At 37.3% G+C, this 135271-nt stretch overlaps 2 protein-coding genes across 2 annotated transcripts; both read left to right on the forward strand.

Moving 5' to 3' along the window:
- Positions 1-3745: 3745 nt before the first annotated feature.
- On the forward strand, positions 3746-116814 carry LOC114120178 (zinc finger homeobox protein 3). Its single transcript, XM_050203710.1, is given in 6 exon segments — positions 3746-4698; positions 48935-52089; positions 53478-56006; positions 56009-56328; positions 57642-60825; positions 111704-116814. Coding segments are annotated over 5 exon segments (10104 nt in total). The 5' UTR covers positions 3746-4698; positions 48935-49001; the 3' UTR covers positions 112687-116814.
- On the forward strand, positions 17042-20764 carry LOC126550961 (uncharacterized). The gene is made up of 6 exons (XM_050203712.1): positions 17042-17175; positions 17251-17690; positions 17755-17920; positions 18266-18456; positions 18552-18714; positions 19787-20764. The coding sequence occupies exons 1-6, from the start codon at positions 17112-17114 to the stop codon at positions 20248-20250; spliced, it is 1488 nt and encodes a 495-aa protein (XP_050059669.1). The 5' UTR covers positions 17042-17111; the 3' UTR covers positions 20251-20764.
- Positions 116815-135271: the final 18457 nt, after the last annotated feature.

Raw genomic sequence — 135271 nt, forward strand, 5'->3', positions numbered from 1 at the left:
GATCGATTAGCTTGTACTTATTGTTTCCGAGTGTCCGGTTTTGTGTGCATGTGCATTATTTTTTTTCTATTATACAATAGAGACACCTGTCTAGTATGTCTATAATATAGTACACCAATATATAGCCTATACCTACCTGCATATACATAAATCTGTTTGAAGCGCAGTTCCGGGCTCTGCAGGCAAATGACGATAATAATCCTCAGAGAAAAAAAGGTTTAACAATTATAACTATATAATATATCATATTATACAAATCATTTTCCAATTGTAAAATGGATTTAAATTTTAAGATTGTCCGTTCATAATAATCACCGTTAATCTTCTCAAAAAAATTTAACCCTTATTAAGAACCATCATATCTATAGTGTTTAGGTAACCTAATAAAAATTCATAATGTATAGCCTAAATTAAACCACCCAATATAGCCTCATCTGAACCCACTGATTTATTTAATAATAACAATAATAAAATTAAAATCGACCTAATTAGAATTATTTGGGTGAATATTATAGAAACGTATTTTTAGATAGTTTTATTTTTCATTCGGACATTTTTCTTATAAAATTATATACCTATATATTACCTATATATTTATACATATAATTAAATTTGCGAAAATCAATAATATTTTAAACAAAACTCCCTATTTCCATCATCATAACCTGTATACGAAGTTTACAGGAAATGGGTTAATAAAAAAAAAACATTTGTTAAAATGACTTGTATCTATTTGTTTTTGATTGATTTAATGAAAATAAATGAACTAATTCTCATTATACGAAATATTTAATTTATCATAAATTATAATAATATGTAGGTAGGTAAAAATGTAATGATAAAAAAAATTAATTCGTGTTCTAATTATAGGTATATATACTCGTTATAAGTACCTATATTGTAGAAATGTAGACTATTGACGTGCCGAAATGTGTAAGAGTAACTATATATTATACCTGCTTGTATATATAGTTTAATTATTTTATTTTAATATCTGTATGAAAATGATATATCACAGTATCATTTGAAATTAAACTTCACTGAATTAAAACTCACAACACAAACAGTCTCATCTACGGTGAAATCACGGCTTGTTCATTATATAGTTATATAATATATATAGTTAGGCAGTGGTACACGGCAAGTAATAATAATTGGCTTTTGGGGCGTGCATATTGTAAATTTGCATAGATTATTTATTTGAAGAACTGTACTCACAGTTATATACAGCTGCACGATATTGTAATTTAACTTTTCGGAAACGCGAAACTGTTAATTTTTGTATTTTAATAAAATCGTTGTCATCGTTGCAAATAAATCAAAATATTATACAATTGTTTTCAAACAAAACCTGCAGAAGTCTGACGAATCACAGGGGACTTTTGATTTTTATGCATTTAAATCACGTTCAATTCGCGTTGACTAAATTCGGTTTGAATACGTTTGTGTGCGTGTATGTGAACTCGACTGCGATGTTTAATCTCGGCCTGGGATGTACTCTGTGTTCAAACTTATGGTACGCCTGTTGAATATGTAATGCGCAGTCCTGAAAAGAAAATGATAATGTCATCTACTTTTTTTCTTTCGAATGCACATAATTAATGATTGCCCTGTTATAATATGTCTTCGGTATATATTGTCATACTTTACTCTGTTTTTCGAATTTAACAACATAGTCAATTCTCGCAATTGCCTAGTTCAGAAATAATATATGTATGTATAAATATAATATGCCGCACTATGATAATTTATAACAGGTACGCGTTGCTCGATTATCGACTAGCTAATTCCAAGTAAAAGAAATTCCTCTAGTTGTTTTGAAATATTGACATAAAAATATAATGAAACGTAAAACATGCATAGGTATATATCGATTTTTCTAACTTTTCTCGGAATCTCGGCTGAATTTCGAGAAAAATGAACTGATAATAATTTGCATACCTATATACAGATATGATGGTTTTTCGACGAATAATTCAAGACTTTAAATGTTTTATACTTTTAGCACGATTCAATCACGAACAAATATTGTTGGGGCTAATAAGACTATTAATTTTATTAGCAGTTAGGTACCTATATAGTATACATCGCTACTTACGGGAGCAGTCGTCTAGATTATTATTGCAGTCTGCAGAAGAATATATACAATTAAATTAAACTTGCTAGACAAAATGAAAATCAATATACGGTTTGGTAATTCAAAACACGGCCTAGCTACACAATTTCCAATTAATGTATTAAAATAAAACCAATGTTTTTTTTTTTTTTTTTAATCTCGGCAATTGTTTAGTTCAAATTTAACACGAGCGTGTTATACGTTTGTATACCTATGTATGCCTTGATAATATCGAATGTGTCCAATTGGATTTCTCCGTTTTGAGAATTAAATCGAAATAAAAAGGAATTGTGTTTTTAAACGCATTGTCGAACGTTGTACACGTGGAGACCTTTTCTCTCTATTATTATTATAAAGTTAATTGACTGTTACAGTTGAACACAATTTATTTATGTTTTGGAAGACTCAGTCGGTCGGTAAATGTTACGTTTTACGAGCGAGTTTTTGTATACCAAGTCGTTATTTTTTTTTAATCGTCTCGTGCGCAGTATATATACAAAGCACAATATATAATTTCCATTTTCGGGACGTTTTGTCAAAGTGCATATCCTACTACCAACTGCACGCGCTGTAGCCCCGCGTATAGGTACTCGACGCGTATAATACTATAACGTAAACGTCTTGTGGACGTAATAATAATGTTATTTACTATGCCCGCGGGCTTAAGTGGTCTTAATACGTCTGCAACCTCTTCGCGCGGGCCTTCTCGCAAAGTCCGCGGAGGTGATATCCTCGTGTCGCGTATTAAGTCGAGGAGCGGTTAAAATAAAAAAACAGAGAAACTCGAAAAATTATCATATACGATAATATCATCGAACGACTTTTTTTTTAATTATTGTGATTTCACGTAGTTTTCACACACTCGGCGGCGGCGGCGGCGGCGGCCCGGAGCTGCAGGTACGATGACGCGCGCACGGCCGCGCTACGGCGGCGAGGCGAACCGTCCGGCGAAAACGGGCCAGCGAATGGTGGCGACCGCGAGCACGCGGACCTCCCGCCAATTATTGTTTTATTCTAATGAAACGGCGAAGAAGTCGCCTGGGCGGACGGGGGGGCCGTACCGTTTGCGCGCGGCCATTGGTCGCCCCGTCGTCGTCCCCGTCACGGTCGCGGTCGTCGTCATCGCCGCCGTCGCCGCCGCCGCCGCATCCGAAGCCGCCGCGGCCGTGTATAGCTACGTAGCCGGCGACGGTGGACGCGGCGACGGCGGGAACACGGGCGACGGGTGTGGTGGGGCGACGGCCCAGGTGTGCGTTGGTCCGCCGCGGCTCTCGTCCGTCCGCTCCGACGGCATTGTTTCGCGTTTCCCCCCCGTCCCCCCCCCCCTGAAACGACGCGGCGCGCGGGCCAGCGCCACGGGATCGGCGTGTAATTAATATATGCGCGCGGCCGTTACACCGGGCCCCCATCGCCCACCCCCCCCTCAAAAAAGCGATGTGTACACGCGAGCGCGCGCTCGACTCGCTCGGGCGGCGGCGATGCGACGACCGTCCGACCGTCGTCGTCGTCGTCGTCGCCGCCACCGCCACCCCGCCCCCGGTCCGACCGTCGGTGGCGCGGCGCGCGCGGTGCGCCGGACGGGGCCCGCCGAGTCGCCGGCAGCCGAAACGACTACCAGTTGTACGATGACCGCCGGCGCCCGTGTCCACAGGACGTGCCGAGTACCGCTCCCGTCGCCGAACACGTGCCGCCGCCGCCGCCGTTGCTATCAGTGCGATCGTTGTTGTTAACACACACGCGTGCGACCCGCCGACTATTCGTACAACGTTTTTTTTTTATTTTTTATTTCGTTTTACAATATATAATATAATACGAGTATATATATATATGAAATTATAATATTGGTGTTTTCATGCCTCCGTTCGATTATAATATTGTAATATGTTTATAGTATAATATATTATAATATTAATGATATATATATAGTAAAATATTAACGTCGTTGATCGTCGTCATCTGTACAAAATTCATTTTTTAATTTTTTTTCTGTGATTATTTTCATCATTATCATTGTTATTGTAATTTTGTATGAAAAAAAATAATAATACGATATCAACACGCAGAAGAGGTACATAAGCACCTCACACACACACACACACACACCTACACATATACATAAATACATACATACACACACACTCACACATATTACACTGCTCTGCGAACGACTGGACATTGACGGACATAATATTATTGTGTAATATAATTATTATTTTACGATGATAAACAATAATAATAATATTTAAATATTATTGTTAAAAAAAGTTTTCGTCGCCATCGCGGGCGCGTGCAGTGCGTTTGCGACACAGTGCGCCGTGTGTGAATATATAGGTACTATATTTAGACTGGGAATAATAATATAATTGTTGGACGGACACATTGTGTTTTTTTTAATAATTCCGATCCCGTGGATCGTTTGTGAAGATAATAAATCGCAACCGTTTTTCTCAGTTATCGTCGCCCGACCGAGTGCGTTAGATTACGCGCGGCTTCGTCCATCCGACCAGCCCGACACATCCGACGGAATAGTCGGTCTTGACGAGCAACGAGAGAACTTCGACGTCCACGCTATACCACCCCAGGTGAGTGTCAACAATTCTTATACGATATTATTGTTAGGTTCGCGCGGTAGTATACGAAAGTATTTTTTTTGTATATTTAATCATTATTTATTTTTTCGCAAAGTTGCATTGTTGCATTCGATAGACAATAATATATACACTTCGTCGGACGAAAAACGACCCGCGGAGTCGTGTTTGATCGGCGAATAACAATAATGATAATAATAAATAATAACGTGTGAGCCGTGAGGGGACTGCGTTGGTTGGAAAAATAAAATCGATTCTTCTTCTTATTCGAGGGTTGTTACGATAATTAGGTTTTGAGACCATCGCCGCACGGCCGACGAGGGGTTCGGAGTTTTCCATACGCGCGCGGCCCCGCGGGGACGATCGGTCGACGAACGTTGCATAATGCCGAATTGACAGTATAGATGTTATTATATACATTTTTTTTCTCGTTTCTCGATATAATATAGCAAATAAGAGTACGGTTCCCGAAATATCTTGCTAAAGGCATTATTCCGTTCGGTCTTTTATTAAAAGCGTCTTATGTGCGTATACGGTTTTAATTGACTTGATAACGCGATCGATGTGTATGACCAATTAGGCACTTAGCGGAAATGTGTTCTGTTCGTATTTATTTTTAAATGAAAAATTAAACTTGTGTCGAAAGTTATCAAACCTAATGGTTTGATGTTCGTTTTCAACTATATATATTTTATATTGTACTAAAGCTTACATGCTATTATCTACAAAACTAGCACTGCTGCAGTATTTATTTTAATTACCATTAATAATAGGTTTTTTTCCTAATCCAACCTTATTCAGTAATTTATTACAATTCTACGTTTTCTAAAGGCTTACGTTTAATTTTAAAATAAATTATTCTCGGAATAAAATATGTTTTATAATTATTCTCGTAAGTCGTTACTCCTTTCGTTACTCATTAGTTTAAATATTTACAAAATTAAAAATAATTTTACTGTTTTTTCGATTTAAAAAGTAAAGATTTGTGTTAACATTTGAAATTGTATAAATTTACAATTTAAAATAGGTAATCAAATCGGTGTCTTTCAATGATTTGTTTTGTCTTGAGTGATTTTAAAAATGATATGATAAGATTATTATGGGATCAAAGTTCTATATTTTAGATATTATACTGATTTGTCTGATATTTATATAATTTTCGAAGTACAGCGTAACATACAGTATATAGTATTAAAAATAACCATAAAACCATTAAAATAACTAGAAAAAAGTTTGTAATATACTTTTATAAAAATAACTCTCGTACTTAGGTCAATAACCCAATAATAGTATATATTTTCATTGCATAGTATTTATTGGGAAATTGACCTACAACCTTTGGAGGCCAATCTCATTAAATATCGGTGCAATATTAGTGCTTTCTTTTTTTTTTATGTACATAGTTTATAATTTTTAATAAGAAATGTTGATGATGATTAATAATATAACGTTGAAAAATGGACATAATTTTAAATAATTATATAGACACTACATTGTTTTGTCGTTTCACGTTTCGTCTACCTCCCTCCCCCGCGACATTAACGGTATCGTGTGTGTGTGCGCGCCGAATGGACATCGGGGAGTTGGAACGAAACGTCGTAAATCTCGTAAAGTTGACTCGGACGACGACCTCCCTTCGCTCGCCGTCTGAGACGCGAAACCCATCCTTCCCCGCTACAGACGGCGCATCGTCTCTCTCTCACTATAAAACGTATATAAATATCGCACGTATGCAGGTAGGTATATGCATCGCAATTCGTGCCGAGTTTGTTTTTCTCCGTTTCAAAAAATCTGTCGTACTTTCGATCATAATGATTTTCGTGTGTTTAAATAATAATAGGAAATAATCGTTACGGGTCTGTAAAGTGCGTGCAAAAAATACTTAAAAAAAAAAAACCAGCCGACTACGATGTGATAATATTATTGTAATCGTAATCCGCGGAAAACCGGTCTCTGCTGCAGTTGACCGGAAAGCGCATCGTCGCGTGCTGAAGTATGCTGTGGCGGGCGCGTTAATGAGCGGCGGGCGAAAAGCTCCGGCGGCGGCGGCGGCCGACCAATTAAAACGCCGCCGCCGATGATTATGTATGCGCGCGTCCCGGCGGAGGCGTGTCTGATAAAACGGAATAGATAACGAGACACCAACCCTGTGCATATATTAATTAAAAAGGTCCCCCTCCCGCCCCGCGACACCGGTGCCGACCGGCCGCCCAAAAGCTCCGGCGCGCCGCTTCGGCCGAGACCGTTTCGCGTGCGTGCGCGACCAGTGTGCGTTCGGCGTGCATAATAATGTATGTAAGTATAGACGGGGAGGCGACACGGTGTGTGTGCTGTGTGTGTGTGTGCGGTAAAGCGCCCGGGCGGGGGCTTTTTTGAATATGCGCGCGCGGCGGTGACGACTACGGCGACGGCGACGACGACGACGACGACGACGACGACGACGGCGGCCGAGGCGGTGGCGGGGCGCACGTCGTTCCCCGGCATTAGCATATATACCACCCCTCCGCGAGCGCGACGAACGGCGCGCCTCCACCCTCCGTGTCCACGACCCCGCGGGCCAACGGTTTGTCGGGTTCTAGTGCGCGTGCACGGCCGCCTCCTCCTCCGCGCCACTTACTACTACTACTCCTCCTTCTACTACTACTACTACTACTTATGCCATACGACTCGGCGACGACGACGACGACGACATTATATATATACGCGTGTTCGGAGGAGGAGGAGGCGGCGGGGCCTGCACCGTCACCCTTATATCACCTCGTCGCCATCCCCACCACATGAAGACGCTTAATTATACGAAGCGGGTGCGGGGGCGAACAACCACCGCCGCTGCTACCCCTACGGAAGACGGCGCGCGCGAGGGGGTTCGGGCGCGCGGAAAGCGTGCGTGGCGGCGGCGGCGGTGGCGGCCCCTTTTCCCGCATGCAAAACAGAAGCGTCCCGGCGCTGCCGCAGGCTCACGCGCGCTCTCCAGCAAAAAAATAATCGCGCGGCCCCGACAGTTCCAAATAACCATTCGCTCTGTGATAATATACGGTCTGTGTAGTTCCTCAAATTATTATTATTATTATTACTATTATTATTATTATTATTATTATTATTATTAAATATAATTCTTATTATAATTTTTTTTCGCGATCGCTATTTTTTTTTTTTCATCATCATTCCATTATACATAAATTATTATTATTTCGTCGCGTTTTTCTCGTCTCTATTATTTTTTTTTTGCAAACAATCTTATTGTATAATATTTATGATAAATTAAAAAATTTTCTTTTTAATGATCGCGCTCGGTGACACGGCCACGACGGCCGCCGTCGGTGATGGACAGTGTTTGATTTTTCGTACGCGACACGCCGCCGCCGGTAATAACGACGGAACGAAATAAAAAAAAAAAATAATTAAAACATTTTTCGCGAGTGAACATCGCGAATATTTCCCGTCGGGCCGACGTCGTTCGCGGTCCCGTCGCAGCCGGACACTACTGACTATTATATCGTGAGTACTATATATAACGCACTAATACTTTTCACGCTCGTCGCACATTTTATTTTATTTTTTTTATGGTTTTTCTCCTTTTACTTTTGGCCACAAACTGTTGTCAGTGCGGCTAAAAAATGTCCGTTTCTAAAAAACCAGTGTTTTTTTTCGATTGTCGACTGATATTCACTTTCGCGAACGATAAAAATTATACAGACATAATCTGCAAGGGAATTTAAATTTTTGAATTCTTTCATTTTTTTTTTTTTTTCAATGGTATAATATTGTAATATTACCAAAGCCTATTAAGCATAATTTTTTATGACTGTATATAGTGTATATTAGGTATATATTTCGTTTAAATATTTTTTTTAATTTTAATTTTAATGGTTACCTATTTAAAAATAAAATTTATTTATCAATTATCGTTTGTCCATATAGACATTTATTAATATAACCATTCTACACCGGTGGGTCGTTCGCCCGGTTTTTGCTTAATCCTATATTTGTAAGACCAGTAAACCAGTGTCGTTACCGTAAATGTCTGTTATTATGCAATGACTATACAGTTTCAATTAACGAGCCATATTATTTTATATAATTAAAGCCGTTCCTACATAATTATTATTGCTCGATCTCGTGGTAAATTGACTTTTAAGTTCTCCTTGAAATTACATATGTATAGTGTCTGCTATATACGTTGTTGGTTGTTCTCAACATCCGATGTTACAAAACCAGATTTTTTTTTTAATACAAGATTTCTATTTATTATTATGATTGGTGTTCCATTTTTCGGAAATTACAGCAGCAACAGTATAATGTAATAATTATCTACAAAACTTAATAATTATTAGACAACGTGAAAATATGAAATCCTAGTCATAGCGTGCGTGGTTCGGTGTTGGCACCCTTGTGTTCTCTCGTCTAAGCACGTTTCCACCCTCGTATATTTAGACACCACCGCTGTTGCCTCCACCTCCTCCGCTATGGGTCTCCGGGGTTTTTCTTAGTTAGTTCGCGCTAATCCTATTAACCGATATCGATTTTTTCCCCGCACATTACATAATGACGCGCTTGAGTATATATATATATATATACATGTATGCGTTTGAGAGTGTGTTGTGCCAGAGTGAATTTGGCAACGAGGCAGTTGGTTTTTAAAAAGGGGAAAAATATATAATATCATATTATCTAAAACTCATCGGTTTTGCAGTAACTCAACTAATGTGTGTATATATTATATAACATTGTGCTGTGTACGCATCGAGTCAAAAAGTGCAGTCGGGGTGCGAGTGTTTGTGTCTAGTGTATATCAGTAGTCACGCGGATATAAAATCCCACAGCTAGGTAAGACTTTAAGATGAATCCATTACTAACGCGCAAGGCATAAAATATATCTGGCAAACTTATTTAATATAAACGGTTAGAAGAGCGTAGGAAATGAAAAAAAAAATAAATAAATAAAAGGAAAAGCTGTTGTAAAACTATTGATTATTCACCGCTCCCTAGCCCGTCTCCCTCCGTTTCCCTATCGCGAGCGCGTATATATATACTTATGTGTGTGTGTATATTTGTGCGTGTGTATGTGTATGTGTGTGCATGTGGCTGATGAACCGCGTGTTTGGTAGACGCATTCTTTTTTTCCTTTTCTTGTTTCTTTTCCACCCCCGTACACACACACACTATATACGTACATACGCTGCAAACCGTAACCTCCTCCGCCATCACCACTGCAGCCCGCTCGCATTGTCGCCCGATGTTATTATCCGTTTTCGCCTCGGCTACTCATGAAACTTTAAGTCCGGTGTTATTACAAATGATACACACACGCGCTGATTAGCTTTTTCTCTCTATCCGATTTATTATATATCACGTTATGTGTATGTGTGTGTACGTTGTATATGTGGGATTTTCGCCCCAAAAGGGTGTATCACACATATATACGCACATCATTAATCATATATATGTATATATATAGATATAAGACGCGTGGTGGTGGTGGTTAGGCATGCTCGCGGTTCGCGCAGAAAAAGATAATGTTTCTTTTGGATAAATTAATATTTATATATAATATATATATAGGTATATCATCGTTAGGGCGATGAGGCGCGGTGGCAAAACACTCGCGGTTTTCCTCGAGGCTATTCAATTGGTGGGTGCTTAATACTAACCACGGCCGTTGTAAGGATTTCGGGGGTAAAATCAAAAGCGCTTCGCTGTTGTAAAAACCACTATTTCGTATAAAAACCTAATCCGCACCCTATCTGGGTTTTTCGTCCTCAATTCTTGCATCGTAAAATCGTTTATGTCTCTCGGCGCGTACGTAACGGATTTACATGACCAAGACTTTTATAAATCACGACTTTTGAAAATCGAGTCGCGTAGAAAGCGAGAGAGGGAGAGAAAAAAATTTCTTAGAGCGTTTAGGATTTTTACTGTTGGCGACCGGCTGACGGCGCTCTAAAAACTACCATCCTCGTCTGCTAGTCATATATGCGTACACTACATAATAATATGCGGGCGTTTGTGCGTCTCAAAACATTATTCTTCTCTTAGTATTATTATTATTATATTTTTCCAGGCCGAAATAAACATTGGTGAGCGCATGGTTAACGACCGCAATGACCTTTTCGGAAGTATCGAAATCATGTCACGATGTATAATAATATAATAATGTAATATAGTGTTTATATATGTAGGATATACATAATGATATATTATTATAACGTACGCTGTTTGCTGGATGACAAATTTATCGTTTTGCAACCGCTGCGCTAGTGACACTATACACAATAATATAAATATAGTCGGGTTATATAATCATAATTTTATTTATTATATATTTATATCATCAAGTCGATTAGTACTTTTTTTTAGAAATCTGTTTTACGGATATTATACGATAGTGACACGCGTTTAAACATGTGTATACTACGTATATAGAGGTGTGTATTTTTTGTTTCCTGGTCAATTCTTCAACCGTGAAATTAAAGACTATAAATGGCTTTCGGTGCGCTCCCGGGATGGTCTGTGCGTTTGTCCCTCCCTCGGCCGCTCATTTTTCGTACTTTTTTACACGAAAATGACCGGAAAACACGCGTGCTGGTTGTGACGATTTTACACACGTTAGTGTAGGTATATAATACGTTCTGCCTACGTACCAAACATACGGTAGGTGTATCGTTTGTGTGCTGTATAGATATAGATTGGTGGGCTCGTGATTTTCGGTTTGAATTTATTTTTACACACAATTCGATATCCAAGTATTATGGCAAATGAGTTATTATTAATAAATCGTCGGCAACAAAAAATTACGAATTTCACGTATTTTAGTTTATTTCGTTATTTCGTGATATTTACACAAAAAAAAAATGTAATCTTTAACTGTAGTACCTACATACATTCGTATTAACACTGATCGCGCATTAGTAATAATCACATTAAAAAAAACTTCTTTATGATGTAGGTACTATAGTAATGTATGTGCGCGTATTCCCGCAGCGCTGGCAATATAGTAGTAGTACAGAAGTAGTATAGTAGTAATAGTAGTAGTAGCACAAACGTACCTATAAATCAATAGGTAGTTGTTACTGTAAAAATATATAATATATTATTAGTGTACCGACTACTAAGTATTCGATTCTCCATAGGTGGTTCATTTAAACTCGAAATGATTACTTGATCGATGCTAATAAAAATAACTTTACCGAGGTCGAAAGTAGAAAGTTAATAACACGTTTCGTCCGTTTCTACCCCATTGCCGCTGAGCGTGGTGGTGTATACACAACCCGGCTACAGGGGTAGTCGTATATATTTATATGCGTATAAACTCAGTCAGTCATGCAATCGTTTGGTTGTCAAAAACAACGGTGCAATTACAGTGGATAAGTCGCACTTTAGACCGTTTTAAGGGAAGGCGCGGGGGAAGGCGTTTCGCTATTATCTCAATCTCTTTCGGATTTTACCTCGACCGGAACTCTACTACAACAAGTGTCGTCTAGCGAATGATATGATGAAAAATAAAACTCGTCCAAATTTGTCGTCGTTAACAGACTAAACGGAAACGGATCCTATACGTTTACGATGGAACGACGGACGTCGCGTTGCTTTTTTGTCTCTCGGGGTGTGGCGCATATATCATTATCATAAACATATACACACAACACTGCGACGAGCAACGGGTTAACGCGTGTAATCGAATCCGATAAAAACGATTGTAATTTATGCGTTCTCGGGGAATGATGACGACGACCTCTAGTAAAACGGAGCGAGCGAGGACCCACTATTCGCGCGTTTGGCTTGTGTCCAGCGCTGTGCCATATGGACGGACGCCGGCCGTGTTTGTAATATGTAAAATGCAAAAATTGAAAGAGAAAAAAAAATCGATTTGCAATTTGTTTCGAGTTTTATTTATTTTTACCGCTACCGCCGTCGTCGCGGGGGTGTCAAGGTCGGCGGCGGTATCGTCGTCGTCGTCGTCGTCGGGAAGATGATGCGGTCGGTGAACCGTGAAATCAGCTGTTTGGTCACCCCTTCGTCCATACCCCTCTCTAGCCCGTTGTCCGGTGCAGTCAGGGGTGGCGGCGCTGGTGGAGAAGTGTGTTGTTGCGTTCCCACGTAGTACACGATATACTTGTATATACACACATACACATAAACATCGGATGCACCTCATGCACTGACCTACATAATACTATAAATTGATTGCTAGTTTTTTATTTTCAAAATGTGCCGTAATGCTGAAAAACAATACGTTTTTAAGATTAAGAAACATTTTATCGTTGTATTTCCATACCTTTACTGTGTTCGCCGTATAAAAGGCCCACCGTAGTCGAATATCACAAAAAATATCAAAGCGATAGTAAAAAAAAAAAAACACATGCATAATATAATAATAGTCATTTTATTCGTTTTATCGTTCACCCCCGGAAAAACAAATGTCCTCAAGTGCCGTGGCGGCCGCGTTTGTTTGGTCGTATGTGTCAGCGCCGTGCGCCCGCGGGACCTTTGCGACGACCTGCCGAATGCCGTGCTCCGCCGCGCCCCGTTCAAATGCCGTTTACGCAAAAACGCGACACTCGTGCGAGTCGTGCTGCGGTCCCGAAAGGGAGCGCGACCCCTCTCCGATCACCGTCGCCGGCGACTAATTATTTCGACGACGTGTGTTCTGGCCCGCCCGTTAATTATAATTATTACCGCGGCGTACAACGATTCTTCGTCTTAAAAATAGCAATTCAAACAACATGCCTTCTGTTATAATTATTTTTTATTTTTTCTTAGAATCTAATTTTAAAACACTTAGGTCGCTTTCCGTCGCCCAGAGAGCTTATATAGTTTTAGTGTGTATCGTCGTCCTCCGCAAATCGCGCATATACTCGCACCGAATTATTTCGATAACGTGTGTATTGTTCTTTTGATCCGTAGTATTATCAGTTTTCGTTAGTGAACGATTAATTTCTAACTCGGCATCCATTATAAAAAATTAATAAGTAACAAATATTTCATTATGCATATTTTAAACACCCAAAGAAAAATCATTAGTAATATTGATCATGCAAAATTGTTGACTGCCAACAAAGCAAACACTGTGAATTTGACAAAATCTTTTTTAAATTAACTTAGATAATTGTTGAATTAATTATATTTTTGTCACTTCGATAAAAATGTATTATCAAGAAAAGAATAATGTATAATATTATTATTGAATCGACAATACTATTTATAGATTATTATATTATATTTATAAACAGTATACACACAGTATATACAACCAATATGAAAGGGACAACAATATTTTTTTTAGATTGAAAAGATTATTGTTATATTAATAATATGACTTATCAATCAACCGCGATTATTATATTGTTCTATTCATCAGCTACACATGCTTTATTTAACCGTTTAAAGTGCTTTAAGTGTTTAAACACAATTATTTTGAAGTTGCGAGAATTCTTTTTTGTTATTTGAAAATCGATCATCGGGATCAGGCGAAAGGTAAGTATAACTTAATTTAAACAATAAGTATGATTTGTTATATTTGTAAGTCATCTATTAAAGGCTGGTTACCAGCATTAGTGGCTCACTATAAAGTGTTCCACATGCTTAAGCCTGACAGTAATTACACTTGTTGTGAAGACTCGTGCAATCAATCGTTCGGTAACTTGTCATCTTTTAAAAGGCACGTGAATAAAAAACATATGGAAATGGTACCTCCTAGCAATATCTCAATTGTGCCAGAAAATCAAAAAAATGTTACAAATAATGCAATTTTAAGTAGTGATATGATGATTTCTGAGGACCACGGTGTTAATGTTTTCAATAGTGTTACTATAATTAATGAATTTAATTTCGAAAATTCTGTCAAACAACTTTATGAATCTACCGTGCAGTTTATTTTGAGTCTTTACAATAATAATAATTTTAATAATAGTGATGTCATTAATATACAGACTGGAATAAAGGATAATATTTTAAAACCAATGGCATCAATTTTAAATAATGTAGTAAAAATTGAAATCCAAGATCCTATTAAACTTTCTAAATTTAATAACCTTGAATCAGTAATTAAAGACCCTTTTCTGTATTGTAGCACTGAGTATTGCTTGATACGTTGGTTAAATGCAGAAAAAAAACTGCTCACAAGTATACAACAATTTACAATTAATAATGAGATGTGTGCTGTTAATATTGGGGGTACTCTTAATTATAGTGAACATTCAACTAAAGGTGTTCTAATGCCTTTAAAATTTCAATTTAAAAATTTTTTTGAACATGGTGACAATTTTAAAAATATGAAAAATAGAGTAGAGAGTCTCAGAACAGATAATAGTACTATTTCTAATTTTGTACAAGGTAAATTATGGCAAAGTAAAATAAGGCAGTTTGAAGGAAGGTTAGTTTTTCCATACTTCTTATATATTGATGATGTAGAAATTAACAATCCACTATCATCACATGCTGGTTTTCAATCAATCTCTGCTATTTATTATAGCTTTCCCCTTGTTGAAAATAACTCTAAACTATCAAACATTTTTTTAGCAGCATTAATTAAAGCAACTGATATAAAAGAGTTTGGTAATGATGCTTGTTTACTAGAGTTAATAAATGAGATGAACAGTATAGAAAAAGAAGGTGTTAGTATTTCTACTGAATTTGGTAATATACAAATTCATTTTGTGCTTGGTTTAGTATTAGGAGATAACTTGGGCCTAAATAGTTTACTAGAGTTTAGTAAATCATTTTCTGCTAATTACTATTGTAGGTTTTGCAAATCACACAAGTTAGTTTCCCATAATCTATGTGAAGAAAATAGTGCATCTATGCGTACTATAGAAAATTATGCAGAAGATGTAGCTTTAAATAATTTTAGCGAAACTGGTATTTATAAAGAATCAATACTAAATAAGTTAAATAGTTTTCATGTGACACAAAATTATGTTGTTGATATCATGCATGACATTTTTGAGGGTGTTTGTCATTATAATTTGTGTCATATAATTAAGTACTATATTGACTTACAGATATTCTCTTTGGAAACATTAAACCTAAGAAAAAAAAATTTCAACTATGGACCACTTGAAAGTGGAAATTTGTCTCCCGAAATCACAGAGCTACATTTAAGTAAATTTCGTTTAAAAATGACAGCAAGGGAGATGATGACATTTGTTCATTATTTTTCACTTATGATAGGGGATTTAATACCCATATATGATGAAGTTTGGAATTTTTACTTGGTTTTTATTAAAATAATTGATATTCTTTTATCATACAAGTATACTGAAAGTACAATATCATATTTAAAACAATTAATAAGCCAACATAATTCTATGTATACACATTTTTTTAATGATACGTTAAAACCAAAACATCATTTTCTAATTCACTATCCTTCTATTATTGAACAATCTGGACCACCTAGGCATTACTGGTGTTTTAGATTTGAGGGTAAACATAAAGAATTGAAGATGTATGCTCGTACAACATCTTCTAGAAAAAATATAACTTTAACTCTTGCAAAAAAATTTCAATTTAAGTTTGCTCACATTATTTTACAGCCCCCTACTCCAAATGTTTCATTAAAACACAAACATTTGACAAATAGCATACCTATAGATAGACAAATGATTTATAATAGTTATTTTTCTGGTAATTCCCAATTTTCATGCTACAATCAAATAGAATATATTGGAACTTTGTACAAAAAAGGATATTATCTTACCAAGTTTACAGACCAGGTCTGTTTATTTGAAATTGATGAAATTATAGTTGTGCATGAATCTATTGATAAAGTATATTTATGTACTAAACAAATTGAATTAGAAGGTTTTAATTCACACCTTGAGGCATTTGAGGTTAATATAAACAAAAATATATTAAATAACTGCTTGATCTTAGGTATCGATGAATTTAGTGGCCCTCCTATAAATATTAATGAAGTATCATCAGGCAAATTGATGATTCGCCTTAAAGAATTTTATTAAACTTAAATTATTATACCTAATTTAGTAATTTGTACATATGTATATATATATATTTTTTTTTATTTATTAAGAAACAAAATGAATGATAATACTGCAATTGGTAATGATTCGGATTTAGTCTTAGTTAACGATTTTTGGAACTGCAGTAATTCAAATGTAAGTATATGTTTACTTTTTGTATGTAAATTTTAACAAACTTACATGATTATGTACCATTAAAGGAATTTTAAATATTACTACTGTAATATTATTATTATAATTTTTCTGTTTTAATATTTTATGTTCATAATATAATTATATTATTTATATATACAAATATCAAATACTAATATAAAATTGATGGTGCATGTGTAGGATAGTTTTAGGGACGAAAATGTTCAGGAATCGACCAATCCTCAATTTTTAAATGTACCTACACTGGAGGGATATCAATATCCAGTTGATGACATGGTACCCCTTCATGATTTACTCACTAATTGGGGCTTAGGGTTTCTTTTTCAAACTTTACTAGGTGAATACCTGTTACATTTTTATTTATTACATGATTAAACTAAAAAATATAAAATTAAAATATCTTTTTGTTTAGATGAACTTATCTGTATGAAAGGTATAATAATTATGGAAGCTGATCAAGCTTATGAACTTCTAAAACATTTTCCATTAGGGATAAGACTGTTGTTTGTATATAATTTAAAAAAATGGCAAAAAACTCAAGAAAATGATATGAAGTCTACCAACACACCACAGTTGAATTTAAAAGCCTCTACTAATCAACCTATTCAATATCATCATCAAAATAATATTAATAATATAAGTATAAATTTAGGAGAAGTATTAAATTCATCAAACACTGGTTTAATGATACTTCAATATTATAAGTCAAACCAAAAATTGAATGACGGTATAAGATCAATGTTAGTAGATACTGTAATTAACTGGGTCATCACTAAAAAGATAAACATGTCTGTGAACCTGGCAGAACAGTTGGCAAATCAATTAGTGTCTATATTTCCTACAGAAGTGAAAGTAAATAACTATTATTTAATATTACCTAAAATTTTTAAGTACAATCTGTTTTGGCTATTTACAGGATTTGTATTTTATGAAGCACGATTCAAATAAAAACCCTAAGGGAAAATTATACGCTAAATATTATAATTCTATAAGGCTTCTTAAGACAACAGGTTTAGTGGCAACAAAGTTGACTTCTAGAAATCAAGAAAAACATAGTGGTCGTAAGCATTGCACAGAGTTTGGTAAGATTATATAGAACATTTTAAATTGTTAGTTGAATTGGTATTACAAATATGTTGCAAAAGTATATATAATTATTCAAAAACACTACCTTTATTAATTTAACTACAAAATCAAACCTCTACAGTTAGTCGCTCAAAAATGTTTCTTTAGCTTATTTAAGTGCAGTGCCTTTTCAATTTTGTACCTAATTTGATGCATTTGTATTACACTTTTCAACTTACTGATTTATTATATTTTGCAATAATATTATAAACTACTCTAATGTAAAGAAACTAGAAACCTTATTCTTGACCTTACCCTAAGTTTTAAATACTGATTTTTTTTTTTTCTTTTACTGTTATTAGAGCCGGAACAGAGTGTTCAATATGCAGTAGATGAAATAAAAAACAATAATAATTTTTCAAATTTTAATGATTTGGAAAAGTTGTGGAAGGAAACTGTAAATTATCGACTCAATTCCATTCAAAACACTAATTCTACAAAAGAAATAATGGGAATGTGGAAGCCTTACACATTGCCTTATGGGTTTAGATTAGTAAGTTCAATCAAATTTTTTACCAATTTCACTTATATAATATATACAAACCAATTAATTACAAATAAAAATGTTATATGATATACTTATTATAGGTTGACATTGATTTTAAAAAATTGTATCCAGAATGCCCAGACTTTATTAATTCTTATGAACAAAAACACATCAAGGTTAAGGAACTCTTCGAAATAAAAATAAAAGATAGTTCTAGTAGAAAATTATTTGAAGAATACAAAAATTCTTCCTGCATCACAGAAAGTAATTATATTTATTGTTACTACCATAATACAAAATTACTACACTATTTACATCAAATTATAAGTTAATCGTGAATTACTATAATTAATCCCATAGGCGGAGATTCTATATGAAATATTGAAGGGGGCTCAAATATTAGATGCCAAACAGACCTGTAGGGACAATTTTTACATTAAATCACTCATCAAAATCGTGGAAGATTTTCGTTATCACAATATCTTAAATGCTTACAAACAAAAAAAATAGCTTCATTACTTAAAACTTTAGTCTTACCTTTTTCAATACATAATACTGAAAGTTCTTTAAATTCTTTTTGTTGTATATAGATGTTCTTAGCCATGTTTTTATTTTCCTCATACTAGAAAAACCTTGATTTAAATTTAAATATTTCAAACATATTTGAACTAAATTATTTATTAAAAATCTAAATCACAATCTCAAAAGAAATGTATTCCCAATAACATCAAACAATAAGTAAAATAAAATTAAGTACAAAATAGTCAATACGGTTACGCACAAGGTTACGGAATTACCGTACGAATACGAATGAACGATACCCATCAGAATGTACGAATAGGTATTAGGTACATTTCATTCAATCATGATAAACGTTACAACGGGTCTAATACAGGTATAGCGTTTTTCCTAAAATAGCCCCCTATCTGTTGGGTTATTAATTATTATCGCTTCTCGAGAAATAACAAATATTAGAAATGAAATGATATTTCCCCCATCTATAAATAGAACAGTACCTGTAATAATAATATGTTATTATATATTAATGGCCAATTGATACAAAATATGTACAATATAAACACAATATAATTAATGATTATTTATTATTACAATAATTACATTAATATTATTATTACAATATTTTATGTTGTGAATTGTAACTTAATTGTTCGGTATATTACCGTAAAAAATAAATTGGTATTGGGTCTTACCCCCCTGATCTCCGCCTATGATTAATCCTAATTCCATTGGACCCTATCCACGCTTACCTCTAAAGATAATTGTTATTATTGATTTAAATTATATAAAATTCTACAAATTACATTTTTGTTTATAGGTGGAAAAAATACAGTTTTTTTTTATTTACTACATTCCATATTTGTACCTACTTCTAAGAAAGTAACAAGGGATGGTAATGGGAAAAAAAATCAAATTAAATACTCAATTAGAGATTCCCAAGATACATTTTTTGTATTCAAAAATACAATTGGCGAAATTGAAGAATATATTTTGCATCTTGGAAATGAAAATATGCCTATTCAACCATTCATTCTTCTCGTTGGTACTCCATTAAACCATAAAGAAATTATTGTTTATTTTGATTCCATAAAGTATAGAATGTTTAATATTTTATCTGCAATTGACATATGTTTTAAGATTTTTCATCTTTTTAACTTGGAATATCCACCTGCCAGTAGTATTGTATGGACATTTATACAAAAATATTTTTACTGTTTTAATACAAAATATGACAAACCTTACCATACTTTGAGCCAATTTTTGTCAGATATAAACAATTAAATTAAATACTTTTATTTTCTTTCTTTTATTCGACCATTAAAATCATACTGGCATACATAGGTAATTCTTGCCACTATTCTCTATATATTGACAAAATATGCCAACCAGGATCTAACTAGATTCTTTCTACATTATTATAAATTATCATATTATCCTTATTAACTATTACTCTTAGAGTTATATTTTAAGCTGTATGTATTTTTTTTAAATATAGATTTATAGATTACACATACGTTTTATTGCTTAAATATAATAATATATACAAATGTTGTTACTTCGTTAGCTAAAAATTTGCGTTACTTTTATATTACAATTTGAATTTTTTTTCAATTATTAATTTATACAACATAAGTGATTTGATGATATTGTTTTGATTTAATTAAGTTTCATATGTTACACATGCATTTTTTTATTTGAATTAAATACCTAATATAAATGTTAGTTAAAAATTTGTTACTTTTATATTATTATTTGAATTTTTTTTTAATTACTTTTATTTTAGCAGTACATTTTTACATCATAAATTATTTAAAAATATTGTTTTGAATTAATTTTATACATTAATTTTTTTGTTTGAACTATAAATATTGTGTTACTTTTATACTACAATTTGAATTTTTTTTAATTACTTTTATTTCAGATGTAAATTTTTACATTATAAATTATTTAAAGATATTGTTTTGAATTAATTTTATACATTATACATTAATTTTTTTGTTTGAACTATAAATATTTTGTTACTTTTATACTACAATTTGATATTTTTTTTTTTTAATTACTTTTATTTTAACTGTAAATTTTTACAACACAAATTATATAATTATATTGTTTTGTTTTTTAGTTATGTTTTTAATTAAGTGATTCAATGAGATTGTTTTGTATTAATTTATATGAATTTAATAAAATACATTTTACATTAACTTAAGTCTAATCATTTTGAAAATTTACAAATAAATAAATTGAAGATTAACAATTAAAATTATTGAAACAATAATAATTTTGTTGATTCAACAATGATATTTGTGGTATTAAAAAAGGTTTTTGTCTTGACAAGAATATATATAATTTTTATTATAAGATGTGTATGTTAAATTAACAATTAAAATTGCTAGAAAAATTATAATTTTGTTGGTTCAACAATGTTATTTGTAGTATTTAAAAACGTTATTGTATTGGCAACAAAACATAATTGTCACTATGACTATCATTATGATTATGATAAGAAATATATTATTATTTCAACCATAAATATTGTTGAATTGACAATTTGACTCATTGGTATTATAAATTCAAGACTGTTATTTTCAACAACATGGTTTATTAATTTCACAATAAAACTTTGTTGGCTCTATACTGACAATGTTATTATCAAATCTACGTACATTATTATCAATATGATTCCAGTTTTTTTTTCAGTGAACGATATGCACTCAAATAGGTAATATCGATTCGGTGAAAAGTTTTACCGAAATCTATTCGTTTCAATTTTATGAAAATAATTTATAACTGCATAGTTAACAACTATAATAAAGTCAGCGAGTTGTGTTAATAGTGCGCATTATTAGCTACGAATTATTTTTTTGTTCGGTCAGTATATATTACGATACGGAACGTTTTCGCATTAATTAAATGTCGGTAAATACGCCCAACTCTAAAACGTCCTCAAGTTATTTCAAAATTAAATATTATATGCGTAAACTGCCTACTTCCGGGGCCCCAGCTATCGGCAGTTCGACTAATTGCCTTTGAAACCTACGCTTAGTATATTTTCGCAAACACGTGCTGAGCCATATGCCCATTTTGCGTCGTGTTGCACAATTGTGACGTCCGAACTTACGTAAGTTGTTTACAATACTCACATATAATACGACGTAGACCTCTCTTAAGGTTTTCTCCAAATCATAATAAGGCACGACTATATATGTATGTATTATAATAGTATACACATGCGTACCTACTGTATATCTAGTGCGATTTGCATATTATAAAAATATTCATATCGTACCTACACGGGAGAGGCTGCAGTGTAATCGGAGAAATGCACAACGGCGGTTGCGGTATGGGGGAGAAGAGGAGATATCTACTCCCTCGACGTGCCCTCACAACATAATTCCCTATGGCGTGCGCATTAGATTTGCATACACTTATAAAGCCTTTGGCACGTTCTGTTTTTTTTTCATAAATATTTTGCAGTCCATAATAATGATATGATCGTGTGCCCCGTACCACCTCGTGGGGTAGTGTAGTCATGTGGTGTACGGGCACACACCGAGCCGTGCGTACACCTTATTAACATCACGCTGAACATTGTATTTGAATGGGCCACATTGCGGCGGCCCCCCCGCACGCGTTTATGCAAAACGCTATTTTTTCGAACGAATTTGAATTTCAAATGTCACGCGCACAATCCTTCCATAATACGCGCGTGTGCTTACCTATATACACACGCGCGCAAACCTAAGCGGATAGGGATCCGGTGCGGCGGTGACACACGATTCGAAAATCTGCGTGCTTGCGACGGTAATAATTACTGTTACGTCGCAGATTATCGTTTAGACGAGAATAATTTTTATCTATATATATGTATATATATATATGATGCTATTAAATTATAATACAAATGTATTATTATTATTATATATTATAAACGCGCAAACTGGTTTCAAAGTTCTTTGTGAGCAACACATAAATCATCATCATCGTCGTCGTCATCGTCGCGTACATAGAGAATTGTGGCGGCGGCGGCGGCGGCGGCTGTGACGGTATAGGTGTGCGCGGCGGAGGTGGTCCATTAATGGTCAGCGAAGACGAAACGATAATATTTTTTGTCATTTCAATAAATCGGTTTGCCCCCACTCCGTGATAATGTATCGAAAGAAAAAAATAATAATAACCGGTTATACCGATTTCCTTCGCCTCCTCCTACGCGTCGCGGCGACTTATTCGCGGTAGTTTTGATTTTAATCAAATATCCTCAGACTACTATATTATTACAATAATACATTATGAATATATACTCATAATCTCACGCGCGTATAGCAGCAGCCGTGTTACAGATTTTTATATTACTATATATACTGCAGATGTCCCTATATGTGCGCATTACACTCGAAGTCGGACAGTATTATAATCGTATTACGTAACGGAAACGGAATCGGAGAATAATATAATAGTAATAATTTTATCGACAATATAACGCGGATAACTTATTATAATAGAACGAAAAAACGGTTATGCTCGCGATTTCGCGAATTCGATAGTTGTCATTCTCTCCCCCTCTCCTCTCGCCGTAGACGGCACCTCCTAGCACATACACACAGTACTGCACATCGAGTGAGAAAATTATTATGCAAATTATGCACGGGGGAAATATTGTCATATTGTTTATTGTTAATGGGACCTGCGGGTTGGTTTCACCGTCACCGTGTATGTGTGAGCGAGTGTGTGCTGCAATATCATTTCGCGGTGGTTGTGGCCACGGCGGCAACGACGTCTCGACGACAATTTTAAGAGGAGGGTGCGCACGGGTCCCCTTCGGCGAGCTGCAGGTCTGAAGTGATGCGCGACGATTTCGCAAATTCTACGGCTTCCGACCGCCACCACCCCATACCCCGTCGCCGCGTTCCCTAAGCGCGGTGTGCGTGTCATGTACACGGCTGCGAAAAATTTATGGTTGACAATTAACCGTTTATTAAAAAATAAAGAAAAGAAAATCTCCTCGTATACGTATAAATCGCGCGTAGGTCTATATAATATAATGTAATAATAATATGAGAATATAATGGGTAAAAGATATTGACGCGAGCGCGCGCACACACGCGCATCCCCTCGAGTCGTAAATAATACACACGTAACCCGTCCAGTTGCAGTATTGCCGTGTAAAAAGGGTTACATCGTGTTAAACGATTCACAATTGGAACGGTTATTATTCGCCCCAGAAACGACGATATATACCTGTGTCCCACATACTATACGTATGTATATAATGTGTATGGCTGACGGCCCCGCGACGACGTGCCTTTTAATATTATTATATTACACACTCGTCCCTACCCATCTACCTGCAGTGCACATAATATTATTATTTTATATGTATATCGTTATACGGATGTCTATAATAATAACCGACGACGGTGGATGGCGGCGACTGCACCGTGGTGATCGTTTGAGATCCGAGTCGTCGGACGGCAAAAATGTGCGCTCGTCGATATAGTATTTTACAGATTTCGGTTATAGCAGCCGATGTTACATAATAATAATAATAATACGTTGTAGCGTTGTTCGCCCCTCTTCGGATGACGGTACGCGTGTAATTTGCATCGAAGCGTAGGTTGCAATTATATTATTATCAACTAGTTTTTTATTTTTTTTATTTTATTATTTGTCATTTAAATTTCTCTGTTCGATGGCCATCAGCTGTTTTTTTTCTGATACTAATTAAATTGCATTACTTTCATTGCGTTTAATATACTAAACACACTCGTTAGCACAGTGCGTTGTGATTTACACGTTTTTTCCCAACTTCTCTTTATTATACACACACTTAACTGTAATATAATATTATTAAAAAGGTCATTATTTCCATAATCGTGTACGACGACCGCTCTCTCCTTTTCCCATTTTTTATACGATTTCGGTGATTGTACACAATGTTTTTCTTAACGAAAACAATTGGCAAAATACTCGGTTTTCTATGAGCGAACAAAAAACGTGTTCCGCCGTCACAACCATATATTATAATTATTTCGTTTTGGTCGACTTTATAATAATGACTATATTTAAGTATAATATGATAATATGATAATGGATTACTGTTTCTTCTTCGCAACGTAGGTACGTATATATTATGTTTATTAATTACCGTTTCTTCAAAATATTTAAATTCACCCTGACTGCAACGTTATTCGATTACAATAATTATTATTGCTCGCAGCTGCATATTATCTTTAACCGATTTTTGAATAGAAACACAAAAGTGCGGTAATGCGCATAGGATCCGCTTTGAAAAATACATAATAATATTATAAGCTATATTATATGCTTTGCTTACGTTTTCGAATATTGTTGGTAATTTGCGGTCGATACGTGAACACACATAAATAAGTATCACTATATATATAATACTGCAGCAGTACCTATATTATAGTTATCGGTCCGTGCTGCAGGACGAACGGGCGGCGTTCTCACGATAACGACTGTTTGAATTGTAGGTACGTGCACAGGGTCATTGTGGATGGAAAAAAATGCATTTGGATATTATTATATTATATTATGTATCATTATTTTATTGTGTGTGCCGAGCATGGGTCGTCCGGTGTGTTGTTGTTGTGTGTCCGAAAACCGCGGGACGTACCTATATAGATAAATGCGTTAAACATTCCGACCGGTGGTGTCGTCTCACGCGGCATAAATCCCTAATGAATCGACCCTGACGGTCAGGTGAACCCCTGTAGAAGCCTCGGGCATGTATATATATTTACGTGTGTGCACTGCAGTATATACAGAGTGATGACGACGGGGTTCGTCGCCGGTGTCGTACATTTAATTTTTCCGATGTAAACCTATAAAACCGAGTTTATTACGATCTGAGAAAAAAAAATCAACCTAATGAATATCATTGGTATGTGTATATATAGCGTTTTTACTTCTGCCCTACACGCGTACATAAGCGCGTGCACTCTGTCAATATAATATTATATGTTACTACATTTACATATACTTATTATATATACAACGTTAGGCGAGAAAAGTTTACGAGCGTTTTTCTGAACATCCTACAATAATCGTGTATATTAAACATTTGTAATGGTGTAAAAATGTTAATGAATAACGTTTTATCGGTTTTATTGTAATTAACAACGCGTATATTCCAGCGATGACGATATATATTATAATATCTATTAATATATATTATATTATATATACGTGCTGCGTGTTGGTATCCATTTCGTTTTTGATTTTCCAATACCGTTCTAGTTTAGGAATTAATATTAATTATCCGATCTCTTCGTTATTTTTATCGTCCGTGATGGCATTCGAATAGTTGGCAAACGTTGACATTTATTACGCACACACAACTTATACGAACATACCTAAATTACACGCGTGCATATACAATATAATATTGTCGTGCGCTCGCACGCATATTATATATTAATATTATTTAAAAAAATTTAATGACCCGGACGATTGAATAAAAATTAAAAATCATCTCGCCGAGCGTCCTTTGTGCGTTGCGAGACTACATCACGCGGAATCGTAAACCGTCCGGATGAACTCGCAGCGTGTCGTGCGGCCGGCGGACCGATTATCGTCGTTACAATAATATCATTTATATAAGTATAGGTATTACTCGTATAAATTATATTATTAGTCTGCGGCCTCGCGATTTTTCTGCCATCAGCTTCGCTACTCGAAACGCTCTGTATATAACGTTTTACTGGCGTATCCCATAATATACATCACTATAATATAACTGGATGACGTGTTTCGATGCGGTCGCCGAGCCGCCGGTTTTACCTGTACGGAAACAAACGAAATAATACATAATATAATATAATACATATTTTTTTTCTTCCAATACTCTTCCAATATCACGTTGTATTATGTGCGCATTGTATAAGCACACATAAGACACACGCCCTCTCTTCCACGTGAATTATCGGTGTCCCTGGATTCGTGTCAAACCGAAACGTATTCATCTAATAATGGATTACCATTATTACGGACGTTTTATTTTTTTTCCCGTCCGATCGCATTCCCAGCCCATCACGATATGTGTGTACGATTACATATTATTATTATTATTTTAAATTTCCATCTATGGCGATGAGCATGTGTCGTTGTCGCATTATGTGTGTGTTTTTGTATTTAGTGTAATTTTTACGTTGCCTAGGTAAAAACAAAAAAAAAAAAAAAGAGGAAAAAATGTTTAATTAACCGGTATTGGAATTGTGTGTGGGTGCGGAGAGACGCGCGCGAGGGAGGGGGCGGCGTCCTTTACTTTAATTGCCTGTAATCACACACCTCCCATTATTATACACTACGAATTACTGCAGCAGAGACAACGGTGTAATAACGTGCCCTATTGCTATCACGGCAGCCATAATATTTCGCGCGTTGCCCCGGCACATATATTGTATATACACACCAACACACAGGAAACCGCATTCTGCTTTTTCTCCAATAGCACGCAGTAATAGGTATTATAATGATAATAAAAAAAAAAACAATAATAATTATCGTAATAACGTAATGATAATAAAAATAGTTATTCTAATTCCAAAATATAATAATCATAATAATAAAAAAAACGCCAACAAAACTACGCGTATCCGAAAGTAATTAACTATCTCAATTATTATTTTTTTCTGCCGCAGAATATGTAAAGTAGTTATTAACCATCATTATGTCGTTCAAAAACATATATTTTTTTTAATATTAATTTCGTCACTACAAATATCTATACACACACATGAGTATACCTTAATGTATATATATATTCAATAGCTGGCGGTTTTATATAGGTATATAGTGTATACACTATATACGTTACATTTTTTTTATTCATTTATCGACACTGATCTTCGCAAGGTAATAATTACTATTGTTCGATTGGATGGCGATAAAAGAATGCACAGTTGAACTGCCTAAAATTTCCTACCACCTGTATGTCTGTATGCTTGTGTGTGTGACTATCGACGATCGCTGATATATCTATAGTAATATTAATTATTAAATATTAAAATTATCGACGTGGCAAATTTGCGTAAATATTTATAAATGTTGTCGGTCTTTGAGTTTTACTGTACTATATACACTCAACCACGAGAGTTTATTTTTTTTTAAACAAATTTTTATACATCACGTACTTGCATGCGCGTACGCGTTTCAAAAGATATTTAAACACATTTTTCATTTGATCTTTTGTAGAACACGTCGTTTTTTTTCTACCGCTGCAGTTATAATTGTAGACATTCGAAATTACATCAGATCAGAAAAAAATTATGATAATAAAAATAGATTTTGTTTTTTTATAAATCCCGTTTACACGTTTTTTTTCTCTCGACGACGACAACACATCTTATTTAAGTTTACAGCAAACGGTCGGTTAGCCGGTGAGTCGGCGGCATTCAGATTTTGGTGTTTTGAAAATAATTCGTTGTGGCACAATATTATATAGCGAGAAACAAACGGCAATTATAATTTAATGTCATAATGTATAGTCTCCTTCTATACAGTAGACATAAGAAGCAGTTGAGAGCATCAGAAGCAGATTAAACACATACCACGATCGTTTGCCAACCGAACAAGAGCGGACGCCGTGTGTGTGTGTGTGTGTGTGTGTGGGAGAGAAATAGACGTATCTGAATGTCGGGTCGAGGGCTGCGAGAGAGAGTGTAGAGATGAGTGTGTACGAGAGGGTGAGAGAAGACATCTTGCTCGACAAAGAGATTATGCGAATAAATCATCGTTTCGGTCGTTTCCCGAGACCAGTTTTATTTCTGGTGTGTCCGGCAATAACAATTAAACACACACAAAATATATATATACATATGTATAATCTCTTAACGCACACATAAATATATGCACATTTAAATAAATTAATATCACATATGTGTGTATACACGAACAACAATCGTAATAATAAGAGTAAATTATATTTTATTAACTCATTTGGCGTTCCTTCAAACTTCTCCGAATCCTTATAAATAATAATAATAATAAAAAAAAAACACTCTTTGGGTTGGGCCCCGACACTGAATTCCACTGCAGTCACTGTGTGCGATATTTAAATAAATAAATATATATATATATATATTTATACTTATAAAACGTTGTCGAACCCACGCTATTTCGGGTTTTTTTTCTATTTATTTTTTTTATTTTAATTCAAATTAATGACCGTTTCTTTGACACACTTGTCCCCTGCATGCACGCACATGTATATATTATATTGGCCCCGTTGTCTCCTATACGGTTTTTAATTAATTCGCATATTTCATTAGAAAACCAACCGCCGCGGCGAGTTCATTAAACAACACAACGTGCGCGCTAAGAAGTAAACGTCCCCGGCTAATTAACGCATGAGCCCGGTCGTCGGGGCCAAAAAATCTTTTTAAATATAGCACCGACACGTTTATTTATTATCACTATTATTACTATTATAATTATTTTTCACTTTAACGAGTCTGTTTGAATTCACGATTAAAATGCCGAATCTCGGGCATCAAGTTAACTCGTTTGTTGTTAACGCGTTCTATGATCATCGGTAATAATATCACCGCGATAATCATAAAAGAACAAACCGTGCGAATGAGGTTGGTTTTTTTTTATTTTATTCGATACAAACGCTTTCATCGTTTACGATGTTGTATATAGTTGATACGTACATTAATATCGATGGAAACGTCGTTAAAAACGTTAAATGGTTGTTGTACTCAATCGGCTCTATGTATAAATTATAAATAGATATTATATCATTATTGTTGTCTGTTGTTCACCTGTAAGATTATGCTTTTCGTTTTATTTTACATTATATTTTTTATCGTGACGCGGATGACTCAGAATCCGTTCTCCCTCATTCTTATATGTGTCTCATCACCGCGAAAACAGTCGTGTTCGGTTCGTGTGTACGTCGAGAATTAGTTGTATGCTATTATGTCAAAACCATGTCTTGCAGTTGTTGTTTATCGTTACACTAGGCGACCGCGAACGCCGTTCGAACCGTCGACGACCCACCGCAAATACGAAGTGGCCGAAATTAAGTATTCTATTAATGCGTTTATTTTATAACCGGCCCATAAAGTACAACGGAAGACGACCGCGGCGGGGAGGTAGAATCTAAAGAAAGAAAAAAATGTATATACATAATAATAAAAAAAAAATTAGAATGTATATAATGTGCCTGTACGTTATGTGCGAGAAACCGTTTTTTGTCTCTTTCTCTGCTGCACAGTTTCCGTCTCTTTCTCGCTCCTTCTCAATCCTGGTCTGTGTTGCATGCGTGCGCGCCTCGGCTTTCACGGATACCTATTTTATATCAAAACAAGATTTCTCCGTGTGCGACCTCCTCCGCCCCCTCCTGCGGTACATCTCGGGCTCTGTTCGCGCAAAAATACATTGATTTCAAATTAGCGACGACTACACATTATATTATTATACATACTCACACAAACGCCGTGAGTGTACTTGTGCGTGTGTGTGTGTGTGTAGAGAAGAAAGAAAAAACTGTTAATTATTGCTTCGACATTATATTTATGTATACCTATATATACAACCCCGACCGACCGACCGACGACAACGCCCACGTCCTCGACGGTCGCCGACTCCGCACATTATGAGATTATCTTTTAGTGGGTGTGTACGGTGTGCGTACATTTACGTGCAATAATACTAATGTGACGGTTTTCGGATAGACAGAGAGACATAGATACTGCAGAGGGGGAGACAGTGCGAGAGAGTTGATAAATAGGCAAAAATAATAAATTAATGGCGCCCATTGGGGTTGACGTTATGTGTGTGTGTGTGTGTGTGTGTGTACTCGGCGACGTGTCAACTGTCTTTAAAAGGCTCGTATTGTTCTCAATTAACCGGACACAGGTACACGTAAACTACAACAATGCGATGACCGTCGCTTTTGTATATATAATCATATATATGTATAGATATGTATGTGACGCGCCACTAGATCCACACTTCTTCTTTGACCGTCCGTATTTTTTCTTTTTCCTCGTCCGATAAATCTTAAATAATGGATTTCGGCCCACGGAATTATATATATATTATGTTTTCCCTTGTATATTATTCTCGCGCATATAACCTATTTCGTAGACGCCATTACCTTATTTCAATCCCATTGAACGGCATCCCGAAGTCTTAACCCCGCAGCGTGCGTAAAATGCATGAAATACTTTCTTCAATAACTTCAAACTATACCTTGATTCAATCCGACGTTTGTGCGTTTAATACAATATAATACGGTCACCACTGTTGCAGGTAACAATAAAATATACGAATACCCAAAATCGTCGGCTTTTCTTGATTTTCAAACTTCCATGTTCCGATTTTCGTTCGAAATATTTTCAATCGTGTACAGCGTATATCTGCCCACTTATCTATAGTATAATAAAATCACCTTGTATACGTCATGAGACAACAATTTGGATATAAATATTTAATAAAACCGTTTTGGAATACGTTCAAATCCGTTTTGTTCGGACGCGTACCAATTATACGTTTATAAATATTATAATATAATATTATTACATTCGTCGTATAGTCGCACAATACTTATTTAATATTATAATAAGTCATTACTCTTTATTATTCAACGGGGCCCGTGTACTTCAGTTGTCCGTTCTTATATACTCATTATTCATTAGACACGCGACCGTTGAAAAAGTTTCAAAGTGAATGAGGACTAAGAAAAGGTGGAAGAAGTTGCGACGTGCGTGCATAAGTGATTTCTGCACGTGAACGGTTGTCATAAACTGCACGAAATTGCTTTGAAATCAAAAATCTTTAGAGTTTTTTTACCTCTATCGGGGAAAAAGAAGATAAATCAAAAGATTTATTCGGATAGATTTATCACATCCGTTTTTCGGACCGTTGCCGCCGCCGCCGTGTACTTATACCAGTTATACGTAATACTATATTATACTACTTATATTTGAGCTTTTTAGGTGATCAATTTTTCAAGATTTTTACACGTTTTAGCGTCCAACGGGAAGTATATATGTATATATTTTTGTTTAACTCCACGTTTGGGCCGTTTTATTTATTTATACGGAGAAATGTTGTACGCCGAAGAAATAAAAACGTATCGCCAAAAGCCGTATTTGCAGAGCCTCGTCTGTCGATCGCGCGCAGCTTTTTCGGAGAACATATGCCACCCCCGCAACACCACTCTTTCTGGGATCTTTCTCCATCTTATTCGTATGCGAGCTGTATGTATGGGAATTTTTCCTATAAAACTGTACTCCTCATATAAGAAATAATAAAAAAAATATAATATGTATATAATATATATATAAAGTAGGTATATATGCGAACAAGAAGGTATGCCTTTTCCCGACGTCTACTTATTCTTATGGAAATCTCCCTTTTTTCTTTGCTCCCGCTCTGCCCCGCGCACAGCCGTCTCTTCCTTCTTTTTTCTCCCTTTTTTTTTGTCTTTTTCATACATGTTAAGTTTCTCCGCTCCCGTTTTTCATTATTACGTGTTCTTTCAGTTTCCCGCATTCAGACTAATGTATATGTATGGGTGCCCATTTCCATTAAAACTTTTCCCCGTCGCGCCGCTGCTAACCATCTATCCCCCTTCACCATATCATCCCCCACCTCGGCGCTCCGAACATCCGTGAACCCGTCACATCCGCGGCTACTATTTTCAAGACGTACGTATTTTATTAATGCCCGCCCGCTACTCACCGTCGCCCCATTAGACGACCGTTGAATTATTAAACCGTTTTCGTTCTTCCTTTATATGCTCCCGTCCGGCTTTTGCGGCCCGCTGCGTCCGTACATAAAAAGCGGCGCTTTAACTCGTATGCGTATATTATTATATATTGGATATATGCATAATATATATAGCTGTATGTTATGTTGTTCGCTGTCGTAACAATTAGGCCAAACCCGATGAGATTTTTGTTATTATTATCAATAATAATATTTTAATATGCATTATAATATCTAATATGATATATATTATAGTGGTACTCGTGTAGGTATATGTGAAATAATAATGATGATTCACGAACGCTAAGTGGTTTGTGTAATCGAATGCGGCAGATTGGACGCGTGCGCGCGTAAATAGAAAACGTCACGACGACGAATACGCCGGCGTGTGTTTTGCATTAACGTATAAATTTATTATTATTATATTTTTAATTATTTTCACTTGACAGGTCTTTTGAGGATGTTTTTTTAGACGCGTTTTCCGAATACCACTGCCGCCTCGCTTCTTTGAGCCCGCGCCGGTTTTTACGAGTCGCAGACAAAATATCTTCGTGTACACACGAACACACGCGCACGCGCGCGCATTTCTTCGTTTTCCACTTTGTTTTTTTATTACCAACACCGAAACCCGTTTGCCCGCATTTTTTTTCGTTTTAATGTCATCCGTGTTAATTGCCCCGCCAGCCACACGTGTGTGTCTGCTGTGTGGTGTCTGTCTGTATGTATAAAGGTGCAAAAATATCAGCACGGTCGTATCGAGCGAACTGAGAGAGAGAGAGAGAATGGACGAGAGAAACAGAGACACTGAAGCAGAGTGAAAAGAGAGAAAGGGAGTATAAGAGAACCGAAAATCGTGTATAATATAAATGGTATCGGAATGATTTTTAATTAACAGTAGGACGGCGTGTGTTTTTCCGTTATTTCTTTCTTTCGTATTTATTTTTTATCATTCTCTCCGGCTGCTCGGACAAAAGGGGCTTAATTAATTATATGATTGATCGGGCCATTAGGTACTAGCGTGGGCGACTCATCAATACCTATCTGATTTCGCGTCGCGCGCAATTTATAACCTCAATGACAACGCGGGTCTTGTGTTTCTTCTCCGGTTCAATTAACCCCGCCGGGGCCCCGCGAAGGTGATTAAAACCGACACGTTGGGTTGTCATTTCGATAGCGTCGTTGCCGCCGCCGCCGCCGCCGCCGGTCCTACCATTGCCGTCGTTTGTGGGAATATGAAAATTAGACGCTTCTCCTTTCTGTATTGTAGTCGATTATTTTATAATTATATACATATATTTCTTTCGTTCATTATATAATTCATTAGGCATATCTGTCCGGCAAAACTCGCAGACGGAGTATTATTTCAACGATTTGACGATTTGTTCCACTGTCTGGTAATGAAAACCAAAAGAAGATAGTTATGGTGGCCGACTGCTGACGGATGTCAAGTGCCCACTTACGTTTTGACGCGTCCGGCAGCCGGCCAAAGAATTATAGCTCGTTTCTTTGCCCACATTATTATGATTTCGCTAACAAATTGTTTCCCGTATGCGTTTCGCTTCCAAGGCGTGCAGCGTTGTTAGCAACGTATTTTCTTATTTTTACAGAAAAAAAAAAAAATCGCTTTATTGTATTAAACGTTCGTACAAAATTATGATCGTTTTTATTGTTTATAAAAAATGTTTAGTTAACTCGTAAAAAATAGGTATTTATCTATTTTCGAAATGTTTGTATACTATCTTAAACGAATTTTTTATTTATTAAAATCTATTTCAATTAATTTTCATGTTTATGGTTTTGTAAGTTTACAAGTAAAATACAGTGTAACACATCGTTTAGTTTTATCTACAAGTGTGCTTATTCTATTAAATATTTAAACAGTGAAATATACTTGCAGTAAAACAGGTTTTTAATACTCTGCACCATTATTTCCACTATTAACGAAATAGCAAAGATGTCTTAGTTCGAATATAATTTTTGTATTGGAATTAAGTTAAAGTACTTGAATCAAAATTTATTTTAAATATTGTAAACGTAATAACTTGTTTCCAATCGATTTAAGCTATTTGTTATGGACCAGCAACTAGCAGTGGAATTTTTCTCAATATTGAATAATAATAATAATAATAATAACACAAAGTCTCCATAAACTCATTTCAATTTTCTTCGGGACCATATTGCTCCGGTCCTTCAATTATACCGAAGAAGGACGAAAGAATGAGGTAGAGATGGGTAGAGAAAATTTCCCCCTAAGACATCTTTTCTCGATAATATTTAATATATTTAGGAATGCAACCCTACGAAAATATTGGGCTTAATGAAAAAATATATTACCCGATTTCTCATCCCTGGCATTTGCTCTGTTGAAACGGCCACGAAGGGTTCTAAAGGATTTGTTTATAAACAAATCGAAGGTCAAAAAAATGTCCGGTTTAAAAGCTCTTTTTTTAATAATCTTTTTTTCATGCCTATTTATGTTTATTTCGGAGAAAAAAAATGTTCCCCTCTTGAAATTAATTCCTTTTTACACGATCGTTAAACATGAATCCCACTAATTAATCGCTGAATAAAATCGCAATGGTCATTAAAAAAAAAAATCTCCCCCATTGCAAAATACTTTCCCCGTTTAAGATGTTAACAGTATTTTTTTTTTTTATTATTATTATGATTATTATTATTCGGTGTAAAAATACTAAACTAATTTTTTTTTTATTACATTAAACTTTTTCATCGTCGTTGTTTACATCGGTTTTTAATTGCTGTAATAAACACGAATTTTCAACGGTACGACAGTTTTCCCCCTCTGGGTATCAAGTGGTATTAAATTGCGTACGCGGTTTTACAAGCACAATTAACGCAGCAACAGTTTACCGTCAAGAATGAATTAATTAAATTTCCATATTTTCCGTCTATATAATTTCGTGACTTTAAGCTGCGTTATTTAACCGGACAGAATAAAGAGGGGCTTTTGTTGCTTCCCCTCATCGGACGTTATTGCACTTAAGTGCACATGTGACATAATACAACAATGACTAGTAGTAACATGTACCTATATTGGATTATCATGGAGTTTTGGGGGTTTCAAAGTATAAAAAAAAAAGTCATTCGTCTTCGTTATAGTTTTTAAAAGTTTGTCGTTTTTCTCGAAAACGATCGAGATCCGCTCATCATCTACTCGCAGTATGATTTTTATACGTATACCTACCTATATATAGTGCCTAATCCCTTACGCACAATAGGCGCGTAAGTAGGTATATGTAATATCAGAACCGCGTCTGCAAAAGGGTTTTTTCTAGCTTACACGTGCGAGCATTAAGTGTGAACGTATAAATTGGCTAGACGGTTTATTTTTTTCTCCGTATAAACACGCAGTGCAAATAGGAAACATTGTACTATAGGATTTTCCGCTATTTACTACGACACACCGCCACAACACTATTCTACGACTATATAGTACTACTGTTACTATTACTGCCGCTGTTGCTTTATATATACATATACACATTACACACACAGTAGCACTAACACATACAGCGATACTACGACCGCACGACTGTATTCGTGTACATTTGTGTGCGTGCGCTCGTACCGAAGTCGTTACTTATATACGACCTATAAGCGCGCGTTGGTGCGAAAATTCCGGAAAAACCATCGACCGGCGCGGCAGTTTTCTCTCTCACACACACACGCACTCGTACATTGCAAGTTTCTCTGGTATATGGTCGTTTTTAATTTCTGCGGGCGTCCGGGCAAAAACAACGGGCGGTCAATTAAACCCACCGCGCGTCTGTGCTTCCTCTTCTGCTCTCGTGCACACGCAGTGCTCACGTCGTCGCTTACACTTATATATATATAGAAGAACGACGTATGACCGGTAGGGGAGGGCGGGCTGCTTGGGGGAGGCATCGAAGACGGGCGGAGGATAGGCGGGCGGGCGGTTAAATCGCCGGGGCACCAGGCGCCGGCCGGACAAACGACGCGGTCTTTAATGAGCTTTTGCGCGTTCATTCTGGCAACGCCGCCGCCACCGCCCGATCGTCCGTCTATATATGCACGAGCGTGTGTGCGTGTGTTATTCGTATGTACGCGCGTGTGTGTATATATATATATATATATATGACGGACGGTGGACTTGGGATGACGGTGGCGGCGAGGAGGTAAGTTTTTCCCTACTCGGTTTAGGCTTTTAATTAATGGAAAAACCCGTGGTATGTGTGCAGTGTGTGTACTGGTGCGCGCGGGGAGAGGGAGAGGCGAATGGCGACTCTGAGATATGCCCGGGACCCGAAACGTAAGCATCCAATTTATCTAATTGTTGAAGACCTCGGCAGAGAAGAACCGGGGACGGGGTACGACGACGACGGGTGTGTGGGTGGGAATGGGGGGAAGACGGAGAAAAAGAAAATAAGGGAAAAAAAGAATAACCCCCGCGCAGAGTATAAACCATCGTGTAAACTGCTGCAGCTCAGTCTTAGGATGCGTGTGTGTTATATTTGCGCTGGCTCGCGTGTGCGTGGTCGACGGGGGTGGATGGCCGGGGAGCGACGAGGGGGAGGGGGCGGTGTTGGGTTAGGAAATGAAAAATAATGGCTGGACTCGGGTCAATATTAATAACGGCCGGCCGTCGCTTAATTAATGTGTGTGTATATTTATATATACTCGTATATATATTATTTTATCGACGTGAAAGAAAATAATATCATACATGACTGCCGCGTTTCGTTTTTCCGATGATGGCTGTAAATGACGGCAGTGCGTCATTTACGTATTTAACGCGGTCCATATATACCTGCAACACGATATACCCTTACAAACGCCGACGAATTTGGATATCGTCACTACGACGATTCTACTTAAAGTTCACCGCGTATACTGCAATAGTATAAACGTACTATTTCCGTGTGCGCGGGCGCGTGATCGCGTGTGTATATATGTTGAGTAGCCGAGCCCTTGACCTAGTCACAGGTGACGTCATCAGGGGCGCGAGTCCCCGCGGACTTTCATTCATCTGCTTTCGCGGCCGGCGGTCATCCCATTGAAAAACGCCTTACACACACACATTTATATAGCGGTGCGTTTGTACACACGACCCGGAAAGCCGGAAAAGGGTGTTATTGTGTGATGTTTAAGCGTGTGTGTGTGTGTTTTGTTGGTTTTATACGCACTTTGTAAAAGTCCGTCGCACTTGGTTTGCGCACACCGCAAACACGTGGAGGTGGTATATATATAATATATATATAGTTATTTCTCCAACAGCCCGTAAACCTACAACGATATACGTATCTATATAATAATGTGTATTATATAATATGACGTGTTTACATATATTATTATACATCACGCGGCCACACGCGATTCTCCGCTCGCATGTGCGGTAGCCGCAGATTTCAGCTCTGCATATATGTATACCGCGCATATGACGTCTTAGTTGCATGCATGTATTATAATAATATATAATATTTTATTTGAATTAATCGTGTGTCGTCGATGTTTCGAACCGATAGAAAACCGCGTTATTGTATCTGTTATACAGACCAAAAATATATTTGGACCGTGGCAGTCATTTCGAAATTATTAATGAAAAAAAGTATTATATTATCAATGAATTAAACTATTCATAATTTTCCTACAGAATACGTGTCCAAACAACGGTTTTAGGGCGTTCGAACATTTTTCGTGGGTTGACAATGTGGACCGTATCCTTATGCGTGATTTATATTATACCAGCGGTACATATGCATATATATATATATTTATGTATTTTGTAGATAAATCATTGAATCGTTATTCCGCCTATAGTGTTATATTTGAAAACCACTGTGGTGGTATACCGTCTATTGTTGTAGGCGACGATTTGAAATGAACGTGTGTGGGTTGACAATGTGATTTTCAAAGAAATGTCAAAATTCGGTTTTTACCTGTGTGTGTGGTCAAAAACGATCGATAATATGATGACAGTATATACAGCATATACATGTGTGAGCTGCTGCAACGTGTAATAATTCTTTGACGAACGAAATCCTTTTTAATACCACTGACGTGACGTTGACTTATCGACGGTTTCGGTCGTACGTATTTATTTCTTTCTCACTATTCAACAACGTTTATATACATTATTATTATTATTGTGTATTACTTAAAAATCATATTGTACCGTGAAAAGATATTATTTTCATTTAACCAAAGCGTTTAGGTCCCGAAGCGAGTGACGTTAAAATCAACAATGACTCTTTTGTTGTTGCAGTATAACCGAGAGAAGCGTTCAGGCGGGATTCGTGCAAGGTGTTATATATATATTTATATATAGTGTACAAATAGTCATTTCCGCCCTAACCTATTATTTATCGCCAAGCAGTAACGTCGAGATAATTCTTCGAATCTTTCTCGAATTCGTTCTTTGTGTACACTTAATCCTTTACTATAAATCGATTTTTGGATTTTAAGGTGCGTCGTGCTGTAGGTATCTGAATAAGATATGATGTGTATGTGAGTTGAAGGTATTAGGTATAACACTATTGTCAAACAATATTGGTCAAGTATTTGTGTCTTTGAAAATTTTGGATTTTCGTCTAATTATTATTATCATTGTTTCTAAATCACGGTATAGCCATAGTACGTTTTGTACGTCTGAAATCGTATGTCAGAAAGATGCCTTAGTATCATAATAATATTGTGTTTCGGTTTTCGCCCGTCGGTTCATCGGCGAGTGAGTGAGAGAGAGGTGACCGACCGTGTGTAACTGGCAGTGCTATCTTTGGGTCGCGCCGTCAACTAGTGTCGTCCGCCGCCTGAACGCGCGCACAACGGGCTACACTCGAGGGCCAGTTGCACTGTTACCGTGTAAATGAATGATATAATTAACTATACGCAATTTATATTTTTTAAATCTTTGTAATATAAAGGATATCTAGTTCTGTGTCCCGTCGGCACCAACAATTATTTTGCACATCATCATTCGGATGAGATAATAATAATTAATAATAAAATATAGTACCTACCTATAGGTACAGTAAATTTATAAAGCCGATAATCCATATTTTATATATATAAATATATATATATTACAGTATTACAATATTAATTTACTCGCAGCCATCATCATCAAAAGCGAAGCGGCAAAAAAAACTCGCCGCCGACGCCTCGAGCACGATTAGCGAATCCGATATTATTATTTTATAATATTAATATTTTTATCCGCCTTCGGGGGTCGCGTTATTCTCTCGCCGTTTCTTCCCTTCCGATTTTTTTTTTTCCTCATAACATTTTTTCGTATTTCGTTTTATGCATTTCTGCGATCGTAATTACTTTCGGTTTTCGGTCGCGCACACCCTTCCAAGGCGCGCGCTCACCCCTCCCCCGCCCGCGCCACTGCCCGATGGCCCGTTCGGCCTCCGTCGTCTCCGTCGTCACCCTTCGGAGGACGCCGCCGCCGCCGCCGCCCTCTCCCCTCCGACCCGCCGACGCTGCCGCCCCGCGCGACGACGGCGACGGTTTGACGTGCCGCATGCAAAATATCCCCACCACCAAGCGCGCGAATGGGTGGGGACCGGTCGGGACTCCGCCCCCGTGCCCATTGCAGGGGAACCGAACCGACCGCACCGGCACGACGCGCACCAGTCTCCCGGCACAGAGCGCGCCCTCACGTACTGCCAGTGTCGAGTGATTTTTTATTTTCCATTTCAAACACTAGAACGCATTATTATTGTTTTTTTTATTTAAAAATTATTTTCCGTTTCGGCCGATCGTTGTACATAATTTATGTTTAGATAGTATATTAATATTCGTAAGTTTAATATCGATTATTATCGTATACATAATATTGTGTTTTTTTTTAATTATTATTTTTTCGTTTGCTGAACGTGTGTTTTATTTTTTTATATCATCGTAAATCGTATAATATTTTATAATCCGTTTCGCCGTCATCTTGTGCGTTCGTCCGTCCGTAATAATTAAGTTCGTTCGTTCGTCCGTCACCGTCGCGACATTCGCAGTTTCGAGTAAATAAATGTCGGCTTATTTGTGCGAGTGTTATAGTTGATTCGACGGAAAGTGATTAAAATAATATCTTAGTCTGTCGTCACATGATTTTTTTTACCCAGAGGATAGCAGAATTATCATTTTGGATGTCCAAACGACATGTTTAGAGGTATTTTAACGACGCGATTTTTTTTTTTTACAAAAAACGGTTTTTTTATTTTTTATCTCAATTCATGAACTCTCGTAGATAAACGCGACGAATAACATAAAAAAATAATTCGTGGAGAATTTTCGCTTATTTTTTTGTTGCGAATAGTTAGGTTGTCTACCAAACTTTGATTTCGGTCGATTCCGCGCAGATAATATATTTTAAAACCGTGTTGGTCAATTAATTATTAGTATTGATGCTTCGTATTATTTTCGTGTACCGAAATACCTTATCTATAACAATTGATACGAACAGCTAGCTTACTGTTGAGATGCTATTTCACGTGCGTATTAATTATAAAGTACAATAGGTAATTAGGCGCATCGTTTTTCGGTCGGTTAAAAGTCCACGGCATGGCGTGTTGTGTTTACATAACACATGTACCTATACGAACGAACGAAAACAAAGAGTTTGTGTCACCACGTGCTCGCGACATATCAATAAGCGCTCACGCGCAATAATAATTTACGCGCGTTATCTGCAATCCACCATACGGAGGTGTATAGGTCGCCAGATAAATCAGAAATTTCGTGTGTGCCGGAAGTTTACGTTTTATTTGTTTTTATATTTAATTAAGTCATAGTTACGTATTACGGCGTATATTATTAATTAAAACAAAGTTTTCACTATATTTTTCGACGCACAGCATATCGTGTTTAGTCAATATGTTTTTTTTTATTATTGTATTATTATACCTGCAGTGCTGTGACAGCAGTAGTAACACCGTAAATATATTTGTCTTCCGCTACTTTGCATATTCTATAGTATATAGTCTCCCCGTGGACGAGACGCTCGTGCCGAACCAGTTCCACGAGAAATTCAAATGAGATAAAAATTCGAAGTCTATCCCCGCGCTTCGTGGTACCATATTATAATGCTCATATTGACGCTGGGCCCCGCGCGCACGTGGATTGCGCTTCACCGGGGGGAACACCGCGCTTATGTAAATTTCTCGGGCACGTGACATACTAGGTTATAGGTGTATATAACATAGGTAATATTATAATAAATGAAATTTTATTCGACTTGTGACAATGACACGTACGGTATTTTTTTCGTGCAGTTAAACAAATCTTACACGTTTATAATATTCTATATTATTAATTATACTTTCGAAACGGGATTAATGTGCATGTTTTGGCCATTTCGAAGCTATAAGCAGGCGCTACGTACAAACCACGTCATGCAATAAAAATAATTGCGCAACACACGAGCCTCGCGTTTTAATCTTTATTAATTCCTTATAAATAAAAGCGCACACAAACGTTTCTCGGTAATGACTAATGAGTAATAAAGTATAATTACTGTGTTAAAAAAATAATAAATATATATAAAAAAATAATAATAATAAAATATACACTCGTTTGTTTGTGTGTGTGTGTGTATAATAAACGTTTGTATAATATATATATATATATATATATATATTTATTAAAACGTGTGTTAATTAATGAAGGAAAAATATGGGTTCCAAACGGCTTTGAAATTATTTATGTCGAATATTATATTTTATTCGCTGTCGTGTTGTTTATCGCTCCGGGAACAAAACCGCGGTAATTACTATATACGCGCGGCGGCCGGCCGACCAACTAAAACTATATACAGTAATATAATATATAATATGATTAATTGGACTCACGAATGTTTTTTTAATTAATTAAACGCAATTAAAAACTTACAATAGGAAAAATCGTTTCTGGACAATTGAACGGACCAGTCGGTGCGCGGCCGGGGCTCTTGCAGCGCATTCCGGTTTTTTCGGTGCAAATCGATTTTAGTCGAAGCAATAATACCTACTATACCTATGTATATATGTATTATAATAGTACCGGTCGAAATGTATATATGAAAAATGTCCTGAGGGTAATTATAAATAATAGTAATAACTCTTGACCGTGCGCGGACGGCTGTTATATGTTATATAATATTAAAGTACTTTTGGTTTTTACGACATTCTATATTCCCGTTTTGACGCTTACGCACACACGCATGTACCTAAAGCCTACCTCTGTAATATATCGTGCATCGTAATTATATTACCTATATATTGTAAAATAAATACTTGGCTTTTATCGGCCGATATCGCACGCGGTCAAATCCGAACGCGGGCCGTATAAAAAAACATAACTATTTTATTGTGGTGTCCTACGCGCGATTTTTGACATTTTACGGCGCCCCTTCTCTCCGCCCGAACTTGGCGCGAGCCATCGAACCGTTTGTTAGTTTGTTTGTTTTATTTTAGTTTCTATTTTTTTTTTTTTTTATTTAATTTCATTTACAACATTATCGAAAAAATAAACGGTCGTATAAATAAAAAATAACGTTCCACTCATCGTCGGTTTCTTTGCTTTGGGTATTTTTTTTTCTCCAAGTCTGCGTCTACCGTGGTCCCAAGGACCATGAATAATTAACGAATCCGTGCGAGAGAACCGAGTATAATTAATAGACATGCGTGGGGAAGAATTAAAAAAAATAATGTATATGTACACATATATTATGTTATATTATATTATATTAATAATATATACCTGTATAATATATCGGCTATCGTCGTAGTCGTAGTCGTCGGCGGACGGTCGTCTCCTCTCTCTGAATAACGAGAATTACTGGTTTTTTTTTTATATATTTTCGGTGACCACTACGTTCCCCCGCAGCGGGTTGCCGGGTCAGAGACAATGTTATCGCCTCGAAATCTCGTCGTGTTTTATTATCTGGTTTCTGTGTGCGCGCGTACACGTACGTATATATTCATATATTATATTTGTATATATATTACCTATTCCGCGTTATCCGCGATTAGGATACCCGATGATTTTATATTCCAGTAGCGTTTTTAAATTTTTTTTTCTTAGAAAATCGTACCATTTTCATCTTGTATCTCGTGCCGTCGTTACCGCCGCTGCATCTGCTACTCTCGTCGACGGCTCGTCCATTATACCTAATATACACAAAATGAGTGTGTATTTTGACGTTGTCATGTTATTGTGTATCATATAAAACTATATAAACGGCACAATAATATATCGTTGGTACACACTCTTATATTTTTCTAGTAGTACTTATATAATATATCTACTATTGCTGTGTATATTTAATAATTTCTTCTTATATAATATTCGGGGATATCCGTTCTTACCGTTAGTCATTATTATAGTTAGGATGTTTATGACCTTAAAAACTCTAAACGAAGGATGCAGATATATGCTGTAAAAATATCATTGTATTCTCTTACAACAATCAAATAGGTATAATGAGACATTATAAAATGCGTTAAATATTGATTTTTCATTATTCTTTCAAAAGAATATATACTTTTTTGTTTTTGATAGATCATTTATTTTATAGAAACTAAGGTACTTGTTTCGTTTTCGAGTTGGTTGAGACACTCACAAAAATACCTATATTTACTTAGAACAAGAGTATTGCCGACATTTATATTTTTTAAATCATATGTGACACGTTTGTATCGTGAATGCGATAAGTGTAACTATTAGGTATACCTAATAATAAAACATTTTAATTCTGTTGTTTTTTTTTTTAATCTTTTTCTAAAATAAAAATTTAAAATTAATTACTTACAATGTAATTGTACACGAGAAATTATAAAATACTATTGAAAAAAATTAAAAAATTCATTAATGGCTATAAAAATAATCAGAATGTGCAAAATTAAATGTATCTTAGTAGAAGCGGTATATAACTGCCATAAACCAAAAGGATTTATTAGGTATTTGGTCTGCAATGTGCGCGATTGAAAGAAAGAAAATGTTATCTAAAAGTCATGTATACGTTCTAACCCCCTCATCATTGCTATTAAGTATGATGTTAAAATAATAATATATTGATGACGGATACACGGGTAAATATAATAATTATTGCGCGTACTAATTACAATTACGTACATACAACGTGCGCGAACGCGGCGTATTATTATTGCAGAATATTCTCGAGTAGGTATATACTATATGTCTATATATATACATAATACTATTATCTATAGGTAGGTAGGCGTTTGTTTCGCGTGAAGGACGCGTTTCTCGCATATCGATAATATAATAATCAACATCAGATCGCGGATGCATATAATATTATGTCGTTTGTGCTCGCGATTGTAGACCACCGTTAATATATTTATGTATATAAAGTATACCTAGGTATACTGCACGCGTGTATAGGTCGATCGGTGTGTTAATTTTTTGTCCACTTCCCCCGCACGTCCGCGCGATTTTTCGTTTTTCCCCACCGTTTTATGCAAGATTCAAATTCGGCCTCTACCGAACGTTTCGTTTTCAACCGAGACGTCTGGTCCCGAGAACAATGACGATTGTACGCACTCGTGTGCGTGTGTCGTTTGTTGTGTGTACCTATATAGATACATATATATTATTTATATAATATGTGTGTATGTTGTGCGCGCGTTTGACGGACCTCATTTGGAATTCAAGATGGCCGGTGTCGCCGGGCTGGTGCGAGGGCGGGTGGTGGTTATTATTATGTGCCAGTGTTTTATTCTATTTCATTTTTTTTTTTCGTTAGCTGGTAGTAGTCTTGTTCTGGTCGGATGATAAATAGGAAAACGGCAATTATATTATCGTCGTGTCGCCGACGGGAGAAAACGCGAAAACCGTCGTAGCTCAGCGTGCGTATATAGTACTATAGTTGTGCTAGTACCTGCCTATATACATTATGTATACATAGTACATACGGTATGCCGGATATTTGTAGTAGGTGTATATGGGTAATAAATTTACGGGTTTTCGAGTGACCGTCGACGAAATCTCGAACGGATTTTTTCGTTCCTCTAAAAACGCAGCTCCGGGGGATGTTTACTAATTAATACCGGGTAAAAAAACGAAAACGAAAAATATTTGTTGTATAGGTATGCCAGGTACCCGGAGGCCGCATGCATACGTAATTAACGCGCAATAGAGCTAGAACGCGCGCGCGCTCTCGGAAAGCGTGATTTATCATTTGAACAGGTGTGTTTTTTCTTATTATTCTAATGTGTATTAAAAAAAAAAATTATCGTCCTCATTGCAGTGTATGCGAGAGGATATGTTGCGTATAGGAAACAAAAAAACGGTAAAAACTATCTTGTATATGAAATAATTCCTATAAAAATATCTGACATAAAAATACATTAGATAAAACATATCTCTATACTATACGAACATCATTTACAAGAAAAACAATTAAAAACAAAATAATCGTTCATAAATATTTATAGATAAAACCTACCTAGCGCGTGTATGGGCCCGGGCATATGCATTATAAATTATGTTAAAAGACTATATTTGTCTTTCATTTTTATAATGTATTATTGCCAATTAAATTAGAATAAATCAACGGAAATCATATACAAATCGAATAGTTATAATAATAATTAACTTGCTATGTTCGTTCATGAAATTTATCACATTTAATATTAAAATAATAACTGATTACGAACAAATATGATCCTTGCACTAGCTTGTTCCTATTAATTACATCAGTAACTTCGTTATTGAACTAAAAATGTCTTTACGGGGATTGCGAAAATCTAATGGTTCTGTAACGTCGTGATCTCGTACTACCGTAAAATTAAAAAAAAAATAAAATAATAAACTTAATGCGTTATTATTAGAGGTACCTCTATTCGATAAATGCGTTCTACGTCATTTATAATAGTGTGTTAAAAAATACATTAATTAAAATGGATATAAACAAAGTAATTAAAAACGTAAATGCTATTATATTATAATAATTAATGATGTAAAATCGCCGATATAAACTTTAATGTGTGTGTCCATTATTATGTTATGTAACGCATTTTGATGATGTTTTTTTTATATGTTTCGCCATACTTGCACATAGATACATTAGCCAAGTATCTGTAAACGCATGTTAGTACGTCTTCTATTCGGGCTCGTTACCACACGTTACTTATACCGTGATCATGGGGAGGGCATGGGGTGAGAATAATCTGTGTGAAAACCGTTAACCGCATTACTTACATGAATAGTATATAGGTATAGCCGCGTATAATAATAGTTAGTGCGGACTGCGAAAATCGTCTGTCCGGAAAATGTTTGGTTTAATACGTCGTCTCGGGTCCGGCGGGCGTTCGGTGCAAATTACTTCATCGGTTTCCACTGGAAACGCCGCCGCCGCGACGGTCATCTGTGCAAATGAACACGCGCAGGCTCTCGGCGTCGAACGAGCTTTTCCTCCTCCCGCTAAATGGCGGCGCCAATAGGAAATCGGAGGAAGGGCTCGCGAATACACAATATCTTTTGTATCTGCAAGAGCCGTTTTCCGCTCGTACAGTATTGTATTCCGAACTTAACTGGCGACTTTTCGTTATCCCGCGCCCACGTGTTCCGTCTCGTTCAATTAATTAAAAAACTAACGAACGGCGTGTATTAAACCGCCGCGTGCATACCCATACCTATAAATGCATATTACTGTTATTATTACTAATGTTACATGTATATATTATATTTAATATCTACTTACCTATATATTCATACCGTCTATATTACCGTCGCCGCCTAGGTCGTGTGTTTTGTGTGATTAGTTAAGAAAAAAAATTGTATGTAATGTCCCGAAGCCGCGTTTGCCGCCGAAAAACTCTTCGCTCGGACTTCTCGGCGTCTTAAATCGCCGTAGGTACGCCTATAAAAAAAAATACATAGATATATATTTTATTATTTCGATGTGTAATTATTACCTTGTACCGATGGTTGACTGCCGCCGCCGCCGCCGCTGCTAGTAATTATCCTCTAATTTGTCCCTGGTAGGCGGTGTTTTGGCGCCAACAATTAACCCCCGAAAAGACCTCTGCGTCACTCGTACCTGTAGGTGGTTGCTCCTTCAAAGAGTATTATATAAATTATATAGGTATATCGCAAACGCATGTTAGCAGTCGCGTCAAAACGTCGGAAATGTCGACCTGGATGTTTGGGCGCGCGAAGTCAGTCCTCGGCGGAGGAAATCGGCTGTTTCCTGTGCGTCGTCGTCGTCGTCGTTTCCTCTGTCCCACATCAGCGTGCGTTTTCCGCTTAATGGTCGTTATTCGCTACATTTAAAAATATTTTTTTTCTTAAAATAATTAGGGATAAATAAAATATAATGGAAAATGAATTAAATGGTTTTCTGTAAAAACTAAATAAAAATAAAAAATAAAGAAGACGTTGCGTGCACACGTACCTAATACCTATTATATGATTATATTCCTCGTTCGGGAAATATGTTAATGTTGTTGCAAAACACAAAAGAGCATTGTTTTTATCCGAATTCGTGAACAGAATGAATTATACATTTCGCGGACCGGTTGTGTGCGACGAACGCGAAACTGGTATACCTATACACCGTGCATATATAAATGCGGGGCGAAATAAAAATAGCCGAGAAATATTAACTAACGATTCGCCAAGAAGTATAAAAATATATATTCGGACGGGCTTGATTAGCTGTGGCGGTTTCCGAACAATGGAAGCGTTAGTGTCACATACCGCGACAACAGCTGTACATCACCTTTTTCTTCACGGACGACGGACGAACGCGAATTAAGACGGACACGTATCGAGTTTTTTTACATTTTTTTTTTCGTTTCGTCGGAATTGTGTACCTTCTATAGACAGAGACTATATAATACGCTTAAGTATATTATATAAAATAATAGGAATAATGATAATGGATGAGAGCAGAAAAAATGTAATAAAGTACCTGTTTTCTTGCTACCGGTTTTCGTATAATATAGTGCGAAACGTACGTATATCGAGGGGGCGTGGTCGAGATCGCTGACTTAAAATTCGAGTTAAAAAAATACTTAATAAAATGCTTGTAGGTAATATTGTTTGTGCATTATATATAAATCTAATATTGCTAGTAGTGCTACCTATTGCTGCCATTTAAAATAATAATAATAATACGATGATGATGATGTCTGACCCCGCGCGTCCTAATTGATTTATATTTATTTTATTCGTTCTCTAATGAAAACGGTTACCCCTACAAAAAACGTTACTTACGGTTTGTGTTTTTTTTTTGTTTTAATAGATTGTGGTGTACGCGGGGTATGTCAAGGCAGTGGTGCGAATACATTGGTGATGATTGATAACCAGAAATGCCGTCACCGATACCAGTACAATCGTCCTCGCCAACAGGTGGAGGCTTAGTGGACCGTGCCGCCGGATGGACAACAGACACATCGTCCGAGACAAACAGCGCAGCGATTAGCAGCAACGCCGCCACCGCCGCAGCAGTTGTCGTGGCCGACATGAGTCCAGAAGAAGAGCAGTCGAGCTCGCCGGTGACAGGCGTGATCGCCGGCCGGGACGATGAGGAGCGCCGCCTGACTTCACCGCCGTCGGGTAGTAAATTCGACTCGGTGGCCAGTAAACCGGACGCCGAATCTGAGTCGTGGGCGAATAGCAGCGACGTGGAAAAGTTCGACGGCAAGATTGTGTACAACCCAGACGGGTCGGCGTACATAATTGAGGATAACAGTGAGTTGAGCGAAGATGACGGTGTCGACCTTCCGTCCGAGCTCCTCGGATCTGGAAGTATCGTAGACGGCCGGGGCGTGAATCTGTCGCAAGCCGAGGTATTCCCGCAGATCGCTAACGCGTTCTACGTGTCCCGGGCCAATTACGGGGACCTGTACGAGCAGCAACAACAGCAGCAGACCAATAGCGCACCAGCCGCCGCGGCCCTCAACAGGGTGTTCCAAGACAAGAAGATAGTTCCTGAAGTGCCGGTGATGCACAGCTACAGGGTGTACACTGTCCGGGACAAGACGGGTGCGTCGGACAACCGAACGCCGCCATTGTCCAACGACTGTTCGACGGTACCCGTCAAGCCGATACTCATGTGCTTCATATGCAAACTGTCATTTGGGTATGCAAAGTCTTTCGTAGCACACGCCACCGGTGAACACGGCGTCACGCTTCAGGAGGACGAGTACAACATACTTGGTCACAAGAACGCGTCAGCCATCGTGCAATGCGTGGGCAAGGAAAAGGAGCCGCTGGTGTCGTTCCTCGAGCCCTTGGCCCTGTCCGCAAACAAAGCTCATACTCGGACCGCGTCCCCGTCCCAGTCGTCGTCGTCGTCGTCGCCGAACGCCGCTCACAAAGTTCCTAATGCGTTTATTAATGACGGTAATCGTTCCTCCTCCTCCGACGGCGGTGGCGGCAGCGGTGGCGACCAGAAAGGTTGTCCGGAAAGCCTGGTGGTGCACAGGCGCAACTCCACGCCGCCCACCTCTTCTCCGAGCGTCAATACAGTTCCTGAGACGTCCGTCTCCCTACCTCAATCTGGTAGTCCTAGAAGTAATGTTAACTCGTTTAGTATAAGTAAAAACAATAATTGTAGTAATAAAGCCGCCGCATCTGCAACTGGCGGCAGGTCCAATATGTACGATTGTATCATGGACCTGACCAGGAAGAGTCCAATATCCGCGTTAGCCGTGTCGTCAGGTACGTCAGCCCGGAGCAACAGCGCATCGCCAGGTGCTAGCCCGTCTCCGGGAACCACACTCAGCCCACAACTCATTTCGGGCAGTGCCCCGTTATCGTATCCACAACCGCCGCCCAACTTCATGACCGGCACTACAATTGGCGTGTGTCCAGATCACATGAACGGTAGGCCCAGTGGAGTGGACTGTGCCAGGTGTGAGCTCATTCTAAGTTCCTCGAGACTGGGTGGCGTTGGTGGGTCACTAGTTGGTATGCACTCTAGAAACTCATGTAAGACGCTTAAATGCCCAAAATGCAATTGGCACTACAAATACCAGGAAACGCTAGAAATACACATGAAAGAAAAACATCCCGAATCCGAGACGTCATGCGTGTATTGTATCGCCGGACAACCGCACCCGCGGTTGGCTAGGGGTGAGACTTACACGTGTGGTTACAAACCGTATCGCTGCGAAGTATGCAACTACTCGACGACTACTAAAGGCAACCTGAGCATACACATGCAATCCGACAAACATCTTAACAATATGCAAGAGTTACAGAACGGCGGAGTTGCCGGCAATGAGATGCAAAGGCACCAAGCGTCGTCGCCGTCTCAGCACCCAAAACAGTCTTCGGCCATGAGCCCTGGATCGACGAGCAGCCAACATCCAGCCATGAACAGTCCAATGATCAATCAGAAACCCAAACCTACGTTTAGGTGCGAGGTGTGCAACTATGAAACGAACGTAGCCCGAAACCTTCGCATACACATGACCAGCGAGAAGCATACACACAACATTATGGTTTTGCAGCAAAGCGTCAAACATATGCAGACGCTCAACGCTCTACAGACTCATCACCAACAACAGATGAACTTCGAGTCGCTAATGCATTTCCACCCGGGGCTCACGCTACCCGGTGACAAACCGCCGCCTCATACCGAGGCAGCACTTGCTGACATGGCTTACAACCAGGCTTTACTCATACAAATGATGACCGGTGGACAGATGCCGCCACACTTTGCGGGTGACGTGTCTCCTCACGTAGACACCGACATCGGACTGAACCCAGAGACTATGGAACCCCCACCCGAGCCGGTGGACAAAAATCCAAACTTCATGTTCCAGTGCAGCACGTGCAGTACTTTCGTCACGGACTCGTTGGAGACGCTATCGCATCACTTGTCCACCGACCGGACCAAAGTACGCGAACAAGAAATACTCACTGTGGTGGCTGGAAACTACATATGCAACCTATGCACGTATAAGACGAACCTGAAAGCAAACTTTCAGCTGCATTGCAAGACCGACAAACATTTGCAGAGGCTGCAGCATGTCAATCATGTGAAGGAAGGCGGACCACAGAACGAGTGGAAGCTCAAGTACATGTCGTCACCCGGTGGCGTTCAAGTCAGATGCAACGCGTGCGATTACTATACAAACAGCACGCACAAGCTACAACTCCACTGTTCCGGACAGAGGCATGAGGCTGCCTCGCTGTTGTTCCGGTACCTGCGGGACAATGACGCCGGTGACGCTTCCGTCTATCACTGTTTGTTATGCGAGTTCTCCAGCAAAGACAAATTGCCACTATTGCAACACGTTAGGACCGTAAAACACATGCAAATGGAGCAGCTGCACCAGATGCAAAGGCGGTCTGACGGCAAAGATATACAAACTGACATTAATATGGTGTTCCAAGTGACCAGTGCTCCTCAAACGTCCATGTCTGTCGATAGCGACCAAGAACAAGGTAAGTCGTTATATGTTTAATAATATAATATAGTTATTAATTAATAATTATTTATTACACAGCAAAACTATTTTTAATGATTTTGATCATCAATGGCAATAAAAACGCATAAGCATTATGTTTCATATTTATTTATTATTATCAAATTACGTAGAAATGAAAAAATCGTGTCGAATAATAATTTAATCGTATAAAATATGTTTAGGTATTCGCGAGAATATAAAAATAATTAATTTTAGTTTTTTTTTTTATTATTGTGTGCCATTATTTATACTTTGCTGATTGTGTTATAAATAATTATTCATATCAATTAATACGTTTTTATAGAAAATAATCTGTTTATTTATTAACCTATGATGCAAAGTACAATACGCGTCTCGTTTATATAACATTAGTATAAAAATTATAATAATTTTAAAATAATAAAATTATACTATATTAAATAGTAATTAAATTTAGAATAGAAACTACCTTATCACAATTACCGTGTAATTTTGTTATTACAAAACTATTCATTTTAACGTAATAAATTACTTTTTTGTTAAGTAATATTTCGCTTGGTATTTTTTCACAGCACGTCGACATTTAATGACTTAAAAACGTTTTTGTGTAATTGAGATAATTAATTTAAGTTAGCCAATTTATGGTAAAAATTAATGATATAACGACGGGGAAATAACTATTGCTCAATTGAAGTCGGTAGTTCGTGTATTAATATTGATTTGTTTTTAAGTAAATAATTTATACTCAGTCATTATAGTTTATGTGTAAATATTTTTGAATTGAGTCGTGCTAGTTCCATCTACAGTAAACAATATCTCATATTAAATCCCCATTGACAACCAGACTTAAGTGAATGTAAATCATTACCGTATTGTACGTTTAATTATCAGACAGCACAAAGACCTCTGAACGTGAAGACGCGTATCATTGTGTGCCATTTACGGAATAAAGAATTGATCTCATTGGTTGAGAACTTCACAATGATTATTAAATGTCTTCAATTCTTTTATAGGTTAATTTCTATCAAAGAAATAAAAAAAAACACGAAATGAAGTTTTGATAATAATTGCATTAATTAGTCAACATTAAGTTCCACCTCACAATGACATGACATAAACCGTTGCATCTTTATTTTTCTATTCTTTAATGTTATTTTTCCTGAACACTTGATTACATTTTAAATTATCTTTAATTGTATAAAAGTGACGGGTTGTACGGTAACAAAAATCTTATTCTTGTTGCTCACTCATTCAAAGTATGGTACGCCCATTGTTGCTTTCATACTCCGTTGACTTCGGTTCCCACAACGCCGCCTTAATACAGTTAATACTTAATATAGTAGGATATAGATTTTATATAAATATTTTTTTTCATTTTATTTTTAGATCGCGAAAACAAAGGAGACAACGAAAGTCCAAATATGTCTATGGACGCAATGAAAGCAGAAAGTTCTGAACAGTTCGAATTAGACTCCAATCTCAACTCGCCAAAAATAACCGAAGGTCAAGAACAATTAACTCCGACCGACCAAAAGAAAAACGAATTGTATTGTCCACTTTGCCAAGACGTTTTCGAAGATTTAATCAATTTCGAAAAACATTTAATGAATATTCACAGTGTAAACTCCGAAGGTCTCCAACGATTGTTAAGTTTAGTCAACCAATCGCATTGGCTGAACTCATCAAAATCTTCACAACAGAGTCCTCCTCATACTTCAACTAGTCCACCGTCGCCTGACTTAGACAAATCAATTGAAAAATCTGACGAAATCCAAGATCAAGATACTGATGAAAATAAATGTCCAACTTGCCAAAAAGTGTGCAAAAATATTGATGACTTGTGTCAACATCAAAATGATACTGGCCACGTCGAAATCAAACAAACACCAAACGGACCGGGTTACCTGTGCTGGAAAAAAGGTTGTAACCTATATTTTACTACAGTGCAAAATTTACATATTCACTTCCGCGAAGTGCACGCCGGACAGCAAAACATTCTTGTGTCCGAAAAACACGTTTACAAATACAGATGTAACCAATGCAGTTTAGCGTTCAAAACACTTGACAAATTACAAGCGCATTCCCAATATCACGCCATAAGAGACCTAACAAAATGTATATTGTGCAGACGGAGTTTCAGGACTGTTGCCACGTTTCAAAAACACTTGCAGACCGCCCATCCAGATCTAGCGCAAGCTGACCTTGAAGCGTTAAAGCAAAACTCCATGCTCCAATTTGAACAGTCAGCTGACGAAAAAATGGAAATCGACGAGTCCGTTGACGACGAAGAAGAGAAGGACGAAGAACCTGAATGTGACAATAGTGACGATTCGATCGCGTTCAAGCAACAGCAATTGATTGAAGATTACATGAACGGACAGACACTAGCTGAAGACGGGTACAATGATTCGGAAAGAAAGTACAAGTGTCACCGGTGCAAAGTGGCATTCACCAATCAGAAGTACCTGACGCATCACAACAAAACGCTTTTGCATCGCAAAGGTGAAAAACAAACTTATCCAATGGAAAAATACCTCGACCCTAACCGTCCGTTCAAGTGCGAAGTATGCAAAGAGTCATTTACGCAAAAGAATATACTTTTGGTGCACTATAACTCTGTACTTCATTTACACAAGCTAAAGCGATCTATGCAAGAGCAACAGCAACAGCTAAACAATAATAACACACCTATCGTATCAAACAATTCATCTTTCGCCGCCGTGAATACGTCTAAGACGTCGGGCTCAACGTCGGAAGATGACGACAAAAAACCGTACAAGTGTAACATATGCAAAGTCGCTTACACACAAGGGTCGACACTGGACATTCATATGAGATCAGTCTTGCACCAAACCAGAGCTTCAAAGCTGCACGATCTTGCATTGGCCGGACAAGTAGACTTGACCAAACCAATAATCGAGCAACCGGAACAGGGCAGTAGACCACCATCACAAAACCGACAAGATGCCGAAAGTCAAGCGTCCAGCAAAGATGAACAACAACAATTACAACTACCACAACAACAACAGCAGCAGCAACAACAACAACAACAACAACAACAAAACCACCACCAAAAAGGTAACCAGCTAAGCTGTCAGCGATGCAATGCTTTGTTTTCGAACCAAGATCAACTTAACACTCACCAACAGCTGTACTGCATGTTCGGAACTCCGATGAATATGTTGCCGATGAATCCGACGCTAGCTTTTGCGGCCAATAACTTGAGTGCTGCCGTGCAAGGGCCAAAATCACCGTCGCAGCAGTTAACGCTGACCGAAGAACAACTGTTAAAAGTGCCATTGGCGCTGCAAGGTAAAAAACACTCACACATGTACAAGCTCTTGGAGAGCTATGGGTTTGATCTAGTGATGCAATTCAATGAAAACCACCAAAAACGAAAGGAAAATGAAAAGTTGCTGCAAGAGCTTACCGCCCAGATAGAAATGGAACAGCAGGCAAACGCCGTCAAAGAGGAAATTAATGAAATTAATGAAGAAGATACCGGTGACTTGCCAGAAGTTGCTAAGTCGACATGCGTGCATTGTAATAAGGAGTTTTCCAGCGTGTGGGTGCTAAAAGCTCATTGTGAAGAAGTACACAAGGACCTAGTGCCGTTCGATTTTCTTGAGAAGTATGCCAAACAGATTAAATGTGAGATTGAAAAGAAGGGTAACGAACCGCCAACTGTCAACACGACCACATCATTGTCATCATCAACATCTGTGTCCACTACTACAACGCCGACGGCCAGGATTGGTTCGCCGTCCGAGGATGTGTCCGTGAAGACAGAAAATGATCAGGACATCGAAGCACAAACAGATAACGCTGATTACATGTCTAACGCTGCTACATCGTCAACTGGTGAACCGTCAAACGTTAACATGTCCGGTGTGCCACCGAACATTCCTTTGTCGGTCGCCAACACTTGAATGAAATGCAAGCGGCGTTCAATGCGATGGCCGCTTCGCAGCTTACTCAACAGCTACAACAGTTTAATCCTATGATGGTGGCCAGTATGGCCGGTCTTGGTATGGGGCTTCCTTTGGGCCTCAACATGCAAGCGCTCGCCGCTATGAATCTTCAACCACCGTTGGTCCCAATGATGATGCCACCACCAAATTTCGAATCTATAATGAGTTCGCAACAAAATACGATTTTTCAACAACAACCCGCCGCCATAGACCCGACTGGTATCTTGGCTAAACAACAACAGTTACTCCAACAACAGCAACAAGTGGTTAGTACATTTTTTCAATTGTTGTATAGTGTTAAGGCGTTAAATAGATTGTAATATAACTTATGTTTGTACCTTTGTATAAAATGTTGATATAAAATAAAAAAAAATATAATGTAATAAGTGATAATATATATCACTACACATATATTATATATATAGAATTAATATTTTATCATTAAATTAATTTCAATACCATAATAAGAATAAAAATAAAAATATATTTTATAATAAAACATTAAAAATACATTTTCTTTTTACAAATAAATTAATGAATCTAATGTATTTATTTTTAAAATATACATTATACAATATATGTTATATAAAATACGTGTTAAATTTTATTAGTTGTAATATTTTTACAATATATGACCGTTATTTATACGTATTTTGTATAATGTATATTCATTTAATAAAATAGTATATGGTGTAATATATTATGTGAGTTCAAATTAAATAGTGGTAATAATTAAAATTAAATTCAAAATTAAATTTTTATAAAAATAATTATTTATTTGAACTTAATATTTATTTAATAATAATAATTATTATTATTATTATTATTATTATTATTAATATTAATATGGTAATAATTATTATTATTCATTATTATTATAAGATAATAATAGGTATCTAATTTTTTTTTTTTTATTAAGTTTTAATTAAATAAATTATACTTAAAAATAAATATGTTTGACTTTTGGAAATAAAATAAAATACTTATAATTTAATAATTGTTGCGTATCTTTTATATTAATAAATGAATACGTTATCATTTATAATTTTAATGAGTTATTTTTCAATTAAATTAAATAATCATTTACAATTATTATTAATATAGAGTTCTCTTGTAACATATGAACAATAATTTTTATGTGGTACTTTTTATATGATACTTATACACTATCAAATATTTATAATATGTATATTATTATATAATTTTGTATTTTATAGTTCATTTTCTTTTTATATGTGTAATAAACGGTATAGCTAAATTAAAATAAAATCATTACACTTCGATATTCAATGGTATGAAAATTATTACGAGGAAAAAAATATTTTATATTATAGATATATTTAATAATAGAAAACAATATGAAACTATTATTTTATTTTTCACAATAGGTTTATTATTATAATTTTTTTTTTAATCTATAGGTACAACGCTTATTATTTTTTACTACCTATATTTTTGATTTTAATTTTCATGCTTGAACCATGTTGCGTCATTAATTTCTCATAGAGTATTTTATGTTTAAGCAATGGTTAGTTATTTTATTATTAGTGTTTTATTGTCATGGTTTAATTTTTTACAGCAACAAAATTCGCAACAAAAACGAGCGAGGACACGCATCACTGATGATCAATTGAAAATCCTACGTGCTCATTTTGACATAAACAATTCTCCATCTGAAGATCAAATTCAAGAAATGGCTAGCCAAAGTGGTCTCCCTCCTAAAGTCATCAAACATTGGTTCAGAAATACATTGTTTAAGGAAAGACAAAGAAATAAAGATTCTCCGTACAATTTTAATAATCCACCATCAACCACATTAAATTTGGAAGAATACGAGAAAACGGGTGAAGCGAAAGTGATGCCTCTTACTCAACCTCTACCAATAATTGAAAACACTGACGTTATGGTCATTAAAGAAGCACCTAAGACACCTACGTTCGCAAAAAAGAAGCCTCTACAGACCAGCACTCCAAATAATAACACTGTTGTGCGAGCACAAAGTCAAACGCCCACATTTCCACAACAACAGACATTCGCTCAAAACTTTTCGAGACCGTTCACCACACAACCAATGGAGTCTCCGGTGAAGATGGAGTCACAAGTTAAACCGGAACTGAAAGATGCCGAAACCAGTCAACCCGAAACGAAATTTCCATGGGGCAATCCCGAGTCTCCGACCAAACGTAGAGATTCGGTTGAAGAAAAACAAAACTTGTACCTCCATCACGATAGAGGGTCCCCACTTGATTTAAACGCGGCTGAAAATCTCACTTTGTCCTCGATACTCACTTCTCAACATCAAGAAATAAATATGTCAAATGCGATTTCTACCAGTAATATGCTACCACCGAAAATATCTGCATCGAGTTTTACGTCACCGCCACAAATGTCGGTAACTACACAGTCAGGCCCAAGGAGCATTAGCCCTGGTAGATCTCCTAATTCATCCGATGGGTTTCCGCATTCAATCATGATGAACCAGAGCAGCGGTGGTTCCGGTGGTTCTACTTCATCTGGTAAAAGAGCAAATAGAACCCGTTTTACAGACTGCCAGATCAAAGTGCTTCAAGAGTTCTTTGAAAACAACGCTTATCCAAAAGACGATGATCTCGAGTATCTATCTAAATTGTTGAACCTGAGCCCGAGAGTGATTGTTGTGTGGTTCCAAAATGCCCGTCAAAAAGCTAGAAAAGTTTACGAAAACCAGCCAGCTGTAGAACCTGCACCAGGTATTGTTGAAGAGGGATCAAATCGATTTCAAAGAACACCTGGTTTGAATTATCAGTGTAATAAATGCCTGTTAGTGTTCCAGAGATATTATGAACTTATTAGACATCAAAAGACGCACTGTTTCAAAGAAGAAGACGCTAAAAGGTCAGCTCAAGCCCAGGCAGCGGCCGCCCACATTGCAGCTGCACTGAGTTCCGAAGATTCCAACTCGAGCACTGTAGAAAATCATCAAGGACAAAGTGCCAATTCTAATCCGATGACTCCGAATCCAACACCAACTCCGAGTTTGACGTATCCAACGTCACCGATTCAAACGTCATCTTCACATGACAAAGAAAATGTTTACAACTGCGAACACTGTAATTCGGTGTTTACAAAACTTGACCAATGGAAAGAACACCAACAAGTTCATCTAATGAACCCAAATTTGTTCCCTACATATCATCCTGAAAGTGCTTTCGGGATTTTACAACAACAAGCACAATTACACCAACAACAACAGCAGCTCCAACAACAACAATCCCAGTCCCAACAAATGAGTGGTTCGTCCGAAATGAACGCTAACCCTACATCATTGATTTTGTCCATGATGCAACAAAATAGCAAAAGAACATTTGATGAATTTGACGACCATAGTGACAAAGAAACAGAGTTCACCAAAGACAAACGCTTGAGGACTACTATTTTACCCGAACAGTTGGATTATTTGTATCAAAAATATCAAATCGAAAGTAATCCATCTAGAAAAATGTTAGAAAGTATTGCACAAGAAGTGGGTCTAAAGAAACGCGTGGTCCAAGTGTGGTTCCAAAATACCAGAGCCAGAGAGCGAAAAGGTCAGTTCAGAGCTCATTCGCAAGCGATCAATAAGAGATGTCCGTTCTGTTCTGCTATTTTCAAAATCAAATCAGCATTAGAATCGCATTTGCAAACCAAACACCCGGAACAGTGTTCCAGAGGATACATTAACGTAGATAACATTCCGGATGAAGATGTCAGTATGGACTCGTTCGCGTCATCCCAGATGAGTGAGATTGGGCAAAAGAACCAGACTTATGCGCCGAATCCGTACTATCAGAATGCGGATGACGTGGAAAACTTGGGTAAAATGTACCAAGAATCATTGAAGAGATACATGGAGGAGATGCAACAGTCAACCATGCAAAACGGTGTTCTGTCCGAGGGTGGCGAGAAAACCAAACCGGAGGGAGACAGTCCGTTGGATCTGAGCAAGCCTGTGGATTTACGTATGGATCAAGAGCAAGACGATGATGAAGACAGCATGTCAGAGTGCACTGATATTATGGATGACGAAAGTCCAGCGTCGCCGGCGTCCAGCACTCAGAGCGGACAGCAGAGATTAAACGCTCCGGGTGGCAGCAGTAGCAGTCAAAACAAACGGTACCGGACGCAGATGAGTAACGTGCAAGTAAAAGTGATGAAAGCACTATTTGATGACTATAAAACCCCTACAATGGGTGAATGCGAGATGCTAGGTCGTGAGATCGGCTTGGCAAAGCGCGTGGTTCAGGTGTGGTTCCAGAACGCACGGGCTAAGGAAAAGAAGTACAAGCTGCAGACGAAGCAAAACCCAGAGCTGACTGGGCCACCGGACGAGTGCAAATATTGTCGATTCAAATATACACACAAGTACTCCGTCCAGGACCACATATTCACCAGCCGACACATTGCCTTGGTAAAGCAGCACGTGGAGAGCCGCATGTCGGTGTCCGACATGTCGGGCAACTGCAGTGACGGTGATTTCACGGTGCCGCCCACTCCAGGCGACCCACACAACAACAACCTACCCAACCAGCAAGTCAACCAGCTGCAGATGCTCCAGCTGGCCGGGCTCATTGGCCAGTCGCCCGTGGCGCAGGCTGTGGCCATGGCCACCATTGCGAAATTGGATGGCAAGGACCAGTCGCAGATGACCGCCGAGGAGCTGGCTTTGTTGCCGCATCTGTACAACCTGGGCGTGAGTTTCCAGCAAGGATTCATGCACCCGGGCACAGCCATGATGACGTCGCCAGGTCAGTAGTCATAAATCAGTGTTATAATTAGTTATTATTTATTAGTATTAGTATTAGTATTAGTATTATTATTGGTAGTATGAGACATATAGTGTTCTATTCGTACGCGAATTGTGCCCAACTAATACAAAAAAATCTCCATGGCCATAGTATAACAGCTAACACGTGTAGTTTAACACAATGCTTTCATATATTGGAGACGAACCGCCATACGTATTCGGGTAACGACATTCATGGTTTGAGAAAATGTGACATGACGGACAGCTATTATGCCTACAGGGGTGTGACCAAAAACAAAATCAATTTTATTCGGCGTGCAAATTGTGTGCTGTTTGCAATATGTGATGCGTAAGCCACACACCGCGTCAACAAAGATACCTTATTATTATTATTTGGGAACCGTGAGTGTGTGAGCGAGTGAGAGAGAGAGAGAACATTAAAACCGAAATAACGCGTGAGTGGTATATAAATGAGAAAATACGCAACATATACACATTCGTGTATACAAATTCTTTCGTGATCCGATTGATATATATATATATATGTATTATTTTTAATGAAAAGGGTTCCGTATCGAACGTACACCATCTCCGGTGGCGCACACATTGTGCCGCGTTGGGATTCGCTTGGGGTACGTTAATATTCTGGAAACAATGTCGAACCACCGCCGCTCCCCGTCAACGGTGATGTGTGCGAGTGGCGGAGATTATTACAGAAATTCGTTACGTCGAACGTGAAACCGGAGAAAGGAACATCTCCCCAAACAAAAAAAAAAAAAAGAATCGAAATAATAGAACGTTTCTATACACTGTATTTATATGTGTATTTGTGTGTGTGTGTTTTTAAAGGATTCCCTGATATTTTGGGCTGGTACGACGTATGTGTGTGTGTGTTGAGATTCTTTTTTCATTGTTATCAGCCCCGTTAAAAATATAAAATTCGAGTGCTCTGATTAACGGCGGCCAACCGATCTGATACACATTTATATAATATTATATTATATTTTTGTTCTATACACATTCTGCAGTTGCATAGCGTGTCTTCGGCAGTATAGCATCTCTCGAGAACGGTTTTCGAGTGCGTCCATTGCTCGCGTGTTTTTGTCACCTCGATAATCGCCCGTATATAGGGCGGGAAAAATTAGCGACCACCTGCGAAAGCTTTACGTTCGCCTGTACGTTTATTTTCGTAATATGGTGATATTGGTTTTCCACCGCCATATTTCCATAGGGGTGAAACATATTAATTCTGCTCGTGTACCTATTATAATATATTGTCCCCTGACCCGCACAACGGCAGTTTTACCCGATTTACAACCATTATTGCTTACAGGAGGTGCGTTCATACTTATCCTTAATATTAAATTAATCACCGCGTTCAATAACATTATTGTAATATATTTTCTGTGATGTAATGTAAACAGAATTTTGTCGTGACATATGCACTGCCCCACGTTATTTTCGCCGCCCCGCGCGTCCCATAACGAACTGTCGTTGACTCTTTGCGGCCAACATTGTGTGTGAAAAGATCGAAAAAAATGATATATGTTTTACGACCGGTGTGTACACGGTCGTAGGTAAATGCGCGCACACACAATGACCACGGTCCACGACACATCACCTCTCCTTGCGACGATAATCTTTTTAACCTACTCTATCGTTGTGGGAATCGCGCGCGCATTCATATATCATCTCGTACATATTATAATAATAATATACCTACGACTTTGACTCGTCATATATACTAATATATATTATACATATTATATTATGTTGTTGTTTTTTTTAACATTATCGTTATTATTATTAATATTATTTTGCATGCATTATTATTATTATTATTATTATTTTGCCGTTTGTTTTATGATTTATATTTATTTATTTTTTCTTTTGTTTTGCGCTTTTTTTGTAGGATAGAAATGAGTGATAAATGAGCTATAAAATCGTAAACATTATGTTGTTCTCCAAAAACACAAACACACAGGACACCTGACGACGACGTTTTTTCACCGTTTTATATTTTGATCGGATTCCGAGTGTACACCTTGTAGATATATAAGATAATATAATAATTACCTTTCGAGGTTAGTCCTAGGTATAAATTATACCTATAAATTATTTGTATACAAATTGTTAACGCATTAATAATATGTTTTTGTGATTCATAATTATTGTCTTTTTTTAATTTATTTCTCAATTAAAAATCATAAAATTGTTTATTCAATTTTAGTATCATAAAGAAAAAAAACAATAACGATAAAATTGACGAATCTGCCGTCAGATATTATATACAATACATTATATATTTTGCCTAGTGTCTGACTTGTATTAGTTATTATTTATTACCTATAGAAAAAATTGTGATATTTTAGGTTATTTATAATTATTTAGCATTTTGAGTATGCTTGTTATTTATTATTTTCTTTTTATCTTTTTTGTAACGTAATTTCAAAGGCTTCGCCTGTATACGCAATACATAAAAGACTCCAATATATGTTGCCCATTATTGCCACCCTCGACAACGCGGAGAGGGTAAACTAAGCTTTAAGTGATAAAAAAAAATGGAGGGCCAAAAAAGTATATTTTTTTTTCCTGTTAGTCATCGTCGTGTACTATATACTAGGATATTTTCTCTTTTGTCTCGTTATATTTAAATTTATAATCGAATCTCATCCGAGAGATGTACCATCCCACCAATACCTTCTTCACTGCAAAACGGCGAAGCCCTAATCATAAGACTGTTTGTATAAGCATATATATAACGCAAAAGACATTTTTTCATAAAATTTCCTTTTTTTTTGGTTTCATCATTTTGATTCGATTCCACCATGTCACTTATTTTTTTTTTACACCCATTGTAGAAAATTTTTTTAATTAGTTACATTTTTGTGCCTTTCCTTTAACATTTTTCATAAGAAAAATATTGTTTTTCTTGTTGGTGTACATAAACGCGTTAATGTTAATATTATAAAAATCAATAAATATATATATATATATATATATTTATATATATTTATATATATGTGTAAATAAATATTCATGTATACCTGTATATATTATATATACAAATGTTTGTATACGCATATTATATCATGTTAGTTTTTAGACATACTATAAATATTATATATTCTTAAGTTTATGTTTTGACTGTTAATATTAATTTTAAAAAACAGTCGCTTCGGCGGCCGACTCACCGTTGAGCGTCTACTTGTGTACACTTATTATACATACGCATACAATATAAGTGTAATGACTGTAATGTATACCTAATATAAATTTAATGTAATCTTATTACGAATAAACGTATACATTATTTATTATTATATGCGTATGTGTATATAGTATATATATATTACAGACTTACATAATATATATATTATAGAGTTTACCTTGGCGATTTGCGTCATTTGTGTTTATATGGTATTCTGTAATTTTAGATAGGAATGCATTTTATACATTATAGTTTTAAAAATAATTATGTATTAATTTTATACTTAAAAAAAAAAAATAAAAAAAAACAAACCCTAATATTTGAGGAAAAAAATAATGTCGCATATAACTTGAAGTTATTTTTTACGTTTTGTATAGTTTTATACGTTTTATTATTTCGCGATTTTTATTTATTATGCCTTTTCGTTTTGTATGTGTACATTATATTATGATTATTATTATTATTATTATTTTATTATTATGACTATATATGATGATGATGATTATATTTTTTTTGCAAACAAAATAAATGAATGAAAAGGAACAAACGAAATATATTCGATATTAAAAAAATACACATGTGTTTTGTTTTATTTTTGCATGATGCCTGCAGCATTTTTTTTATTTTTGCTTCTTTTATTTTATGTAGGTATAATAATATGTATAATGTTTATTTACTTGACCAATGGCCGTCTCGCAGCCGTTTACTCGTACTACAGTTGGTATAATATAATATAATAGGTACACAGCGACACTATATTATATAAAGCGCACGATGGAAATACATTATGCATTCTGTAAATAGTATAATCCTTGTGCGCTGGTGGTGGACGACGAACCACCCCGTGTGACACACCCGGGGAAAGGGGTCGGACCGCGGCAACGGCTAAGAGTCTTGGGATTGGCTCGTGCTGAGCTCGCGATATTTGCATGACGACACCCGCAAAGGTCCGGCACGGGTCTGCTATTGTTGCAGGCTGTGGCTGGCTGGCTGAAACATATACAGAAGGGAAGTTCCTAGGGGTCGCCACCACCACCACCGCCCGGTTTATAAAAGTATAATATTCAAATATTATATACACTCCGCAATACTATATCGTATTCGCGGTGTGTATATTATTGTAATGAGAGCGCGTGTGGTAAAAAAAATAAATAAAAAAATAATAATAACAATAATAAATACAAATTATAATAAAAATAATTCACCGTCGCGGTAGTGCGGGATGTGTGCTACGCTCGCGCGAGCGCAATAAACACGAAATTTGCATATCGCGGGGACCCCCCCGGTACAATTATCGTCGGAGTAATGTGTATAATGTCTTCCTGCTGCGGGCGTGTACCTATATGTACCGTCGACGTTCTAACGGAAAAACACTCTTCCCGGGGCCGAAAGGGTTAGTGGTACCGGGAAAACCCTCTGTTCGCGACGATTATTCTAATACATTATATATATATATATATTGTACGATGGGCATATATTATAATATCTACGGCTAATAATATTGTAATTTATTTTATTATTATCCGTCGCTAGGTAGTTCTATGATGTGATGGGGCGCTCGTGTTGCGCATTACATTACTATAATGTAATGTGTTTGACAATAATAATTATAATATTGTAATATTATACATATGTAAGCACGGGAAACGGAGGAGCAGAGCGCACGCGCGCAACCAGTTCGACCCTCGCGAGTAAACGCAAAAATGGCGGTCGGTCTGTTTTCGTTTTCGGAAAAATCGCAGAGAAAAACGATCAGGCTCGCGAAGGCCCATGGCTGCTGCAGGAGATGAACTACGAGTGTGTACGAATGACGAAATAATATACGGTTTTTAAACGACGACGGTGTGGTAATAACAATAATGGTTGCTCCGTTGACGACGACGACGACAAAATAATAATAATAATCGGGATTACTGAACCGTGATATTACCATGGTATGTATATCTGCAGGTAGTTAACTGTGTACACGTATATTATCCTGGGCCGCCATAATATCGCCTATTACGTGTATAATATCTCTTTCCTCCCGCGCACATAGATGTATACAAAATGCGTGTGTAATATTTCGTATGCGCGCACGGGGAACTAATCGTTTGTGCGTTACGTCGTCTTGTGTTTCACACCTCGGCGTCGGCGTAAGAAGAGGAAAAAAAAAGTGTATAACGTTAAACGCGAGAAAAATTAAAAGAAATAAAAATAATATACAATAATATTATATATAACGCGTACCCTTGAACGAGTGGAGGCCGACGAGCGGGAGTCGAGGAGAAAAAAAAATATTATGATTATTATAATATTATATAACGCTCCCGCGCGATCTGTATATAATATTTAACGTGCTCCGTGGCCGGTGAAAGCGGCGATCGTGTCGTTTTTACAGGCATATTCGTTTTTATTTTTTCCGTCATTTTCCCCGAAATATAATATCGAACAGGTATAATAACAACAACAATAATCGTATTCAAGGATTTCGTCGTCGGGCGGGACGGAAAAAAACAAAACAATTATTACGAGACGAGGACTTCTTCTCTGCGTATTAGCCACGGAAGATCGAATAAAATTTAATCGTTTCACCGTAAATATGTAACGCGGACGATAATAATATTAATATTGAAGAACAACACGTACATTATTATTTAACACCGCTCGCAACGTGATTTCTTTCTCTTTAAAACCGTCGTGAATCCGAGTGCGCAAACGCCTCGTAGACTGCAAAAATATTTACCCGAAATAGGATAATAAACTAACTGGTAAAAATACCGCTGAAATTTTTCGAAATTAAATCGATAAACAAAAAATGAGAGAAATCGCCGATGACAATAACTACGGAGAGTACGGTTTGAATCGTTTTCCGGACAATGTCTCGTTTTTTGGAAATCTCGTAGTCAGGCTTATAGGAAACCGTCGACCGCAGCTATAGTATAGACGTATACGTATACTTATTGTAATATATTATTAAAACAACAACGAATCCAAATTACAATCGACCGATGGCGGCGGCAGTGACGATTAATCGGTCAGAAAACCAATCGAGTGGTATAATAATAATAACAACAACAATAATAACGAACCGAAATAAATGAAAATAATAATTACACACATATACCTACGTCATAACGTGTAATGGGGTTTGCGCGCGACGAAAACCGCAACGGCCGCCGTACAATATTTTACGTGTGTTGCGGTCGCCGCGCTCGCTGTACCTACATGTACATGTGTATGTATAGACGATCGTCTCAGCTTGGACGTAAATACGTGAGAACGACACACAACGCTGGACCGACCGTGTTTATTATTATTATCGTGTGTTTCGTGTGTGCGGGAAATTATAATCTACCGATAAACCCTAATTATTATTATATACGACGAGTTCGGTTTCGTTTAAACGAGACCTCTCCGTCTCCTCCGCACGGTATAATATATATGTTCTAATATCGTATGTATTCGGTTATATGTGAGGATTGCGCTGGCGACCGCCACCGCCACCGCTCGGGTAATGGACCGAAATTACACATGTACTTAATGTTTACCGGAGTGATTAGAAATCCGCCGGGGCCGCATTTGGGTCCGCGTCTAATAACAACGTCCGAGCTGGCGCGGCGCGGGCGAGATAAAAAGCGGACGACTAGTGTATGTGTGTGTGTGTGTGTGTGCGTACGGAAATTATATGGAAAAAAAGAATTAAAAAAGAAAGAAAAAAAGGTAGTAGACGGAATTTAATTCTACCACCGCCGCCACTGCCGGCCGTCGGATGACTCCGTATTTACTAGTATATACGATTAAAAGTAATAATGATAATAATAATAATAATAATAATAATATAATTTCTCTCTAATGAGTGTCTGCCGGCCGGTCACCATCACGTCAATTATATACGGATATAATATCTCGCACATATATACACATAGGTACCGATGTTATGTACCTACCTATTGGCCGGTAGGGTAGGTAGGTGTATATCGCCGTAAAGCCCGCGAGAATCTCGATTATAATTTTGTTTTTTTTTCCTTTCCCCGGTTTGCCGGAAAGATGAAAAATAAAGAATTTACAAATTTTACGAGTAATAATAACCGTCGTCGTCGTCGTGTATAATAATGACCGTTCTTCAGACCCGTTCGGGACGAACATTTTTCAAAAATTAATTACCAACTGTCGTCCTTCCGTATATACGACGACAATTACATACTTTAGGCGGCAATTCGTCGTTTATACTATATAGTCGTCCTATGTACGACTTATATATACTACATATTATATAGTGTAACCCACATTATGTACCTACGTGTTCACAAGTCACAACAATCCCTATATAGGAATGTGTCGGGTTCTTAATTGTCGGTTTTTATTGTACTTCGCGGCTGGATCGAAACGGGAGACGATCGTCCAAAATTCGATGTAGAAAACTATTTATAAATTGCCAATGCACCGCGGCTTTAGATAATTATCTTAATTAACGAATTTCGGAAACACGTCCGAGAAAATTAAGAAACTGTATAGGAATACATATTATGATATTGTGATCGTGTTGTATAGGTTCCGGTCGGTATGTAGACTGCAACTCATAAACATATATTGTGATACATTATAATATAACAAAACGTACCCCCCCTGCTGGATTAGATGGTGTGGCGTGTGAAGAACGACTAAAATGTGCTCTTTTTTGTTTCCTATATAATATACATATATGCATATTGTGTCTCGATATCCGGTCGGTGTGTTTTAGTCTCGTTCTCAAGGCCAGTACATTATATATATATGTGGCGGGTGGAATGAATAATGAAAAAAAAACAAATTCAAAACAGTAATCGGATCCATATACGTCATGTATAGGTAATAACACCTTGTATTCGGTGTAGGCAATAATTGTATTTCGAGTAATTTCGAGTCGACCGACCGCGAAAATTCATACGACGGAGGCGGTACACGTGATCTTCTGCAGCACGTCTCGTCGTCCACTATACATAATGTATTATACACACATAAGCGCATTCACGACGGTCAAGGTCTGTGCGCGAGTTCGTGTGCATATAATATCGATCATCGTTGGTTCGTATTCGTTTCGTTTAAAACGATTCGGATCGACTTGTCGCATGGTCGAAAAAATCGTAATTATACATTATCGTAATCCGTATATAATATATTATTATACGGTCCAATTTTTTAGATATAGCCATCCTGCGTCACAGGGTCCTTTAGGGCGCACGTGCGGGTTTCTGGATTGTATCGACTTTGTCCCTAAAAAAAAAGGATTATCTGTAATTATTATCGTCTCTTCCCCACCGCCGTCAAGAAACCGAGAACACTCCGTGGGTCTGGTGAGAGGGGAACTTGTGATTTAAGCGCTGGATGTAATATAGCCAACTCGAAAATGTACTTAATTCTGTCCGCCATAAATATATTGTAATATATGTATAATTTATTCACGAACTGTGACGAATTCGTCACTAACGATTCGTCGAGTCGATTTGGGCGGGGGCGTCGGTTCGTATATATATACTGATGGGGTGGCTATGGTTGCAGTGGATGACGTGTCAGTAAACAACGGTTGAGTGGGAGCAGGATGGGGTATGAAACAGTTGACGGACGTGATTAAAAAAATCGGTTAATTACGGGGGGGAAAAAAACCAATGACATTTCGGTACTAATCGACACGTTTCTCTATAATAATACTATGCTCGTTCGAGCCGACCGGAACGGTACGTAATAATACTATAGGTATATAACTACATGTTAATAGGTTTTCAGATCGTTAACCGATCGCAATATTGCCCGTATTGACGTAAGTAAAACCCCGTCCATTCGCATATTGTATATTATGTACCTAACCCGTGCACGCCACTGAAAGTCCGTCGAATCGCTCGCGGTCGTATATACTTTGACACGCGCTCGACATAAGCTCGCGGAGCTCGCTAATTTTCGCCCCGGAAATTTCGTGCGTTCAATCCATCATCGTCATCGTGCACGATATACATTATATGTATTATAATATTACAGTGAACTTATGCATAGTATATAGTACATATTATAGTCAGAGAGATCGGTGCGTAACGAGTGGCGGCGTGGCGGGCGGAAATATGTATAACGGATTTTAATAACAGTCCGTCGTCGGCGTGACATAATTATACCGCGCTGCCGCGGATTGACTTTATCTCCTGCCCGGTATATGATGCGTTATATTGTATTTCGTTTTTAAATACCCATTTCTACGTCCGATAGCGTCAGAAAACCTCCTTCAAATATACCTGAGTAATTTGTACACAGTGTGGGTGTATATATTATATAGCGTTGTTTTTACCTATTTACGCGTCTGTAAGAGGGCGCCCCTACCCACCAAAAACCATTCACCACACCGAAAATTCGACGCGATTTCACCCGACACGATATATATTCGTAAACGAGACGAGTATAATATATAGGTAACTGTACCTACGAAAAAAAAAATAGGAATTATCGCGTATTCGAAATAATCGCGTGTCGGACGATTAAAATAAAATAATCGTAAAAACGTCGGCCGCCCGACATCGTTCCCATCACACACACACACACACATACAATCCATTCGTTCTTTTTTTCCTGTAACAATATCACGTGCATCCCGCGCCAAGTCGAGTAAATCACGCTCTCCGTCGTATACACAACAATATCTATCTATCTATACATGTATATATATATTGTAATCGTACAAACAATGGGCAATTTGTTTATAAGTGTGTGTGTGTCTGTCTGTCTGTTCGAAATCGGGGGAAAAAAATATAAAATGAAATAAAACCGGGTAATTACCCATCGCGTAATTCGTCATAATTGCAACGAGTTTTTCGTGCAGAACACACGATCGGCGGCGGTCTGTGCGTGCGACCCGGACCCACGCGATTATAATTATTATTATATATCATGTATATATTATAATATGCGCGCCGCAAGTCGACGAGTATTCCTCTTTATATCCTTTATCGAGTATACGTGTAATATGCGTGGGCGGCATACGCGAAATAATATCGATCGATCGCGTTCACAGATTTTAGCTTTCCACGCGATCGCTGCGGGTCTCTGCGCGTCCGTTAAACTCACTACTTATTACCTATATAGAATCTATACACGCATATATAATATCGTGACGTCTATCGTCTCGAAAATATCCTTTTTACGCGTTTGACGTACACACCGAATTATGTACACGATATTTATTTTCGCGCACACTTATACACATATTAATATCTCACGGTTACGGGTTAGGTACTCTGCCTAGGCACGGTATAAGACGTCTTACACATTATGTTTTAGAAAAGCATCCCTGGCAGAGGCTGCGTGTGCGCGTTCGCCAATACACGAGGACGGACAAAATGGCCGCGTGCCGCCCATTCATGCGCGCCGTATGCACATGTATACGCTCACACACGCACACCCGTTCGCCCGTCCGTCGTCGGAGGAGAAAAATATAATACAATATATCCTTTCGAGGCCAAAGTTCGGCGACGTGTAGTCCTCTCCTCCCACTACGCGTTATATACTCTGCCTCGCCGAGTGCATTATACCGTATATAATAATAATAATAATATGTATAATAATCGTGTGCGCATATTGATTTTGTAAACGTATATACATATACCTAAAATGTTATGAGCGCGTTTCGTTCATTTGTTAACGTCGTCGGTCGAACGGGTCGCGCTTACGTATATATACTTCTATATTTACACACAGACGGGGTCGTATTATATAAACGAGTACATTAGCGGGCTCGTGTGTAATTTGATAATGAAATTTCGATTATCCGCTCCCGCAAACATGGCCGCCACGCGCGTTTTTATTTTCGCCCTGCTGCGGTGCTCGCGAAACAATGCGCTTCGTACGTTCTATAATATAATATACATTGTGTTCGTGGTGTATGTGTGTAGTACATATACACCCCGTACAATGTATTTTTATATATTTTATATTTTTGCTAACCTGCTGAGTTCACCGATACAGAAAATATTACTCGATGGGGGGGGGGGGGCATAGTTTTGAGAGGATTTCGCGGATTCGGTTCGAAAGTGGTTCGGAGTATTCCCCCGCGAGACGTCTAGACGTGCGTGTTATAAGACCCAAACGCAACAAATATACGTGCGAATATAATGCGCGTATTGCCCGTGTGGGTGCAGATTCGGCGATCGCAAACTATAGGATGCTGCGTACACGGAGCGCCCGCGGTATATATAACCAGTGTACGTATAAAAAAAATACACAAACGTATAATATATATTAATCAACGAACGACGATGGATGAGAGGTCGCACCGTCCAATTAGAGTTTGATTGTACGTGAATCTCGTCGTCTCGGCATCGATAATAGTGTTTAATGAACGATATCGGTTATATGCGCGTATATACTATCGTGTACATACACATATATATATATATGAGAAAGAGTTGTTGATGAATATCCATCTATCGCCCGTGTTCTCTCTATCATCCCTCCCTTCATCCCGTAACTATACCGCCGCCGAGTCGCTGCAGGTCCCGCAGCTGCGTCGACGCACACGTCTATTAGATTAATTCCGAGCGGGGAAAATAAATAAAATATATAAGTAATAGTCGAACCGCCGCGGTGCAGTGCTGTGCTGATCGAATATACACGCGTATACAAAAAACCTTTATAGGTATATATATACGCGATGTGTATTATATTTTTAAGTACACATATTATAATAATAAAATATTACATCGTATCGAATTTATACTAATTTATAACAATAATAATAATAATGACGGTGATGACTTTTCGAGTTTTAACCGTCGTCGAAGACCCGCACATGCGCGTCCCTATAACATAATATTATGTGTAGTACCTCTAAATCGTTGCTACACTGCACCGAGAGCCGCGTGCATTATAATATTTATTTTAGAAGGTACCTCTACACAACGTGATAATAATTCGACGACCGCTATTATTGTACATCGTCGTATATACGATTGTGTTATTATTCCGCGTCCTCCGCGACGTTAGAAATCCGTGTGGCCAATGGTTAATTACGGTTAAGTGTCTTGGACGCTTAAATTATATATATATATATAGGTGTAGGTACCTATATATATATATACATAAATAATGGTACCTACCGCGCACGATAACTGTGTATAATATATAACGCGTATATCATTACACTGTACTCCACCGCCGCCGTCACAATGGTTCGAAAATATATTTATAATATTAACTTACATCGTGGGAGTAGGGGGAGAGGGTTATCGGAAGACAAATGGCGTGTATATAAAAACTTCACTCTAAAGGTCATACGAGGGGGCGGCCTTGGTTTAATTACAAAAGGTGTCACCGCGCCACGGCGGCTTGGCCGTCGCATTGTGCGCGCCCGATTTCTATACGTATTATTATAATATATAGGTACACGATAATAATAATAAATCGTGATAAATTAGTGCGTCGTCTCGGATACGACGCAACGTTAATTCGGTTTTCTATATTTTTCCTTCTTGTTTATTATTATTTTTTTTTTGTCTTTGGAAATATGCACGCGAAGGGAAAACGCGTTCGTTAATCGTACACGAGGTCGGCCTCGTTTTTATTATTATATGTGTGTGTACGTTCGATATTAATTATTGTCAAACGTTCTCGTCTACGCACGTCTTTGTCGCCAAAATAATACTAATGATTCGATAAGTCGGAAAAATGTTATTGCAGGTATCATCGCATGTACTCCCTTGCCCGCAGCATAGTTTTGTAAACTAGAAGTTAACATCGAACTATCAATTAATAATATTTTCAATGATCGGTTTTTTATGAAAATATGGCCTATTGTTCTACCAAAAAAAAAAAACCAAAATATTCTTTTCTGATTTCTTCACCATCTTTAAATGCTTTGTGCATTAAAAACAGCGTTCAAACATCATTAGTTCTACTTATTAAACAGTATATTATTATATAGTTAATTATCTATAGTAATAGCTTAAATCTTTGATTACAATTACCGCTTTCTAAATTATGTTGCTTAAAAAAAATAAGTTGGCCCCTCGTTGGTGAATATCGCGGGGTCGTTTAACGGCGATAATTTTACTTGTTAAATTCCCCGTTCGAATAATTATGTTGTTATAAAATCGTAAATAAATAATTGACTTTCGTAATTATTATAATATTATATTATTACAACTATATAATATGCCGTTTAACGACTATAATTAATAAAAAAAAAAACGGCCATCGTCGTTATTATCTGCGGATTGTATTATTTCACCAATTTCACTATACCTAATATTTTAAAAATAGCGTCAAAAAAACAAATTGAAATTACACCAATCGGCACCACCCACGTTCGTTTCCCGTTGTCATAATCACTGTACAGGTCGTATGTTATAATATATTATAGGTATACATGATAGGTACTCTGCAAAACCCGACGCTCAAACAAAATTAGGTTAAGTAGGGTCAAATCGAATCGCGTCTGTGCGGTATATATATATATTATACTCGTTACATTTATACACTGTAACATACTCAGTCGATACACACGCTTAATACAAAATATATATACATACATGTGTATTATATATATTATATAGATTAATATATGGCATTACATATATATATACGCGACCGTCTCGACCAAGCCAAGTCAGAGCAGGCGAAGCAAAACAAAAAACAATACGCTAGACGGTATAATAATAAAAGTATATTATATTTGAATGTCAGCAGTGCGCGCGGAGATGGAAGTGGGGCACACGACGTACCTATGTCTATGTACATTATATTGTATATGTAATATGCTCTGCAGGTATTCGATTTATATTTATGTACACATGATTATAATAAATGGGCTCGTGTACTTCCGCTTCGACCGTCGAAGTCTCGTACAGGTACAAGCGATAACATCGAGTTATCTACAACACACACACACACACACACCTCTCCAAACTAATCGTCAAATTGAATGTGAAGAACATTTCAGCGATAAAATTTAAAACCTTCGTAGTTATCGTCAAATATAATAATTAATAATCTTCTGTGATTGACTTGTATGACTCGATGGTGCAAAAATATCTGTTGTACTGTCGTGAATGAAAAGTTTTTAATTTTGATCGAAATCCGTGGTAAATTTTCTCTATTATTTGTTTTTATACAAATTTTACAGAAGTTTTACAATACGAAGTGTATTAAGTCCATATTATTATCACGTATATTAGCTTCTTAGTAGCCATCGTGTATCATATGTATCTATCGATTATTTACATACTATACGACCGACTTTTGTGAAATATCTATATAATACAAACGAACAGCGTAATAATAAATAATAATAATTGTAATAATAAGCCATAACGATTATGATAATATTGCGTATGATATCTATTTCGTGGTGCATACCTATACATGTATACGGTTTTCGTTGGAAACAAAAACGACGCGCACTTTCTCTGCTAATTTTTCCCGGCCAAAACGAGTGTTGCACGCGATAATATAGGTACGTTCCGACGTACTCCCGCGCTCATGCACTACACGCGACCGTTATATATGGGTATACTTACTATTATAATATATTACTTATAATACAAATTATTGATATTTAAAGTCGTATATACGATATTGATTGCTGTGCGGCGCCCGATGATAGAACAGTCTCGTTTTAATCGCAATGGACCAGAAAAACCGCCAACAACACACGGCGTCGACTGTACGACGATCTACATATTATAATATAATATTATGTGTTTTATTCTATATTAAAACTGTCGATATAATATTATATCATAAATTCATAACATACACGACGATTGCGAGAACGAAACCGCGGTCGATCGTTGGCGTGACCACCTGCAACCATATAATATAATATTATACCAAGCGTTCACTCTCGTATACAACATGATACACACAATATTATTATTATTATAATAAAACGGATAAAATAAGTAAGTGTACTTATATAATACATACATACCTCGCGATTGTATTTGTACGCGATATTTCAACCGTTACAAACGTCGTTTTCCGAGGGACACATATACGTGCAGACTGCAGACAGTGGCGCATATAAGGGACACGGTCGGGGGATATGGCAGTAAGACACCCCCCTATTTTGGCACGCTTTGTACACATATTATTTTATAATTAATTTTACGAAAATACTAAACTGTCATTAATGTTTTTACTTACCTTACATATACGTATATGTAGGTATATTATTCATGAATGTCTTGATTGACCGATTGTTTTTATTAGATCGTTTTTTTTTCTAACCTTAGTTCTATACACACGTCCAGATTCGGTCGTGTATATTACGCGTAAAACGTATAAAATTCAAGATAGGTCTCACAAACACAACGGAACGTCTTCATATTATGTGCTCGTCATCATTTGCTACCAATTGTTTGTGCTGTGTACTATAATACACATCGTTTCGCGTATTTTTCATTATTATATTATTTTTTTTTTAAATTCTCCGCCTCACAAACAAATCGCATTACCAACAACAATAATATCATTATACATAATATTATACTCGTTGCATCTCTCGGTCCGATCGAACATAGAGCACGGCATCGGTTCATTGGCCACCCCTTCGGCCCCCGCTAATACTTAAATATATATACATACATATATATTATATCATCATCATCGTTTCGCCTCCTCCGCCATCACTATTGTTCATTATCGTTTCTTCTTCGTCTCGTGAGAGACCATAATATTATCAACGTCGCACTGACGTGGTCGTCATTCTAATATATACATATATTATAATAATATGTCAGCGCATATAAAATGAGTACCTATACATGACGACGATTCGCTCGCCATTGGTATACCGCGATTATATTTTCTTGTTTTTTTTTCTCTATTCATTATTCGCTCCCGTTTTCCTAGACGACTGCTGCAACATCATTGCACCCGAGTGTGAAAACGAAAGAACAATTCAGTCTTCGATACAAGGTGTATATACGTATATAAGTAGGCATATAGTTGAGCGGTAATGATTATTCACGAAGACAATAATGCTGTCGTCGGCCATTGGCGTTTAGGTTTTTTTCACGATTTTCTTTTCGTTTTCCGCCCAATGGTAGTCGCACGGTTTTTCACGACTTCAATTTTTTTTCGTCGTTCACCTCTCTGCCTGGAACACTCTCATAACACACACACACATATAAATTATAACTGCAACGATTTGGTGGTCTTTAAATTTATTTTTTTCTCTTCCGGTGAACGCGCGCGCGCGCGCTCACATTTTTCACACTCAATACGATTTTTCTCACGACGGAGCGGGCGTTATACAAGTAGTTACATTAAAATTCCCGTAGTATATTTAATAATCATTAACTATATACTATTTAATATACATATTTTAATAAATTATGTAAAGAAAATTTGAAATCTGATTTTAAAAAATACAATGATTTTTTTGTTATCGTTTTTTGGTGACTTAAACATAAATAACAACTGAACAACAGTAACAATCGTGGGGTGTTCCGGCCGTACCATGGTCTTTATGAAAATTTGTCGTCGTTCATAGACTCAAATGTTTTTCTCGTGGACAAGTAGCGCGTTTCTCTACAATATGCGTACATCACGCGCGTATATATATATAATATATATTTATAAAAGTACAATAAACATTCCTGGCGAGATTTTTTTTTAGGTGTGGAAGTATGAGGGCACCATATATGCAACGTACATACAAATACAACTACAGATACTACAGCGGGTACATATTATTATTATTATTTTTATAACATATAAAGTCGTTCATGAAAACCCGAAGCCGCCGCCGCCGTCCGGTTCTGCGCGTGTTGAATTAAAAAAAAAAAAAACTCGACCCGACTTTGTGTTCGCGCCCCGTCGTCCGTCGTATATGTGTCGGCGCGGCGGTCGTGCCCGGCCGAGAGTCGTGTGGACCGCTCGTCGTTGGACTTTGGCCAACTTCGGTCGATCGCATCGAACAAATAGGTTTTTACTCGTTTTTATTATATACCTCGCGTATTATATGCATGTACGCGCACACAGTGTTGTCGTATCGCGTATATATACATCATGTACCGAGTTAGTGGTGCTTATATTATATTGGCGAACGGGTCGGAAGAGCGAGTGAGCGGGAGAGGAAACGCGTATGCGTGTATATATGTACCTTTAAACGTAATATATAAACGTGTCTCGCCGCCGCCTCACGTGTCGGACGTCTTTATTTGTGTAATTAATAAAACTTTTTTTTTTTTACTCTCCCCTCGCACGGTTTTTTATTTTTGTTTTTATATAATATTCTTTTTAGTCGCCACCGCCGCCGTGTCGTGTCGTGTACGTATCGTCCGCGTGTGGGTATATAATATAATATCGAACATATACAGGCATATATGTATATATGAATATACACATAGGAATTTGCGCCTATACACACGTATTATATTATATAAACAGACGAGACACGGTGCTAAATTAACGTCGAGCGCGACCGCCCGGTAAAATAATAACAACGTGCGTCCTCCGAGATCTCGCAGGTATAACCCATCTGGTGTCATCTTTTTAATTTTCTTGTGGTTGATTTCGTGCCTGCGTGGGCATCGACGTTATAAAGTTGCGTTTCAGTTAAATTTGGTACAGCCCGCGGATACACGATGTAAACAAATATTGAAGAAAAATAAATAATAAATATTATTATAGTGTCGTCGCGTGTGTATCAATTTTGCACTATAAAAATGTCTTACCCCTAAATTTTCCGGTTCGCTAAAAACAAAATTTGGACAGAGTAAAAGAATGTAATAAACGATTTATTATAACCTATAATTGTCTTATAATATTATGTTCCCTGCAGCTCTCACAAGCGATTATATTATTATATTTTTATCGACGGTATATATACGTATACGCGGCTAGTCGTTACATAGTCGCTTTTCGTACCTAAACCGCACCTCCGAGGAAGTTATAGCAAAGATTTCCGCGTGCAACACAATGTAATATAATAATTAACGAAAACAATATATTATGTATAACGGCTATATTATAGACGTTATATAGCGTGTCCGGATATTTTTCAGGAAATAAAGCGATAAAGTAGTCGACGGTCTTGTGGCGGTGATCGCGCGGTGGTAGGGGAGTGTAATTGACGCTGTACGGACGTCCGCGGAGGCGGCGGTAAAAAAGACAATCGGTAAAAGAGTATTTAAAAAAAAAAATTTATACCTACTTATATATACATTTATAGATCAGATTTAATCGATCGGACACAGATCATTACCCCGCCGGTTTTCGAGTCGTTACGTCACATCGTGTCCGCGTTTTGATCAAACGCGCGCGCGTCGCATATACCGCCACGTATATTGCTCTAGCGTGGCGACGGTCTAAATCGCGGTATCTATCCACAGGTAGATCATAAATCATAATGTTATTGCGTAGGTACATGCCGGAGAAGACGTAATAAACGTAACACAAGTCAAACTTTATCAAAACAGCAATAAAAATCACTTCGATAACATTATATTATATTGTGCGATTTCGTGCGACGATAACCGCGTGTATTATAAACATTCGCGCGGCACCATAGTTTTCTTGGTGCTGTCGTTTATACGCGAGCATTATATCAGCTCCCGTCCGCGGACCGTCACGATCTCTTGAGCGACGATACATTTACAGTATATTTATGTCATATAATAATAATATAATATAGTTATGTGTTAACGGTCCGTAGCAGAGCAAAACCGCTGAGATGTCGATGAGATACAGAACTATAACGACTTTTCTCGGATTCGTTTACCAGTATATTATATAATATTACGATGAGCATACTGCAGCAGCGGTCGTGTGTTTGATTTCAAATCTGTGTGCCTCTGACAGAGTGCCGCTTTTCCCGAAAACCGCGTGGGAAATAAAATAAAAAGGTCTGTTGTCGAATGGTTAAAAGCGGATAAAACTATGCGACGTGTGCGCGCAAATGTTTGCCAACTCGAAGCGGCAGAGGTGCAGGCTTATTATTATTATAACAATAATTGCAGTACCTATATTAGGTTATATATCGGTAGGTGTGCGGCGGATATACTGCAGAACGACACACAACAATCGTCGTGATATTGTTAACGACGAAACGTTCTTCGCCGCCGTTCGTGTGACCCCTCCGACGGGGATGTATATATGGTATACCTTTATCGCATAATGTAACAGTTCTGTATATATAGGTATGTATACGATGAGGTACCTCCTATCGTGTCCCCGTAAAACGCGCACAATATATGTGTTTAAAAATATTATTATTAATAATAATATATTATAAAACCTTGACGACCTTGGAACTCTCGCACGGGGGTGGATAATACGCGTACGGCACCGGGGTAACTATACGACGATGGCGATGCCATTAACTCTCGCGCGCACTCACACAAACACGGACGCGCCCGTTTACGACGACCACTCGCGCTTTTTTTTTTTTTTTTTAAAACACAATGATGGGCGGCGAGAGGATTTCCAGGTGCACCTCGTGGGTTACATGGTAGTTCCACGGGGATACTATACATATGTGTAGGTATACAAACACACGAGCGTACGTGCGTGTGTGTGTGTATTAATATCTATAAGTATACGGCTGGTGTGTTGCTCGCGAGATGCGTTCCGACGATGATGTTTGTTCTTCGCCGTGTCCCATTCTTCGTATTCATTCATCCGGGCCTAAGGTATTTTTCACCACACGTCCACCCCGCGCCGCCCTCTCGACGATCGCCGCCGCCGCCGCCGACTACCTGCCCCTGTACGACATACACACACACTAATACACAATATAAATACACACACGTATTTTTGACGATACCCGCCGCACGTCAGGATTTTTGTATCTCCTTTGTGACGGCCAAATGTATGCGTGTGTGTGTGTGTGTGTGTGTAGGCACGTATATTCAGCGGTTATTAAATGTTATAGGAATTTTTTATTTTTTTTTTTTATTTTTTTTTTTTTTGCTCACACTCTGCCAAAATATTAAACTCGATTCGCACACACGTAGCGAGGCGCTGATTCATTTCGGCAAATATAAATACCATATATATATATCTTATTATATACTCGCCGCACCAACGCGTGATGGGAGGCCTGCGCGGCATCGCGTTTAAATACAATACATGCGTATTATAATTGTACGATTTTACCTTACGTGTTTTTCCCTCCATTTCGAACCAAACGTCGTGGCGTACTGGCGTGTACATAGTACATTATAAAATTCCATATATTATACTTACTCATTACCCATATTTTAGTCGGGAACTTATCTACACACTATATGATACAAGGATAGGCTTTATATCCATACGAGTACGCACCATATTCGCTAAACACGCAGTATATTTAATATTCTACATGGTTTTGTGCGATCGAAAGCGGACGATTGTGTGCATAAATAAGCCAAGTCGATTTTCTCGGCGTTGGCCGACGTCCGCGGCGGCAATGAGCGCGCGTGTTTCGTATTTTCATCGTTTACAGCAATGTACACTTTATATACATATACGTACACGTCGCGTTATGTAACGACGTACAACGCGAACGCGTTAATTTCTCCGTGAAATTGTACAATACGTTTATATAGATTTTCCTACAATTTTATAACCAATATATATATATAAACTGGAATAATATACGTATCGAAGGCGTTATAATATATTATATACGTGTACCTAGTTAGAAATCAACGCGAATTTCTCCTCTAAAAACAACAAAATTTGGACGCGTTAAACCATCACGCCGGAAGGAGCAAACGCTGTGGTAGCGAAACAAAAACGTACACATCCTCCCCCCAACACACACACATATACATTTAGAGAAAGAAAACTATCGGCGCACACGTGTATTATATGCGAGCAGATATTATATATTATGTATTATTATGATTATATATATATATGTGGGTAGTGCAGATATCGCGCCGGAGGAGTAATTGCGTTTGCTTTTTAACGCTCCACCGAAAAAGGGGTTATGAGGGACTGTATGTATAGGTGTGAACGTATATATGGGAAATTTCGTTATCTGGACTCGACTAATAAGACAGGGGCCCATGCGATAACGCGGACGAATAAGACGCTATAGCGTCGGGAAAAATGTTCGGTTAGTTTAACTTTGTTATACGCGTACGTCCAATGATCTGTAATACCGTCGACACGTATTCGCATCCATCTCTCTCTATATATATATATAATATGAACGTTTAATTTCATACCATTCTCACCTCGTCATCCGGACACATTCGTATATATGAGTGCGCAAGAGGGGCGATGATAATTCAATTATATTATACATACACATATATATATTTTCTGTATGTAAGATATTATATTTGCGGCGTGTACACCTATGCGTAACTATATTTATTGCAAGGCGCGATACTTTTAAAATTTCAAAACGGAAAAGTTTGATCGGATTTGCACGTATGAAATAATATAATGTAATATATAACCTGCAACAAGAGCCGCGGATAAAAGCAGCGCCCACGAGTTCGAGTGAAAGAGTTTTTCGCCTTTCGCGCTTAGCAAATATATAATATATTAATATAATATATAGTGTACGGCCCGTAGCAAAATGGCGTCCGAAAGACAATAATGCGCGGGGACGGACGCGCACTGGCTGTAAAAATGCAAAAGGGGCATTTGAATTATAGCAATCGTCGCCGGCGTGTGTGGAATAAAAAAAAATGTACATAATAATAATAAAATAAAAATGGCCGTTTTCCTGCAGTGTCCGAGGGTGTGATAAATGTATCCGTTCGATTTTTTTCTTCTTATAATGGTCATTGGAGAGAGAGAAAGAGATATTCTGCTGTCGTCGACGGTGTGCTCTGCAGTAATGAAAAAAAAAAATGAAATAAAAATACGGCTCCGGCGAGGGTAGTTTCATATTTTTTTTTCTTTCCGTGTACGCGAATTCATTGAAAACATAACACACGTACGTCTCCCGGTTCGTACCTATACCTATAATAGGCGTACAATACAACAAGAGTTTTTGAAATATTATTTTTGTTACAATACGTTAGTAAATACGGATGTGTAATATATTTTGACGATGAAACTGCTGCATTGCGCGTCCCGAATAATTTACAATTATTGTCGCAGCATGTCCGTCGAATAGTATACCAGTATTCAATGGAAATATTATAAACTTAACGTTTTAGATTTTTTATACTAATAATTTGTTTTTTTAAACATTATTTTCGTTTATAATTTGTTTTATAATTATAGTTTTTTTGAAATGAGTAGGTAGACGAGAAAAACGATTTTGAAATCTATAACGTCTGTGGTCGAACATATTATACGTATAGCTATCGATGTATATAATATGGGTGGATTTAGCATTGTACAATGGGTATCACCGATGACAGTTCAAATCATGATGACACATAATATGCAGTATAGTATTATCTATAATACATTAAACGAATGCGGCTGCGTATATACACATAAAGTGAAAATCGAAATTTATGATAATGCCGAGCGGACGATTATACTGATGCGCGCACGGTATTTGGCAGTACATGCGAGTGGCAGTAAAGTTTATTTTTTTTAACAACAAATTGATCTCTGCGGGGAAAGAGATAAATAGAGGGAGATAGAGTGAGAGTCACAATGTGTATGTAGAGAGAAGAAAACGGGTGAGAAACGAGCACGCGTTAACCCAACGGGGGTAACAACTTTTATCTGCGAAAGAGAAACCCATTTCCGACACTCGCCCCGACTAATCGGCTGACGACACCCGGGAGACGGTAGTTTTTTTTTTTTTATTTTACTTTTTATAATGAGGGAAACGACTCCTCGGGCCGTCTCCGCCGTACCTACTCACCGCCACCCCCGTTCGTGCAGAAAAAACTTACATTTCGTGTACACATACACTCACTCTCCTCGCGCAAGGGATCAAACCCTAACTTTATAACGTTTCTTTCCTTTTTTTTTAAAAAAAAATCTATGCTCGTCCCTCCGAAGGGGACCGTTTCTTCCGGTTTGTCACTTCAATGCAGCTCGGGCGTTATATATATATATATAGAGTTGCGTAGCCCTTTATTTTACTTTTTAAATAATAACGAGACCGTATATATACACACACACACACACGCATACACGCAGTGTATCTATATACTGTTGGTTGGAAGTGATGGTGATGAGGGGGGTGGAAAAGAAATCAAATTCCCTCTTCGGAAGCGCTAGCTATGCTGCGACTACGCCAATTTAAAATCAAACACCCTCCGCCGTTCAACATTTTTCGCTATTGGATTTTTCCTTTACTCCCTTTTTTCGCAGTCGCCCTCTTCCGTACACTCTGTCATTTCGCGGCAGTATGTGTGTGTGTTTTTTATATTTTTTTATAATCCCGACAGCTCCCCATCGTACGCTCACTCACACCTACACACACATACACACACACTCATATACTTACACGCGTTGCCGGCTCGTGCTAGTCTTGCGCAAAGTCTTGCGAAGATATCGATCTGCAGACGAATGGCGAACGCGTCGGATATTAATTTCAAGAAAAACGAAAATTAATGTAGGTATACAGAAAAACGTCTCGATATTATGTATGTTCTCGGTCGCGCGTGTGCTGTGTAATATCGAAAGTCGGCATTATTATAAACAAGAGTTATAACGGGTATACGCGCGCAAACGATGGTATATACGACGTGTATGTATAATATATACTATAATATACCGAGTCATAAAAACCGATACTTGGCGGCGGTGGCGGAGCTCCCGATACAATCATAAATTACGGTTAATTTATACAAAGAAATATTTTTATTTATTCGTATTTTTATTTTTACCCGCCGCTATTAAAACGAGTAAAAAATAATAATAATAATACTTATTTTTCTTCTTCTTAAAAAATATTTACGGCCGACTTAAAACCCATTGTCCGGCGAGCGAGCCCGAGATCGGAGGCGACAACCCGACACGTAGACATATACGCATTATATATACATATATACATTCATTTAGATATTTTATGGTGTTTTTCTCTCTTTCTATGTATAATATTATTATTATAACTTATATAAGCGCAGTCGCGCAGACCTGTGTGTACAGGCGACCCGCTCTTTTTCGCCCGTACATTGTGATCGTATATATATATATATTATATTTTTTCCAGTCTCCGGTCTTTTATTTCTTATTTTTTTTTCGGTTTCGAAATTATTGTTTATTATTATACGCGTATATATTAATACGGGCATGTGGTGTGTGTGTGTGTGTGTGTCAGTGTATATATGTGCGCACCGAACAGAGGCTCCCGGAGCGAGAGGTTTTTAGTATTTTTAATTATAAGCCGAACGACGCGTAAAAAAGTCGGTTCATTAAAAATACATTTTTATTTCGTTTCTCCCCGTGCGCCGCATATACACTAACCTATACATATAGGTTTCTCGACGCGCACATGCGTGTAATATAATATAATATTATTATACATACGGTCGTCGGTTTTACAACCAAAACGTGATTTTATGTACCAGAGCCGCGGCGATGACGTTCGGGCTCGCGCGAACGGCGTATTCCGGTAATAACAATAATAGTATAATGCGTGTTATTTAGGGCCAAATATTGGGCTTTGTACACGTTTAATGTCGTTTATTTCGTGTGACGATATTGTGCTCACGCACTATAATAATAATCGTTTTGGCCGGTGAAAACGACGAACGGCGGACAGAAAAACGAGTGGGAATAAAAAAATCAAACGCGACACTTTTATATACAACCCGGACGGGTCATTTTCGTGCTATTAGTATAAAATACGTACATTTGTCGCCGATGTCTCCGGACGCGCTAAAACAATGGGAGAGGCGCGTTTCGATAAGCGCGAAGTTCAGCTATAGACTCGGTCGACAGAAATTATGTTTGGATTCCTTTTTGAATGTATACGGTCGGCGACAACGAATATTATATTAAACACGGATACGATATTATTATTGTTAAATAAATGGAAAGCGCGTTTGAAAGACATTAAACTCCTACGCGAAAAATGGCGTCATCGTCGTCGTCGTCGTCGTCGTCGGCTCGGTCGGTCCCGACTCGGTATTTATACATATATAATACGTATGTCGTATATATATGTGTAAGTACACGCGTATACATATATAGCGATCGTGGTCCGTGCAGCGGTCGCAGGTTAATGGATAACCGTAGTCGCGATTTACAACGTTCTCGATTTTCAGGACTCGGTCGCGATTTCTGATAAAAAAAAAAAAAAGAAGAAATGAAAACACGCCTACGACAGCTGTATGCGTTTTATACTTGCAACGACGATAATATACGATGTATAACAATAACGCGTTTCACGAGCTCGGGATGTAGTTACCTATACACACGATGCAGGTATATACAGGGTGTAATCTCAAATATACTCGACAAATATTACGTTGAAACGAATCGGACGTGTCGAAAAAAAAATCGAATACATCTCGTAAATTATTCGCTTAAAAAAGCCGTTTAGCCGATAAAACCCGATAGACTATTCATGCGCATAATAATATTGTATATTAGTCGAGTGTAATATTAAATCTTCGTGTGCGGTGGCCGTTCGGGACGATCGACTTATATTTGCGCTCAGCTGCAGAGATTTTGCAGAATTCGTACGCTCTCCGGTTGATTGCGTACTTGTCACCGTAAATCTCTGTCTGGTAAAATACGCGCCCCAACGAGTGGTGGGCATATTCGCCAAACGGAAAACCGTCCGCGTCTATTTCGACGCTTTTCGGAATGATAAAAACACGCACCGATCACCTACAATATGTATATAATAAAACGCACGGCGATTTCGGTTCGCAATTGTCGTTTTTCGATTATTTTTTTTTCCTTCTGTATATATCATGCAGTGTGCGTGTGTGTACATAAACACGTCGACAAATCTCGTCGTTTTTCGGTTAGATAAATTAGTTTCGGATCCGCAGTAGCTCTCCGGAGTATAGGTATATAGCGTGTATATGTGTGCTGTGTGCGCGCAGCTGCATCTCGATCCTCTCTTTATATATACCTACACATATACACACACATTATTATATACATTAAACACCACCGAAAATCTCCGCACGGCCCCCACCGATTGTTTTTCCCGCTCGACAACACACACAAATATGCAGCTGGCCGTTTTTGCAGATCACGGGACATTAGCCAAATATCGGGCAAAACAATCGGTTTTTCAGGTAAAAACCGCCCCAGCTGGTGTGTGTACCGTACATATAGGGTGCGGCGGCGGCCGGTGACAATGAGAATATTTCCCATCACACACACACACACAAGCGCGTCCGTCGTCCGTTCTCCACAAAAACGAATATTTCGTGTATAAATAATAATACACACACATACCCTTACTCTCGAACGTTGCGGGCTAATGTATAAAATTTCGCATAATCGGAGGATTCTGCGTAAGGATCTCTCCTCATCATCGACGCATTATTATTATTACTGCTTATTGTAATCCTACAACGGCCACGTGAAGTATTTATAAGAGTCTGTACACACACACACTGAGGATATTATTACAATGCGACGTATATGCCAGCGAGAGCATATAGGGACAATGGCCCGCTCGCCGCGCCTATATCATGTTTATTTTTACGAATATAATAATTTTTGCCGATATACGATTTATGCGTTTTTAAGAGCGCATATATTCGCACACTCTCACACAAAAATGTATGTATATAGGTAGGTTCGCTTATACGACGTATCTATATAAATAAACGATATGTACTACGCATATATGTATATGCACGAGTCCAGTATTATATTCTGTACTATGTGTATAGCTATACAGTCGTGGAAGGGAAACTCCGAAGTATAGAAGAAGGAGTTAATCTGATTCGCAAACGCGCATTGTTATGGTAATTTACGATCAGAAGTCTCAGACAATATAATATTATGCTTGTGTTCTTCGACGAATATATATATAATATTATATAATAATATTATGGAATAGAACATAATATTTTATATTATACTGCAATATTATTATTACAATAATAAATATTGTTTCGGTTTCTCCGTGATAAACATATATGCAGGTACCGTGCACGTGTATTCAGTTGATGGTTTTCGCGACGGTGGAAAACGATCGAGTCGTATAGTCGTAGTTATAGGTATACACGCGGTGGTGTTATAGCTGTTTTTCCGGTCGAGCGTCGGCGATGGCGAAGAAACGTTTCTATAGAAAAAAAACGTTAGACACGCGTATATCATATTATGTACATGTTGTAGGGAGAGAAAGTGAGAACGAGAGGGCGCAGCGTCTTTTGTGAAACCCTGTCCGGTTAATAATATAACGTCATCGAGGCGCAAAACACAAGCTGCAGCACAACCCTTTTTTTTATAGTCATTATCGCCAACGCATCTTAAAGGTCATTATATACATATAATAGCGACGACGAATCTTTTGAAGCCGAAGGCGGTGGTTGCGGCACCTGCGGCAGCAACATGGCCGGTGGTCTGTTTTATGTATAGTCTATACACACATATAATATTATTTGTGTATTGTATTTCCTTTCAGTGTTGACTTTTGTCGAAAAAGGCTCTCTCTCTCCCCCCAATCCCTTCGTCGATATCACCGCGGCAATCGGGTTATCAATTCGTCGTTTGTCTACACGTATCCATCTACATAGAAATAGAATATAGTATATAATGCGTGATATATTATTAAAATCACGGGCCATTTGACGCAAAATGAGTACAAAAATAAAAAGGCTCGCGCGACAATGTCGCGACTGCTGTGCAGCCAGAAGGGTTACCGCTTTTTGTCTGTTATTTATTTATTTTCGCGCGTGATGTATGTTTTACATTTTTAACGAAAACCCGGGAACAATAAAAAGTTAAAATTTATGGCCTGGCCGTGCAAATTCGGAGCGCGTGTGCGTTTTGTTTTTTTGTTTTTTTTTTTTTGTCCTCCGTGGTAACCCGGAAAAAAACATTAAAGGGGATAAAGACAAAAATAATACACATAACGAAAATAATTTTTTATGATCATATATATCCTATCGCACGCACACACGCACACACAATCACGGGTTATACCGTAATGTATATATATGAAAACGGTCGCACACAATAGCGTGGATAGGCCACGCGTTGAAATGTAGTGAAAATATAATTCGCGAGGACGCGTCTCGTGTACACGTAATATGTGTATAATATATTAGTTTTGTGTATTTTAATACATTTTGCATTATTTTTCCGCCCCATGTAAGTCGAGCGCGCACCATTTCCATAAAAACGCATCTATATATGGGACGTGTGTTAGGGTTGTCACAAAAGACCCCGGTGTAAACGATACACAATCCTTTTGTTCTGGCAGCGGTTCCCGGGGGCCTGTTTCTGATTTTTATTAAAAATTATTATTATTTGTCGTTTCGAAAAAAGGTCGTTAATTTTCCCGGAGATTCGGACTTTTTCCGTCTGAGGGGGTTCTGTGCAGAGGGGGGGTTAGTCGAAACGGTTTGACAATTATAAATAATATACGTACACGCGCGTTGCATGTATATATAGTCGGTTTCACCCGTTTAATATATAATGGGCGTTTTTGACGAACCATTGTTCCCACAATCGTTCCAAAAATCCATTTATCGTCGTTATAATATTGTATAACTTCGACGTTCGGAATCGCAAAGGGTTATTACTTATTATATTATGCGTACATACAGTGTCGCATTACCACCGCAGTCCACACCTAGATTTCATTATTATATATATAATACGACGTGGCTGGCCATCGCGCACCACGTCAACGGTATACGTGTTAATAATAATATAAAAGTGTGACATATAAAATGTCGTCTGACTTAAAATCCGCCCTAACGGCTCTAAACGCGGAGCTGACGGGGTTAGGGGCACTGTACAATGTGGTACCTATATACATATAAATGGATAGTGTTTCTGTGATCTTCAAAACGCGATTCTCGACGCGGAAAGGCAGTGCTCTGCGAGGATTGTAATATTATTTTTGTTGTTATCTCGTCTATAATAATATAATAATAATTGTGGTGCGTCATACTCGTGATCACACACACACACAAACGCACGGGTATAGGTACGCACGTTAATTACGGACGAGTCGAAGCTCAGCCGCGTTAGTAGAATATAATAATATTATATTATATAGTACCTATGTATAATATACGGCGACGGATAAAAATCTTAATGACCCCGTTCTCGTCATCGCATATAAAGTGTGATGATGTCCGACCCATAATAATTCATGAAAAAAGGGAGGTGCCCCCGCCACATCGACGAGCACGTAGCTATCGTTCGTCATATATATATAATATCGCCACCCGCACTACAACACAGGTGCGCGTGAATTAACACCTATAGGTTCGGATATTATGTATATATACAGATAGACAGATATACGAACAATAATAACGACTATATATACGGTGCGCAATTGCACACGTACCTCCTCTGCACGCGCGTATGTGCATACGGTTTTATATATATTAATATATATGTAAGTATAGGAAAATATCGTTGAAACAATGGTCGTGTTTTTTTTTTCGGACAACATTACAATATTATTATTATCATTATTATTATTATTACACTTGTAACCGGCTCGTGCGGCTCGCGTTGCATTCCTAATGAGAACCTATACACCACTACACGCCCGGCAAACTCGTTGCGCTTTTTTTTTTCATACAAAATATAGGCTCATAAAATAAGGTTTACTCGCGCCCGAAGTAGATGAAAAAAAAATACGTATCAGAATTCTCCGTATCGACATCGCGACCTATACACCTATATCGTACCCGCGAATATAATGTGTCGGGTGCGTCTTCGACACGTCGATCGGACGTATAAACACGGTACATGCAATAATGTCATAATACTTCTAGAATAATAGTTTGGCATCTCGTCGACACGTCGTAAAAATAGGACGGCACGGTGGGCAGAAAGCCACAACGCCGCGAGAATACGAGGGGTCTCCCCACATCACGTTACAAATATATTATAGCTGGTACATATAAGATATGTATGTGTTATTATTAATTAGGTAAATGATTTCAATAATATTATTGAAAAATAATTACTATTTTTATTTTCATAGATTAACAATGTTTTCTTGTTGCAATTTTAAGCACACGTATCAAACTATAAAATAATCCGAATTATTTTGGTTTTTATTATCATATTAGTACCTGTAGGTAAAATACCACTGAGATAAATGCGTGTGAGTGGTTCAATAGAGCTGAGTACTACTTTAAATCGAACGAGAAACAGCTTGGAGGGTGAATTTTGAAATGATTGATGTATTTATGGAAACAAAAGCTAGAAAGAAGCAATTTTAAAAATATTTCACATTATAACTTTTGTTATGACACTATATATGTATGTCGCTTATCAATTATGCATAAATTACAAAACAATTATATATATTTCTTTGAAGAACGAGCTTTATAAAAATACTTAAAAAATTAGAGCTTTTTATTTTTTTTTACCACAGGCCTTGTAAATCTTAGTTACGCCACTTCATATAAAATAATATTATGTGTATAGTACTCGGGACGTCTGTTGATCCACACAGACATAAGTGCTCGCCGTAGGCGGTGGTATTTTAGTTTTTTAAGTGCCGTTAATTAGGAAGTACGTAAAAAGTTCATCAAGCTTATACACACGCTGTTACTGCTGCCGTATAATATGTATTATGAGGTATTAATTATTGTCTAGCTCGCTGTTCGTATATATGTAATATAATAACGACGGCGACGACGATGATTATGATACGAATAATAATAATAATAATAATAATGTAATGTAACGTTTTGTCGTTGCCGCCGCCGCTCGGACCGCGACTTGGCGAGCTGTGGCTCCGATTGTCCCATTAACGCATATCCTGTTTCGTGATTCCGAGTCGCGAAAACCCCGCGCGTATATTAAAACAACAACTGCCACGACGATAATAATGATTGTAATAATGACGACAATTATAACACTAATCGTAATACGCGTGTGCGTGTATATATATATACTGTACAGTACACGTAAATAATATAGTGTATAGTATTATACGAAGCGGACTGCAGTCTCGAGAGAGCAGTTGCCGACGCTCCGCGGCTCATCACAATATCCGCTGTAAGCCCGTGACTAAAAAAGTGTGAAACGACTAATTACCCGTAATTAATGTCTTACGGTGTGTGTCGGTCGGTGTGCGCGCGCGATAGAGTGAGACAGGCCGAGCGGGCGGGCTAGAGTTAAAGAAAAGAGAGAAAAAAACCGTGTTTGGTTAATGACCGACTTCCGGTGTGTTTTTCGGTTTACTCTATTCATTATCTACCTACTACTACTACTACTACAACTACTACTACAACGACGACGACGACGACGGCGGTATGCGCGTTTTATTTTCATTCTCTATTTTGTTTTTTCTTTTTGTTTCGACAGTGGTTTTTATATAAATTTTCATTCCGCCGCCAGTTAACGAATTATTATGCCGCGCGTACCCCCGCGGACCGGTCACGGTCCACGGTCAGATACCGTGGTATACACCGTAATCTATATATATATATATATGTATTACCGAGCGATTTGTCGTCGCAAGTTCGCTTCGAACCGCTATACGCAGCCATATGCACTGTCGGAATCCGATCGGCTATCACGCTCGATTCCGGACGTAGATAGCATGTGAACGTGTGCAAAATATTATGAAAAATTGTTTATGCATATTACAGCGGTATCGAGAGGAAGTCGTTAAATGCGATTATAATTACCTCGCGTACAATGTTATTATCGTCGTTATTATAATATGGCATCGAAATGATGGCGACGGTCGAGAGAGCTGTGCTCGGTCGTGGCGAATCGATTTTTATCGCCGCGTTAAACAAAAAAAATTCGTTGATATAATAAAATAGTATTGTATACACCGCCGCGACGGCCATAAGGGCTCCGGCCAATCAGAACTCCGACAATATCTGCAATGATAACCGCCGAGATTAAAATATAATATAATTATTTCCGTCGTCTTATATATTATTCCATTATTAATATCGTTAAACAATATTATACAATATAATAATATCATGTTATATAAACCATGGGGCTACAAGTCACAACGCCGCCGTCCGACGTCGAAGGTTTTGGATTTTATGTGTTTTTCCCGTCGTAAAATCGCCCCGAGAGTGCGTCTGCTGTGAAGATTTTATTACTCGCTTTTGTGCTGCGCGGCGACCGCGCGCTCGTCGCGTCCGATATCGTAATCTCGCAAAGTGGTTAATGAGTTTTACAATATTTTGTTTCGTTTTTGTTTTGCCAGTAATTCAGACGGCGGCGAGTTTACAGTTTTTAGTTTAGTTTAGTTTTTTTCATATATATACGACGAAAACACGATGCTGCCGGTATATATAGTAGCCGTGGCCTGCGGTACCTTCCAAAGTAGGATATCGCTCACGTAAAAAACTTAATAATAATATAATATTTATATTGTGTAATATTATACTCGTGAAAGAACTGGTGTGTGTGTATACATTTCTTCTTTCCATCTATCGAGAAAACCTCTTTCGTCTCAGGGTGTTATGATCCGTGCGTATATATATTACGCGACGAGAAGGGCGATATTTTCCCTCCCTATAAAAGGGACAAGTTTGATTATATTTTTCCTCGTTTTTTTCTCGTTCTTTCTCGCGCGAAGAGACCTAAAGAATGACGACGACACTCGTCCGAGGGATGAAAAAATAAAAAAAAATGTATAAAACGAATTATTATTTTTCTGGCCAAAAGCCGATCCCCAGTGATGTAAACACCATCGTCGCCTCCTCTCGCGCTCACGAACCAATCAATAAAACGGGGCCTGTATCGACGAGCATCTGAGACTATATACGGCTCAGCGTGTCACCACCCCGGCGTGGCGCAGGCCGAGATATTAAAATATTATATTTTCGAAAGCGCCCGGCTCGGAAAAGCGTATAAATATTAAATAACATGCAATATTTCGAAGAGGACGAATTCGCAGGATTTATAGACGTGTCGCTTTTCTATCCCTCCGATGATTTATACGCGAAAACTCTTTCGCCAACGATTATATTATACGTATAACGTATACGACTATCGGTCGATACGCAAAACACAATAATTTACTCGGATCTGTATAATATAGTCACGGCAGACGAAGTAATCTGCATAATATCATATTATTAATATCGTCGTTTTACCGTAATTATAATATTTTATACGAACACTCGTCACTCGGGTCAGATAATAATAACGTGGAAAAAGTCGAGTTTCACGTTTCGACATGGCGGTGTGTAATCGGTTACAGGGTGCAAGTGTGCAGTGTGTGGTGGAACTGAAACCTCTGTATATTTCATAATAATTGGATTACCGTGCGTGATTAGTCGACCGCATACTTCCGACTGCGGTGGCGATCACACAGACATATTGTATACAGATACATATACTTTTTTATTTTTATTATTATTGTACGTTATGCGTATACGGGCTTAGATAGATATAGAGAGAGAGTGAGGCAGAATGAGTGTGACCGGGTGAGAGAGCAGTGATTTATTAAGTGGGAAACCTTTGAACGGTATTATATACCTATTACGTATAGTCTTCTGTTCGTTGCGGCGCTATTGTAATCCGCCAGTCGACGACCATATCGTGTTATTGTCACGTCATTATGTTCATTATGTCTTATTAACGACAATCGGAATAGAAAAATACGCTATATAATATTATATGTGTATATAAAGTTAGAACTTGTGTTTATGGTGATGACCGGAAGATAAGTTTTGATTTTTTAATCTCGCACGTTGCAAACCGGCTTTTTGAACTTCTTCCGGTTACAGATGATTTGTTATAGGAAAACAACCGCACAAGCTTTTAAAAACGTGATAAAAATCGGAATTTTTTTTTTTTAAGAGCACCCTAATTATTTTTTCGTCGGCCGTGTTGCAGAGGGGGGCCATCGGTCGCGTTGACGATAAACTCCACCACTCCAAGTGTGTTTGGTCGTAAATCGTATTAACTATAGAAACAGTGTACCGCGGGCGTGTAACCGCCGCCGAGTCTCGTACGCCCGCATCGATCGTATAGCTTTTTACAATTTTAAATATCGTCAAACTCGACGCGATGCGGTTTACTACACTATATATGTTTTTGTTATTATAGCCACCATAATAATATTACTAAATAATTTATTGTATACAGTTGTACGAAGTATCGACAATATTATTATATTACTGCACCGTTTCCTGTTTCGTTTTATTTTTCCCCCAAAAAATTATCGCCACGTCCTTCGCCGACATCGTACGATGCGTATAACATATACCGCATCTCTCTCTCTCTCTCTCTCTATCCTCTGTGTTTAGTATACGAGCCACAATCACACTGTGACCTACGACTGCTGAGCTGCAGCACACAATATTTTGAAATCTAATATCGCCTCGTACGCGCGTCGACCATTATATGTGTAGATATAATATAATAAGTCGTGTGTGCGACGCGTACGTTTTTTAATATTCTTAGACGTATATTATAATAATAAAAATATGTATATTAGACGAGCGTACCTAACACACACACACAAGCTCGCGCGCACTCGCCACCGTACATAATATTATATTATAATATACACAAATAATGTGTTCCTCATTATTATTATTTTTATTATTCTATATATAGGAGGTACCTACGTACGATTTTTTTAAAGAAAATTTTTTGTTCTTCCACTCTCGAGTTTGGCTCGCCAAGACCGGTTCTACTCTGCGCGGTACGGAATACAAATTAAACACACACACACACACACACAAGCGCGCTGCGGAACAAGAGGCGATTTTGTAAAACAACCGTCGCGACCTCGTGATTTATAGGGAATCGGTACGGTGCGGCGGCGGCGGCCGAGACTCCAATCTAAATGGATTTAGATTTTATTTTATTATACTTACGTCACAACGTTTTCGCAAGGCTTAATAATATTCAATACTCTCAAATAATTGTTTTTGCGTTTTCAATATTTCTCATCATTTTTCCGGATGTTCGGTTTCCGTTTTTCTGACCCGACCGCTGTGACCTTTCCACAAAGTCATGTTGTACGTACCTATACGTTAAACTGTAACACGGGTGTATTATATAGATCGGCGTATACGAGCTAAACCGTTATCGCCGCCTAAGGCTTCTCTAGGCGTAAATTGGCTTTGGCCGAATAATTAAAACCGATGATGTAATACTCATCGGAACCCCCGTAATTAATTAATCCGATTACATCGTTATTGCATGTCTAATCCGGTATAGGTACGCTTATAATAATATATATTAACAATATAATATAATATTATCGCATGTACCTATATACTGATAACAACAACACACTTATATCTACAGTTGCTAAGCGGGTTGGCACGGAAGAAACCGTATTAATATACGTTCGTTGCTCGCCACCGCGGCGAGATCTCTAGAACTATAGAATCAAGCTTTTTTCAAATGTAAAAAAAAAATAATAATAATATCTAGTCCAGCTAAAGTGTTGGAATTCTGCGTACAATCAATACTGCAGATATTGCAAAAAACATTTAAAATCTAATAATCAGCAAATCAAGGTTTTACTTTATGGCGGTACCGCGGACTTCTTTGAGCTGACGCAGAAGCGTTAATAATATCTTAGTAAGCGCAAACGAGTGGCAAGACGAAAACAGCGAATTTGAAGATAATAATAAGGGACGTTTTACACATAAATATAGTGGTCTTTCGTTAGTGTATTTCAACTTGTTTGAGTAGTTCCCGGCGGTGGGTGTGTGTCCTATATATATATATAAGGCAGAGTGCGTATATTTAATAATAAGAGAGCGGCTGCAACGGCGCGCGAGAACAAGGAGAATATTATAAAAAAATATATATATAAATCAGATCATTTCGTTTTCGTTCCACACACCGTCACGAGGGGGATTTTTTTTTTTTAATAACCGTTGCCTTTCACGCCCACCTTCCTTTGCCTTTTTTTTTTTTTTAATTAAGGAGCCCTTATTTTTTTTCACTCTTCCGCGGTGGTAGCGGTGTGTGTGTGTGTGCGTGGTGTGCAAACAAGACATGAACTTAACAAACTGTAAAGAAGTAAAAATAAAATAAACCGCAAAGGGTCTTTTCTTAATTTTTTTTTTTCCCCGTACGTAAATATAATATGTACACAATCCGGCGGAGGTGATGGTGGCGGTGGCGGTGGCATTAGCATGAAAGTCGCGCGCGCGAATCGAATCCTAAATGAATCATCGGGCCCGGTATAATAATAATAAGAAAAAACGACCGGTGGGGAGCGGCTGTGCAGAGGAGAGGGGAAGAGGGGAAATCTCCGGTGGAGGGTTGTGTTGCGTCGTTGCACCGGAGCCGCAGAAGGGCGCGCAGACGAATTTTAATTATGTCGTTCTGGCAAAAGTATAATATTCCAAACCAAAGCGGCAATACTGCTTAATACTCTTTACATACACCGCGTTTAGTAATAATAATAACTATAATACCACGTGTTTTATTATTAAAAAAAAAAAAAAAATTGCGTATACCCGTCGGAGTTGTTGACAAACGAGCTGATGTAACCGGAATAATGCATTTTGTACATATTCTTACCGTCTCGCAGCTCGTACTGCTTTTATTCGCTATCTGCTGGAGTCTTTCGTCTTAACGCCGCACTAATAATTATTACTTGACGCGTCCAGTCACGTTTCGCAAACAAGAAACCCTATACGGCTATACCGCTTCCTCGGATTTTAATAATAATATGATCCTTTCGATTGACTACACTTTTTATTCGGGTTCTTAGCTGATTTTTTTTTTTTTTTTTGGTTTTACACAGTTGAAGTACATATAATTACACTATACTTTTACGACTATCCTTTTTAGTTTTTACAGTGACGACGTATTTTATTTTATAATCTGAATAGGTAACGTAAATGTTACGCGCATAAACAATATTATGTGAGTTACTGCGAGTATTGAGAAAAATCTGTTTTTGTAATCAAACATAATTGTATAGTTTTGAATATTGTCGTCGACCGTAGCAGTATTAAAGGATCGAGTTCAGTATTTCACCCGCATAGAAAATTGCAGTAAAAATATAGTGTCCAACTATACTCACTGCAGAGTTCAAATCGTTTAATAACGTGAAAACTCAACGAGAAAATTAACTTTAAAATCAAACAGACCACTCATCAGTATAATGAGTATAATAATATAGCACTGCTGCCGCGTACCGTAGGTCAATATTATAATAATATAATAATAATAATATGCCCTCCTCCCCTCGGCAGTCGGCGTGGCTCCGAGTCGTCGTCTGCGCATATATTACGCCGTTTTTTATACATCAATAATAATAATATTATTATCCCAATTAGTATTCCGTGAGCGTTGTTATGAGCGCGTAGGAAGTTTTTTCTTCATTTTTTTTTTTTGTAATACCTCGTTTTATTATTATTGTCCATGTGTATATATTATTATTTATACAGGAGTACGCGTTCGCCCGAGTATATCTATGTGTATACTCACCGTACATATATATAGTTTTGTGATCAGAGGGTATGCGACGCGACTGCTGTTGTTGTTGCTGCTGCTGCTGCCGTTGTCTCTCATCTTTTTTTTTACCTTTCTTTTATTAAAAATAATTATTCGGGCAGGTGTTCAGGTCGACGACGAACGGATTACGCTCGCGCTCGCGCGCATGTGTGTGTGTGTGTGTGTGTGTGTGTACGATGAGGACAGCGATGATGTGCCAGTCATTTTTAGTGTATTTTTTTTTGTCTTTACAAAACGCGCGCTTTAAATTTAAATTATAAAAAAAATCACTCGACGAGTTTTATTCATAAAACACAACGGGGCGTGGGCGCGATGAGACGCTCGTCGCGAGCAAACAGCCGGCTTTACGCGTTTCCTCACCCTCTCCCGCGTGACCGTTATATTATATGTACACGTAATATAATGTGTGTGTGTATATATATATATTATATTTCATTTTTACGATTATTTTTACCAAATGTCCACCTTGCTTATCGTTTCAACACCTCGTAGTAAGGTAGCAGAAATTAACGTGTTAATCAAACGCTATTTCCGCCGTTTGTTCCAAACTTATCGCTCATTAAAATATTGTACTGCTGCACCTCGTTTACATAACCTATTTACACGCAGAAGCTGCTGCAGGTGTTGACGTAGCACGACCGAGAAATCAATGTCGTCTTTGCTTGAATTTTGAAGTTTAACCGAATAATATTATACGTACAGTCGGTTAAATAGTATATCGCATATGGTTCGCAGAAACCGTAATAAACGAAACGCATCCAATTCTGATCGTATAGTGCAAGTGCACTACTGTAACATGATAATAAATTTATTTTATAATATTATTCAATATAATATCATCGTTATTAGAATAGTTCCTATGAACGTCATACGAACATGAACTATTCCCGTGTACATTTTACCCATACACTCGTGTATAATATATTATACGTGTACGTCGACGAGCAGAGGTCTACCCGACGATGATTTATTCCATCGCTGGTGGGTCGATCATCAAAGAGAGACGGTAATAGTTCTATGTACCTACGTCTTGTGGACGATATGGAGGAGGAGCACTGCGAATAGGTATACTTGGGTGTACGTGGTAGCGTATTCTGCTGTAATTGTGTTTGTTTTTTCGGTGATTTGGAAAAAAAAACCGACCGTATACATACTACACATGCGGATTAAGCACACACACAGTCGGTGTAACGGCGTTGGTGTGGAGGAGATGGTATCGGGTGTTAATGGCGAATGCCGCCGTCGACGTTATGTAGCGTAGGTATAATACACACACGTACGGCGCGCGTGAGTATACGATATAATATACGCGCTAAAAAATAATGTTTTAAAAAAAAAAAATCTTACTCAAATGAACCGCCGCCGACCAGTTTGGGTAACCGCCGCCCGGATGTGTCGGGCTTAACATGATTCGCATCCAAAACGACTAATTATCGTCCGGTTTGAGAAATGCGAGTTTTTTCTTCGTTCGTTTCGTCGTCGATTTTTAATATTCGCGCATTGTTCTCTTCGCCGCAGAGTCCTTTGTAAACGATTTTCGACCGACAGAATAAACAAAAAAATAAAAAAAAAAAAAAAAACCGATGACTACGATTTCATCGGGTTTGGTGCTGCGCAGACAAGACAAAAAAAAAATTCACACTCGATCGAAAACCCGTCGTCGAGTTGTACAGCATCATCACCCCGCTTATACGGCCGCCATAAAAGTCTCGCTAGGACGTGTTTATTACTATTACACACGTACAATAATTATTATTATTACTTTGTTATACACTAATAACGCAATAACGATATCTTAATGTTCGTATTTTCTTCTCTTTTTTGCCGGCCCCAGGAAGTCTTGCTCGAATGTTTTTCCACGCCGAAAATGTCACGACGGTTTTGACTATACCTATTATTATTTGCACGACGTCGTAGAATTATATCCGCGTAGCATGATCATTTCTATACATATAGGTATAAGTGTTTTGTTCTCTCGTCATCCGGACTGCGCGTACTTACCTATGCTGCATAATAATTATTGTTATAATATATCGACCCGTTCGCACGGTGTGTTTTTTTTAACGGTTGACTGTTTCCGATCTATTGATTTTGGTCCGAATCGATACACTGCCGCCGCTGTGCTGTTGCAGATTCCCCGGTTAGCCCGTTCTCGACTCTACACACGAATATATATATAATATAATATAATCATAATAATAATAATGACGCACGTATATATAAAGGAACGCGCACCTAGTCATAATGCCACGTCGACGTGTACCTCGCTTACGTTATTGACGTCTCGTTTCCGGGGTCGATCAATATTTGGGTTGTCGTAATGATTATTATTATATTACTGTTACTGTTGATGTTGCTGCCGGTGCCGCCGCCGCCGCCGCCACTACTATGCAGTACCTATATATAGGTGAAAAGGAAAAATTACACACCGTGTGAATCATTAGCGCGCAGCGTACGCATATACATGTATAAAATATAATAATAGTAAGTGTATATAATGTACATAATAATATAATATAGTAAACGGGGTTTCCGAATCAAACAATCGGTCGCTAATGACTTCGCACGACGAAAGACGGCGGGGCGCCCGGGCCCCCGGGTACCGACAACGGTGGCCGAAATCAAAGTTTACAAAAGGATCTCTCGCGAACTTGGTTGTTCGCCGATCGTCATCGTTCGCCGCAGAGTCCGCGCCGTGAGATACACCGCGGTAGATAGGTGTTCCTTATGAGGAATAACACCGGTACGTGTATGTACCGGAGGAGAATAAGGAGGAGGAAACAAACAGAACAACAACAACAAAAAAAATATCGCGTATTATATTCAACCCGATAGGTCGTTTAATGATGAATCGTATATAATATTATAATAATAACTCTGTCGCGATCGTACGACAATACGAATATTATTTCGTCGTTTATTACTCGCGTATGTGCGAGTGTGGGACCGATGTATTTCTCGCTGTACTTAGTTTAGACTGCTGTTCAAAATAAACAATAGAACACCGTTTAGTGTTCGTATAATTCATATAGGAACGTCGGTCCGCGTCACAATAATAAGTCGTCGAGAATACGCCGTCAAAGGCCGCTCGCTAGTAATTATTCGATCGAAGAAAAAACCGTTCCGAGCGGCGACGTTTACCCAGACGGCAATTAAAACTTGACCCAGTTTCTTCCCCTCTTTTCGGGTGCTAATTACTGGCTGCGACAGGTCTTAAACGGCCCGGACGATCCCTCGGGCGCGCGGCGGCGGCACGAGCAAGCAACAGGCGGTAAGCGGCGCGGGTTAATTAAATATTCCGGTGTGGTTTTAGTGGCAAAACGGGGGAAAAGACGCAATAACGTGTATATTATTTAGTATAAAAACGACGAAAAATTAAATATAATAATAATAATGATATGTATAAAAAGTACACAAAAGATCCTATTTAGCTCGTGCCAGGTTTATTATATACGTACACGAATTCTTTGAGTTAATGAAGGCTTGCGATGCAACGGCTCGGCAGCAACTATACAACAACAACAACAGCTACGACGACGACTCCCTTTCTTACGTTTTTTTCGGTACTTTTTTTCTTATTCTTTTCATTCTTTTCGATAATTGCTTAATATCCTCCTCCCGAGACTTGTGCGCGCAATTAAAACCCTCATACCTATATTATATATTATTTATATACGTGTATATACTTGGCCGTCTCTGTAAAGGATAATCGTCGCTAATTGTTTGACGTCGACGTAACACAAAAGAGGGGAACTATACACAACACGGGCTGCTGTGCGTAAACGGCTCGCGGGCCGGGTGGAAGGTAATGAAAAAAAAATACAATTTCCGGAATCGTCCACTTATTATTACTTCGCGTATATAGAACACAGAACCCTTTAATTTCTTACATCGCCGAAAGAGAACATTTACACAACTTTACGATCTATGTATAGACAACTATAAAGTGACAACTATACGGAGCGATCATGAATTTAGAATTACAATTACTCGTGAGCTTTATTCCAAACCATATAATAAACGTTTTTAAAGCTTTAATGGGCAATAACGTTGTCATCTGTCCATGTCGACCATGGTCGCAGAAAATATATTATTTTAAAATTAAAAACCTAACCTAACTTTAGGCTACAGATAAAATAAGTCGGGAGTTTAGTTGATGCTAAACGTATTTCGTGATTGGTTTCTATAAATGTAAGTACGTGCGTTAAAAGTCAAAACCCACCACGGCAGTGTTCGGCGAATAAAACAATATCACTACGTAATGGACGAGCATCATTGGAATTGAAGCAAAAAAGATACCCATCGTGTAGTAGGTATATTGGAATACTAATAAATGGGAAAATAGTAGCGCACTATTGCGGCGGAACGATTATGTTTTGATCGGTTGTCGGTGGTTATCGTGCGTATAAAAGTATATGACGAGGAGTGTATTAAAAAAAAAAAAAAATTAAAAAAAAAAACGAGAAATAGAAAATGCTAAGCTATATAATAAAAACAGTTATACGAAGATGGTAAAAACAATACATGACTACCAGCACGGTGCTCGTCTGCCTGGCAAACTCAGGTACGGCGCACCGTGCCCATTAATTTCATTTTCGGATCGCATGACAATTCCTACTTGAATATTATTATACGCGTACGATTCTAAAGAGCCTCGCACGAAACTCGCGATAGAGGGAGGTACGCCGACAACGAAACCACGTCACCGTGGTTTATAGTCGAATTAAATTTAAATGCATGTTTAACGTAGTCTATAAGACTTGTAGTATACAAAAAAAAAAAAAATGTAAATACTGAGTCGATCGAGTTGCCAGATACCTATTTTGCAACCGAATATCATATATGATACAGTATATTTCCGCACGATATGGGCATTGTGGTAACAGTCGTTGTGTTGTGTACAGTACGAAAATAAAACAATTTACTAAAAATACTAAATTTTTACGGTGTGTCTAATCACTATAATCGGAGTAGATGTTTTACGAAATCGTGCGATCTGTCGCGGACGAATACGCAATAGCAATAAATCGGTTTTAAACGAACATAATATATAACGCGAGCTTTATTCGTTTCGGATTATGTGTACATATATTATAGGTTTGCTCTAAAATACACATAGTGACTATATATTGTACGTATCGTACTGTATACGACGGTTAAATAATTGTATGTAGGACGCGACCAATAATGCTGAGTATACTAAAATATATATATCCTCTTTCGAACGCGATTTCTATATTATGTATAATATACACATAGGTACCTACTGCAGTTTAAGTATTGTAAGTACACGTCGGGTGTGCGCCAACGTTTTGGATCGTAAACGATTACAATTTGTGTCTTAATCCCGATTTAGTATAATGCACACGTACGCAAGAGTACAATATGTATAATTTTATGTACGCGCATTATGAATAATGCACACGATGGGTGCACTGTATACGCGCGTGCGCAATATATTCGGTTAACAAAACGTATACCTATTTATATATATATATAATATTATGTAATATTTATATGCATAAATTACGCGTTTGTGAGCCACCTGTATATCATCGCGATTCATATTGTAATATTGTGTTTATATTATTTTTTTATATGTGTGTGCAGTTTTTTCCCCGTGATGTATGCATATCGAGCGCGCGCCAGCCGCGGGACAAACTGCAGCAACGTCATTATGTATATAATATAATATTATGTACGACGACCATATAATAATAATTTGAATAACAATTTTTTTTTCTCGCATTTTCTCCCGAACGCGCGCGCGCCCGAAATAAATACAGATGTCACAATAATTACGGTATCGGCGAACCCCTTCCGCGCGTCATCCGATGAGCGCATAATACATATATTATATATTATGCGTGTAGGACAGGACAATTTTTTTTCTTCGGACCCATTGTGCGCTCCGGACGGATGAAAGAAAAACAAAATTCCACGCCGCGTAATAAAATAATTAGGGTCGGGTGTATATAAACACATTAGGCGTGGAACAAAAAAATATAGTTTATTATATTATGCACACAACGCGTCGCTGCGCACATGTATGTATTTTATATTATATATATATATTGTGCCGTGGAAGCTGCGGTATATTATACGGACTTCGGGGTGTGTTTTGTTCTGGGCACAGACTGCTGCATATTATATTCGACGAGCGATAAACCTATGAAAAGGGTTGAAATCTGACAAGTGCTTAGAGCTGTAAAAATAAGGTCACCCCGTGTACCGATGGGCGGCGGCGGTGGCGGCGCGACTGTAAACGCTTGCGACATAGTCTTACGCGTCGTACAATATTTAGGCACAATATTATTATATTATTATGAACATCGTCGGTTGTAAATCGTTCGGCGCCGATGACGGTCCAAGGACCTCGAAACGACGTGATTTCTGTGACGATTTACGACACTGCACCACCGGCGGAAAGTGTATAATATGGTCGTCCGACAAAAAAAAAAAATAACTAAATACGCGCGCGTGTGTGTAAGACGCGCTAGAAAACAAAACGTAGCACGTGCCCGGGGCCAGTGTAAACGAGACGCGTTTCGAGAGTGAAAAGAAATAGCGTACAACGTTATTATTGTATTGGAAAAAATAACAGAGAGGACGCGATCAGTCCACCCTTTGGGCGATTCCCTCCTCGTCGGTCGCACTGCAGTGTACACTCGTCATGTACGACAACACCGTGGTGTCCGAATACCTGTTCGGCCCGTCCTGCCCGCGAGATAACGCCTCCCCCGTCGCTGTTTACACACTGCACTGCGCCCGGGGGAGCGTGCGACCGCAAACAACTGTGTACCGTGTCGTCGGGGGCGGACGGGAAGCTCACAGATAAAAGTCCGTTTCCTGTTTGTTTTGGGACCCTTAAAAAAAAAAAATTCACGCGTATAATATATATAATCCCGGCCGAAAGTAATCTTATAGTTTACTCGCTCGCCGTTCGAGACGGGGGAAGCGGAAAAAGACGAAACCGATTATTTCGTGCGCGCGCTCGCGCGATAGATATAATAATAATACGCACATATAATACGCACTCCGTTTTACGTAGGGGAGTGCAGGACTTCAACACGGTCTGACGTGAGAATTTGGCCGGGCGGACAAAGGGTTAGGTCGGGGCAGCAGCACGGGCGATTTATTCAAATAACTATTTTAGAGTTATTCTTTCACGCGCTTTCCGGGCTACTAGAATAACGGACGAGACGCGCACACGGATTATATTATTCTAATACAGTCAGAGTGATTCTTATCTGACCACAAAATGTCACGTCCTCGTTCGATTCAATTGTTATTGCTCGGGATGAGTTATAGCATTCTATACGCTGCTCCGCTTTGGTGTGTCAGGCCAAAATCGCTTTTGACCGTTGCACGGCAGAGTTGTAAATATTAACGCCGAACCTGTCTTTTGTGCCCGTTCACGTGTACCGTACTAAACGTATTATTATTTATTATCGGACCACAGGTAGAAAATCATCGTTATATACCTTGACGTGTGTGTACGTGGTATAAGTACTGTCATACACCACCACTCGCACTATTCGTCCATTGTGAGGGACGAAAAACTATATGTGAGCTGCCCGAATAGCCAATGTTCGGCAGGGTTTTAATAATAAAATATATCACTCGGTTTTACTATTATATTATTTGTATATAATATAATAATATATTACACCTCTTTCAAACGTACCTTTACATACGCGAGCTCGCGAGCGCACACACACACATACTGTGGTAGTACACACTATATGCTCCGCACAATAATATAATAATATAATAAAAGAGACGTTTCCAAATGCGATGTTATGTCGAAAAATCTTCGTAAACAGTGCGGTGGGTGGCGTTAGGATATTTATATTATGTGCCTAACGTGTTGTGTGTACAAACACACAATGGTCGTCTTGACGAAAAAATGTCACACAAGTACAATATAATAATAACGTACATAGGTATAGCTGATAATAACGTACGGCCGCACCTACCTACGACGCGTATTATATATATATATATATATATATATTATCCTTTATGTACAAAAATGTCGAACGATTAATGTCATTTATCTCGTTGGGACGATAATGAAAAAGAAAAATAATATATATATATTATTAATAAATGTTATACCGTATAGTAAAAACGTGTGCGGTACGTGACCCGGGCTCGTATGGGAGCGTTGTGTGCGGCACAACTCGGTGATATTATGAAATATAAAATTATGAGTGTGCGGCGGCGACGATGGTGTTTTAATAACGATTATAACAACGTCTTACCAATTTTAAATGCAAATCGGATTTTTAGGAATCACGCGGTGCACCAATATACATATAATATGTATACCAACGCTACTACTACAGCACTACGATGATATTAATATTATATACCTCCCGGTCGGCGGCGGCTACTTTTTTTTTTTTTTTAATATAATAATATTTGTATCTACGCGCATATAATCGAACGACTTAGGTCCCGCGGTGGTGGTGGAGGTGGTGTTCGGTATGGCCCAGGTATCTGGTCTATGGTCTCGGTGGTCAGGTACCTATATAATATAGTGGCGGTAGACAAGCGGAGATTTACTCGCAACGGAGCCGTCGCTCATTAGTAACTGTTACTAATTTACATATTAAAGTGATGTTAAAATTAACAACCACACCTCCGGGGGATTTCCGTATATACGTATTATACACACATATTCATACATACACACTCGGATTTCTTATTATAATTATATGCGAGCACATCGCATGCGCACCGCGTTTAATTCTTCTTCTTCTCTCTATTCTCAATCTCGTCCACCACACATAATATACATATACATATATAATAATATTATTATAATACTGTGGCGGTCCGAACGTGGGCCCCTCGTCCGACCATATTTCATTATTAGTTTCCATTATTTATTTGTATTTTTTATTATAATTTTTATACTCTTTCACGTGGTTATTATTATTACGCTCATTTGCATTTGACACATTTTATATACGTTCATTTTATCCACCGACGCCGCCGCCGCCCGTACCAATACATAGCTGGTATACGCATATAATATAATACAATATAATATGCGACTCGGCGGCGTTCGTTAAGGAACTCGTGCTCGCTCACTCACATTACTTTCTTGGAAATTAAAAACTGGAAGCCATTAATAATAATAATAATAATAATAAAAAAGGCCATCCGACGGTGCGGTGTCGCGACGTTTGTATACACTCACACACTCACACGCATAATATAAACGTATTACATTATTTTATACGAGAAAAAAAATCGTACGCATATGTATAGGTACACTACCTATAACATAATATTATGTGTGTGTGTGTGTGTCGATCCGTCGCATTAGCATAATACGTATATATAATATAATATCTTTGTCGTTGTTATAATATAATCCGCCGGCAAGGACTTATTCGTTTTCGGAATGAGTTTTCGCCTCCCCCACCCCACCACATGGCCGCCCTCCCGGACGTATGTGTTATTAGTTTATTACTCCGATTACACATCGGCGCAGTTAATATAATATATTTTATACATATTATACACAACACACACACATGCATACGTATACGTTATATTATGTGGGACTTTATATTATACGTGCTCGTATATAATATAATATAAATTATGAGAAGACAGTGTCCCCGCCGCCGCCGCTAATTATTATTGCAAATCCGACCGCGGCGAATGATATTACACTCCGATCATGTGCCGGCCGCAACAATGAATATTCCGCAGAGCGCCCGTGTGTTGCAGGTTCGGTGCGATATTAACGTTTGCTGAAAAAACTTCGCGCGTGTATTATTGTGTGTCTGCTGCGGTGTTTGCGCGTGTGTCGTGTCTGGACGTCCTTCGCCGACGACGAAGACAAAAAAAAAAACCGTAAAGACAATCGAATTCGACCATCGAGTGACCGGTCAACTACAGTATATCATATACGCGCACTATAATATACGTGTGTATTATAATATGTCGGACGTGACAGGAGTGGGATTGAAAAATCGGTATACTGTAATAATATGTTATGTTGTGACGACACGTGGCCCGGACAAAGATTTTAATAAAAAAAAATTAATAGAAATCCAATATGGTCGACATTACAATAATTATAACGTAAATCGGTTGTATGGCTTGGGACTAAAAAATGCAGGTCTCACTTTTGGTACCTATAATTATAGGACTTTTAAATTAGTTTTTAAAATTAAAATTGCAGTTGTAGTCATCATTTTATTTTAAAACATACTATCGAGTTTAGTTTTTACTATTTAGAAAAATAAAAAAAATTTAAAAGTAAAGTTTCGTTTGTGCGTCGATATTTCCTGCCGTTTGGACCTTTAATGGAAAAACGAATATATTAGCGCGTGATAAAATTACCATGTACAAGTGTGTACGACAACAAATCACTAACTGCAGTCACATAAGCCTATAACGTTAAGGTACGATCAATATAGATCTAAATTATAACATCGTGTGTCGTCGCTTGGTTTCTATCCGTCGTTCTCGGACCGTTTGACAGTCGGATCACCCTAATAATAATTTAACGCCTCGCCTGTCGGCATTCGTCCGTATTTTTTTTCCTCGGTAGTTAATCGATCACGTCATTAAAACACGCGCGTAAAAAATGTATGCTTTGGGAGATTTACTCGTCAAATAATAATACGACGCGTATCGGGCAAACGAGAAATGCGTTTGGATTGTCGAACGGAATTGAAACGTACAACGAAAACGTTCGATCGCCGCGGACGCCAGCCATCGTGTTGGCTGGGTTAACGACGATAACGATAATAAAATAAAATGTGTCACGAGAAAAATCAAAATAGAAACAGACGAAAACGATATTAGTCGATATTATGAAAAAATATGGACGATTGACACTAATATATTATTATGCATTTTCTACGGTACCTTTAATGATATTAATATTATGTAACTGTATGGCGTATACGCTCAATAAACTGTTTACAAAACGTGTGTATCTATAATATGTGTGTGCGTGTGTTTTGTATGTTGTTACATTTAGGGAGGTGATCGGGCGGCAGTCGCGGGTCGGTGCGCGCTTTGAGGCTGCTGCAAGTCGTCTCGAGCGGTGTGTCTCTTTATTTTTGGAAACTATAACACCACAACATAATAATGATGTATAGATTAATATTATATTGGATTAACGTCGCACGTAATATACCTAATAACTTATAACGAACATTTCGATAATTAGGCGTTGTACCTCAATATCGTTTTTATTACGAGTCTTTCGGGTGGAGATAACCGTCCCAACGACACGATATTATTTTATAACACTGCTGTCGTATAGTTGTTAGTACAGATAACGACGACCGCCAGTCGGCCGTCCGCCCGGAAAGGTGTCGTCTCTCGGAGACCGAGTGAGAATGAGTGGATGCGGTGGTGATCGAGGGTAATATTCAACTCGCTCTGTAGGCACATATTATATTTATATGCGTTAATAGTACGATAATACAGTGTGCTTGAGAGTGTGTGTGTGTGTGTGTCATAAGTAAGTACATATAATGTCGTGTAGGGGAGAGACGGTTATGTTATCGCTTACAGGTATACTTGCCGCGTACGCCACACTCGTCGCGTCCATTATCCGACCGTGTTGTGTTTTAACACGGCCCGCGTTTTATCGGCGGCAGACTCGTTCGGTCCTTTATTATTTCTCCACTAAACTGGTTTTTTGTCGGTTTTATTTTTTTTTTTGTTTTTATTTTTTTTTTTTCATTTCGTCGTTCTCCGACGACGACAGATAACGTTTAAGTGTGTCTTTTAAAATCACCACAGACGGTGTTCGACAAATTATTATTGACCGAACGTCGGCTCGCCGTCTACATAATAATATATACGAGCATTATTATAATACGCACCTATACTAACTTGTATCTACACAAATAATATTATATAAACGCATCGTAAACGATCGTTCAACGGTCGGTTTCTGTACACGCGACTTACGCTCCCGCAACGCCAAAACGTTTGACCTATCCATTGCTGTCCGTCTATATTGTACTTACTATACCGACGACGGATTTCACACCCAAAGTCCGACGACGTCGATGAAATCACGTCAACCCAGTCCATCTGTACATAATTAATATACATCGTATAAATTATATTAAACAGTAATTAAGTCGGACACCGTGTCGTGCCATATGTTGTGCGGTGTATTAATTACACGTATGAGCAATTATAAGACGTCGGCAATGCCGTAATTTATTTCAACGGTGCCTTCTTACTTCCCCTCCAGAGCCTCGAAAAAGATAAATTATATAAAAAGAGTTATAGGATGTACATCGATTAAAATGTCAGAATTATAATAGGTATCGTATTAAAAATGATTTTAATTACGCGTACATCAATAATAAATTACTAATTTTTCAGTTAATTACGATAGTCGTCCACACGTTGTTACCTATTCAAATTTAATAACGAGACATGTGAAAACCCGGTTTTACATCTGCTGCAGATATTATGTACTGCAGCAGCAGTAGTGCAGTGTGTCGTGAAAATCATATCCGTATCAAACTAATCGTCATCGCGAGACCGCGACCCATCAATAAAATATATTTTTATGCGGTTTTAAACAGTACCCGAGTGAACTATAGGAAATTACGATTTGATGGAATAAATTATTCATAGATTACAGTTGAAAAAACCGCTTTTAAATGATAATATTATTTTAATTTGCTACCATGATAATTACATAAATCAGCTACCTCGTCTATCGTGTCATGTACCTTCTATATCGTATTCTGATTCACTTTTAATATTATTCATTAGGTATTCACTATTTTCTGTCATAATTGAGCGTAAAAAAGACGTAACAGTTTTTCCCGCGGTTTAATACGGAGCTATGTCAGATAATAATATAATCTCAAAGTTGGGCGCAAATTGATGATGTTTTTAAACTCTGTTAAACAATTAATGTAGTTAGGTTTTAATTATATAACTTTGCATAATTCAAAAAAAAAAAAAAAAAATTATAATAATTTATTGAGTTAAAAAAAGTTTTTTTTATCTCGTTTGTTTATATCATTATTATGTTAATTGTATAATGAACAAGTTTGCATAAACTTAAAACATTATAATATATTATCTATATAGTAGTGTTTATACAGTAGGCACTATTTGTTGTAGTTTTCGTTGCTAAAATTAACTCTTCGACTTAACTCTGCGGAAAATTCTTTAATAATCTATATCTCTATGATTACAGCTTCGGGCGTTCCTAGCACCACAGCGGCCACGACCAACGGTATGCGCACGACGGCCATCGCGGCGGCAGCAGCAGCAGCGGCGGCCGCGGCAGCCTCGGCCGGCAACACGTCCACGGGCACCATGACGCCGGCCGCGGGCACGCAAGAACACCAGCAACAGCAACAGCAACAGTCCGGGCCGTCCGGCACTCCGGTGCGCATGCTCCAACTCGACCAGTCGGTGATCCAGGCGATCGCCGACCGGTGCAGGACGGTGCGCCCCGACCAGACGGCCGTGGTCGAGGTGGCGGCCACCGTGCCGGCCTCCGAACTGCCGGCCGAGGGTTACGCCATCGACGGCGGCCGGACGGTGGGCCACGCGTGCGCCAAGTGCCAGCTGGCGTTCCCGGACAACGGGGGCCTGGCCGCGCACCAGCAGCGCGACTGCCGCACCACCGGTTCCGTGGCCCTGGCCCATCCGGCGTACGGTTGCCGGTCGTGCGGCATCGGCGCCAACGGCGAGACCAACACGTACGGCACGGTGCACGCCCTGCGCGCGCACATCGAGACGGCTCACCGCGGTTACGGTCAGGCCGCCCCGTCGGTCGCCGCCCGACACCAGCAACAACACCTGCAGCAACAGCAACAGCAGCAGCAACACCACCACCACCATCACCATCACCTGCAGCAGCAACACCAACAGCAGCAACACCAGCAACAGCAGCAGCAGCAGTTGCACATGCAACAGCTCCAACCGTCGCCCAACCTGTCGGACGAGATGGAGGACGTGGTGAACCAGATCACGGCGCTGGCCGCGGCCAAGGCGGTCGGCCGCAGCCCGTCGCCGCGCGACCTCAACAGCGACTCCAACGCCAATCTGTTTTGCGCGCCGTCCGCCGACAAGAAGTCGTCCGGCGCCGCCGCCGCGGCCACGGCCAAGATGCACAAGTTCACAGCTCCGCCGGCTGCGTGCAACGTCGCGCCCGTCAGCAGCGGCCAATAACCGACCACCGATCAACGTGAATCCCGACCACCGTCGACCGCGGCCGAAGACTGCTCTCCGGCTTTTGGGCCGCCGCCGAGTCGACCACTACGACAAAACGTGTTATGTGTAAAACGTATGTAATGTGTGTGTATGTATATTATTATTATTATGATTATTATTAGTATTATTTAATTTATTTATTTATATTATATTATTATTGTGTAAACTTACCCAAAGTTCCTTTTCGACACACTCATGTTCCTGGGGAGAGGACTTTTTTCTGTTTTTTTTTTTTTTATATAATAATTTTCGATTTTTTGTTATTGCGATTTTCCTTGCACTCAAACGATAATAATATAATACACTATATATATATTATCCGCCGCACCAACACGCGCTGCGCGTACTGTTTATAAAATGTCGGATAAACAATATTATTGATTAAAAAAAAAAAAAATCAGCATCACGCCTCTCCCCTTTTTTTGCGCGTCCCGTCTTAAAAAGTTGTGTATAAAGCAAACAATTTCTACGGTCTTTCGTTTCCTCACTATTTCTTTTTTTTTTCATCTCAAAAAAGGTTCGTAGTTCCTCGTATTAAGAAAAATCACTAACGAAAAGAATTAATTATTTATGTGTGTATAAAAAAAACAAAAAAATACGATAACTGAAAGTTCCTTTACGCTACTTGTTTGTTTGTTTGTTTGTTTATTTATTTATTTATTATTATATTATTACTATTATTATACTATTTAATAGTATTATATAGGTTTTTTTCATATTATTATTATTATTATTATTATAATTTTTTTTTTATTGACGCCGTTAAAAAAAAGATACGTTCGGTTTTTTGGAAACTACTCATGAAAATATAATATGATATTATATGAAACTAAAACGTACTTAACTCGATTGCACGAGTTATTATGAAATGATGTAAAATTTAGCGCAATCATTTATGGTCGCTTAGTATTTCTTAGCATATGTTTAGAGTATATATAAATACGTATATATATATATAGGTTTGTGTAAATATGAAAAGAGAGTACGGAAAGATTAAACCGAAAAAATCATCATTAGGTTTTAAGTATTGTAATGCATTTCTACAATTATTATTATTATTATTATACGTTTTAGGTAGGTAATTTTATTTAATGAATATTTATTGTATTCAAAATTATTATTGATATTAAGTCAAGTAACAAACACCTCGCTATAATTGTGCTGTAATAATTTTAATTAATTTAATGAATTAGCAATCGATAAATATTATATAAATATATAAATATATTTAAATATATGCCCTATTTTAATTGAATAAACTCATTATAATTATATATAATATATCATTAATGTTTGAAGACAAAATAAAATAATATTATAGTATGTTAAGGCAGTGTTTCTAGATGTGTAAAAAGAGAAAAAAATTAACAACATACTAACAAACTTATTTTATAATAATGCTCCCCAATCTAATATTATGTTTTCTTTATTCACTTTGTTTCGGCATTCTTGTGTTTCTTCGGAACGGAAAAAATTTTTACGTTACTCCCCCAACGGTTTTGGTTACTATAACCGATTTCTTTTCGGGAGACCGATATACATATTATATATATATATAAAAACTATCTTTTTATTTCGTATACGTAATAAAAATATGTATACACTCTAATTTTTTAAAAAAATTTCGGGGGGCGTGGACCGAGTGTCCTTTGAATTGTTGGCACCAAAGGGCCCGCGATCCCCGTTGCCCCCCGGCGGCCCCCCTTATGTCCCCAACCGTCCCCTACATTACCCCCCCCCCTCCTAACCCGATCCGATCACCCACGATAGTCACAAGTGCTGTACTCGCCGGAACTGCAAAAAAAAAAAAAATCAATCAATCAATCATATTATATGTATCTATATTTTCTAAATTATCTAATACGAATATAATAATAATATGATTTAAATTAATTTTTATTATCGTATACAATAATTTGCATATATTACACAACCGTTCGTCGGATCCAATGACCCAGACACTTCCGGTCCTATACATACCACACGATATTATTTTCATCGACCGCCAAGAAACTCGAGTCGAAAGCGTTCCGGCGGGATACCCGCACACACCACACACACTAAATACGCCTGTATAACGATATTATTATTACATGGGTTTCCGCACTAATCGAGGCAAGACACGAAAAACACAATCGTCCCATTGCTCCGAGACACGCGTTTCCAGTTTTCCACTCTCTCCACACCTCCTCTCACACGCAAATAACCCGTCTCCGTCCTAATCCTAACCCTCCTCATTTGCCCCCCCCCCACCCCCTGGATCAGCAGCCGGTAGGCCGGTGAAGTCTTCGTCGCTGGGAGCGAGACTTGACGGCGCCGTCCAATGCCGCCGACGCTGCGGCCGCCGCGCACATACTCTCCACGCACGGAGGAGCCAGTAATCGGCGCGGCAGTAACACGGCCAGCGACGGCGGACGAGACGGCGCACCCCGTCCCCGGAAAAACGTTTTAAGCGCGCGCACCGCCCCACAAACACACTTACACAAACCAACACGCCATCCGCCCGCACGTTGGGCACTGTATCGCGATAGTATATTCGCCGTTCAAATAATTCGTCACACCACTCTCCTCTTCCCCCCCTAACACCATCACCACCACCACTCGTGGGCGCGAGCGCGCGACAAGATGAAAACGGAAAAACGAGAAAAACCACGAAAAGCGAAAAAAAAAACAACAAACAAAAAAAACAACTTTAAAACGATATCCATTGTCGCGCCCTCCGCGACAACCGATATCCACTCCCAGCATTCAAGGTTCCTATATTTAGCTGACATATGTACTAAGGTTCCTGTTTTATTATATAAAAAATATTATTATTAATATATAATGAATAAATTTAATTTAAATGATAATGATTATATATTATATATTAAACATTATAATAATTATTATTAAATATAACATAAAAACAAAAAAAAAGTTTTAAGAAAAGTATAAAATTAATACTAATGCTTTTTTTTCTATAAATATATATAAAAATATATATTTAAAATTAAAAAAAAAATAAAATTATACAAAAAAAAAAACAAAAATAATAACGATTAACATTTGATTAATTACGACTATTTTAGTAGTATTATTTTATTATTATTATTATTATTATTATTATTAAACGTCTAAGGCAAACAATTATATGAATGTATCATTTTACTATTAGAGTTATACTAAACGTGTGCATTGTTGGTGTTTTTGTTTCTCTTTTTTATTTGAACATTATTTTTTGTTTTTATTTATAGTTTGTCATAATACCGTATACAACCCGCCCTCGTACGCATACATGTAACAGTCACGTTCTCACCCACCCCCTCCTCCCCTACCCGACACCTCCCCGACAGAATACAATCACAAAAATCGTTCATTTTATAATGTACCCATAATATATTGTAATAAATTGTAATAAAAAGTGTAATATCTACTGGTCACGGTGGCGGTGACATCGTCTCTCGGACGTATTATTATCATGTTATGTTTTTGATTTCTGTCTAACTATTTTTTAACCTGTTTTGTATAACTCGCAATATAAGGACAAACGCAATATCGATTTTTGGAATTGTTTTTTTTTTTTCATTTGTATTTGTATTTTTTTTTTTTATCCTATTCGAAATAATGTATAATGTGTTAATTATATATAATCACCGCCTACAATAACGTACGAATTGTGTACGTACGTAACCCATATATATATAATATTTTAATGTATTATTATTATTGTGATTATTGTTTTTCCACGTTGTTGTTATTGTGTAAGTAGGTACGTCAACCGCCGCCGTGCATTATAATATTTTCTTTACCCTAGACGAGTGCATATATATGACACGAATGACGATGTGCCGGTCTCGCCGAGTCCAGGTATAATAAAGTCGGTTCGTGTATATACATGGTCACTCGCAACACCCTCCGACGAAACCCCCTCAACCCCCGCCACCCGACCATCCCCTATGTGTACGCTCCTATATTATGTACTAATGTATTTATTTGTCGTTTGACGGAATAATAAAATTATAAAAAATAAAAACCCACTGCGGTATCACACAATGTTTTACACGATTCTTGTATTAAAATTGTAGTCTACAAATTTGGTCTAAACGAGTGTTTTTATTTTCCATCTACCTTTTAATATTTTCCTATTCCTGTGGTTAAACCGATGCTTTTCGTATGCCCGCAATGTCGGATGATGCGTTCAATAACGAAGTAAAAAAACGTAAGCATCGCCAATGACAAATTTACTATACTTGCTACGAATGGTATAGAACTTACAATAAATAGTAAGTGTATGCGCAAAAATAGGGTGAATGGTTCGTTAACGTCAAGAGATATGCTGCGTGCACAAATCCGCCAGCCTAGCGGAGTGTTTGCTTAGTGAGTAGGCAGCTAATAATTTTATAGGATAAGATTTAATTCACAAGTTGCGAATATGTGCTCAGACTTTGTTTTTAATTGAGTACTTTCTGAAAAGTATAGGTATTGACTTCGGTCATGCTTAGAACTCCTTACGTGCGTTATTTAGTTATCAGTAGGCATATAAAAAGTAAGTAAATAAAAGTACCTATTATATTGAATAGTTATACGTACCTACGTGACGTATGGATTTGCATTTATTCATATTACTACACGTTCGTTGATAATAATTTCATTTTCACATTTACTCAAAGTGGGTAATCAATTCTCGCCTCCTCCCCAAGTATAAGTTAGGTTATGAGAAACATAATAATCATAATTGTTATTCTTTCTAATGATAACTAAATAACTAATGATAATATTATTTGAAGAAGAGTTTGGGTTTTTACTCACTATCGTTGAACTTTAGGTATATATAAACGATGAAGTATCGATAATACGAGTGTTGTAATAGCATCTACTTATAAGACGTACATAAAATATAATATAGTAAGTGTAAAACTGTATATATATATCAGCTGACATTCGATGAACGAAATGCGGGATTCGCATTACGATTAATCGGACTGTCGAAGCAATGGTTGAACTCGTCCATCCACTTTCAGCTAGACACTATTAGAGCGTGTGTACGAAAAGTATACTAACAGTGAACATACACTTGTATGCAAATAATCGAATCAAGCCATCAAGGTAAGTCAGAAATTATATTATAGACACATTGTAGTGTTAAAACGTGTTAAGTATCGTAATACTATGTATTATTAACTATTAACTACTTACAAGTATTTAAATTATCTACTACGAATACAGCGTACAACGAAATATCTATAGCGAAATTTCTCATATTAATTAATACTTCATTTCTAAGATAAGACTGATATAGTTGTTTTATATAAAAAGAATAATAATTTAAGCGTTTTTTTTTTTTTAAATCGAACTAAACTACAAATCTAAATAAACCTATTCTATCTAAGTAGACCGAGATAATATGTATAATATGCCGCATCACATTTCAGCCTTTTATAATAGCTATAATAAATATTTCCAATATAATAATTTCCAGTATATTTTAATAATATAATGGAAAGTCAAAGTTGGTCCGGCGAAAAATAATTTAAAACTTTTTTTGGTAGATAACTTTATTGGCTTTTAGCCTTACTTTCATCTTCGAAAAACTTTCTACCCGCGAAAATATAAAGTAACTTTTCGGTTTTTTTTTTTTTTTTGATCAATATAATAAAAAGTAACGTTTAACCCCAACTGCCAGTTAAATTTTTTTTTAACTATCGTTTAACTTATAAAGGTAACTTTATCCCGACCTTTTCAGATATAATAATATTTTAATATATATCTATATAGGAATACACGTACAAACATCACGTGCAGTGCGTGCAAAACAATAACGAGTTATCGACGTTTAAATGCATAGATTAATTTAGCATTCTCACGCGTTGAAAATACACACAAAATATATTGAGTAAAATTATACAAGGCTAAAGTTATATTATAGGTACTTATAATATTGTACCTGCTTGTATTTTATTCTTGTTTATCAATTTTGTTTTTGAATTTTTGGTGTTACATACGGGATGCATTATTCATACTAAATATTCTATAGTATAAAAAATAGAAATTTCAAATTTGTAAGTACCCCATACATGTCTATATCTGTTACAGATTTTGTGATTTTAAATTCGCCTCGTTTAATAACGCAACGCTATATTATAATAATACCTATACCTGCTTAATGATATCAATCACGAACACCGTGACATGGACATTCGTAATTGTATACTTAAAGCTGTTTAACTCTAACAAACCCATGTATAATTTATGTTATTATATGAGTTTATATGTCCTATAATGTATACGTGCATAAACAATAAACTTACACCGTAACGAGTATAAACAGTAAAATTATACGTACACGAAATCGATCTGATATTTTAAAACGATTTACCTAATAACATAGTCACTCTGCGTAGAGTTTTAATAACTTTTCGAGTATATTATAGAACTGACGGCGAATGAACGGTTTTTAGGGGTAGCGGGTGACTGCCGTATCTGCAGACAAGTCGGTCGAAATCTAATTCGGTTTTAAGCACACCAATTCGCCGTTACCAGCTATACGTTCCGAGGACACGAAATATGCACACACACACTCGCTGAACGGTGTTGACCGGTTGTCGTGTGTTGTTTTGATAATATAATAACACATGATATAACGAATGGCTTATACGAGTGCTGTTTACCCACATGACGTATCATACAGGCCGAAATATCAATACACGTGGTATAATATAATATTATCGTGTTATATACTGCTTAAACTCAATATATGCTCGTGTATTGGTATTTTTTTTTTACAATTTTTTTTCTACACTACAGTCGAGCTGTTTTGTATCGACGTTGCGATAATATAATTAAGTAGGTATGTGCGTTTCGTTCGGTTTTTTAACGGGCAAGACGAACGACGACGACGACGACTGTACCGCACTGCACAGTGATGTATATTATATATAATTACGTCTCGAGACTATGAATTATTATTATCACGTATACGTATAGAAATTAAAAAAAAAAGCAAAAGAAAAAAATATAAATTTTTTTTCACCGTCGTAGCGGAGATCCGACCCAAATGCCAAGAGGTCCGGCACGTTTCGGCGTGCAAACCTATTGGAAAAAAAAACCTATATACTTCTCCGTCGGTGTATACATATATTTATTTATAAATATTGCACACACAATATGTATACGAGTACGAGATTAAGTAAAAGATAATATTATATATGCGCGAAAAGCCACTACGATTGTTATTAACCTATTTACGCTCATTTTTCATCTGTGACAGTTACAAATAAGGATATTATAAACTGCACATATGGCCTATTATATCATATATGACAGTAAGTTTATATTATATTGTTAAGTTATAATTTTTGACATTTCTATTTCGGCTGATGTTCACACGTCGAAGTGAACGAAACACGTGTGTGGGCGATCCACGGGGTCTCTCCGATTATAATATATAATCTATATGCGATCTACAACATTCTATTATACTTAAATGCTTAATCCTCTATCGAAAACTATAGAAGAAAATGATTTTTGCAAAAACTGTCGGTCAAACGCTATACAAGTCCATTCAGACGTTTCTGGCCGGGCCAGAGAATTAAGTTGCCGTAGGTAGACGATTTGTGTCCACGTGGCGTTATAACACTACGATTTAAAGCGTGTGTAGTCGGTGAACAACAGGGTTAGGTTAGTAGTACAGAGATCTCAACAATAGGCACAGGTATCAGTACGAAATTAAGCACTGTCAAACTGGATGTTAAATTATGACATCGCTTTGAAATGAAATAAATTTACGACTGTATGGGTTTTTTTCTCGACCTGACGCGATATGTATGAAACTTACAAGGGACCACTATACTATTATGTCGCATATGGTCTTTCAATACGTTGATATTATTTGTTTTTCCTATGATTTCTATTTATTGTTCGACCGTTCAAAGCCGTACGCATTGTGCAGTAAATGGGCGAACCGAACAGATTTACCAGAAAAGACACGTTCTGGTCTGGGAGAAACAAAAGACTGCCCGCTGAGGCATACACGAGGAAGACGCCACCGTACGGGCGACGTGTCTGTACCGTACATTACAGTCATATTATTATGTTATAATGCCACAAAGTCCGTTTATGAATTTATAACCTCTGGCTCCGTCTCGAGCGCCGGTGACCGATAGCCCGGAGATACCGATATACCGTGGTATATTATAGGTGTAATAGACATCACGCACTTAGTTCGGCAAATTGTAAACGTCGTACAGACGGAGGAGAAAATATAATGTGTATGTACACATTGTTTTATCAAACTCTTAGGGTACGCGAACCATAACTCACACGATATACGTCAACACATCTCACACGTAGTCGTTATAATCGTTGATGATAGTAATTGCTCGCGCGTAAAACACACTTATCGATTACAGTGTTGTATAATATACACATAGAAATACGACAACAAAGTTATATAATACATTAATCAGTACATAATATAATTGTATTTTCTCGACTAAACGTGTGCGATATAGTATAATACGTGTCCTTTACACCAATAAACAAAAACATATTTAGGTTTAGCGATAAAATGGCATCGATGGGCTCGAAGAGAACACACGAATTTTACGATTTTCTGCAACTAGCATATTACAATACGCACTGCTGTCGCCAATTACCGTCCATCGAGAGTCGGTTATAGAATAGAACAATAACAGTACCTACTTGTATAATATATAAATCGACTGTCGAGTGTCCGAGGCGTGTTTTGTTTTTCGTCGATTTTCGGATGGAGCAGTCGAGGGGAGGGGGGGTAACAACTGCAGGTATGGTTTCGGTATTTTTTTTCTTTTTTTTGGCGACGAATTGGCCGGCCGATCAACAGATGTCAGGCGTACGCTAGAAGAATAGATAACCTACACGGCACACACACGCGCGCGCGCGATAAGTTTCACGACGGCCGAGAAAAAAACCAACGTTCGGATAGCGAGTGGTGTTATAGGTATGTTATGTAACGCTTGTAATCTCGCGAGTAAGTGTGTTATGTCGGGTCGTTGTATGGTATATAAGTAATATAATTATTATAGGCACTCCGTTAATTGTTATTATCATTTTTTTTCTTTTTTTTTTTTCCGAATAATAATTATAATTACACACGAACGTGTGTGTGTGTGTGCGTGCGTACAATCACAGAGCCGTATTATATTATGTATATATATATATATATACACTATGGTGCACACTCGGAATAATTATACATAGTATATACCTGTAATACGATGTGCGTATATTATACAGCGGAGAGGGCCGCCACCAAGACAATGACCCGAAAGAGATCTAGAAAAAATTAAGCCTGGGGATCGATCTTTGTGTGTGTGTGTGTGTGTGTGTGTGTGTGGATAATTAGTGTGTACCTATACTGGTGTGTGTGTGTGTGTGTAATATAAACGTGACAAGAAACGCGGAGGTGATCCGCGGGCCGGGGGTGGGTGGGGTTCGCTCTTTCTAACTACGCCGTGTCCACACTCCGACGCCGGGTATAATTATTACCGCCGTCTCCGTCGCTCTCGCGAGCGCAACTCTTATTATATTATACACGGGTACGTATTATTATACATTTCGCCTTTTTTCTCTCTTTCTCTCTTTCTTTTTTTTTTTTTTTTTGTTTTTTACTTATAATTACGTCTAATTATACGCCTCTCCCGCGTGTATCGGTCACGATCCTCCCTGCGGTCCATCGTCTGCAGTATACGCCGTATAATAAAATATTTTTAGTGGTACAGTGTAACATTTATCTAAAACACTCGTAGGTTTGAGATGGACTCGATAGAGAGAGAGACGGAGACTGTGATACACAAAGCTAAAAAGAGATGTATACCTACTTGTTGTTGTAACGATGACCGTATTACCTATATACGTCATAAGCTAACACATTACAATATCATATTGACTGATGGTGACGACCATACAATATGGAAAAACGCGGACGGAGGATGATGCGCTGACAATATGTAACAATATGTTGTAGGGTACGCGCGACGATCGAGCTTTTATAAAGTTGTCGCGAGCACTGTAGGTCCGGAATGGAATCAACCCGACCACAATCGCGTGTTGACGTGTTGTACGAAAAAAAATTATACTCAACTATATACGCGGCTATACTTTTTAATGTGAGTCCACGCTTAGAGTACTATACCTTTCGGGACCAAATCGAATTATAATAAGCGACGATATGTTAGGTTAGGTTAAAAAAAATTGAAAGTATCTATATAGTAAATGATTAAAAAAATGTTCGAAATTTCATTGTATTTTAAATAAGTTGTTAAGACGTTACAAGGCAAACTGCTGCAATATTTTGAGTATTTTGACTGTTACTATACATGCACGACACGTTATCCTGTAGCTACAAACCAAAAACTAAAACGACAAATGGTCGCATTTAACCTTAGCCTAAACCATAATTTCGATTTATCCCGACAATGTGTCGATAAAGTTCGTCTCGTCGGCAGTACCCACAATATATTATTGAAAAATGTCGATTCAATTCTGCGTTGAAATCATTTCGTACCGGTATAATTTATATACATGTTGTAGAAAAGTCTCTCGCACAAATCTCGAGTACCGCGTTACACATGCCTCATACCTTTAATGTGTTTTCTGATATCATGGTATTATATATACGTATAGCTGATGCAGTAAGACGGGGATATCTAATAAACAATATATAATATACGCGCGCTAAAATATATAATACATATAAGTACCTTAAGTATAATAGCACGATGGTGCAGCGGCGGTATTGCAGGGTGTCGGAGTGTGGATGCATTTACTCGCTGGCCGATATATATATATATACAGCATACACAGCATACACTAAAGCCGTGATATAATATCGCATAAGTATTTTCTCGGTAATATTCTCGCGTATCAATCATAATCAATCACTGGCCGTATCGACTCCGCCCCCGTTCTCCATGGTAACGCCACCGCGAAACGTTATCAGTTCAAAGGCTCAAACCACACAGGAATTACGCGCCCCGTATTATTATTAATAATAATAATAACAATATAGTAAAAATAACGCACGTCAAACGAGCATGCAGTGAAGCCCGCGGATAGCCTACTTAAAGAGCCACGAACGATTCGACGGACGCGGGGACGAGATCGCTTTCTTTTTCTTTTCCTATATACAGTCCTCCTCCTCCTACGCCTCTTTCCACGTTCCGTCCGTGGCCTTTTCACCCTATTCATCCCGGATAACGTCACCACAATAAGCACACCGAGTAGACCATTACCCGGCGGCCACTTTGCCGTTAATACACGCCTGCGATGTGTGTAATTTTTTGACGGCAAGCCCGACCGTGTCGGAGTTACCTACCGCACTGCAGTCGCTGTTTATAATATAAAATGAGCTTTTTTTTTGTGAGCCCGTCAATAATAGAAAAACGACACATAATGTAAAAATTCATTTTTTCATTCCTGCAATCGTGTGACGTGTGTTTTTGGATATGTGTGATTATTACAAATGCCGTCCGTCTAAAATCAAAAGAAAAAAAAATAATAACATTAGTGTGTATTATATTAAATTATATCCGCTATGGTGGGTAAATAACAGAGATCAAAAATAATTAACGTTTTTGTTGTTTTTGGAGCTTCACGCTGATCATTAAAGTTTAACGTATACATATTGTACTTCACCCGCGCCTCGGTGCAGATAAAATTTAAAAATTATAACGCAAAATTAAAAATATTCGTCTTCCTAATTTTTTTCTATTTTGTGTACCCGATAGTTTTTTGGGGCCTATTTTACACAAAAAAAAATTATATATTACAGTGTAAATATGAGCGTTAGGTTAGTAATAATGAGTAATAACTAATTACATTTATAGTAATTAATAATATATTTAGTTCTCACCTCAATAAGTATTTTACAAGATATATAGTTATAGGCAACATACAACTCACGTACAAAATATTGAATTTGGATAACGTCTTAATAACACGGACGTCGCGAACATACTGATAAGTGTTCAGCTGTAGCCTGAAGCCTTTGAGTACCTATATTGCTTATCGCAGGAACCGAGTGGTGAATTAAGATAAACAATACGATAAATTGGTTATAACTACATACTGTGCTAATAATAGAACGACTGTGATTGCGATTATTGTATTTAAAAATGTTTGAAACAAAAACCACATTTTGTTAAAGATTTTTTAAGATATTGCTGTATTCCGTATAAATCATTCCGATGGGTAATGAGCTTTATGGCACCCCCTTAAAATTTAAATTTGCAGTATATATTGTTGTGAACTCATGGCAATTTTAACGATTTTTCACTACTGCGATCTGCGATCAACTAGAGTGAATGTAAATAATAAAAATAATTTTATATTACAGATCGAAATGTACGATGGTGCAGAAAATTGTGGACTATAGTTCAATAATGTTTAATAAATTATAATTATTTTTTTTTCTATCTAACTATTACATTCTATAGATTCAGAACCATAGGCGTAATATGGGGGAGGGTGAAGGCTTAGATGGATATAGTAACCCAGTATTGGTATAAATGCAATGGTTAATTTAACTCTAGACTGGTTTACGAAAAACCTTCATTCCACCTACTTTGTTTAAATTAGGTATATATTAAGTAAGTAAGTTGGTTGTCTGGTATAATTTAGACAAATTGAGAGGGGTATGGTGTGAAGTTAGTGACACTTCCAGTTACTGTAAGTTGTTTACACCGTGTCAAATCGATGGACCTACGAATTCCAGAAACTAACTTGACATTTATCTGATGTAATTACGAAAAAGTAAGGGTGGAATAATTTCAAATATACAATCGTTGTACATAGTCGCTGCGATGCTAATAGCGGCGCTCTCCGTACAAAATGTATTATCCGTGGTATTGGAATCTTCTGTTGACGTTTCGTCTATAAGTGATGTGTATTACATTTAGAATTCGTCAACATAGTATTTTACAACAGTTGTAGTGATTTAGGTTAAAGTATAATATGTTTTTTCCTCAGTTGTCTCTACGGGCGAACGTCCGGAAAATAGCTGCCAGTTTCATTTCGTTACCTTTGTTTATCGTTATTCTTCGGAATTCTGCAAGACGGAATTTTATCCTGCAATATAAATAACATGTATATTATATAGGTATTATTATTATATTAAGTTCACCGTGGCCGCCCCCTGACCCAGAAAACTTTCTAGGAACCGTGACGAGAATATCATTCGTGCAATATATAATGTATTATTATTGTGTTAAATATTTAGAGAATTTAACGGACGTAAATGTGATCGATTAAACGCAATAGGATGAACTTTAAAAAATAATAATAATATTATCAAGTCAAACAAATACCAACTTTACGCGAGTTACACCTGGAAAAGATCTTATACACACACAATTATTATAGGACTATAATTTTAAATCTATGTCTGGTTTTCCAATCTGATATCATATATCTACTAATAAAAAAAACCAATAATTACAATGATATATGAATAAATTATAAATAATTATTATTATTGGTAGATCAAGTCACATAAAAAACTGATGTCAGCACTGAAACAACGTATTCTATAGGAACTATTTATTATAATCTGAACGCTGTGGCGTATTACAACATCAAAACGGACTCAAAATAATACTTATTATTATTTATTTTAATTTTTTAATTTTTTTTTTTTTTTATGCCATAGATTACTGGGTCTCACTTAAGATAGCTAGTATGAAAACCTATAGGGTTAAATTAATTTGTAAATATTCTTAAGTGATACATATTTAAACGTTTAAATTTACAGATGAAAACGAAATCACGAAATGATTATTTCTATCATCTGCACAGGTATTTGAACGTGTTTAAACGTTACCTATTGACTATTATACATTTTTATAATGTAGTAGTGCTAATATTAGATAGTTATATTACAATCAGAGTTTTAAAAGCCATTGTCGCATAACGACATCATCTGTTGATATGAGGCTGGGCGCCACAGATTACGCGCCGTTGCGAGCCCCCTCAAAAACAGATTGTAAGGGGGCTTTATCGTTGGCACGGGGAGGTAAAGTACTGCACGGACCATTGAGCAAGCGAAGATCTTAAAAACTCGGTAACGCCGCTTTTAGTGTATATAGCGCCGCGAAATTCGCATACAATTATCGCTATAACACTATGTACTGCGTGATATTTTAAGTCCGTACATCGCGTGTAATTATTTATATATAATATACATATATATTATTACCCGAAGGTATATAAACGCGATTTTGACGTCGAGGCGATGATGATGATGGCGATAATAATAATGATAATAATACGCGTACTGCACCGCACTGGTATATTTTATAATAATAAATAATAAAATAATGTACACGAAATTATTACCGTTTTATTTCTGACGTCCCGGTTAGCGATACCGTTTTTATGCGCGATACGACCGACCGCGACTGGCGAGTTTAATATAATAAATCGATGTAATTGGATTGCAATAAAAAAAAAAAGAAAGAAAAGGAAAAAATACGATAGAGAGAATCCATTACATGTGAATACCTAAACTGCAATATATATTATATACCTATACCTATAGATATAAATAAAACATGCACACGGTCGGTGCACGATGTGAGGCTTAAGCACAATTTCTTACAATAATAATAATAATAACTTATTATGTAAATCGTAACGCAATCATCATAATACACGTCGAGTTTGGCTCGTTTTCGTTGTCGTTTGCGTATAAATTATCATATAGGCGTACGCGCGACACCCGCGTACCTCTAATCACGAACGTTATGCCGCGGCGGCGTACGGAATTTGATTTCATTTGGCAACTATATAAGTACCTATTATAGGTAGTTTTATTATAATCGTTCACGTTTCTCACTGTTTTAGACGTATTGTGCATAATAATATTGTTGAATCGCTTGTCCCCGCAGCGCTACATTAATAGTATGTCGCAAACAGTCGAGCGCAATCGATTAGGGGTAGACCATCTGCAGAAATAGGTTAGCGACATTTTTTTTTTTTTTTGCTAACAATAATTTTGCGTTCGAACCTTATCCGTACGTGCGGTATACATACCACATGCATATGTTGTATATAATAATATGCATTTTGACGTTAAACGTCGCAATCGTCTGCAGGCTTTGAAACGTTATAATTGCAAATACAAATGCGGAATATAATATCATAAATAATAACGTTTTAAACTATATTATCATACGACATGTATAGAATTATAGAATATATAGTCCTTATACACACGAATTATACGTTTCATACCTATCAGGAAATATAACGCGGTTTTAGGTTTTGCTCTACGGCAAAACGCGAAAATAATATAATAATGTTATATAGTAAAACGGTGGATATAGGTAGCTGGTATCGCATTCGGTAATAGAACGCCCATGGCGGCGCGATAGAGCAATATTTTCGACTCGATACACATACGGAATTCACTCTGCCGGGCCACAGCACATCTCATACGTATTAAACGAACGATAGTAATTTACGAACCGTTCCTATATAATATTATTATATACGTATAAAGTAATTAATTCGTAGACCGTAAATTAATATAGAAATAAAAACACGGTGTATATGTTTTTAATCGTTACCCATATAGTCAGAGCTTATTGCCCACATATGCTATACTTATCCACTGCTCGTATTATTATGTAGTTGATTCCATTAAAAACAATCCGTTTAATTAAAAAAAAAAACCGATCCAATTAAACGCCGTTAATTTGATTAACTTCACGACTGCCCACTGCCGCCGTATACTGAAAAAATCAATTATTTTTCGTTATTATCGTTATTTTATACATATATATATAATATACGTAATCGGGTTTGATTAGAAACGACTACCTACCCGCGAGAACACCCCCAAAAAAAACCAGTCTGTCATCGTCGGACGTGCGAGTTTTTAGAAAAACCACATCCGTCGTATATAACACACTCGCACACATACACACGCGGACATATTACGTATAATAATATGCACAAATATATTATTATTAGGTACCTACACACGCATAATATAATATTATCGTTATAATATTATAAATATAGGAGGAAGCGAATCCGGTCGTAAACACCGCGCAGAAGCGGATCCGCGTCTCGCCGCCGAGAAGACAGCACACGGCGTTTAATGTAACATGCCTATTTAATATTATAATGATATGCGTCGTACGTAATAAAATACTATAATAGTATATAGATCGGAATATTATTCGAATTACCTATTCGCATCGATAAGGTCCGAGAACCTTTATGATCGAGTCGGTGTGTTCGGTGAGTCAGAGCTAGGCGAGGTAAAACGCGTACTACAAACTACTTCAACTGTACTACCACCACCACCAGTACTGCTGTATATTATTTTATTTTAACGATCGCACCGCCGTCGATGTAATACTATAATAATATTATATACTATCCGAAACAGCCGAAATCTGCCGAGGGAATCCGGTCGAATTTAGTGAATTTAGAATGCTGTGATATGTTTGCAATATTATAATATGTATATAACACACATACCAAATGGAATAGTATAAAAAGGCGTACGGAGTATAATTGAAATACGTTCAGTGATGATATGCATAATATTATTATAATCAAAAACGTTTCGACGGTGTACCTAACATGTACGTAGGTACTATATTATTGTTATAGTGACTATTGGTCCCGTGTAAACGATTAAAATTTGATATAGGCACTCGGTCTGGTGTTTAAACACCGTACGCAAACGTATAGTGAGCACACAATGATATTACATACGTCATGTACATAATATTATATATTATCCACATTACGTTCGAAACGATTACGTCGACGAATAATGAAAAATAATAATCGTTATAATTCCTTAATCCTTTGAAAATGTCAACTCTACGGAGGATTACGACCCGCGTAAGACGCGCTAGACACGATAAAAACTATACCTTAACATATAATAATACATAATATTAATAATTTATTATTATTATTATAATATCGTATCGTATATACTGCACGTCGCGCAGGTATCGTGACAACAATAATTATTATATTATTATTAATAATTTTTCCCGTGCACATGTCATCCCGTGTCGTACCCGTGTGCAAGGGACGATGACTATCGTCGAGTTCAACTATACGTTTCAGAGGGAGGTGTGCCGCATTCGTGATTTCGTTTTCAAATGACGTTTCGAAAAATAATATTCGGTACCTACGTACTTACGTCGTATAGCACCGTAGTATATAATATTATAACACTACGTTATTATCATATTATAATAATCGAAACTAATTGATATCCTTGATAATATCGTGTTTATTGTTTTTCGAAACGCAATGGAAATTTAATAACGTTTCGTGTCTGACGATCAAGACCGCGATTTCTCGGAATGGTTGTCATATTAATATTATTATTATTATAAGCTGTTAGTTTATTCTATTTATAGGTACTTCTTGTAGTGTACATAATATTAATATAGTGTGTAAATTATTCATATCGAGTAGAAGTGCAGAAAATATGGATTAACGTAAATTGCTCGTTATGGTAATGACCTGAAATGTTGAACGTTATCTACATAAATCATAAACGCGTATATACCGTATTACTTACTATTCTTTTAGCAAAAGCAGCACTATATAGTATATACACTATACAGTCTAAGGATTTATAATATTTTGTGGTTTTTTTTTTTTTGACAGAATTTACTTACATGGATACACTATTTCTAGACTTACAAATTTCCAGATTATAATACATGATCATCGACACATTTTCTCTTCCGATATAGACTGCACTGGGTTACATGCGATTGAAGTGAGATGAAAAAAAAATATAAAAGACTTATATTTTGTTATAATAAAATGCAGAACATATTTTTTTCGTAACTTGGCCACCTAGGCGAGAATCAGCATTGCATCCGCTTCATCGATTAAAAACGTAGCAATTCTGTTTTAGTTCCATTCACCGTTGAAATTCGTTAAACAATATTGCTGAATGGCTTGCGATCGTCTCAGCAGGCGTCTGCAATTAACTTCCGGCCGTCTCTTCATCGGGGGTGTTCTGCTGCAACGATACTTCGCCAACTTGGACAGTGTCCATTACCAGAACGGATACGCAAAAAAAAAAAGTTAAAAAATAGACAAAGAAGTATTGTTCGGCCGAAAATTCGCAAAAGATAACAACAACAATGCTTATGTATAAATTCATTATATGTTGACACAGTAATCCTCTTAGCAGCAACCAGATAAATGCATTTTTGTTGATTTTTATCGAGCTCACAGATCGTGTTCACAGACTATAAGACCTAAATATACAAGAATTTCATTATTATTTTTTATAAATGTATTTCTACATAAATCATTTATGAGCCACAATAGTGAAATAGTGAAAACGTATATGGATTTTGGACATTGTTGAATGAATTCAAGCGTTCTGTCATATAAGATTATAAGGGATAATCCTCAGCGATGATGTGTAATAAACATACATCTTGTAAAGGATAGAATTCTGGTCCAAATATTAAGAAATTGCATTAAAGAGCTGCGTGTTTATCTATTGTACGTTGATATGGCACACGATTGTTCGAATATATTTGACATATATCAATACACATTTTTTTTTTTTTTATATACACAATTAGTTTATTAAATATGGCTATACACAATACAAGTACATCATAATGTTAGTGGTCTAAAGGGAAGTGCGTTACACTCGATTCTACGAATAAAAATAGTAAAAAAAAAATATTTTTTTTCCAAAGAAAACAGTTGTACATAATAATATGTTTGATTGACGTGTAATACGTATGTTGTATTTTATTACCTATATTAAATTTCTAAATTTTTGATCGTTTTTTATAAACAATTATTTATAAATAATTACCAAAAATAAATATTGTTCGTATTCAAGTCGTGAATTAATAACATATTACTGCGTAGGTAATATTATATAAATTTAAGAATATGAATCGTTTCAACCGAATTGTTATATACTCATGTTCTTGGCTATTAAATTTCCAGTATTTTATTATATCTTTTTATAAACTTCCATTTTTTTTTTATTAAACAAATAGGAAATAACGACATTTGAATAATTCAAGTTCAAAGTTTTGATGGCAATATAACTTTGTTAAAAACATACCAAGGTAAATATTTATTTATGACGCATACACTTTTGTTTATAAGTAACGAACGAGTAAAAAATATCTGGGTACCTGTACTGTTGATATTTTATATTTGTTTAAACCAAATTTTAATGTTTAAACAAGATAAAAAAAAAAAAAATTGTTTTTTTATGAGAGTGCCGGGAAACAAATGCGAAATGGTGGGTGGAATTAATCGTAACGATTTTTGGCCAGAGCATTTTGTCGTCACTATAATATTATTTAGTCATCGCACAATAGTCTGTTTGAAGGGCCTCAACCGAACGCTTTTTTTGGATATAAATGACCTATGTATTATAGATACACCGCCGCGGTAGTTTCGGCCGTGCGATAAGCAATAATATTGTTATTTTCTATTATTACAATATGTACACGACGGCCGCGGACCGTTGTTGTGGTGACCGATCCACTCGGTTCGTATATACATAATATCATAATGATATTATTATAGTTGTAATGTTACGAATGCGCGCGAGGGGTAAAAACAAAACGAAATAATATAATTATCGTATTCACTAGAGGGTTACTATTCGGAGCCGGTGCTGCTGCACAAATATAGGTAGGTACCTAGTCACACAAGTCGTTATACATTGGTAGGTAAGTATAATATTATACTGTAACTGTGGTAATGGTAAAAAATAATAATAATGACGGCGTGATACGCGAGCGGCGTATTTATAACGATCGAAAAACACGCACTAATTAAGCCGAGCGCGTTAATTCAATACGTATATATAATGTATACGTACACAAAATAATATTATATCATTTGTCCAGTAAAAAATAATAATATATTAATGACCGTGATGATGGTGGTGGTGGTGGTGTAGACCGGTGTGACCTTAGGAATCAAAATAATACAGCAGGTACATATTATATGAATTATATTACTTTTGTTATTTAATGCGACCACTAACTTCAGAGGCAAACTGGGTAAGGCTTGGCCCACTGTCAGAGAAATTTGGAGGTCCGACCTCAGTCCCAGCATATAGGTAATAGACAAATATAACTACATTGTGGCATTCACCTTCGTTGGAGCTTATTTTAATAATGCATCGGTTTAAATGAAAGTTTTAAAAATGTTCACCCCTTCTTAAATATTGTCCCCCAATCCAGTACTGCAGTAGTTAAAATTAAAAGTTATGCAAATAGTTAATACCTCCAATATCTCAATTTATTTACTTCTAAGATATATAACTCATTACAGTAAATTATAAATATATAGGTATCTACTGTCTTATTCTGTACAGTGTACATATTACCTATATTTATTTAAAATAATTATTTTATTAAAATTGATGCATCAACAGTTTCGTTTCATTCGCATTTCGATAGACAAATTTTGAGAACAAAAATTTGAAAATACACGTTAAAATTAATCTACAAAAATAATTACAGTCGTTTAATATTCTTACATGCCTTGTGATTAGCTAAACGCTATTTTCTTTTATTTACAGCCTTTTTCTTTTATTATTGAAAATCGAGCAACCGTCATACAATTACACCCTACTCTCGCTATCGATGCCCACATTTGTCTCTGTCTCCTTCCTTGTGATGTCTTCTCATTCCACAGAAAAACAAACTCTGTTTTCTATTCCGATTTATACCTCGCCTCTTATGGACACCACACGCTAACCGTTTCACAAAATTTTACTTAAACCAAATATGTGTTATAGTGTCATGACACTCCACTTATCTTATTTACTTAAACATTACCTAAATTATGTAATCAATGGCCCTCAGGGCGTTCAACTATCAAATAAACGAATATTTAATTATATTTTACAGTTGTATAACTATACACTGATAACAAAATTGGCCGGCGATAAAGTAGGTTATCTGTTCCGCATTACGTACAATGCTGAATACCATATAGCTGATCACCGCTAATGTTTTTGTGGTCTCGTCCTACCATCACTCTACTTGCGACAATGCGTGTTATTTATGTAGGTATATACATATAGGAATTCACGTGGACACGATTATAAACAGCTAGCATACTGCTGTCATATAAATTTACTTTTAAGTCGTTAATTTGTGTTACATCCTTATTTAAACGATTCAATCAACGCAGACGTCAGAAAGCCACAACACTGATAATAATATTGGCCTTAGAATTTATACATTCATACGTACACGAGATATTAATTATGATTTTGCCCACTAGGCCACGGAGTGAACCGAAACTACTTATATCCTTTAAGACAGCGTAGTGGGCAAGTCCGCCCCTAAACTATTAAATGACTACAGTCTCAAACATGCACGAATAACGCAGTCATCCCCACAAAATAATATGATACGCGTATATTATTATACTACAACAACTTTCACGCACCAATTATATATAATTATATAATATTTTATTTTAATATCAAACGTCAATATCATAAGTCGGACAATTGGCGTGTATTCCCGTACATCTGCAATACCTCACCATCGTACATCAAATAACTGCATAATACACTATGTGTACAAACATTTACATCCCAAGACCAACGTTTATATATTAGCTTAATAGTATAATATGCAAGTCTAATAAATTGAATAGTGTACATTTTGTATACATATTATGTATAATTATTATAATTACATGGTGATGGGAAATGATGGTTTGTATATGCGCATAAGTGCAAGAGCGCGACATTGTCGGTATATGATGCATAAAACAACAAAATAATATGCTCATATACACTTCACCGTATACAAAAACATCATATTTAACAACTTATTCCTTGGTGAATTTTTTTCGACGACTTGATGCATGTTTCAAAATAATGATGGATGGGGAGGGTTAAGAAAAATACGCGCACTTGTGACATACGTATATTATTATAGATCTTTTATATTATGTAAGTTCTCTCTCTCACACACACACTTACACACACACACACATACACACACACACATATGCTCACATATATACACGATATATATTGTGCGGGGTATTTCTTGTTATCTCGAACCAGTCAACTGTCTTAGGAAATAAACTCGAGCAGTTTTTATTTTAAATTTTAACAGCACAAAATAATGATATGAATACAGACAATAATTTTAAAATGGATATTCTCATACTTCTTATACCTATGTTTAAATTTAAAATTCCAAACGTTTACTGATATATTTATTCTACAGGTTCACAAATATAAAAACCACCTCATATAATGACATATTATATTATATACGTATATATATAATCATATGTGGTTTGTGCGCAATGGCCGTAATGTGTATACATCGTGTTAAAATTCACGATATTGCGTTTCAGAATAATCGTAGTAACTATTATAATAGAACATACTGTAATCATCAAATAATTAATAATACAAATTATGTACCTAATATAGATTCAAGTTAATTAAAAACATAGATCAAATCGATATAAAGCATAATATAACGTATGTATAATCTATAGCAGA

Source organism: Aphis gossypii, chromosome 1 (genome assembly GCF_020184175.1).
Source record: "Aphis gossypii isolate Hap1 chromosome 1, ASM2018417v2, whole genome shotgun sequence".
Lineage (NCBI taxonomy): Eukaryota > Metazoa > Arthropoda > Insecta > Hemiptera > Aphididae > Aphis > Aphis gossypii.

Coding starts and splice junctions, on each gene's coding strand:
- LOC126550961 (XM_050203712.1), top strand. CDS start 17,112: ATGGTACCCCTTCATGATTTACTCACTAATTGGGGCTTAGGGTTTCTT. Junction 17,176..17,250: donor TCTTTTTCAAACTTTACTAG/GTGAATACCTGT, acceptor CTTTTTGTTTAG/ATGAACTTATCTGTATGAAA. Junction 18,457..18,551: donor TGCCTTATGGGTTTAGATTA/GTAAGTTCAATC, acceptor TACTTATTATAG/GTTGACATTGATTTTAAAAA.